Source organism: Brachycentrus maculatus, unplaced genomic scaffold, assembly GCF_059751285.1.
Source record: "Brachycentrus maculatus isolate JH-2025_06_01 unplaced genomic scaffold, ASM5975128v1 h1tg000659l, whole genome shotgun sequence".
NCBI lineage: Eukaryota > Metazoa > Arthropoda > Insecta > Trichoptera > Brachycentridae > Brachycentrus > Brachycentrus maculatus.
This window is the reverse complement of record NW_028281394.1, coordinates 226,031-358,727: the sequence shown is the minus strand read 5'-3', so window position 1 is coordinate 358,727 and position 132,697 is coordinate 226,031. Positions and strand designations below refer to the sequence as shown.

The following is a 132,697-nucleotide window of genomic DNA, read 5'->3' as shown; positions in this document are numbered from 1 at the left end:
CATGATTGACAACCACACTACTCAAATTTTGAAAGTCATACATATATCATCATGACTCAGATGAGTTCACAACAGCCATCTATGACCGGATTTAGAAACCTTTTATTTGGCAGAAGCCCTTTTATCATCTATGTTGAGATGTCAAAAATGTAAAATAACCCCTTAGTGGAGAAACCCAGATTTAATAAATGAACTCATTTTTATCAATTGTTGCACATTATGTTCGATAATCCTGAAATTATCCGGAGCATTGGTCTGTATGTTCCTGATAGTTACCTAAGACAACATCGACATAGATTCGTGGTAGAGCTGCAAAGTGCGGTACGTGGCTTCCGAGCCACACTTTTCCAACCTATGCACTAATGTGTAAAGGCAACTAGTCATAACTCAAGTTGCAGCTGTTTGGCGTAACACGGCTGAAAGCATTCTTATAACTAGCCTATATCATATACAATCACAGATTTTACTCTGTATCTCTTTCCTTTACCGAGATATTCATTATCCAAATAGCCGCAAAATTGTATTAATTTGATACATGGCAAAAAGCATAATTGTAAGTAAACTTTAAACTCGTTCGTCTCAAAACTCCTGTCCTTAAATTGCGACTATTTGCCTTTGCACATTAGTGCACTATTTCATTACACATTTCGCTCACTCCTTTCAAGAACGTCATAAATCAAAAATTGTCAATTTTCAGTTGTGCATGTTTTCAGAATGCCCAGAAAATGTACTATATCACAGCAAAAGTGGCAAATTTTTAACTAAATATTTACCCGCTACAAGGCAGAAAGTGTTGTTTTTGCATTTTGAAGAAAATGTATACTTTATTTATTTTTTTAATAAACTAAATGTTTTTCAAATTGAAAAAAAACATTCAGGTTTTACCTAAAAAGATCTGTTGCGCAGTAAAAAGTTCAATAAGTGGCTTGATATTTATTTTTATAACATTGTATTATATTTTTAAACTTTAAAAACCTTTTCCTGAAAAATCAATTTTTTGATTTATGACATTCTTGAAAGGAGTGAGCGATATATGTATCTCCACATTTCAAGAAATACATAGAAATATGCAGTCTAAATTGCTATCGAACAGTGTGCGCTCAGTTTCGAATCCAATAGAGCAATTAAATGGATTTGATTCTCTATTTTGTAGAATAATTAAATGCATTAAATTCTCCCTTTGATAAAACAATTGAATGCAATTAATTATCCGCTGGATAGAACAATCGAAGGCATTCAATTGTTACATGGAGTGAACATTCTTGTGTGAAGATGAATAACGAGATTCGGGGTTCAATTAGTATTTAATTGTATCGTAGATATGAATTAATGCACACTGGATTGTATTACTTGATTTATTAAATAATAAATAAATAGATTCAAATCATAATGAATTGTTATTATCCCACCTCAAAAAATTACTATATTAACGTCTTTATTATGAAACTGCCGATTGTGTATTTATTAACTGCCCCTTACTGTCTACTAACCTTGAGTTCCTTCAGGACATTCGCTCGGAGGGTTTGTCCTTCCCGTTAAAAGTCCAACGTCTCCTATCGCTAAACTCTCAAAAATCAATAATGCAATCATAAAGCACTTGAAAAAATATAACAAAAACATTTGAGTATTAGATCATTAAAATGTGTTAATGTACAGCATAATAAATAAAATACCAGTTTCTTGAATGTTTTTCGCTGATACTTTGTGGCACATTTTATAAACTTAATAAAATAAAACGACTTTGTTTTAACCACTTTTTATTGGTACACTTTATCCAACCGGTTTCGACAAGAACCTTGTCATCATCAGGGTTTATGTACTAAACTCTAAAACATTTCAATACTCATAGTTAATTACCCTTCCCTTACCAAAAACTTCCACGCACTCCGTACATCATATAAAAATAAGATTTAAAAAACTCCTGAATGTTGTAGTTGTTTGTGGCATGTACCGTATCACTCAATATTGGGTGCAATGCGAACAAAAAAAATTGTTATTCTCCTAGTCCCTCTCTGCTCGCAAGTGGTGCATATAGCACCACATCAAATCAATTTGGTATTGACTCGATTGTACGTACATACAAGAGTCCAGAGCAGATTTCCAATATTGAAAAATTTAATTCTGAAAGATGCTGCGAAAATGATGATGTTTTTCAGACAACACATTGAAGGCGGTTCTTTCTTCAATCAAAACACATGGTTACAACATGGTGTAACTGCCCACACAGCCCGATCATTAATGAATGCAGCTAGGTCATTATCCCCAGGAAAAGAGATCTCCAGATTTGTACGTACAAGAGTCCAGAGCAGATTTCTAATATTGAAAAATCTTATTCTGAAAGGTACTTCGAAAATGATGTTTTGTAGACAACACGTTGAAGGTGGTTCTTTCTTCAATCAAAACATATGGTTACAACATGGTGTAACTGCCCACACAGCCCGATCATTAATAAATGCAGCTAGGACATTATCCCCAAGAAAAATGATCTCCAGATTTGGCAACATCGCCTTAATCCCAGTTCTCCCGATCTTAGTCCCAAGTGACTTTTTTGTGGGGCTATCTCAAAATTATCGTCTACAACTGCTACTATATGGGAAAGAGAAAGAAGGAGGAACAGTAGATAGGAAAAGGAGAATGACTTTTTATAATTGAATTATTACAAAAATTAATGGATCAATTGAATAAATGAAAAATTTTCATTAGATTCGTTCAATTGCCAGTAATATAATTGCTAGTAATAAAAAAAGGCATTATACAACAAGTTTTGAAATAAAACAAAAAAACATAATTATTTCCTTTATTATACATCTGTTTAACTATGGAAGTATATTTGAGGTTGTATAAATATTCAACATCATACAAAGTACCTATTTGTTGAAAAATTAACACAATTATGACATAGAATGAAAATCAAACATATCCACTTTGAATGGGTGTTGTGTTTTATATAGAAATTCAGCGTCTAAAGTTATTATATCAAAGTTACACTCATTTTGTTAATTATCAACATAAAATAAACGAAGAAAGGCGCCTTGGCATATATAGAATGCATGCCTCTGCACATAGGTATATTACAAAAATCAAAAACCACTGATCTCAGCACGGCTGTCCAAACTTAAAACACAGTACGGAACATTTTTTTGTAGTTGTTTTTTCTTTGCATTTTTGGACTAAGTAGAATCTACTTAGTCCAAAAATGCAAAAATAACGTCCTAAAAAAAATTCTTTACTGTGTTTTTAATTTGGACAGCCGAGTACCCAAAGAACAAAATAATTTCCAATTTAAAGTCTATGAAATCTTAATGGCCTTATTCACAAATCCATTTTACTTTCTCTGACTATTTCAATTAATGAAAAAAGACATATTATTTAATTAATGGCTGGAGTTCCTGGAGAACCGACGACGTCAATTATTTCCGCATTTGGTTTCATCTCCGATTCAATACTTGAAGAAATGGAAGCAGGAATGTTCAAGGTCTGCAACAATAGAATACAATATCAGCTCATAATGATTTAAATTCCTTTAAAAAAATACATACTAGCCCTTTTATCAGCCGGAAGAGAAGAAAATCAATAATATAACACATTCCTCTTCATTCCTCATTCATTTTATGTAATACATACATAGACAAGTCCACAGTTAAACTCCCAAGAGAATGCTTATTCTGAAATCAGTAGTCGTGCAGTGATATTACACAAAGTGAACGATGAATGATAAGAAGAGTGTTATATTACCGTTTCACAAAGTTAATATGTAATGCTTTTGTAATAAAATAAAAATATAGATAAAAAAGAAAAAATATTCAAAATAATTCACGAAAGAATTTACTACAAATAAATGGCATTTTAATCCCAACATGCATTGCAATATTTTTTTTTAAAGTTCATTAATTTATACATGATTTGAATTTCTACATAATTAAAAAAATGTAACATAATTTTGCACCCCATATTTCCATACAAACATTTTATTTTTATTTTTCAATTAGTTTTTTTTATAAATTTTAGCATCTTTAACTTCAAATTAACAATAGTACTGTAACTTCATATAATTATTGCATGATTTTCACAGTAATTACATTAGAACAAAATAAATTAATAGTTTTTTTTTCTAACCCCATATATATTGATATTGCACAAAAAAGTTTTTTTAAGTTCCTTATTGTCGATAGTGTTTTTTAAAGTTATTACCTTGCCCGGGCTAAGTGCCTCGTACTGATGTCGAAGTGCTTGCAAATCAAATTCACAGGAAGCGAGAGCGGCACGCAATTCCAATGCCAAAGACAACTCTGAACGCAGCTCATTAAAGTGCTGACAAATTTCTCCAGTGGGAGGGGGGTTCGTTTCTAGAATTAAAAATAAAGAATTAAAAATACATTATAAAAATATCTCCATAAAAATAATAATGAACACAAGAGAAACTTGTTAATTCAAAATAGGATCATAATGTATGCTGTAAAAAGATAAAAATGGAATCATGACTTATTAACTAAAAGTGGACTTAAACGCATTTATAAATTGGTATGTTAACACATTTCGGACAGGTGTTTTTTACGCCTGCAGACAGCTGGCGACGCGATTTGATAACTGTGTACATATACATATAGTTTAGACCTTAACAAAGAGATTGGTATACAATATTCATATACAAACATCAAATAATTCCTTCTTTTCTAACTTTGAAATGAGGCCGGCGAGAATTTGAAAGGTAAAAATACCCTTCCCGTTCTTCAGCATCAATCGACCAAACGGGTAGAAATACCTTTCCCGTCCTAAGTGTGTTAAGGTCTTAACACATTGTTTGCGGAAAGTGCTGAAAAACATCTTTTACATACTGTTGGTAAAGAGCGGGAGACGCTTATAAGTGTTCTATTTGCTTACTTTTGGTAGAGCGCTAGAAAAAGCATTATACTGATCGGAAATGGGTTTGCGGTAACTTGTGATTAGTATACTAAGGGTCGGGCGATATACTAAGTATAATTAGATGAAAAATCCAAAATTTGTACAAAACAGAAAACTGACATGAATGAATAATAAGTTCTAATTCTTTAACATTTGTGACTGGACCAGGATTCTTATCCATCTCGTGAGGTGGAAGAGTTATTACAGACAGCGCAGAACCGCGTTGACGTGACAAAGACCTGGCAGAACACAAATAGAAGAAGATTCTTTTGAACGTACCGATGTTGAGATTCTGGAGAGCCTGGTCGATGGCTTTGGCCTTCTTCTGTCCCACTCCGGGAGGCAGCTTCATGCGCTGGGAACGGAGCCACACTCCCGACCCTCGGGCTTCAGGGAATCGGATTCCGGCACCTTCCACACTCTGAAAAAAAATTATTGATAAATAAAACTCTGATAACAGAAAAAGCCAGAAAAAAGAGAATGATAAATTCACAATATTTTTAATGTGTCCGAATCTTCGTTCACAAATTCTACCCTAACTATACTCGGACAGTCTGCCGCCCGACCCTCAGTATACTAATCATAAATAACCGCGAACCTTATTCCCATCCATATAATGTGTTTTGGCATGTCTCGCGCTCTACTAAAAGTAGGCAAATAGAAAGATTATAAAGCGTCTCTAGCTCTCTACCAAAAGTATGTAAACGACGCTTTTAAGCGTTTCCCGCAAACAATGTGTTGAATTGAACTTACAATAATGTCCATGGCCTTGATGGGCCTCGCGTGCGGCGGCACCTTCTTCTTGTGCACCTTCCTGTCGTGGCGGCGCGGCACGGGGCCGCCGCCCGGCCCGATGCCCCCCGGTGCGCCCGCCTCGCTGCCCCCCACGCCCCCAAGCGCGCCCCCGGCCCCGCCGCCGCCCCCGTGGTCCGCCTGCGAGATGAGCTTCTGCAGGTCCTGCGTCTTGCGCTCCCTTTCCTTCTTGCGCGCCTCGATCTTCTTCAATTCGTTGACGAGCGCCTGCTCTTCTTCTATCTGAAATAAAAAAACATTTCAAAATATAGATAACTTAATTTTTTTTTAAATTTCATTTAAGTTTTACTTGGTAAATAAAGAAATAGTGGTATTTACCAAGTAAAACTGAAATTTAAAAATTGTTTGATTTTTACCACAAAGTGACTGCTGAATTTATTACTGAAAACATATAATATTACGTTACCTATGTATTATTTTGTTGTGAACATTATGTATACATTTATGTATGAAATATTAAATCAAGCACATTTTTTTTGAGTCTACTGAGTTAATAAATGTACTAAAATATAGCCGGACTGAAACAATAATAAGCGATTGGCGGGAAAATGTCAAATCCAAAAAATTTAAAAAATGTAAAATCTGGGTTTCACTGTCTATGTATACACATATTAATTTTGTAGTTGATATTTTAAGGTCAATATATTTTGAACGTTGTATATGTATATGCTTCACCGCAAGGGTAGGCAGAGAGAATCGAACGCCACACCACTCTGTCTTAGCAAACATTCTTCGCCTCTTCTACATTCATACATCTCCTCATACATACCCGATGATTATTACGACTCCTGACCCGGCCGCTTTCAAGTATTTGACATACCTGATTGTGCCAAGTTTTCCTCGGTCTTCCTCTGCTTCTTTTTCCAACTACATTCGCCTCATAAATTTGTTTAACTGTTCTTTTCTCACTCATACGTTCCACATGTCCAAACCATCTCAAGACGCCTTTCTTAATTTTATCGATAATACTTATCTCAGCCTTGCATTCTTTCCTTATTTCATCATTCGAACATCTATCAAACATCGTTTTGCCACACATTCGTCTGAGGGATCGCATAAAAAATACTTCCAAGTATTTTATCAGATATTTTCTTTTTATTTTGTGGGAAAAAATGTGGTGGATATTCTACCTGCTCCTGAGTCCGATCAAACAACCTCCTGAGTTGTTCCTTCCTTCTCTTCTCGTGTTCAGCGTCAAACGTAAAGGGTCTCCTGTCTCCGCTTGTTCCACCCAAACCGTGGCCATACCAGCTATTCCCTTTTACCTTCAAGAAAAGATAAACTGATAACAAATCAAATAGTCAAATGATATAAAAATTTATTTTTTTTAAATTACCTAATACCCAAGTGACTCTGAAATCTAGCTACGGCTTATGCAACACCGCTTATCATGGCCCTACTCAGGCTTTTAAGTTTCATAGCCTTTGCCTACTTCTGAGTGGATTTACTTGGATTAATGCTGCTAAAACCTATATAATTTATTTTTTTTTAATCAAAATATGGCAACATTTAAATAAACAAGAATTTACTTTATCTATGGTTAACAATTTCTCACGTATGACAACTGTGGATCAAAATGGATGCCTTGTGACCAACCAGAAGGGTCACAGTTTTCTTGTCGTAAAGTAATAATGCATTTTGCATTTTTACAATACAAAATGCATTTTTATGTTTCATGCAATCTTTGCTAAATAAATTCATACAAGTTCATCTTGTAGGATGTAACATATTCTCAAATTTTCCAATTTTTCAAAATACAGGATCAAATCATGGACCTTCTTAACCCCTGCTAGATGCAAGAAGCTGAAAGCTGAAGCTGAAGTGGGTGTACAGAAGGATGTTTAGAATATTGCAGTTATAAATGAGACAAAAAATAGTGTAAAAAAAATATAGATTTGGCAAAAAAAAATTTTTTTAAAAACTGAAAGTCATTAAATGGATAATAATGCGCAAGCTGTTTTGAGTACATCAAGCGCAGAAAGAAGTAAGATCTTATCCATTAAATACTACAAGAAATGATCAAAGGAATCTGTTCTAAAAATCGAACCACCTGAATAAAGAATCTTATATACGGATTTTTAAAAAGCATCACAATAATAATAAAATCAATAAGTTAACATGAATTATTGAATATTAAATAAATAAAAAATAAAATAATACTTTAGATAGATTTTTTTATTTTTATAAAGGAATAACCAGCAAAACCTCTTTTTTAAAGGCTTGTCTGCAATAGGAAAGGGATGGTATATTTGAAAAATACATTACAAACACCCAGATCAATTAAAAATTTATATTTCTTGAATTCATTTTGCAATTGGCGGGAATCGAACCCGCAACGCCAGTTTCGCAGTCGAGCGTTTACCCTGCTACGCCACGCCGCCTGTCTTATATCTTACCTTGCTTAGTACCCCGCAGACTTGATAATATCTCTCCTTGAGGTCTTCGACAGAGCGATCTCTGAACGCGGCCCTGTCCCAGCGGTCTGCGATGACCAGGAAACGTAGGTCGAACCTCCGACACAGCTCCATCAAGTGGTCGGTCTCCGCCTTGGACCACTCCTCGCTGCGGAGATGCGAGGAGTACTCCGCCTCTGAGTAGCACGGCACAGATACTTGCTGTGGATAAACGTATAAATTAATATCAAAGACAGTTTTTTTGATATACAACTCATATTGAGTTGTTGAGACAATTTTTCAATTTAAATTAAAATTAAAATTTATTTATTTCAATTAATATATACATTACAAACTATATATTTTTTTAATCATATACATTAAAATAAAATATATGGAAGAACTATTGCTAAAGGTGTAGAAGAATCCCAATTCGGAAAACTCCTTCAGACACATGGAACAGATATTGTTCAACATAGCGGTAGGTCTTCCTACAGGCATAACCATCGGCAGGTTGGTTCTGTGTATAGGAATGTGAAACAATCTATGTCGACGCTGTCTTAGGTAACTATCGGGAACATACGGACCAATGTTCCGGATAATTTTAGGATTATCGATCATACCGCGCAACAATCGATAAAAATGCGTAATCAAATACACATTCCTTCTAGTCTCCAAACTATTGTAGTCAAGCATACGCTGGAGAAACTCGGTCGGGTAGAGCCAAGGATAATAGCCGTACTCTCTCATGTAGAGACAATGTTTACTTGAAGCCCACTCTACTACAAGTTAATTCCTATTTTTAATAACGGGCCGCTGAGGACAATAAAAATACAATTTACATTTGAAGCAATAATTTTGTGATTTTCCATTTTATAATTAAAATATAACTTGGTTTTAAAATCACTTTAAATATTTTATTATAACTCAATTATAATGTCTAACGGTTTCGAAGCTAACTGCTTCTTTTTCAAGACTGATTAATACTGATTAATAAGTATTAGTCAATGTTTTCATCAGTATTAATCAAAATATTAATTAGTCTTGAAAAAAAACCAGATAGCTTCGAAACCGGTAGACATTATAATTTAGTTACAATAAAATATTTACAGTGATTTTAAAACAAAGTAATATTTTAATTATACAATAAAAATAGATTTCAATTGAAATATTTGTGTATATAATTGTACCAACTATACTGATTATGATTTCCCGAAAGGGTGGAGTATAAAGTCTATCAGCTAATAAATTTGGGTAATTTATACAGCGCCATTTTCGTAAAATACTACCTCAAGGGCGCTTGTATGAATCAATACCTAATACCGTTCCAGAGTACCTAAAAGAGCTGTGCATTCTATATGTATGGGCTGATAGATGTCTCACATTTTGATTTCACTCGCAACCAGCATATATACGGCTGTCCAAACTTAAAACACGGTAAGGGACAATTTTTTGTAGTACGTTTTTTTGCATTTTTGGACTAAGTAGAATCTACTTAGTCCAAAAATGCAACAAAAAAACGTACTACAAAAAAATGTCCCTTACTGTGTTTTGAGTTTGGACAGCCGTATAGGTGCAGGCATATGGCATGGAATACCCTTTTACCAGCAGACAGAAACAGTGAGAGTGAGACGATCTTTAGAAATAGAATAAAAATGTATTTGTTTACTACATCGTTTCCTTAATTGTCTTTTAGTTAATCTAATTACGAAATTTTACAAAAATGGAACGATATAAATTATTGAAAATTATGTTTATTATTATATTATTCCTTTACGATATATAAGAATCTGGAGAGCGGTACTGATCACCCTGTGTACATATAATCAATAATCAAATTGATTCATTTATTTATTTCTTTTTACATTATTATATTTGATGAACGCCTCACTAAGTAGAACCTGTAACGAGATGTTCATTTACTAAATTAACCTTTTAACCGCAACTTTGTTCCTAAGAGACGCCCCTGCGCTGCAAATGATTACTTTTATCATGTATTTAGTTAAGAAACTATTTATTTTCCTAAACAAAAACGTTCAATGTGATTCATTGTGCCTTTTTGGTACTCTATAATACATGTGTGTCACATTATTCTTGAAATATATCGTAATATAAACAAATTAGATCGTAACATAAATAAATCAAAGCACGCATCGTGTGTCACTCTTACCCACTGGCGATGCGTAGCGTCAAGAGTGAGACAGATATTGGGCATGATTATGGCGCGGACTAATTACCGACCGCAAGAAAAATCAGGGATCTGTTCTTTTATTTATCCTTGTGATGTTACAAATTATTAGTAAGATATTTCAACAGATGTCATAAGGCCAAGGATTGACGTATTATTTTATCCAAAGTTCCACACCATGAAAAAATCCCTCTAAGTTGAACTGAGGTTCGAAACTTGGAGCAATGTAAAAACACAAACGCTTATGTCAGCCGCGTATGGGGCATGTTTTGTTAAAACACATACGGTTATGCGAGTCGCGTGGATCCGGTTAACACTGTTTCAATCCAATTTGTTGCCCTATATGCCATCTGGGTGCAGATAGGTTTTTAAAGGAAGAAAATAATATGTTTCAAAAAGATAGGTATGTATGAATCAAGGACTATGGCGAAGTGTACCAATAATTTATTACATATATATTTTAGTGAACCTATTATGGTGGCATTAATTTGTATTTAACTTCATTTTGTATTCACCAGCAAGAAATTGGTCCAAGTTTGTTGGTAATTTAATAAATACATATATTGCATTAAAATATTTTAAACACCTTATTAAATTGAGCAAATGGGTATTCCCGCGGCTCATCCGATATCCGTTTCCAATGGTGAAACACAGCTCCATCCGTGCGGGCAGGGTTTGTAAACGGAGTCCAGACCCATCTTCGGGCTTTTCTCATGCCCAACTTGGCTTTCACCTGCTTATATCCCTTCCCTAAAATAAAAGATAAGTGTGAACTTTATCTAAATGTGAAGAAAAAAATATATTTACAGTCAATATTTAAAGTAATTTTGTGGTTTTCCATTATAGATGCTATAAAATACTGTGTTGAATCAATACATAAACAGTCAACACTCGAATATAACCGGATCACTTTAAACAGGATGTTTTATAATTCCAAAAACATGTTTTTGTCATAAAACGATAAATAGAAGATGCACAAATTAAAGAAATTTTCCATTTTTCATTAAAACTTTACTTGGTAACTAACATTATTTCTTAATACTAGTGTTTCGATGCATTCCTCATCATTATCAAACACCGTATGTGAAGTATAGTCTAAATTTTAGAGTTGTTCCCTCGGGACATTGAAGGATGAGAGGGGGGAGAAGCTGTTTCTTTTTTTTAATTTGTGGAAAAATAGACAGTAGGGGAGAGACTCATTATCATATTAGGGGTTTATTTTTATTTACATTTTTATGAATTTCTATTGTTTCAAAATGTTGAAGTTTTATCAATAAATTTTAAAATTTGTCATTGTTACGGCACACATGTTACAATAGCTTGAGAAATAGTGGTATTTACCAAGTAAAATTTAAATTAAAATGGATATATATTACCACAAAGTGACTGCAGAATCAATAAACAAAAAGATTCTGCATTTTATTTGTGTACGCTTCAAGACGCTACATAAAACAACACAATTCAGATGTTTGGTTTTATTAAAACAACTGTCAACTGTGTCCTGTATTCGATTCATACGAGCCAATTGGATGATGGGGGCTAGCTACTACCCCTGGGACAAGGAATTTGGGGATTTGAGAACACACGCAACTATGACAACTCTCATATTGGGTTGTCAGATGTGTGAGTTTGTACTTATTGCCCTTACTACGACTTATCAACCATTATTAAAGAATTTTTTTTGATAGTGACACTAGACAGTTTATGACTGTATACTGAACATGGACATATGCGGGGATCTAGAACAAATACCTGCATTTCCAAATGCAGGGCTTAGAGAGACAATTATGCTACATGCTATATGTTTCTATTATAATAAATATACCTGTATCCGTTGGAAGAAGAGGTGGCGCGTCAAAGTTGTCATTATACAATAGTGCAAAAACTTCTCTGTGCATTCCTTCCGGTCTCTTCGCTGCCTTGGACGCAACATATCGCTTCTTGAGTTTTTCCGAGTTCAATATAGATTCCCTGGTCAATTCGGGCGTGACCGGGCGCTCAAGATCTAAAATATCTCTTACATCTGCCATTCTGGCTACAGTGGGTTATGATATCAACAAAAACTTCACAGTACACCTAACCTCCAAATTTCTAAAATATTGGAATAATTATGAAGAAACCTTACACGTTCAAATTTACATCGTGATATTGCTAAAATTTATTACGTGCTCAACAATAATAAAATACACTGTAATTTCTACGTGAAGTCAATATTATATCAGACAATAATAAAAATAAATGGCGCTGACATCGATTTCTGTGCTTCCCGGTTGACATTAAGTTTTCCAGTGTTACCTTAAAACAAAATTAAATATAAAATTACAAAAAGTTCGTACCTACAAAGGCTTGTGAATTTATGGAAATGTCATTATATTTTTATAGCGCCTATTTTATTTTTCTCATCATTGAAATAGTTTTTTATACTAATGCCAAGGATTATCGTTAGTTGCCAGTATACAATGTTTCAAATTCCAGTGACAAAAAAAACTATTGTTCATTTTGACGGGCGCTGTGCGATTTTATAATCTGCGATAAGTGAAACAGTGTGAAGCGGTAATTAAAGTTTGTTACATTAAAAACCATTTCGAATTGAAGTGTCTGTTCGATAGGACCTAGGACCTTGATAATATCGCGATAGACGTACAGTGTATCTAGTTAAACATGTCTGACGAATCGAAATTGAAGCAATATCTGACGAAATATAAACGTCCAGATATGACTAAGAGAGAGGTTTTGAATGTGATTCAACAACATAAAAGTCTGACGTTCAAGTTTGAAACGTTTATATTTAACGACGGAAGTTGCCGTGAACTCGTCAATCTGGAAGGAACGGTGCCTGTCGTGTATAAAGGCAGCTGTTACAACATACCCGTTTGCGTCTGGCTAATGGACACTCATCCAGAAAATGCGCCACTTTGTTTCGTGAAACCGACCCCGGATATGTCTATAAAAGTATCCAAGTGCGTAGATTACAGCGGGAGAATATACTTACCGTACTTGCACGAGTGGAAGTCCGGAAATTCCAACTTACTGAAGCTTATCAAGGTGATGTGTCAGACATTCAGCGAGACTCCTCCGGTGTACTCTAAGCCCAGAGACGCTGGGCCGAAACAGCCTCCTTATCCGACAGGGTCTTTCATGCCGCAGCCGGGAGGACCGATGCCGTCGAGTTACACTCCGTATCCGTCCATGCCGTACCCGGCGTCATCTTCCACCCCGTATCCTCCGGCTACGAACTTGCCTTATCCTTCGTACGGCGGCTACAACTCTTACAACAACTCCTACCCTTATCCGCCGGCGCAGCAAGGCAACTCGCCTTATGGCGGGTATCCGCCGGCCGTTCCCGCAACAGACAACTCGTCCGGAGGAACTATAACGGAAGAACACATCCAGGCTTCCCTCCGCTCGGCCGTGGAAGACAAATTGAAGCGTCGCTTGCGAGAACACTTCTCTCAAAACCAAGCGGAACTGGAAACTCTCCGAAGGACTCAGCAAGAACTCATGGACGGAAAACAGAAACTAGACGATATTCTCAGTAGGCTGCAAAGGGAAGAAAACGAATTGAATCAAAATGTTAATATTTTAGAAGAAAAGGAGCAGGAATTAGAACGGAGCATAGAAAAGTTGTCGGACCAAGAGGGAGTAGATCCCGATGAAGCCGTAATGACGACGGCTCCTCTGTATAATCAGCTCCTCATGGCTTTCGCCGAAGAGGCCACAACCGAAGACGCCATCTACTACATGGGAGAGGCTTTAAGGACTGGAGTTATTGATCTAGATTCTTTCTTGAAGCAGGTTCGCGCGCTGTCCAGGAAGCAGTTCACCCTCCGCGCCCTGATGCAGAAATGCAGACAGAAAGCCGGTCTCGCCTACTAACTCCCCGCTTGTTACGTTACACGACATATTTACCCTTTATCATAAGTTATGTTATTCTTAGATCTATTTTTCTCAGTTCATTATTTATTATTGACCTCCAACTATGCTGGATAATATAATACTGTTTTCTAGAAATTTGAGGCTTGTGATTTCTACCTCTGCAACCCTCTTTATAAAATATATGAGAGGTATTGTATTTTTTAAAATAATATGCATGTATCATATTTTGAACAAATAATGAGTATAATAAAAGATATATACAATTATTATGGATGAACCTTGTTGAAAATTTTATATTTATTTACCTGTTAACCGAGCGGGACGCATAAATACGTCAAATGTAAACAATATCGGGTATGGGTAGGACATATCGCTCACTCCTTTCAAGAACGTCATAAATCAAAAATCGTCAATTTTCAGTCGAGCATGTTTTCGGAATGCTTAGAATATGTACTATATCCTAGGAAGAGGCATATTTTTAACTTAATATTTACCCGCTACAGGGCAGAAAGTGTTGTTTTTGGATTTTGAAGAAAAGGTATTATTATTAAAAGGATTTTGAAGAAAAGGTATTATTCAATTATTGTTTTTAGTATACGAAATATTTTTCAAATGGAGAAAAAACCTTCAGGTTTTATCTGAAAAGATCTGTTGCACAGTAAAAAAGTTCAATTAATGGCTTCATATTTATTTTTAATACATTGTATTATATTTTTAAACTTTAAAAACATTCTCCTGAAAAAGCAAGTTTTTGATTTATGACATTCTTGAAAGAAGTGAGCAATATGACTACGTCCTTGAAATATATGTTGCGCCCTGGAACGGGCGGGACGTATATTTTTCGAACAACAAAGGTATTAGTCATCCATACATGTCTCCACATGAATTTAAGACACGGAGTGAATCAGTATTCGCACCCGTTAATTGCGTAATTGGACAGCGGGCCGCCCGGTTAAATGTTTTACCTTTCTCGGGATAAATTAGTAGTGCTGTGATGGAGATACATTGGAGGTATAAGGATTAATGGAAAAGGGTGATTTAGACCATTACAAAATTAAGTAAGACATTTGTTTTTTTTTTTTATTTAAAGTTAAGCACTTTGACAATATTATTTTATATTTAAAAAAATATAAAATCAGCAATGGAAATGTCATGTAGATATAAAGAAAAATATATTTAAATCCTTTACAAACAAAATTTATCATCGCTTGTAAGATTAATCATAAGCGAGTACATACATGCTAAATTGTTTAAATTAATAACTTTAAAATAAGCACAATTTCACATAAACGCTGAGTAGTGAAAATGTGGACTGCAATGGAGATCCTTTAATACTTCCAAATCCATTGTTGATAGTAGAAATGATGAGTAGATTAATGGCTCTGCAAGTGAGTATAAAGGCGGCGGTTGTGCGGTTGTATTTATATCGAGGCATGTTATGCTGCCCCGGCTTCCTTCTTCTGCATTCCTTCTTTTTGTTTCTTTGCTTTCTTGGAAATAGCTTCTTGCTCGATGGGAGCCGGCTTAACGAAAGGAATCATTTCTTTATATCTCTCTGGCATCCATTGCTTCAAAGCTTCAGGAACCTGGTGAACAAAAATCACAATTTAAATTATTGGAATTGAAAAATGAGACTAACTCCAGACTTTTTTGGTAGAGCTTCTTTTTATAACAAATCCCGATTGGTTGTCAAAGAACAAGTATTAACAGTAAATCTACTAATATTTAAAATAAATGGTAAAAATTCAATATTATCTCAAAACCAAAACTCAGTTTTGTAAAAATTATATTCTACTTTTTTTCTATGGCGAGATTCAACAAGCTTTGAAATGAATAACTTCAGCCTTTATTTAGGAAATAAAATAGTATTTTATTTCCTATATAAAGGTTATATATTATTAATCCCTGAGATAGTATTTTATGAAAATGGTGCTATATAATTTATCCAAATTTGTTTTTATCATTATTTAAAATAACTTTACTGATTTATTTTGAACGAAATCCCATGTTCAATGTCCAGATAATCGTTTACCCTTATCCGCACCCGATGGTGCATAGGGCACTGCATCTTATTGACGCAGTGTTATCTTGATCATTAACAGATGAAGGCAAGGTGATCACTCCTGCGCTTTGGGGACTAGTCCAGGGGAATATTAAATAAATGTTAGAGTGTAAAATCACTAATATGTATTTATTTTCATCCCCCCTGGGAATCGAACCCGGGACCTCCAGCATGGTAGCCAAACACGCTAATCATTACATCACGGAGGCGGACAAATCATTTATAGGAAGGTGAAAACTGTGCATTGATCATCTTTTGTAGTGTAGCTGTTGAATAAAAAAAAAACTATAGGTAGCACTCCGTTTAATGCTCCTCTGCTATTTTATTTCGGTATTATGCAGTATTATCAGGATTTTACAAAAGCAGTGTTGGTATTGATGAAAATTTCATAAGATTTTGCCGTTTTAAAACTCGCATGCAGTGTTGTGGCGCATTTAATATCGTCACAGTGCGTATTTATTCATTAAAATGACCCTGTTTAACAATGTTTCGTTTAGCACTGGAACTCATTAGGACATATCGCCTGCATTAAGCAGGTTCTTAGTTTATATAAAATATTTTTATTCAATAGAAACCAAGACAAAATGTAAACTGACTGAAATAATCCTACTCAAACCCGACATACGGTAAGCCTATGTTAATTACACAAGAAAATTGTTGATAAACTTACCTTTATACCTTCCTCAGTCTGGTTAACTTCTAATATAGCACATATTACTCTTGTGGTGGCGCACATAGTTGCATTGAGCATATGCACAAATTCAGTAGTTGCATTCATCTTTTTGGTTTGACCATATCTAAAAAATAAATAAAAACTTTTTTTAAATATGTAAATACCAATAAACTCTATTAAAATTATCATTAGTTTTAATATTATCTAAACGAAAGAAACCAATTAATCTATCTAGGGTAAATAATATCTACAGTTCATTCTGGACTACGCCCCTGGGAATCAGGCCTTAAGAGATATCCCTGATTGGTCAGAAATATTGCTCTCCGATTGGTTCAAAACACTGATATCTTACTGGTTAGAAATAATAAATTGTAATTGGTCAGAACCAGTGCGCTAAAATCTTCATAATTTATGTATATACTCTGATTGTTCAAAATTTTCAGCCTGTGATCGGTTATTTGCTATCCAATTGGAAGCCTTTTCAAAATTACCAATTTCTAACATTGAACCATCCTTGAAATTAACGTAACACATTAAAATAATTTTTTGGAAGGTGTCAAAATAATCAATTTAATATTTTTATGGGTAGGAACTTCACATTTTAATATTGTAGAGATATTACTGTAACAAGGCAACATAAATCTGTTATCGGTTGATCCCAATATGTCCAATTCATTATAAGTACACAAACACATAAATTTATTAAAGAAGTCTCATCAGAGATGAAGAATTTTTATGAGAAGGAAGTATAGAAGTCTGGGGATTTACAGAGCTTACGACCTGTCGTCGCATGGCTTAAGTAATCACTTTATAGACTTGTGTGACATTCTAATCTTAATTGAACATCCATACCAATCTAATCATAGTTGAACATACATTGATTTTTTATACATAACTAACTTAGGAACTACACTTGGATGGCTTGACTCTGGCCAATGTCTGTACCCGACAGATTCTACAGTTCTTTGGACACATTTCGCGTGGCAACAAGGATAGCCTGGAATGACTGGTTGTGATCGGTGGCCTGGAGGGGGTGAAAGGGATAAGAAGATCCCCACACGATGGACCGATCAAGTTAAGGCAGCAGCAGGCACCTCGGTGGTTGGAGCGCTATGTGCAGCGCAATCAAGGGATAACTGTAGAAGAGTCATTGCATCCACAAGGGTCACAATCCTCAGTAATGAGGAGTAGGACGGAGAAGAAGAAAAATCTAAATCTATCATTCTAATCTTAATATAACATCCATACCGATATTAAACTTATATAACTAACTAACTTTAACCATCATGCCGCCATCAATCCTTAGTTAAAAGTACGGGCATACCCTCATACTCCTTTGAGGAAAGTTTTATTTGGACAACAATATACGCCCATACTCCTGGATAGGTTAACATATTGACACTACACAAATGTATCTGCTATGCAATTATCAGATAGAAAAATCAATCTTACCTTACTAACAATCTTCTAGCTTGATACTCCAAGCAATTGCTGCAAGATACCAGTTCCCTAAACGCGCCGGATCCCGGGAACCAGGCTTCGAGGTCCAGCTTCTTGGAGGCGGCGTGGTTCAGGGCCCCGGAGACGATGTTCACCACCCTGTAGGGGATCCCCAGGGACTTGCAGAAGTTTTCCGCATTGCCAATCATCTCGTCCATCATCTCCCAGGACTTGTTGTCGTGCGGGGAGGTCAGGCAGAACTGCTCCACCTTCTCGAACTGGTGCACTCGGAATATCCCGCGAGTGTCGCGCCCGTGAGATCCCACCTCCTGCCTGAAGCAAGTGGATATGCCCGCGTACCTAAAATAAAATTTATGCATTTTGATGACTTTATATCACCATGTGTCACTTAACACACTATGGACGGAAAGGTATTTCTACCAGTTCGGTCGATTGATGCTTTTTTATTTTATTTTAAGGAATAACTCACAAAGCGTCTGCATGTAGGATAGTAAGGATAAGGAAGATAAATGTGAAAAATATATCATATATATATATATATCTCCGCAGGGGTAGGCAGAGAGAATAGAGCGCCACACCACTCTGTCCTTGCAAACATTCTTCGCCTCTTCCACGTTCATGCATCTCCTCATATATACCCGCCGATTGTTACGACTCCTAACCTGACCACTTTCAAGTATTTGGCATACCTGATCGTGCCAAGTTTTTCTCGGTCTTCCTCTGCTTCTTTTCCCACTAACATTCGCCTCATAAATTTGTTTTATAATTATTATGCATGTTGTTATGATAACAGTGGACTATATTCGTTCGCAAGCTCTTCAGCATCGCCAATTTTAAGGCAATCTCAAAAAATCTCGAAAACCAGTTAAGGTGTGCAACTTCAACTATTGAAATAGATTAATAAAAATTAAGTAAACGAAAAAAAACTCAAATCTCGCACTGAGTGGCCATTGATAAATGGGTTTTATTTCAAATAAAATTGGTAATATTGTTTAATTTATGTGTCCTAATTAATATTTTTGACTAAACAGATACATTTTTTGTTGGTTCAAGTATGAAATTCGTTGTCATATATTTTTTTCTTATAATGTCTGTATGCGGCCTTTGGGAAAATGTCAGGTTATCGATGCGGCCCGGGGTGCTATTTGGGTTGGCCAGGCCTGATATACACTGATTGATTCTCAGTTACCTTGATATAAGAACCTTTTGTTACCTTTAAAATAACATTCTTAAAGGTTAGACTTGTTCTTTGTCATAGTGCATATATCGCTCACTCTTTTCAAGAACGTCATAAATGAAAAATTGTCAATTTTCAGTTGTGCATGTTTTCGGAATGCCCAGAAAATGTCCTATATCCCAGCAAAAGCGGCATATTTTTAACTTAATATTTACCCGCTACAGGGCAGAAAGTATTGTTTTTGCATTTTGAGGAAAAGGTATAATAATTTTTTTAAATATACTAAATATTTTTCAAATGGAGAAAAAACCTTCAGATTTTACCTAAAAAGATCTGTTGCACAGCAAATAGTTCAAAAAGTGACTTGATATTTATTTTTAATACATTGTATTATATTTTTCAACTTTAAAAACGTTCTCCTGAAAAATCAAGTATTTTGATTTATGACGTTCTTGAAAGGAGTGAGCGATATGTAATTTACAAGCAAAATGAGGGAAGATTGAGGACATTATAACAAATGAGTTACCTAATGGGTAGAGAGGCTTCAGGCAGCCACTCGTCACGGTGATATGCGGCTATCGGCTGTTCCGATGTGGCAATTAGATATTTCTCGTCTGCCGGGGCCCCATCTTCACCTTTGTCTCCCCCCTTTCCAACCACTTTGTAGAGTTCCTCATCAAATTGAGAAAGTTGGGCCACTTCTTGCATGATCTAGAAAAAAATATGTCCGATGGTATTTTTTTTTTAACTCTTACCACTCTGTAGGCCAAACATTCTGGCCCGTATGATTCTAGTAGGCAGCTCCGTGGGCCACAATGTCTAGCTTGGCGCAGGTATAACTTTAATCAGTGATTTCTCTATCACCCGAGTATATTCTACCAAAAAATATTTCAGCTAAATACAGTTAATCTTAATTAACATGGTCATACGAATCGTCAGACAGAGTGTCCCAAAATTAGGGAACCAAAATATTTATTTTATTGGTAGAAAAACGTTGCATTTTTTGATCAGAGTAGCTGATCAGTTATGAGAAAAAAATGGTCAGAGTGGAAAGGGTTTATATATATTATACCATAATTGTGGTGGTATTTCATTTTTGGATGATACGTAAAAGATCCCAAGTTTGATAAAATCATTGACAAACATAATAATGCTTTTGTTTGTCTTCACATCAAGGTTTGTAATAAATAAATAATGGACACACTCAAAATGTTGTGAATAAAATAACTGGTCAAATTATAAGCTGCATAAAAATTAATCATGTTTTCAGGCGTCTCTCAGTATGTAAAAATAATCCAGTTAGGATCTTGCATTCATCTAAATAAAAGGGTCTCTGCTAAATAAAAACTTTCTCAAACCAAATCATAGATGGCTCCAGTGAACTTACAAGTAAAGCGTCATGAGATTTATGATATATGTAAGAGTTCTAAAAATTTGAGTAGTGTGGTTGTCAATCATGGGTAGAATGGTGAATGTTACACAATGTAAAATGATTATTTAACCAGCCTATAACGGGTCGTAAACCCTGTAAATAGTACCAAGACTTACGTATTCTTCTTTATCTATGTTGAGATGTCAAAATGTAATAAATATTGCTTTAATGTCTCATTCAACAATGTGGCAATACCAATGGATCTTCCTCGAAAGACATCTAGAGGAAGACCAAAAAATTCATGGATGCTGCAAAGAGAGAACATGGTTCGAAGACACGGCCTAGGTGACGGTGTCCATGACAGAAGGACCTACAACCTGAGGTCGAGAAGAGCTGACCCCAGCAGAGTACAAAGATGATAAGTTGGGATTTAGCCAGGAAAAAGATTCAACTATGGTGAAAATAAATATGATTATCGAAGGAGATCTTTTAATTACCTCTTTACGCATGAAGAAAGGGGTGTACAGAGGTGTGTATCCCTTCTCCAGCAATGTGTGAAGTGACAGTTGGATAAGAGCGTGTTCCAAGAATACTGCGGCACCTTTTAAATAATATCCACGGCCACCCGACACCACGGCGCCTCTTTCACCATCCATACCTGACAAAAAATATTAAATATCAATATTATAAGATCATTCATCTTCATGTCAGGTCTCCCTGATGTCGACTTTCACTTGGGAGTAATTCTCCTTGTCTTGGGTAGCTCTTAACAGCACCTCGACGGTCCTGATCCCCGTCCGATCTCATGTATTCCGGAGCCAGGAGATCTGTCTTCTGCCCACACCTCGACTCTCTATTTTGCCTTTTATGATTAATAATATCATTTCAATTCCCAAATAAAATTTTATTTTATAAAGGAAGAGAAATGCGAAGAAATACGTATCATATTGCAAGGCAAAGTGAAAGGTAAACATAGCATAGGAAGAAGACGTATATCCTGGCTTAAAACTTGAGAGAGTGACTATGTTGTAATGATAATAATAAATTTGTATAATTTATACAGCGCCATTTTTGTAACATACTACCCCAAAGGCGCTTTGCTGTGATTGAATTGGGGAAAAGAAAATAGTGACATTGATTTAGCAAACTAATAAGTGGTTAGTTTTTTATCTAAAGATCATCTCACTCTCACTATTTCTAGCCGATGAAGCGTGTGACGTCTATCAACCAATTTGTCTGGAATACACAGCTCTCTTAGATACTCTGGAGCCATATTATTTATACATGAGTACTTAGTTGCTATTAAGAGCAGCTACAGCCTAAGCGAAAATTGCCATGCTAGCTAATCTTTAGGGCGTTTGTCCACTACACCGAATTTGTCCACGGAATTTCACCATCCGGCAGGTCAGTTAGCGTTTTACACATGATTGGCTTATGCTTTTGTCCATCTTTCTTCAGATCGGAGCTCTTGATCGGTGCGTGAACACATTGCGCGTAAATTCGATCACGCTAAACTGTCGTAGTCGCCTTCATATTTGAAAACCGGACTGCCGGACGGTCAAATTCCGGGTAGTGGACAATCGCCCTTAGCGTGGAGTGGCATAATAAAAATTCATTGAAAATTCATTAAAAAAAAAAATTATAATTATTTTAAATGTATTTTTCTTTTACGTTGACAAGTCAAAATACAAGTCTCAGAATATAATATTTATCGGTTGAATTGAAAACTGCGTTTGATAATTTATTTAGCTCATGTTTACTTGCCATGTTTAGTAGAACAACATTTTTACTATGTGGAACATATGTTACATTCTTAATATTTATACAGATGTTATCATTGCTCCTTATAAATCTAACATTTGGTGTGAATATTTCATGGGCAACATCGTTATTCATCATACGATTCTTATACATTGATTGATGCTTTTATTAAACACATCTTCACCTTTATTCGTACAATTGTATCGTATTTTTTTTACAATGTAAATTTTCTTAAAATCATAAGTTGTACCAACCATACTCACATAAATTATGCAAAACAAAAATAAATAACTACAATAACAAATAAAAAAAACATGAAAAACATAGCACTTTAAAATAACCTATTGGGTTTTGCGGACTCAAAGGCTTGACCCTTCAATCAGCCAGAATGTAAGTTTCATAGACTTTTTTTCTTCTTTTAAACCTCTACCGCACCCGATGGTGCATAGGGCACTGCATCATATAAACGCAGTGTTATCTTGATTGTTAACACATAGGAAAGGTGATGAGCCCTCAGCTTCAGGTACCAGTCCAGGGTAGTATTGAATAAATACTACAGTGAAAAAATCACTTATATTTATTTGACCCTCCCTGGGAATCGAACCCGGGACCTCCAGTACAATAGCCGAACGTGCTGACCATTACACTACAGAGGCGGATAATAGACACAGATACAAATATTTTTTTCTAAATATCCAAATTCTTAATGTAGAAGTTTATTGTGTAAACTCTATGAATTAATTGGAAGCTAAAAATAATAATTTACCGTCAATCATGTGGATCAGATCTACGTGGGAGTATTTGTTCTTGATGCTGCAGTCTCCGAAGGTCCTCTCGACTCTATTTTCATCTTCGTTGTCGGAAACTGGAACACTATCATGTAGATGGTTGCCCACTTCGCGGAGAGCGTCATTCCTCGTCTTCTCTGCCGTCAGCAGATCCTGGTCGTTCTGTATAATGGCAGCGTCTACCAAGGCACGGACCTTGTGGAAGAAAAAGAAACTTTATTTTAAAAAGCTTCATTCATTTCATTCTTTCAAACCCTTATCCGCACCCCAATGGTGCATAGGGCACTGCATTATATAAACGCAGTGTTATCTTGAACGTTAACACACGAAGGAAAGGTGATCAGGCCTCTGCTTCAAGTACCAGTCCAGGGTGATATTGAATAAATAATGGCGTTTTAAAATAATCTAATGGGTTTCGCGGACTCAGGCTTGACCCCCAAATTAGCCAGAACTTAATTCCTATTTTGAAACATATGTTTCTTAGACTTTTCTTTCTTTTTGCCCTCAACCGCACCCGGTGGTGCATAGGGCACTGCATAATATAAACACAGTGTTATCTTGATCGTTAACACACAAAGGGAAGGTGATCAACCCTCCGCTTCAGGTACCAGTCCAGGGTAATATTGAATAAATATGACAGTGAAAAAATCACTTATATTTATTTTACCCCCCTTGGGATTCGAACCCGGGACCTCCAGAACGGTAGCCGAGCGCGCTGACCTTTACACTACGGAGGCGGAGATTATTAACCCTAGATAAAAGGACATTCGTAAAATTTACAAGGGACATCCAATCTATGGGGAGAATCGAGGCAACACATGTTAAGAATGTAGTGACAACTCGGCTGCCCAAACTCAAAACACAGTAAGAGACATTTTTTTGTAGAACGTTTTTTTGCATTTTTGCCACTTAGTCCAAAAATGCAAAAAAAAACGTACTACAAAAAAAAATGTCCCTTACTGTGTTTTAAGTTTGGACAGCCGAACTGGCATGTATCTTAGTTTTTACCGATATTTTATGTTCAGGTAAAGCTCAAAACAAATAAATGTTCTAAATGAGTTAATGGTTTACGCTCTAATATTTATTTAATAATACCCTGGACTGGTCCCTGAAGCGCAGGAGTGATCACCTTGCCTTCATATAAATGACGATCAAGATAACACTGCGTCAATACTATGCAGTGCCCTATGCACCATTGGGTGCGGAAAAGGGTTGGAAGAAGAAAGTTATGAAAAAAATGTGTTCTCATTTTTACATGTTTTTAATAAAAGTTTTTGGTAAAATGCGAGTTTTTCTTATTGTCATACATTTTACGATAGTCCCGTATTTAGGTACATTTAAACAAGTCCTACGGTCTAGTGTTAGCCAGAAAATTAAACTGACGGCCGAAGCCGAAGAATCATACATTATAACCGATAGTATTAATTTGTTGAAATTTGTATAAGAGGAAAGTAAAAAATAATCAAATTAGTGAAATCTAATACAAAATAAAGTATCTTCGTATTCTTAACTTAAATATAAAATAAAGAAACTTTTAATAGGTGTCACCTTTTTTATTTGATTAATGGTCAAAGTTTTCATATCTTCAGAAGAGACGTTCTCTAAATCTTTCATTATATTTTCCGGGACCGCTTGGGAATCATCTCCCTGCGGTTCCTTCTTCTTCATCTTCTCTCCGATCTCCTTGCTGCACACATTTTTGAACTTATTCCAATTATCGGCTTTATGCCTCAACTGTCTCCACAAAGTATCTTGTTCGATGACGGCATTTACTAAGGCGATGTCTTTAAAACGTTTCGTTTGATTTTCTCGGACTTTATCGAGATTTGCACCCTTATCCTCTCGGAAAAGATCTAGATCCAAAACCATGGTGACTTTATTTTATAAATTAGCCGCTATTACTTTAACAATATTGTACAAAACGTGGCCAGCGAAAATGGAAACGTCAATGCGAACTCGGCAAAAAGTGACGCAAGGCTTAGAAAAATTATGAAACTTCAGTCTACCAAAAACAAGACCATAGAAAACAATAAAGATTTTTCACGAATTCCTAATGCCTCCTACATTTCTCATGCTCGGTATGTTATGTGTGTTGCAAAGATTATACAGTGGAACTTCTCATATCGAGCACCTCTCATAACGAGCGATTCGCTTAACGAGCAAAAAAAATGTGATAAAGTTGTTCCCTTAACGAGCGATTGTTCGCATAACGAGTAACAGAGGAAGGGCAAGTCCCTTTTTCACGACATTCACTTGTGAACCGGGACTTTCGCGACTTGGGAAGAAGATATACCAAAAAGACCCTCACTCCTACTTGGAAAAAAACTTTGGCCAGAGAGTGTTGTCAAATTTGATTTTGAAACAGTAACTGTGGAACCTACAGTAAACAAAATATTTTCATTAGCAAATATCATGGGACTCGTGGTGGATAACAACGATATTGAAGAGTTTGTGAAAGAGTACAGCCAAGAGCTGACCACTGAAGAGCTTATGGAGTTGCATCAAGTTTTACAGCAAGAAATTATGGAGAAGAGTTTGTCAATGGAGGAGGAAGAAGTAGCAGAGAAATAATATTTTAGCACAATAAGAAAAATAGTTGCATCGTACATTAAGAAGCATCACCCTTATAAGGAGGTGGCTATTTGTGCAACAAATTTATTCAATGATAATGCCGTGACACAAATGCGCCAAACTTTGAGGCGTCGGCAAAAACAAATGTCTTAAAACAGTTTTTTAGTTAAAAGGGATTAATGACTTGTCATAAGTTCATATTTTTATTCACGTTTTTCTCAATCTATATTTTATTCCAAATTTTTTAACTCTTTAACAATTTAAAAGTAATTTATTTGAATAAACGTTTGTAAAAATAGCATAAAAAATTAAATTTTCTTTCGGCCTGGAACGCATAATCGTATTCTACATTGATTTGTATGGGAAAAAATGTTTCATTTATGAGTTTTTCGCTTAACGAGTAAGATGTTGGAACGAATTAAATTCGTTATGAGAGGTTCCACTGTACGTGTATGTATATACAAATCTCCACTTCTTTCCTCGAGTTGTTAAAAAATATTCCTTCGGAAATTATATTTTACGTTACTATCCATAATTATCTTCTTTTTGTAACCCTTATCTGCACCCAATGGTGCGTAGGGCTCTTTATCGTATTGACACAGTGTTATCTTGATTGCTTTTAACATACAAGCAAGGTTATCACTTCTACGCTTCAGGGATCAGTCCAGGGTAATATTAAATAAATATTGAAGTGTAAAAAAATAAACAATATTTATTTGTACCCCCGAGAAATTGAACCCGGGACCTCCAGCGCGGTAGCTTAATACGCTAACCATCATAACACCAGGGAGGCGGACATCCATCATACATATTTTTAATTTATTTGAGCAAGATCTACTACAAATTTCAAAAAATGGTAAATGAACAGTCATAGTAATTTTGTCGGCTTCGTTTTAAGAATTTTATAAACGAGCACTCATAACGTAACGACAGTGTATTTAACTTCACTAACGGTTTTATTCCACCCACTTCGATCAAAATAACATACGACTGTTAACTTCTATTATTATTATTACCAGCACTCTGCTTATTTCCAAGGGAAGGTAAAGAGGAGGTAATGCCACACTTGTCTGTCCTGATATAAACTCCCAACTTTTTATATAAACATTCATGTATCTAGTCATAAATGTTTTGGCGGTTAAATTTTATCTATAAAATAAGTAGAAATAATATAACGAGGAAATTTTAATGTATGTGAACAAAATAAAAATGTGAATATGTAAGTACTCAAACTATCATAAGTAAAATTTTTTGGAAACCGTGAACTGGTTAATAAGCAATAATATTGAAAATTATTCTAGGCCCTGATTGGTAATTACTTGTCGCCAGTGCTACCAATTTCTAAATTCCAATCAGCTTTCTCTGTTGTCAAATGTCAAACTGCTGATTTGGATTTTGCGGTAGGCGAATGACATTTTCGGGTGTGCGTTTAATTTTATTGTTTAACGTTCATCTTACGGATCACAATTAAGCGGTATTACATTTTGAAGTATTTTTTTCCCCGTTACTAAAATTCACCGCTTTATCCACATTACCCTATACTTCCTTTTCATAACACGAATTTTGCACTTGTTTATTAGATAGTGCCCCGCAACAATGATATCAGTGATATTTGATTCCATCCGAGAGTAAATGTGTATGTTTTTTGAGAACATGATACTCTACTACACGACTGTATAAATTGTAGATTATTCAAAGTGAAACACGTCATCACTCGATGCGGCTTAATTTTACTAAATTGTGCGATTGCGTTTGGTTTTAGGCCATGTTAAAATGATTCCCATAAAAGATAACCATGATATCGCGTGTTTTCTGGTTACAAAGCACTCATGGAAGGGAAAGTACAAGAGGATATTCTCCATCGGGACCCAGGGGATCACGACTTACAACCCCGACAAGTTGGAGGTGACCAACCGATGGATTTATTCCGACATCATCACCCTCACGTCCTCCGGGAAGCAGAATGCGTCCACCTCTACCGAGTTTTCCCTGATCATGAGAAAGGACAGGAAGATAGACACGATGAAGTTTTCTTCGGAGCACAAGAACCTTGTACTGACAGAGGCGTTCAAGTACCGGCATATGTTTGCGGAGAAACCTAAAGATTCATTTGTGAGTGAAATCATTTACTTTGTAGTATATTTGTTTATCCATTGTAAAAATCCTCAGACTTAGAAGTTATTTTTGTTTCAAACAACCTTTAAAGCATTTATTAAAGTACCAAAGAACAATAAAACGTACAAAAAATTGCAAATCTCCATTAACCCTCGCCTTATATATATGGCAGGCGCCAACCTTGTCTAGATAAGTACTGGCACATAGCTTAGTACCCCTGTAGAAGACTAATACATTTTTGGTGTATATGTGTGTGACTTGTAGGTTTACATTATTGAGAAACAATTATTACATTGCTTAACGCATAATATTAACACAAAAAACACAAAAATTACTCTTCTGGTATAGATTTTAATCAAAATGTTCATTAATTAAAGGGTTAATATAACATTGTCAAATTATCTACATAAAATTCATTTGAGAGAAACAAAACACAATACATTTTGACCTGCCTTTTTGAGTTGTATTATTTTAAAAGTATATTTAATCATTAAAATTTGTAATATTATAAGTGTATTTTACACAGAATATTGGTATAAGTTTCACTGTTAATTGTTATTATTATTGATTTATTTTAAATGCATTCAGGGTTATCCAATTTATCGGGTTTACTAATTTCCTATGTAAGTACTCTAATAGTAATAATATATTTACCGTTTTATCAGGTTTATATTGCTTGTGTTTATTACCGTGTATTTAAAAGTAAAGATAAAATCTTCCACTTGAGGATTTATGTGATAAACCAAAATAACTTGCAATATAACTTTTTTTATCAACTTTAAACTTAATTAATGCAGTTAAAAACAGTATATACTATTTTAATTAATTGACTTGGCAGTCACTTTGTGATAATGTCTTTATTGCTTGAACATTTATGATAATGTCTTTGAACATTTGTGATAATGTCTTTGAACATTTACTTGGCGAATACTGCTATTTACGGTGTTTACCTGAATGCATCGAAACACGAGTCACAATATAGTTCGATAATTAGTGATATTTACGAAGTAAATGTCAAATTAAAGAACAGTATACCCCTTGTTTCATAAGAGTATTGTTTACTAAAATCTGTAATTCATTTTTGATGAGTACATAATTGTATAATTTTTTTACGCGACTCTGGACGCAATACATGCGTCGCTGTATTGGCTGTCCGACATCTTCCCGGCGACCAACGGGTCTCTGATCATGGTTGGACGTTTGCATTTGTTTTTCGTTTATATGAGTTCAGCCGAGTTTGACCGAGCCAAAATCATTCAAATATCAATATTATTTTGAATTTGGAGCTGCTGCGACCATTTTTGAAGAAGCAAGTTCTGTTACTGGTTTATTTACTATACACAATCACTCTCATTTTTAAGATATATAAACTGAATATGCTTTAAATCCTTGTGCTTAATAGGCAAGGAAAATTTTCTTTGGCAAGTAATAAATATTTTTAAAAAAAACAGGGTCGCTGCTCTGCAGGGAATCGGGTCGCCAGTATTACCGACGACCATCTAAGTTGCCGGTAAAAGTCACCGGTATAGAATTATCGTCCATCTCTAGTACAAATGTGTGTAAAAGGGTTAGGCCATCTAAGTCGCCGGTAAAAGTCACCGGTATAGAATTATCGTCCATCTCTAGTACGAATGTGTGTAAAAAGATTCGGACATCTTCAAAACATTGCAAATTGTTATTATTTCAGCGCTACGAAGCTTACAAACATCACTGGAGTGACACTCGTCTTCCGATCGTGTTAGAAGTGACCCCCTGTTCACTAGACCAGCTGGATCCTGTCACCAACACCCCCCTGGCCAGCTATTGCTACAATGAAATCGAGGGTATCATCGGTGTCCAGGACTACCACGGTGGTTTCGTCATCGCCTGCGGTGGATTCAGCCGACTGCATTTGTTTGCTGCGTCTAATCACATTGAAATCAGAAACAAGATCCTGGAAGCTGCTTCCAACAATCTGGGGATATCTATCAAAGTATTACCGGCCGCCATCACCTTGGAGGATTTTCAAAATCAAAGATTTGGAAAATATTGGTACCTTACTAGATTTATTCTTTTATTAATTGATTTACTGGCCCTCATCCACACCCAATGAAATGATATTTTTTTTACCCTAATTTTAAACTTATTAACTGTATGTACCCAGTGAGATTTCCATATATGTAGTAAAAAAAAGCTGTGTAAAATATGAAAATAAATAAATAAATTCCTCCAAAGAACTAATACATACTAATCATTGCTACTTGATATCTCACTTGTTATGTTCTGTTTTTAATATTTCATTTAAAATATTGTTTTACTTTAAATTTGCCCATCAATTTAAGAATGACTTTAACATAACACAAGAAATCACCTCACTGCAAAGCACACAAATCACAATTAATACACTTTATGATAACGTACACAGAACTACAAGATCCATAACACAGAAACACATCAAACGAAATCTAACACATACCTCTTTTGGTCAAAAGGACTTGAATTATTATCCGATAAAGTTGCATTAAAAATAGAAACTTAACAAAAAAGTTTTATTCATAACTGGATAATAGAAGTGGGGAGATCTGAAATAGATCGCATCATTCAGCCATGTCGTATTTGATTGCATAAACAATTTTCTTGCATTATAATTTAATAAATAAATTTTGTAAAATGTGCTCTCAGCACGGAAAAACTCAGTGAGGGCACATCATTGTATTTTTTATTTGTAATTATGTATATGATGAAATAAATAAATCAGAGGAGTGGTCTTACGAATCATAAATAAACTAATATTTCTCTTACTTTTAGTGGGGATCTCCATCAAACATCAGTGAGTGAGTTTGTTGTCCACAAAGTAAACTCTCTGCGTCACATTGAACCGCCGCGCAGGACCCTGTGCCTCTCCGACACTTGCATACTGGAAAGGGACCCGCAGACGTATTCCGTCTGTTGCTTGAGACCTCTCGTCGACATCTGGGCCCTTATTAGAGACCCATCCAACCCGCAGTTGTTCTTCATAGAGTACGCGAACGGACAAATGCGATGTTATTTGGCTGCAGAAAGGTGAGATAATAATTTAACTTATTTCATATTTAATAAAACATCAACTATATAGTTTTTTCCACTAGGAAAAAACTATATTGTTCTTGTTTTATTATATAAAATGGACTTCTACCATGAAATTTCAGTGCATATCTCAAATCTAATTAAACTTATTAGTTATTTGCAAAGGTCCAAGTGGTGATAGTGTATATTTTTACATTTATTTGAAACATTTCGAAATTCATTAAATATCCATCATACTGTTGGCGAGATTTACAAAGACAAATAACCCAGAAATATTGTTGCATCTGTTGTTATATTTAAATTGTGTTACATTACGAATTACATATGTGTGCTTGGCACGATCAGGTATGCCAAATACTTGAAAGTGGTCAGGTTAGGAGTCATAATAATCGGCGGGTATGTATGAGGACTAGCATGAACGTGGAAGAGGCGAAGAATGTTTGCAAAGACAGAGTGGTGTGGCGTTCTATTCTCTCTGCCTACCCCTGCGGGGAAGCGGCGTGATGGTTAGTTTAGTTTTCAGTTTTTATGTGTGCTTAATAAATATTGTTTAATTTGTATAAACATATATTTCAAAATAAAACACTAATTTTTTATTCCACTGGTTTCAACAATTCCAAAGTTTCGATTATTACATACAGCAATGAAATTCATGTCTCTCATTTTCAAAAAGAGAGTTATAAATTCAAATATGAATGGACAGTTACAAATAGTGCTCAAGCATTTATATGGTGGGTAAAGATATTGTGTGCCTGTATAAAATATGTCCCAGAATGTGATTTGTGAAATATTCCGTATAATCAATATTTGAAGCACAAACTTTGTGATTTATCCATTTTATAACTTACACAATACCTTTTTTTATAAAATCATTAAATCTTATCATAACTTTAATACAATGTCTACCAGTTTTGAAGCAAACAGCTTCTTCCTCAAGAATAATAATAAGTCTTGTATTAATTAGTCATGAGAAAGATGCTGATTGCTTTGAAACTGGTCGACATTGTGTATAATTAAGTTATAAGATATGTAAGGATTATTTTGTATGTTAAAATATTCCATTTCGTTTTTAACAATTTTATCATTTAACTGGGTTGGAAGACACCTGTATGAAAAAGGTGTCCTCAAAAAGGTTAATAAATTTTTTAACCATACTTGTAAAACTTTTTTATAAAAATATATCTTTTTTTTTTTTTTTAGGGATGCACTTTTAGCTAGCTTGTTAGATGGTGTGAGGTCTTCGGGAAATAGGGATGTTCATGTAAAGATGCAACCGACACCGAGAGGAAAGAGACTCGGTCCTTTACACGTTCCAGTGGATGAAGAAACCGAGTCAAACCACTTAAGGCAAGTGAAACTTGTGTCGGGTCGTGGCCCTGTGGTTAGGAATTTCTGCAGAATTTTTGAGTTTGAAACCACTCTGTCACAATTTGATACCTATTTTTAATAAATTATTTTTGTATCTCCTGTATGTTATGTTTATAAACTAATCATTAAAAAAAAAATATGTGTATTAAAAATTTAAAAAATATATATATAAACTTGTATTACCATGTTAGTATTCGGCTCAACACAGGCCATGCCTAAAGAGCCGTAATACGTATAATAAATGTGTATATGAAATGAATATGTATATTGAATGTATCTATGTATTATGAAAATAAATAAATAAATAAATAAAATGAGCCGTTTAGGTTCACAATATAGGCAAAATATATGTAAAAAAAACTCTTTAATTTTGATTCAAATTTCACTTGGTAAATACCAATATTTCTTGTTGGGTAATATATCCAAAATAAAACAAGGTTTTTGTTGGGTTGAATTCTACATTTATTTATGTATATCTTAATACGTGACGCGTTTCGTCTTCTTAGGACATTATCAAACACTGTCAGTGTTAGCCTAACAATTCAATATGGAATTCTACCAACTGCCTGCAGTTACAATAAACCAATATCTCTTACAGTCTATTTTGATGCTGAATGCATTGAAACTCATGTCACATAAGATTTTTAAGAAAAAGTGGTATTTACCAAGTAAAATGTAAATGAAAAATTAATAAATATTACAATAAAGTGACTGCCGAATCAATTAATGAAATTTTTTAACAAAAGTCTTGACCCTTTATTGATCTTTGACAATTCCTTTACACCAATTTAAATCAGACGCAATATTTTTTTAATCATGGAAAATTATACCTTTTCTGCTGATATTATTGATTTAGAGATATCGCTCACTCCTTTCTACAACGTCATATATAAAAAAAAACTTGATTTTTCAGGAGATCGTTTTTAATGTTTAAGAATATAATGAAATGTATTAAAAATAATTATCAAACCATTTATTTATTGAACTTTTTACTGTGCAACAGATCTTTTGAGGTAAAACCTGAATGTTTTTTGTCCATTTGATAAATATTTAGGATACATATTTAAAAAAATGATTAAACAATACATTTTATCCAAAATGCAAAAACAACACTTTCTGCCCTGTAGCGGGTAAATATTAAGTTTAAAATATGCCGCTTTTGCTGGGATATAGTACATTTTCTGGGCATTCCTAAAACATTAACTGCAATGTAAACACAACTGAAAATATACGATTTTTGATATATGACATTGTTGAAAAGAGTGAGCGATATGTTCTATTCTGATAACCTGACAATATTATCATAGAATTTAAACTTTTATTACAGATTTTTGATCAGCGCAACTGGACATTTTCGACAAGATGTCATCGAAAGATTTAACGCCAATGTTGCATATTCAGGACTGCTTTATTCTGTTAACCAAGATGTAAGGATGTTTTTATAAATAATCAATGTTTTGTCATTGAAATTTCACACATTCATTTAAATATTTGTGAGAATAATCCGGAATGTATTTATGTGTTTTAGCGTTTATTCTCGGAGAACAAGGAGAAGCTGATAGCTCAGGCTCTCCAGAGTTTGGTGCAGGGTCCGGATAGTGCGAAGGATACCAATTCTCCTGGAGACTTGGAGGCGCAGTTCCACGCCCTCAGAAGACTGGGAGCCAGCAAAGTTGGCTTCGCCGCATTCACAACCATGAATGGGTAAGTCATATTTTATTAATTATTTAATTAATGTTTTACTTAGAAAATACCACTCTTTCTTAAAATCTACTGTGACACGTGTTTCGATGCATTCCGTATCATTTTGAAACACCGTATGTACCGTATTATTCATATAATTATTTTTCTTCTTCTAGGTGTAGGCTTTGTGGCCTGTTTTTGTTTTTAAGAAAGATTAGGTTCTATTCTGAAAGACACTGACATAAAAAATTGGTGTAAAAACACAAATAAAATAAACGATATAAGGTTACGTTCCATGTCAAAATTTAAAGAACAGTTTGGTCACTTATTTGGTTCTTACATCTTAGAATCCACATCGCGTCTAAGCCTGATAATGTCTTCGTGTTATTTACCTCTCGTACACTTGCACACTGCATGAATCCGAACAGAAATTTACGCCAAATTTGGTTCCAAGTGACTTGATCCCAAGCAGACTTCGTGTTTTTGATTCCTTTTAAAATGTTGTATAACTTCCAAAAAATAAACTTTAATGCTCTGTTTGGAATTAGTATCTATCACCCTTATCATTTCTACTAATGTAATGTCCAAATAATACACTTTAAAGGTTTAAATAACCTCTTGATCCAAGGGTTGTAATAGCGGCAGCACCAATTGGCATAATTGTGAATCGACATAAATCGAACCATTGAAAAACAAAGGTTACCTGTATTTTAATTTTGCTGCCTATCTTCATGTCAGGGTCTTCCATATAGAATTTTTGAGGCATCCTGAGATGACTGGACCCTTGATATTATAAATAATTAACCATTTAATTTTTAGGTTTCGAGAATCACTAGGGTCCGCTGTCGTAGCGTCGTTACGAAAGGGAGACTCTGGGGTGGCACATGCGGCTCTCGACGCTCTGTGCGCGCTACTGCAGCCCATGCACGCTGACTATGACCTGAGGCAGGAACAACTCAATAAATCCTCTCTCCTCTCATCCAAGAACTTTCTGGAAGGACTTCTTGATATGTGGACATTACATGTTGTAAGTCCATACTCTTTAATACAATCTAAATGACAAGTGTGATTACAGTCTGTTCACAGTTATTTTACTTAATTTTTTTTTTAAACTTCATATTTGGCAGTGTAAATAATATTAAAAAAAAAAAAAACAAACTAAAGGTAAAATAACTGTGAACAGACTGTAGTTTGTGATTACCTCACGTCTTTGACAATTAATATATTATTTGCGGGAAATGCTTAAAAGCGTCTTTTACATACTACATATTAGTAGACAGCGGGAGACACCTTAAAGTGTCCTATTTCCTTACTTTTGGTACATCGCGAGATGCTAAAAAACATAATACAGATGAAAATCGAGTTTGCGTCTACTTTCAATTAGTATACTGTGTATTGGGCGGCAGACTGTCTGAGTATATATAATTAGGGTCGGGTTTGATGAAAAAACCACCCGCCAACAATGTATTAATAGATTCTTCTAAAATTATTAATCTCACAAAAAAGAGGTTTATGTACATAGTATGTATATCATAGATATACAGATAGTAATTAGCACCAACAAATTTAATGTTATCACTAATTGTAACTAAGCTGTTGTGTTTTTACATGCAAGTTCCTGCCTAGATAGTTGGCCGGATGATTTAGCTTTAGATCGCTGTTTACGAAACATGCTATTATTTTACCAATATTAATTATTTTTATCATATAACTTGAGGTGAAGTGTGCAGTCCTCGAATGCACATTAACCCTTTGCACATACGGGCTAAAAAAGGGCCTTTGCGGACTTTTGTTATAGGAACTCTGGTGTAGAAATAGCTCAAAAGGGGTTACTGTAAAAACAGGGATAGTATTAAATTGCAATGGCTAGAAATATTGGATAGAAAACCTTTATTTATCTAAAATCGGTTTTAAAATTAGTTATAAATTCTCTTAGTTTAAACATTCAATAGAATATCATAAAAACGAAATAATAGTGTTATTTGATGCCTTGCAATAATGCAATATTTTATTAATTTTTTATGTATTTCTTTATTTATTTTCCGCAAAAAAAAAAAAAAAAATAAAGAAAATATCCACCTCCGTAGTGTAATGGTCAGCACGCTCGGCTACCGTTCTGGAGGTCCCGGGTTCGATTCCCAAGGGGGGTAAAATAAATATAAGTGATATTTTCACTGTCATATTTATTTAATATTACCCTGGACTGGTACCTGAAGCGGAGGGCTGATCACCTTTCCTTCATGTGTAAACGATCAAGATAACACTGCGTTTATATGACGCAGTGCCCTATGCACCATTGGGGTGCGGATAAGGGTTTTATTATTATTATTATTATTATTTATTACTTTTAACAATACATAATATATTTTGTGATGAATGCTCACTCAACTTAGTTACAAATGATACAACATTAAATAAAGTGATATAAACACTTACTACATAAATAAGCGCAGTTGACCACATTGAGAATTTGACAAGTACATAGTTTAATCGATAAGGATTTAAATCACTATTAGAAATTTAAATGAACCTGCTCTTTTCCCAAATGAAATCTTCATTAAATCTCATCGGTCAAACGGTTAATAATAAGAAAGGTGGATAATACTTATTTAATAATAATTTTCAGAACCAAGGCAGTGGGGCGCTGGTGGTGGCGGCCATGTTGGATTTCTTGACATTCTCCCTGTGTGTGCCTTATAGCGAAACAACAGATAGTAAACACTTCGATCAACTCCTGGAATTAGTGGCATCGAGGGGTCGATCAGTGTTCAGATTATTTGAGGTAAAAACATATTTTATATTGCTATTCAATTTCAATTTGTAAAAATGACCAGATAATGACCTCACATACTAATAAAAGAGTTTCTGCTTAATCAAAAAGCTTCTTTACATCTCACCTATAGATGTCTCTAGTAAAGTTCTAGTGATTCAAGAACAAGGTTTCTAAATTGGTTCATATATATATAGAACTTCCAAGAATTTGAGTAGCGTGGTTGTCAATAATGGGTAGAATTGGTGAATGTTACACGTGTGTTAAGTGATCACTTAAACCAGCCTATGACGGTCGTCAGCCCCGTAAATGCCCAGACTTGTAAAAATGAATTACCTCCTTATATGAAAAATACACCATCTCTTAATGACCTTTGAGAAATCCCCGAATTGTTACTATCTATCCTCGGTTTCATCTACCTCTTCTCCCCAACTCCTTTCTTGATCATAATTCCTTTGCCTTGATTGATTGATTTCAGCACCCTTCGATGGCGATCGTGAAGGGCGGCGGTCTGGTGATGCGCGCTCTCATCGAGGAGGGCAGCGCGGAGCTGGGCGCTCGCATGCAGTCCCTGGCGCTGGCCGAGGCCGCCCTGCCGCGCCACCTGCTGCTGGCGCTGTACGGGGGCTCCTCGCGGCCCCAGCAGCGCCACCTGTCCCGCCACCTCGTGGGGCTGTGGGCCACGGGACACCCGCCCGCCATGGGACTGCTCAGGAGGATACTGGTGAGTTCATTCTACTGGCGAGCGTATAGGGCAGTGGTTCTTAAACGGTACCCTGCAAACTTGTTGCAAGTGCTCCGCGTAATTTAAAAATAAAAACAACATTTTAATGTTGGCTCATTTACCCGGGTTCGATTCCCAGGGAGGGGTCGAATAAATTTAAGTGTTTTTTTCACTCTTATATTTATTCAATATTACTTGAATATTAAATATTAATATTTATTCAATATTATAATATTAATATTATTCAATATTACTTGAAGCGGAGGGGTGTTTTTCTTTCCTTCATGATCAAGATAACACTGCGTTTACATGATGCAGTGCCCTATTCACCATCGGGTGCAGATAAGGGTTTAAAAAATAAAAATAATTTAATTTAAAAAAATCATTAAAAAATTATCGTCATATTTTCTCTGCGGGTCAAAGTGTCTTAGTGGGTAATTCAATTATCCGCAGGTTGTAGGTTGCCGACCACTACTGTAGCGTCTTATGTGTCGGGTTGTGGTCCGTGGTTAGTGTCGCAGACTCTTAAGTCAAAGTTTCTTGGTTCGAACCCACTCCACCACAATTTGATACCTATTTCTAATAATCAGCCGCTTAGGGCGTTTGTGCTCTACACGGAATTACACGGAATTTTAGTCAGTTACCATTTTAAAACGATGATTGGCTTGGATTGGCTTTTGCTTTTGTCCATCTTTCTTCGGATCGGTGCGTGAACACGCGTATATTCGATCACGCTAAACTGTCATAGTCGCTTTCATTTTTCAAAATCCGACTGCCGGACAGTAAAATTACGGGTAGTGCACAAGCGGCTTTAGGCTCACAGAAATAGTATGAAAAGTATTTTGGAAAATAATAAAAACACAAATATTTCTCTTTAATGAAAAAAATTCTGTATTCACCTTCCAGCCTTCCGGTCTTCTGAGTTTCCTCGACTCTCCCGACAAGGTTCCGCAGTCGGCCTTAGACGAAGAAGGGATGTATGAAAGAGACAATCTGAAGCTAGCGCAGGACGCTAGCAAAAATAAAAAGGGTCCTCAGTGGCAGGCCATCGAGAGACAGATCAAAGTCGTGGAGAAACATTGGGAGGTGAGTGCTGATCATTTTGATTTTAATATACAAAAATAAAACACTGGTAGAGACCACTTTTTTGAGTTTATTAATGTAATCATGACTAATTTTGAGAACTACAAATCGCTCACTCCTTACAAGAACATCATAAATAAAAATAAAAGATTTTTCAGGATATCGTTTTTAAAGTTTAAAAATATAATACAATGTATTAAAAATAAATATTAAGCCACTTATTGAAGTTTTTTACTGTGCATCAGATCTTTTTGGGTAAAACCTTAAGGTTTTTTCTCCATTTGAAAAATATTAATATTTAAAAAAAAAATTAAACAAAACCTTTTCTTCAAAATGCAAAAACAACACTTTCTGCCCTGTGTCGGGTAAATATTATGTTAAAAATATGCCTCTTTTGCTGGGATATAGTACATTTTTTGGGCATTTCAAAAACATGCACAACTGAAAATTGTCGATTTTTGATTTATGATGTTCTTGAAAGGAGTGAGCGAAATGTTCTCAAAACTCGTCATGTTTACATTAACAAACTCAAAAAGTTGTCTAAAACAGAAACTAACCAACTAACCATCATGCTGCTTCTCCGCAGGGGTAGGTAGAGAGAATATAATGCTACACCAATCAAATTAATTAATATTGGGTCTATTTGATGCAGTGCCCTATGCATCATTGGATGCAGATAAGGATTAATGGTAGCAATAATTTTAAACGTAGTAGGGTGTTTTTTTTAATACAGTAAAAAAATTATAGTGATAAAATTATTCCGAGCATTCCCCTTTTCATTTTGAGGTGCTAAATATTATATGTGTGGTGTGATGTATGAATATCTAGCTCTCTTAGACTCATCAACAGATTATTTATAAATGAAAAACGTATGGTGTGAAAATTTGGCACAATCAGGTATGTCAAATACTTGAAAGCGACCAGGTCAGGAGTCGTGATAATCATTGAGTATGTATGAGGAGATGCATGAATGTAGAAGAGGCGAAGAATGTTTGCAAAGACAGAGTGGTGTGGCGTTCGATTCTCTCTGCCTACCCCTGCGGGGAAGCGGCGTGATGGTTAGTTAGTTAGTTAAAACGTATGGTAATAAAAAGGTGTTTGTTGTCATAATTTTTACACTCAGGATGTATCCTATTGGATTTGCTTATTTTTCAGCACTACACCCAGCTGGCCTTGCAGCATTGGGGCGCTCACACGGGGATAGTGATCGAGAGAAAGCAGAAGCAACAGGAGAGACCAATAGTACTGAGGAAAAGAAGAGAGAAGATAAAGGCTGATGCCAACTGGCCCATGTTTTTCTACCAATTTTCTAAGGATCACGCTTTACCTAATTTAATATGGAACCATAAGGTCAGTATTTACCATACGTGACCCAAATAAGTATTTACCATACGTGACCCAAATAAGTATTTACCATTTTACTACACTCAGTTCTAGACTATATACAACCATTTATGTGCATTAATAAAGTATCTGTATGCATCCATCACTCAGTAAGTTTGTAGGATGACTGATAAAACTTCTTCATTTGGGCTAATTTTTCATTTAAAAGTTGTTAATTTTTTCTCTAATTCCTCTTTCAAACACACCAATAATTCCATTTACTATACGCTATTAATATAGATTTTCTTTTCTCATAAAATAAATATGGTGGGTTTAATTTTTTATTATTATTTTTACGTAATTTCTATCTTCATTATGCAAAGATTTCATGAAACAAGATTTTGTTTTCATGTGAAAAGAACCCACTCCCCAGAGAAAGTCGGACATCAATGATTGTACTCCCGGAAAGGTTAAGGTGTCCTGTCGCAATTTTAATTTACAATCGGCTAAATTATTTTGTGCATTTTTTTACTCTACGAACTTACGTGATGGATTATATATTTACTTATATTTTTTTGACAAAAATGTTAATAATATTAGTATATATCCACTCACCGAGGTTTTTATGTCTACTGGTTTCGAGACGTACCCGTCTCTTCGTTAGTACAATCACTACCACAGCATGCAAACAATACCACCCTTCACCACCATAGCACCATTTACACACTTAAAACTACACAAAATGTCGAAACCGGTAGACATAAAAATCTCGGTGAGTGGTTATATACTAATATTATTAACATTTTTGTAAAAAAATAAATAAGTAAGAATGACTAACCACAATTTAAAGGCTTTAAATATTAATAATATTGAGAAGATTATATATTTATCGTATAGGAGGCACTGAACATATTCCTAATTTGTCATTTGACAATACGACATGTGTATCTTTTTGCAGACTCGCGAGGAATTGAGAGCCACGTTAGAAAGTGAACTGAGATCGTTCAATAGCGACCGGGAACTGGGTGGGTCAGCTCTCGTGGCCTGGAACCACACGGAACTGGAACTCAATTATCGTTGTTTACAAGATGAAGTTCAGATTGGAGATTATTACTTAAGACTGCTTTTAGAAACTGAAGATTCTCCCGACTCCCCTATTAGAAAATCGTAAGTAACGTGATAATTTTTTTTCCGAATCATTTATAATACAATAAAATAATAAAACCCTTATCCGCACCCCAATGGTGCATAGGGCACTGCGTCATATAAACGCAGTGTTATCTTGATCGTTTTTACACATGAAGGAAAGGTGATCAGCTCTCCGCTTCAGGTACCAGTCCAGGGTAATATTGAATAAATATTTCAGTAAAAAAAATCACTTTATTTTACTTCTCTTGGGAATCGAACCCGGGACTTCCAGAATGGTAGCTGAGCGTGCCGACCATTACATTTATATATTATTTATATATTATTTTGTTACTTTTTTTTCTTAATAAACGTTATTTGCCCATTATTTTAGTGTAGGAGAGAAATTGTAGTAACAAACATATAACAAGCGTTCCCTTTTTCATTTTATTTCATAAATACATACTAATATAATGATAAAATATGTAATAAATAATATAATACTGTTAACTCTCGCTAATATGAATAACGATTTTTGGAATTTTTACTTAATTAAAACATTATTTAAAAATTTTGGTCCCTCCAACAATTATTAGTTCCAAATAGTTGGATAAATTGATTTAGTGTTGTTTTTTATCACCAAAAATTTTTTTTCTTTCAATATATTGTCATCGCTGCTCGTCAGTTTATATATACATATGTGGAAAAATCTATTTAGTTGTTATTTTATTCTATAATTTGCAGTTCCACCAAGAAATGTCAGTACAGCACTTAGATATTCAATTCGTTGTAATGAGGGGAGATTGGTGAATATTCTGTGGTTAAATGTAGTGTTTGAGTGCAATAGAATAAACTAACTAACTAACTAACTAACCATCACGCCGCTTCTCCGCAGGGGTAGGCAGAGAGAATAGAGCGCCACACCACTCTGTCCTTGCAAACATTCTTCGCCTCTTCCACGTTCATGCATCTCCTCATACATACCCGCCGATTGTTACGACAATAGAATAAAGAATATTTTATTTTTTTATTTTTTTTGGAAAACCAACAGAACGAAAATAACATAATACATATCGCTCACTCCTTTCAAGAACGTCATAAATCAAAAATCGTAAATTTTCAGTTGTGCATGTTTTTCGAAATGCTCAGAAAATGTACTATATCCCAGCAAAAGCGGCATATTTTTAAATTAATATTTACCCGCTACACGGCAGAAACTGTTGTTTTTGCATTTTGAAGAAAATGTATTGTTTAATCATTTTTTTTAATATACAAAATATTTTTTAAATGGAGAAAAAACCTTCAGGTTTTACCTAAAAAGATCTGTTGCACAGTAAAAAGTTCAATAAGTGCCTTGATATTTATTTTTAATACATTGTATTATATTTTTAAACTTTAAAAACATTCTCCTGAAAAATCAAGTTTTTTGATTTATGACGTTCTTGAAAGGAGTGAGCGATATAATAAAATTTAAAAATAACATTTTAATTAGAGGTTTTCACTTAAGTAATCTAAAAATAAAAATAAACTGTCATGCACATAAAAGTATAACTTATATCACATGTTTTTATCAAATAATAGAAATTTTCTTTATCAACTAGTCAAATAGACATCAACAATATTTCTCTTAAACATATTAAAAGAAACATTATTGATGTCTATTTCATTAAGCATTACATTGCACATATCGCAGGCTCCATTTGAAATGAATTTTGGTAGGACTTGGTGTGCATTTTAGGGATTTTAAATGAATTTTTGTTTCTGGTCTGTGCTCCCGGGACTCTAAAATTGATGAGTGATAAAAGCTCTGGGCAATCTACATAATTATTTAAAATTTTATATAAGGTCAGCATTGTCCTATGTGTTACGAGCTTGGGTAAATTCATAAATTCATTGTTCGGAACCATCCGTCTAAAATTACAATATGAAATAAATTTTCATTGTATAGATTCTATTCGATTAATATATAAATAAATAATGTTTTTTTCTAGGTATGAGTTTTTTAACGATCTTTATCATAGATTCCTATTATCACCAAAGATTGAGATGAAGTGCATGTGTTTACAAGCAATGTCTATCGTGTACGGAAGGTATTACGAAGATATTGGACCCTTCAGTGATACCAAATATATAGTTCAAATGTTGGAAAGAGTGAGTATTTTTTGCTTCCACTTATTAATGTTGTTTTTAAATATGTGGTTCCAAGAATGGATACTTCTCAGCACAAATTTTCATAACTAAAAGAAAAAAAGAAACATATGTTTGGTCTCAAATATTAAAGTATATTTATTGGAGATCAAACACATGTTTACGTTTTCTTTCAACTTGTTTTTTTTTAACAGAATAATCTGCTTATCCTCTGTTTTTACAGGATTATCTGCACATAGGATAGAGAACGTTTATATGAAAAAATATTACAATTACTCGAGCTAATTGAAAATAAATATTTTTCAGAGCTAATCAAACCTTGTGGGTTTGGTTGCCAGTTTTGAAGTTAAAGGGTCTGCCCTATCTGAAATAGATTAATTGCAGTCATTCTATGAAGAAAAAAAATATTTGAGATTGTTATTTTATATCAAATCCCTTTAATTCATTACTTCAACAATCAAATTTAACCACTTAACGGTTGAATTTTGGCGAGAAAATTCGCAGGTGCAAGAAATCGTCACCAACAAGTAGAAACAAGACTGCCCGAACACAGCTCAGAGTCAGTCAATAAAAACAAATATATAAATATATTTGGCTCAAGCAAATTAATGTTGAGAAATCGGAATACGATTTTCCCGAGCAGCACTCAGACTCATCAGTACAATGTCCGAGTCACACTCGGGCTAGACTGGAAACTGGTTAATATCTTAATTGTTGCCTTTGTTTGACAGTCCGTGGACCGAATGGAGCGAGACCGCCTGGTGATCTTCCTGCACAAGCTGATCCAGCACCGGCGCAACGTGCGCGACGTGCTGGAGTGGAACGGGATCCGCATCCTCGTGGACCTCATGACCCTGGCGCACCTGCACACCTCGCGCGCCACCGTGCCTACGCAGACTAACGTGCTGGAGGCGGCCCCCAACTCCGGCCACTCCAGCGTAGACAAGGAGTGGTACTACAACGTGGAGAAGCCCCAGGGGCAGGTGGAGAGGATAGGACCCGTCTCCTTTCAAGATGTTGGTATCTCAAATGTTCATATATACAGCCAATACGACCGATATGCATTGTGTCATGTTATTTTATATTAGACTATACCAGTGGTCCTCAACCTTTTTTCGCCTACCACCCACTTGCTTATTTTTCATGTTTTAAATTTCCCTATCCCTTGCCAATATCAAGCCTTTTACCTATACGTAAATAAAATCAATAAGATAAGCATTAGATTACAACAGCTAGTGTCAGACGGAATTCGATTCAGATAATGAAGCATTTTTACCATTTCAGATGGGTATATAACAGAATATGTTTTCTAAATTACTTATTTCTTTAATCTTCAAATGCATTGCCTATCAAGTGTTATATATAAATATATATAAAACCCTTATCCGCACCCCAATGGTGCATAGGGCACTGCTTCATATAAACGCAGTGTTATCTTGATCGTTTACATATGAAGGAAAGATGATCAGCCCTCCGCTTCAGGTACCAGTCCAGGGTATTATTAAATAAATATTAGAGTGAAAAAATCACTTATGTTTATTTGACCCCCTCTGGGAATCGAACCCGGGACCTCCAGAACAGTAGCCGAGCAAACTGACCATTACACTACGGAGGCGGACATTTGTTATCAAGTGTTAGGTATTCAATAATATAGGTCCTTTTGTAGAAATACCGTTTTTCTCGAAAGACTTTTTGGATAAAATGAGGCCGGCGCAGAAGGTTAAAGTAGGTAGTACTTAAGCATTCATCGATCAAAAGGGTAGAAATACCTTTCCTGTTCGAAGTGTGATTATATAATTTTTATTTTCAGATGAAAGACTTATACAAGGCGCAGACAATAAACGGACGCACAAAGTGTTGGGCCAGCGGAATGGACGGCTGGAGAATGCTCCAGGCGATACCGCAGCTCAAGTGGAGCCTTCTCGCAAAGGGCGCTCCGGTGTTCAACGAGTCGGAACTCGCAACCCTTATTCTCAATATTCTCATCAAATGTTGCGAGTACTTCCCAAGCAGGTTTGTTAATGGAAGCTCTTTAGAACACTCCATCTCCTTTTGGACTTCCTCGGCTATGACTTTTGCCACGTTTGCATAGCCAACTTATTTTTCCCGAACTATGATTTTTTCAAATGAAATATAACATGCGGTGCGATGTGTTTTATTTCATTGATTGATTGTGGTAATGTCTATCTATTTTTAATTTAAATTTTACTTGGTAATTACCAATGTTTGGTGTTTGAAATTTGATGTGGAATATATTGAAACATGTCGCTCACTCCTTTCAAGAACGTCATAAATCAAAAAACTTGATTTTTCAGTAGAACGTTTTTAAAGTTTTGAAATATAATACAATGTAAAAAAAATAAATATCAAGCCACTTACTGAACTTTTTACTGTGTAACAGATCTTTTTAGGTAAAATCTGAAGGTTTTTTCTCCATTTGAAAAATATTTAGTATATTTAAAAAAAAAAAAAAAAAATACCTTTTCTTCAAAATGCAAAAACAACACTTTCTGCCCTGTAGCGGGTAAATATTATGTTAAAAATATGCCGCTTTTGCTGGGATATAGTACATTTTCTGGGCATTCCGAAAACATGCAAAACTGAAAATTGACGATTTTTGATTTATGACGTTCTTGAAAGGAGTGAGATTTGTCAAAATAGATTTTTAAAATTGTGATATTTATCAAGTGAAATTAGTGTTTATTTCATTAAACGTTTTTTGGCTTGGCGCAAGCAAAACTTGGCACGATCAGGTATGCCAAATACTTGGCACGATCAGGTATGCCAAATACTTGAAAGCGGTCAGGCTAGGAGTCGATACAATCGGCGAGTATGTATGAGGAGATGCATGAACGTGGAAGAGGCGAAGAATGTTTGCAAAGACAGAGTGGTGTGGCGTTCTATTCTCTCTGCCTACCCCTGCGGAGAAGCGTGATGGTTAGTTAGTTATTTTATTTATTGAAATCATGTATCATGTTCCGGCGATAAGATTAGAATACAATTTCAGAGATGAAGACAACGCCATAGTGCGTCCGCTGCCCAAGATCAAGCGGCTGCTGTCGGACACGTACTGTCTGGCGCACGTGGTGCAGCTGCTGCTGACCTTCGACCCCGTGCTGGTGGAGAAGGTGGCCTCGCTGCTGTGCGAGGTCATGCAGGACAACCCGGACATCTCCAAGCTCTACCTGACGGGCGTCTTCTACTTCATCCTCATGTACACGGGCAGCAACCTGCTGCCCATCGCCAGGTTCCTGCAGCTCACGCACATCAAGCAGGCCTTCAGGGCGGAGGATGTGAGTATTCCTTATGGATATATACTTACTTTATAGTGGGCGGACACCGTAGTCACAAAAAACGCAGTTAGAGTGTCAGAAATGAAGACTAAGAAGCATATCTGGCAAGAGTATCTGAAAAGGAACTAAGTCCGTCATTAGTTTTATAGAAACCATTTTGAACAGTAATTATTATTCCATGAAATGAAAATGAAACGGAATGGATTTCTTTTTAAACACATCCACAAATGAATAAAAAATGTAAGGATTCTCTTATAATTCCTATTTGTTAAACACACATTTACCAGGGGTGTTAGTTGAAGTTTGTCGGTTTTTTCAATAAAGAAAACGCTTAATTCTCAAGGGAACCTCATTTTTTTTAAATTCAAAGTATTAACTATCGGATCCTATACATTTTGCCCATCTTTGAGGCAAATCATCGATACCATTCCAAAAAAAAAAATTCTCTTTCGAGGCAAACCATTCGACGAGCCATTTTTCGACTTTTTCAAAATTGGCGAAGCGCTGCTCTGCGAGTGAGTGTCCCATCGATGCGAAAAGGTGATAGTCGGACGGAGCAAGGTCTGGAGAGTACGGCGGGTGCGATAATATTTCCCAATTCAATGCTTTGAGAGTGTTCTTCACCACTTTAGCTGTATGAGGCGGTGCGTGCGGCGGTGCGATTTTCGATTTGTCTCTTGTTCATTTGGTGTGGTACCCATTTTACATACTTTTGGATCTTTCCCATGGCTTTTAAATGTTGGCAAATTGCTCCTCGGGTCACATTAAGTGTTTGGGCCAATTGTCGTTGCGATAGGGTTGGGTCTTCATCCAATAACGCCTGCGATTCCTCGTCTTCGAACTTTTTCGTTGCACCAGGATGCTCATTGTCTGTTAAATCGAAAACTCCACTTTTGAATTGACGAAACCATGTCTCACATGTTCTAATCACTGGAGCATGTTCACTATAAGTTTCTACCAGCAACCGATGAGCTTCAACTGCTTTTTTCTTTTGATGAAATAAGAAAAGCAACGAATGCCGCAAATGCGATTTACTTGGAACGAAACTCGACATATTCACTTAGGTAAACAACTATGACACTATTATTTTGGCAGAATGTAACTTGTGTATATTTGAAGGTTAATGTCCATAGAAAAATATGACAAAGATGCCAAATCATAGAAATGTATACATATCTCTAGCGACATCTATGAGTAAAACCGGCAAACTTCAACTAACACCCCTGGTACAAAGAGTGTCAGAAATGAAGACTCTAAAAAGCATATCTGGCAAGAGTCTACGAGACAGAATAAGGAACACCAGGTTACGAGAAATATGCAAGATTGAAGATGTTGTTAGGTGGGGAAGGCAACGTAGTAGACAATGGTATGCACATATGAGGAGAATAGACCCATCCAAACTCCCCTACATTGCACTGTACGGCCAACGCCAAGGTAGATGACTCCCGGGCAGACCACCGAAGAGATGGATCGACAGCTGGAAATCGATATTGCAGGAGGCAAACCCCTTTTAAAAACAGGCCTCAAGGCCTACACCAAGCAGAAGAAGAAGATTTTGAGTGTGTCCAAATACTTATTCACAAATCTAGGTTTCTTGGCACGATCAAAGACTTGGCACGATCAGATCAATCAGAACCTAAAATCTGGCGGTGTCAAAAGTCTGCGTAATCGGAGGGCATGTATGACTAGATGTATGGATGTGAAGGAGGCGAGGAGTGTATGTCAGGACAGAAGAGTGTGGCGTTCCATCCTCTCTGCCTACCCCTGCGGGGAAACGGCGTGATGGTAGTAGTAGTAGTAGTAGTAGGTTTCTACACTTAGGAGTTATTTTTAAATTTTTGACATCTCAGAATAGATAAATAATAACATGGAAGTCGGGGTATTTACAGGGCTTATGACTTGTAATAGGCTGGTTAATTGATCACTTTACACATGTGTAACATTCACCATTCCACCCACGATTGGCGCAAAAGGTAAAAATACCCTTCTAGTCCTTAAGCAACAATCGACCGAACGAGCGGAAATACCTTTCTCACCCTAAGTGTGTTAACACGCTGACTGCCAACTACGAGACAACTCGTTGATTGCGTTCTTTGCTGGGACGCCGACTAGGAGTTATCTCCTACTTGACATATTCATGCAGCTCCGATAAAATTCCTAGTATATCAGTGCTAATATGGATAGATGGCGCATAGGAAGAGAACTAAAAATCAATGCTGGCTTACACGAACAGCAAATTTATTAATAAATGAACAGAAATATCATTATTAAAAAATATTCAAAATCAAAAAGTAAAATAATATTTTCAAACAATTGGCTTTTTAGACCAGAATTCCGAAAATTGCCAACGTGTTAAGGTGCAATAAATTATAATTAATTTAATTTTTTGATTTTTATGCAAGAAAACCTTTCCTCTACATTAAAAAAAATATATATAATAATAATAAAACCCTTATCCGCACCCCAATGGTGCATAGGGCACTGCGTCATATAAACGCAGTGTTATCTTGATCGTTTACACATGAAGGAAAGGTGATCAGCCCTTCGCTTCAGGTACCAGTCCAGGGTAATGTTGAATTAAATATTAGAGTGAAAAAATCACTTATATTTATTTGACCCCCCTTGGGAATCGAACCCGGGACCTCCAGAACGGTAGCCGAGCGTGCTAACCATTATACTACGGAGGCGGACATTACACTACGGAGGCGGACATAGTATATAGTCTATTTTTTCAATTATCGCTTTTTTCATAAGGTATCTATCGCATAGAACATATTCACCATTTTAATGTACAGTGATTTTCAAATTGCACCCTTTTCTGGTACTTTTAGATGCTTGTAGTACATATCGCTCACTCCTTTCAAAAACATCATAAATAAAAAATCGACAATTTTCAGTTGTGCATGTTTTCGAAATGCTCGGAAAGTGTACTTTATCCCAGCAAAAGAGTCATATTTTAACTTAATATTTACCCGCTACAGAGCAGAAAGTGTTGTTTTTACACTTTGAAGAAAAGGTATTTTTTTTAAAATACTAAATATTTTTCAAATGGAGAAAATACATTCAGGTTTTACCTAAAAAGATTTGTTGTACAGTAAAAAGTTCAATAAGTGACTTGATCTTTATTTTTAGTACATTGTATTATATTTTTAAAACTTTAAAAACGTTCTCCTGAAAAATCAAGTTTTTTGATTTATGACGCTCTTGAAAGGAGTGAGCGATATGTAGTATGTATAATGATTTTTTTTATCTCGATTTTCGACAGACAACAACGTCCGATATAATGCAGAGGTCAATTCTGGGGCAGCTTTTGCCCGAAGCCATGGTATGCTACCTGCACAATCACGGAGCGGATAAGTTTGCGCAAATATTCCTGGGTGAATATGACACTCCGGAAGCCATTTGGAATGCAGAAATGAGGTATTTATTTATATGTACTTATTTAATTCTACAAAAGTACTAATTTTATATTATATTTTATTTATACTCTTGGTGAACTACATTTTATGTAATAAAACAACGGCCATATACATTTTAATTTTTTTTCCTGTTTCTCGTAAAATAACCCAAGAGTAGGGTGGTTAAAACCATATACCGCTGGTCTAGTAAATAATTCCCTACCTTCCAGGCGCATGCTGATTGTCAAGGTGTCGGCGCACATAGGGGACTTCACGCCGCGCCTGCGTGTGCACATGGGCGCGCGCTACCCGTACCTCGCCATCCCGGCCGTGCGCTACCCACAGCTGGACGCGGAGCTGTTCTGCAACGTCTTCTACCTGCGCCACCTGTGCGACACGCAGCGCTTCCTCGACTGGCCCATCCCCGATCCGGTACGCACTGCATTCCACTCCAAACAAGATCCTCCTTTTATTGTGTACAATGCACGTGTTATGTCGCTCACTCCTTTCAAGAACGTCATAAATCAAAAAACTTGATTTTTCAGGAGAACGTTTAAAAATATAATACAATGTATTAAAAATAAATATCAAGCCACTTACTGAACTTTTTACTGTGCAACAGATCTTTATAGGTAAAACCTGAAGGTTTTTTTCTCCATTTGAAAAATATTTTGTATATTTGAAAAAATAATTAAACAATACCTTTTCTTCAAAATGCAAAAACAACACTTTCTGCCCTGTAGCGGGTAAATATTAAGTTAAAAATATGCCTCTTTTGCTGGGATGTGGTACATTTTCCGGGCATTCCGAAAACATGCACAACTGAAAATTGACAATTTTTTATTTATGACGTTCTTGAAAGGAGTGAGCGATGTGTCATTTGAGATAAAAAAACTGCCTTTACCTTACACAATTTACCAAGCGAATATCGCACTGCACAGGATACATACATTATATCACACTGCACAGAACCTCCATCACGAATATCCACTAGTAAGCATATTCTTGCCCCTGATATATTGCGCTTCAAATTTGCACCTGAATTCGATTTACACGCATTGCGATATGGATACTAGTTACCCATCAATTACAAGTATTACTGCCATACTCGAGCCTGGTACAGCTTAACTGACCTATAATAATTCAAATACGTTTAGCGCCGATCGAGTACTTCGTATTTCCATATAAAGTCTATCAGGATTATGAAATATCGCTTTGTAATATAAAATGGAAGTATAGCGTATAACACGTCCTGTGCTTTGAACTCGGCTCCCGTGTCTGCAATATTTGTGTGGTGTATTTATAGATGTATTTTTACCATGCATTACATCTGAATAGAAAATATTACAGTGTCGGCGTCGCTTCAAAAGATGCGGAAAATAATTTGTGAAACTATTTCATGCCAATCAATCGCAAGTAGCAGTTTTAATGATATACGAGTATATACATATAAAGGGACATATTTCATATTTCACTGCATGAAAGACCGCAAACAAGCTTTGTCTCTTTTATAAATAAACTACCATGTGCTTTGCTGTAGAAGAAAGGTGTCGCTACCGATTATGACAACATGAGCTTTTGATAACTTCCATGAGTCCTATGTTCATGATCATTAATACATTAATAAACTTTTTGAGTAATTAGCAATGCGTATTTCTTATTTTAAGAAATATAAAAAAATTATTTCAATTAAATTAAATTGTGAAGTAAGAGTAAGAAAATAATACTAGATTTATTTTGTTCCAGGTTAAACTTCTAAAAGATGTCCTGGAAGCTTGGACAAAGGAAGTGGAGAAGAAGCCTCCCGTGATGACTGTAGATGAAGCCTTCAAGGCTTTAGGACTGACCCCCGGAAAGCATCATGATGAAGCTGTGGTCCGGAAATCTTACTACAAACTCGCGCAACAATTTCATCCGGACAAAAATCCCCAAGGAAGGGTAATAAAATCATTTATTTGTATGTACAGTGAAACCTCTATGTATCGTTCCTCGAATAATCGTTTTCCCGGATGTGTCGTTTAATTCTTCTATCCCGAATTCATTTCATACAAGATAGATCGCATCAATCGTTTCTATCTAACATTTTGCCGCATTCATCGTTTGAATCATGCTGTACATTTGACATATTTTGTCTGTTTTTTTTTTACATTCTTCTCAATTTTGTTACAATCGATGACAATTTTCCAACGTGTGGGATAGAAACTATAAAAAACTTATGTGACTTAAGGTTGACAGATACAGCAGAGGTCGATATTGATGAAGAGGGGCCGCTGCCTGTACTTTATTTGCATTTAAAATTTGTATTATTCTTAGAATATTAACCTAACCATTGTTATACAGATTGGGAGGACGGTATCTTTACTCGATTGTATCTTCTTGTGTATTGACTTCTTAATCCCGCATTCATTATTTCAATAGGTCCCTTTAGAAACGATAGATAGAGGTTTCACTGTATTTGCATATGGTTATTACATATTTTAATAATCATTTAATAATATTAAAATAGTAATTTCATCAGTTGATTTTGCAGTCACTTTGTGGTAAAAATCTACCCATTTTAATTTAAGTTTTACTTGATATATACATACCACTTTTTCTTAAAATCTATTGTGACATGTGTTTCGCATCATTTTCAAACACTGAATGTGAAGCTAAATCTAAATTGTAGAGTTAGAACTCCAAAATGTAGACTTAATTTTGAATCATGGGCCCCTTAATCAAGATCTTATTAGAGGCCTATGAACTGTAGTACATTGTAAAATGCTACACATTCCATGGACCGATATGGTCAACAATGAGAATGTGCTCCAAAGAGCAAAAGTTGAGGCACTGTTTAGAGCTGCCCAAACCAAGGACAACTCCAGTGATAGTCGACATCGGGGAGACCTGACATGACACGCACAGAAGATGTAGAATAATTAATACGTATTAGATTTTTCAGGAATAATTTATTTTTATAATGATTTGCAGGATCGGTTCGAGGAAGTGAATCAAGCTTATGAGTTTTTGTGTAGCAGAAGTGTGTGGACTGGTGAAGGACCTAATCCCAATAACATTGTCCTGGTATTAAGGGCTCAAAGTATTTTGTTTAGCCGGTACTCTGAAGGTAAATATTCTCCACTTTTTAGTTAGTAAACATTCCACTGTCATAAATGATTTCAACAGTCAATTTATCAATAGTGGAACCTCAATACATACAATGAATCCTTTGTTGTAACTCATTTTTCTGAAATCCCCTTGAACTAACCATAGCATTTGATGAAAAATATACCTATAAATAATGAACATCAAAACAAACATCAATGTAACAAAAGTAAATAAACTTTACACATTGTTGTCAAAATATGACACTTCGGATAGTTCTGTATTACATGGGATATGTTTTACCATATCGCTCACTCCTTTCAACAACGTCATAAATAAAAAAAACTTGATTTTTCAGGAGATCGTTTTTAAAGTTTAAGAATATTATAAAATGTATTAAAAATAAAAATCAAAACACTTTTTGAACATTTTACTGTGCAACAGATCTTTTTAGGTAAAACCTGAAGGTTTTTATTCCATTTGAAAAATATTTAGTATATTTAAAAAAATAATTAAACAATACCTTTTCTTCAAAATGCAAAAAAACACTTTCTTCCCTGTAGCGGGTAAATATTAAGTTAAAAATATGCCGCTTTTGCTGGGATATGGTACATTTTCCGGGCATTCCGAAAACATGCACAACTAAAAATTGACGATTTTTGAATTATGACGTTCTTTAAAAGAGTGAGCGATATATGTATTCACTCCTTAACCTTTCATTTTGGTAGCGATTTAAAGCAATAGTAATTTCGTAGAGAAAATTGTAATTGTAGAATGATGAGGGTAGGATTTAAAGAACGAGGATTTATATAAACATACCACTGAGTATCACTGATCAAAGCGAATGTCTTTTTAGAGCTCGAGCCGTATAAATATGCCGGATATCCTCAGCTGATAAAGACCATCAGAATGGAAACCTGCGACGAAGCGCTGTTCAGTAAATCGGCTCCACTACTAGCGGCCGGTTGTGAACTTGCTCATCACACGGTCAGGTGCTCCGCCCTCAACGCTGAAGAACTACGGAGAGAAGGAGGACTCCAGGTATGTTTCTTTTCCCCATTGAACATGACTTGTTCTCTGCAAGAGCTTTCATGGCGACTTGAAGATTTAGTCAAAAAATTACGAGACACATTAATACCCCCCCTGATGCCACTATTTATGCTGTTTCAATATAGCGTTGTTTTAATTCACTGATTCACTGAGGAACGGAATGCAATTTTTCACCCTGAGATTTCCTAATATTTCCCAATCAGTTAATACCGTTCCGATCATGTGTAAGGTGTGTGCATTCCCATTAAGTTTATATATCGTAGTCATACAGGAGAAAGTGACCAAGTGCATTTTTTACAAAAACGTGATCATCGACTATTTGATATCTTACTAGCTTAATATTGCCCGGAAAAACATCCCAAAGGATTTTAAACTTGGAAGTATAATATATTGACTTGGTAAAAATGACTAACTGCATTGATGTTTATTTTGTTGCCAAGCAAAAGTGACTTACATGGCCCTCCTGAACATTTTATATTTTGTTAGTCGGTCACTTTCTCCTGTACGACTACGATATGTACTACAATACTATTTTGTTATTTAAAATGTATAAGTTTTTGTATATAAAATCCCAATAATTGAACACTGCATACAAAAATGGCAAACATTAGTGCAAGAAAGCGTTTAATTTTGTTGCACTTTTATCATTTCTATCAATTATAAATAAAACACTTGTTTTTTAGCACTTGAGTATGTATTACATATATTGTTATGACTAGTTTCAGAAGCTACAAATGCTTCCGAAAATAATCGTAAGAATATAATACTCAAAGAAAACAAGTGTTTTATTTATAATTTAATCATGTCTTATCGTAAAATGAATGCAGAAACGATAAATGTCATTTATAATTGTGGAAAATGTCACGCCATTTTGCTGGGTCGGTTTTACTATTTGTATAAGACTATTTGTCTTCACAGCAAGATTACCAGATAGCCAAAAACTAACCAAAGTTGGGGTTTACAAAGCTCCAATCGTAAAGTATTACTTAGTAAGATATACATATTTCATTGTTTTGGTCAGGTTCTCTTGGAGGCATACTCCCGGTGTGTGTCCGTGCTCAGCTTGTCCTCCAAGCCCGCGGATGTGGCCGTGCAGGTGTGCGACCACATCAGCCAGTGCTTCTCCGTGGCCGCCGGCTTCCAGCACTGCCGGGAGGTCATCGGGGAGATGCCCAACCTCATCGTCGACCTCTGCAGAATATTACAGTTCAAGGTAGGCTAACTGTCTCACTGATAATAGTGCTTTTGTATTTATTTACATCAGTTATATTAAATTTATGTGATCTGTTGGTAGAGAGTGGAAGGCACTTATAAATGTTCTATTTGCTTGCTTATGATAGACCGTGAGAGATGCCAAAACACATTGTACAGATCGGAATTAGGTCTGCGGTTACTTACTTTAGAAAAATATATCTCAATACTTACGTATCGAGATATATATTTCTAAAGTTATATAGCAAATTTTATAAAATCACCTACATATATGTATTTTTAATAACACAAGTACAAGGAAGATATATCTTTCTAAAGTGATTTCGGAAGTACTATAAAATCACTCATATTTATTGTCAATGTATCTACCATATATATCTAGCATAATTAAACATAATGTCTTTTAAAAGCCTTTGTTCTTAAGAATATTGATTTATAACAGGCGCTGTGGCGCAGTTGGGTAGACGCTCGACTGCGAAACTGGCGTCGCGGGTTCGATTCCTGCCAATTGCAAAATAAATCCAAGAAAGATTTAATTTCTATTGGTCTGGATGTTTGTGATGTATTTTCACATTTACCTTCCCTATCCTTACTATCCTACCTGCAGACAAGACTCTAATAGAGGCTTTGCGGGTTATTCCTTAAAAAAAGAAAAAAAGAAATAAAAAACGAATCTTGTTAAGTGTTTAAAAGCGTTTTTAAGAATACTGTTGGTAGAGAGTGGGGGGATGCTTGTAAGCGTTCCATTTGCTTACTTTTGGTACAGCGCGAGATGCCAAAAAACATCCGAGTTGTGTTTGCAGTTACTTTTAATTCCTATACGACCCTAATTAGTTAACTAATTAGGGTTGTCGTTGATGAAAAAACTGCCTGTCAACAATGTGTTTTTAAATGTTAAAACTAGAAAAATAGAACTATGTTACTATATGTACTATCTAGATTTTTTTTTTTAATTACCTAACGTCCAAGTGACTCTGATATCTAGCTATGACTTATGCAACACCGCTTATCATGTCCCTACTCAGGCTTCAACTTTATAAGTTTCATAGCCTATGTAGTGAGTGGATTTACTCTTTATGTTCAAAGTTACTATAGTTTCATGTAATTCACGAGTGAAAATTCTAGGCAAAATCACTCGCTACTATCTAGATTAATATATGTTGTTTGTATTTGTAGCATTTGGGGTCGGTGTGCTGCAGTGCGGTGCAGTGCGCGGGGGCCCTCTGTGTGGACGGAGCCCTGCAGACGCGCCTCCTGCGGTGCGGGGCTCTCTGGCCTCTGCTGAAGTTTGCTCTGCTCTATGATTTCACGTTAGACGAAGGGGGAGTAGAAAGATCCAAGGACTCCAATCAACAGGTAATTGACTACAAAGTACTTTACATTACTTTTTTTTACAAATGTCAACATGTAACCACTCACCATGTATACTATTTTTTTTTTATAATCTCAACATAGATGAAGAAGAATATGGAAGTCTGTACATTAACGGGGCTTACTAGTCATAGTGTGGTTGTCAATAATGGAATCCCGACTAATTCTCCAGCCCCGACGGATTCTCCAGTTCTTTGGACACGTTGCGCGTGGCAACGAGGATAGCCTGGAACGACTAGTTGTGATCGGTAGCCTGGAGGGAAAGAGAGGGAGAGGAAGATGCCCACACGATGGACCGATCAAATTAAGGCAGCAGCAGGCACCTCGGTGGTTGGAGCGCAACGTGCAGCGCAGTCAAAAGATAACTGGAGAAGAGTCATTGCTTCTGCAAGGGTCACAACCCTCAGCAATGAGGAATAAGACGGAGAAGAAAAAGTCAATAATGGGTAGAATCAGTGAATGTTACACGTGTGTAATCACTTAAACCAGCCTATGATGGTCGTAAGCCCCGTAAATGCCCAGATTTCCATATTCTTCTTCATTTATGTTGAGATGTCAAAAAATAACTCCTATAATTGGAGATAATCCAGATTTGTGAACTTTTGTTTCGTTTGCATTACATAAGTTAATCAACTGAACTGAGCTTTACGCAAATGGTTTCTTCTGATTTATTAATTGTTTTATTATTATTTTTATTTTTTAACTTTTTAATTATTAGATTTTATAAAAAAAACATGTAGTTTAAATTTTCATACATTTTTATTGCTCGGTTTGTTTTTTTGTTTTTTTTTTGAACTGGTTAAATTTTAAATGAACAAATTTAACTCTTTAAATGAAAAAATTAAATAACGTGAGAAAAAAACATTAGCAAGAAGTGGTAAATATATTTTCTTTCAAAAATCATTTTCTGTATGGGTTGCTCCTACCCATTATATTGTATTAAATTTTAGTCTCATTATTGCCAGATGACAATGAATTAACATTATTTTATTATTATTATCATCAACAGGAGGTAGCGAACCAGCTAGCCAAGTTGTCCATCATCGCCTGCGGTCGCCTGGGAGGCTACCTGGCCGCGGACTCGGAGACCCCCTGCAATCAACTCGCCAGGAACGCTTGCCAAGCCCTGCTCACGCCCTATCTTGCCAATAAACTTAAGAACGATAAGCCGGAAGAGGTACAACCAATTATTACAATTTACCCTTCGCTGCATCGTGTATCAAATTTGTTACATAGCCAAAAGTTGGTGTTAAAACACATAACAATATCTCATAAGGATAACCATTGCATGGTGTTGCAAATTTGATACATAAGTATTTTCTCGATTTTTCTTTGTTCAAAGTTTTTCATTCTTTTTTTAAAATTTTTCATCTAATATTTAGAGTAAGATACTATAGAATTTTTATTATTATTTTAAATGAAAAAAGTCATGCAACGAAGGGTTAGTTTACATGAATAACCCTTTAGCTACCAAAATCCGATATATCGGCTTTCAGTACTCTTATTTTTTGACATCTCATCAAAGATGAAGGAGAATATGGAAGTCTGGGCATTTAGTTCTAATGATTCAAGAACAATGTTTCTAAATTGGTTCATATATATAGAACTTCTTTTATTGACTTATTAATTTTTATTCAATTAAAATTACTTATAAATTGTCAATGAGTGTAACAACTTGGAATTCAATTTAGATTTGAAAAAAAAATGTAAATAAAAATATGAATTTATGACAAATAATTAATAATTTTTATCTAGAAAACTGTCTAAAAGCATTTCTTTTTGCCGGCGCTACAAATTTGATTTTTCTCAGATTTTGCACTTTGTATATTTTTGTTACAGCTCCTCAAAATACTGAATTCCAACTGGAGGAATCCATACCTTGTGTGGGATAACAGCACGAGAGCCGAGTTATCTGAATTTTTACAAAATAGAAAGCAATACGCCCTAAACGATGACGAAGATGATGACATTATTCTCTGCACCGAGTTTAAATACTCGGCTCACGAAGGACAGCTGATGATAGGAGAATTATTTGTTCAAATTTACAACGAACAACCCACATTCCCAATAGAGGTACGTGATCAACCTAAAAAATTAACCCTCTCTTGATATTCATATAAATGTTGTAAAGTGTCGGGGTTGTGGTCCCGTGTTTAGTGTCGCGAACTCTTAAGTCAGAGTTTATCGGTTTGAACCCACTCTACTACAATTTGATACCTATTTCTAATAATGAGCTGCTTAGGCTCACAGAAATAGTATGAAATAGAAATATTTGTGTAAATAATAAAAATACAAATATTTCTCTTTTTAAAAAAAAAATATATATCTAATTATCCTGTTACATGCGTAGTTTATTTATTTAAAAAAAATATCACACGACAGGCGCCATGGCGTAATTGGGTAGACGCCCGACTGCGAAACTGGCATCGCGGTTTCGATTCCCGCCAATTGCAAAATGAATTCAAGAATTTCAATTGGTCTGGGTGTCTGTGATGTATTTTTCATATTAACCTTCCCTATCCTTACCATCCTACCTGCAGACAAGCCTCTAAAAGTAGAGGCTTTGCGGGTTATTTCTTTCAAAATAAAAATAAAGTCAAAGTACACATTTTTTCTATCCCTTATCCGCACCTATTAGTACATACCGCACTGCATTGTATATAACTAGTAGTGTTATCTTAATAGCTAAATACACAAAGGAAAGGTGATCAACCCTGCTCTTCAGGTGCCAGTACAGTGTGATACCAATTTGTTTTGTGAAATGTCCAATTTGAAGTGAAAAACCTGCTAATAAAGATATTTTGTTTATACTGTCTCTCATAAAAGGGTTTTGTGACATGTGCGGTTTTTGTCTCTAGTAAAAATTGCACTTGTTTAAATGTGTGTATCTAATAAGGCCAATTAATATTTGACGTTTCAGAATCCAAAAGGTTTGGCTATAGATCTCCTGGAATATCTTGGAAAACAATCACAGGGTGCGATGGATGATGAGAAAATTAGTCACATAGAAATGGCTCTCCAAGCTTTAGCCAATGTCATAAAAAATAATGCCGGTGAGTTCTCTTTCATATGCACATCATCAATTTTGCATGTTTTAATGATCTTCTTAATAATTCACATATCGTAGTCATACAGGAGAAAGTGACCAAGTGCATTTTTTACATAAATGTGATCATAGACTATTTGATATCGTACTAGCTTAATATTGCCCTGAAAAAAAATCCCAAAGAAATTTATACTTGGAAGTATAATATATTGACTTGTTAAACATGACTAACTGCATTGATGTTTATTTTCTTGCCAAGCAAAAGTGATTTGAATGGCCCTCCTGAACATTTTACGTTTTGTCAGTTGGTCACTTTCTCCTGTACGACTACGATATATAGTTTGAAAGAATATAATTGTGTAATAAAAACCATATGATGATACCACATTTATTTTGTTTCTTTATGTTTATTACAGGAGTTGAGATACAGTGTATCGGACATTTCGGATTAATATTTGGGTTGTTGAGTGCTCGAGGATATCCCGCAGTGCAGCAAGCCGCTCTTCAGGTAATTCTTAATTTTGTTTTTTAGTAAATATAACTAAATAATCCAGACATCCATATTCTTCTTCATCTTTGATGAGATGTTAAAAAAAATGAAGATTAATCTACTCACTCTCGTTTGCTGACTGTTCTAGGTGGTGTGCCACAGTGCCGGGTGCGGGGAGTGCGTGGAGGACGTGGCTGCTGGGCGCCTCCTGGGCCATCTGCTGCCGCTGGTGGGCGCAGGCCCCCTGCAGCCCGCAGCCCTGCACGCCCTGTCTCCCCTGCTCACCAACACCAGCATAGTCAACGAGGCTCTCAATAAAGGTGCGCCCTATCGACATACAATCCCCCTAACTAGATGTAGAGGATGCCAGACAGACAAGTGGGGTGTTTCATCCTTTGCCTGGCCTTTATGGTGGAACGGCATAATGGTTGTAGTACTCGTAGTAGTAGCAGTAGTCTTTCTTCTTTCTTCTTTTTCCATGTTCCATGTTCGCTTCCATGGTATTTGTTACTTTTTCTTGGTTTATATTTCTCTCTAGCTTGTCAAATATATTAGGAGATAGAAATACACAATACTTTGTACTCAATAATTACAAGCTGGTGTGATTAGCTTGAAATGATTGAATCCAAAAAACTGAATTTACTAACTGCTTTTTAAAGAACTTTTTTATTTTTAATTCAACTACCCATGTCATACAATTAAAAAAAAAATACTAGCATGATACAAATTTTAGTGGCAATAGTGTATATTTTAAAAGATCTCCATAAAAGTAAGCACAAGTCAAAATTAGATTACTGAGCCACCTTATAAAAAAAGTGTATCTTAACATATACTCGTAGTGAAGATATATTACCAAAGTTCTTTCTGCTTACTTTAGGTAGAGCGCGAGATGCCAAAATACTTTGAACAGATCGGAATTGCGTTTCCGGTTACTTTTGATTAGGTTACTTGTGATAAGTTTACGTTTTTCATCAACCCCGACCCTTACTAGTCTACTAATTAGGGCCGGGGTTGGTGAAAAAAACTGCCCGACAACAATGTGTCAATGTAACTGTAGATGATAAAAAAACGCATTTGCCTCTTTCCAGGTGCTGTGATTTACTTATTAGACTTATTCTGCAATTCCAATTCCGAACAATTATCGGAAACCTCCGCCGAACTACTCTCCAAGATGATGGCTGACAAACTCCACGGGCCCAAGGTAGTTTTTCCGTCACAATTTTACACGTTTATCGTAAACTTTTTCTTTTTATATATTAATTTTTAAATCAAACACAGATTTTTTGAGTCTACTTTAATTTGTATTTTACTAACAAAAACACAAAAAATTAAAATTGTGACAATTGTTTCTCCTAGTTATGGCATTTTCAAACGAATGTGAAAATAAATACATAAATTAAAATAGAGTTCTACAAATTAAATGCCAAATCAAAAAATAAACTTTTTCAACAATCAAAAACTCGGGATATAACTGTCGCCTTCCACAGGTGAAATTGTCCCTCTGTCGATATCTGCCGGCCATATTTGCTGATGCCATGAGGTCGGGCGGAGCGGCTGCAGCGGCGAGGATGCTCAACACTCCGCAGCAGCATCCTGAGCTCGTGTGGAACACCGACTCTAAAGACAGAGTCTCCTCGCTCATTTCCCAGCACAAGGATCAGTAAGTTTATTTTATATCTAGGGGTTTACTGCATCTGATATATAGATAGATCACAATAATTTACACCGAGTGTCTTAAAATATATTTTTCAAGCATTGGTAGCTTTCAAGATGACATATTTAATAGATATATTATTCTGATATGATATGATCTCAAAAAATTATTTTGGTTTACAACATTTTGTGTCCAAATTCTTGTTGAAAAATCTGGATTTTCTCTACTTAGAGAGTTATTTTTTCATTATTTTTTGACATCTCATCAAGATGAAGAAGAATATGGAAGTCTGGTCACAAAATCTGGATTACCTCCAATTACAGGAGTTATTTTCATATTATTTTTTGACATCTCATCAATCTTTGATGTATTTGGACACACTCAAAATGTTGTAAAAAAAGTTATTTTTACATTTTTTGAGATCTCAACATAGATGAAGAACAATATGGAAGTCTGGGCATTTACAGGGCTTACGACCGTCATAGGTTTAGTTAAGTGATCACTTTACACGTGTGTAACATTCACCAAATTCTACCCTTGATTCACTACCACACTACTCAAATTCTTGAAAGTTCTAAATATATTGATCAAACTCGTAACACAGTGGGCATAGTATAAAAAGTATTAAAAAAAAAAGAATCTTGTAGAACTCCACATTATTATTTAGTGTGGTGCTCTATGCCTGATCGGGCGTGAATAATGATCAGAACATTTAATACTCTCATAATAATAATAATGTCCGCCTCCGTAGTGTAATGGTCATCTCGCTCGGCTACCTTTCTGGAGGTCCCGGGTTTGATTCCCAGGGGGGGTTTTTTCACTAGAATATTTATTCAATATGATCTTGCAGCGGAGGGCTGATCACCTTTCCTTCATGTGTAACGATCAAGATAATACTGTGTTTATATGATGCAGTACCCTATGCTCCATTGGGTGCTGATAAGGGTCTGAAGAAGAATAATAATAAATCTATCAATCTTTTATTATTTCTATTTGCAGGCACTACTCGGCCCAGCTGCGGGACCCTTCCGCCGCGTGCAACACGGCCGTGTCGGAGTCGGGCGTGGGGTCCGCGTGGACGCCCCCCGGGGAGGTGGTGGTGGGGGGCGTGTACCTGCGCCTGTTCGTGGCCAACCCGCAGTGGGCGCTGCGCAGCCCGCGCACCTTCCTGGCCGACCTGCTGGACTGCACCATGGCAGGGCTGCAGAAAGGGGGGCAGGTGAATAGAGGGATTTATTCATCTGTAGCTAGACTGACAAAAGCTTTCTTCATTCCAACAAAGATGGCTGTTGTGAACTCGTATGTACTGTGTCACGAGATTGATTAATATATCGCTCACTCCTTTCAAGAACGTCATAAATCAAAATCCTCAATTTTCAGTTGTGAGCTATCAATGAGTGAAGTCATCTAAATTGGCCTATTTTTACTTACAAACTAATTATTTTTTATTTCAATTTTCCTTGGTAAATACCACTGTTTTTAAAAATATATTGCGATACGTGTTTCAATGTATTCTGCAATGGTGTTTGAAAATGATACGGAATGCCTTGAAACACATAGCTTTCTCCTATCAAAAAGAACCATATATCAAAAATTGACAATTTTCAGTTGTGCATGTTTTCGGAATGCCCAGAAAATGTACTATATTCCAGCAAAAGAGGCATATTTTTAGCTTAATATTTACCCGCTACTGGGCAGAAAGTATTGTTTTTACATTTTGAAGAAAACGTATTGTTTAATTTTTTTTAATAATATTTTTATATATTTTTATAATTTTTTTAATAATTTTTTAATAATAAATACACTAAATATTTTTCAAATGGAGATAAAACCTTCAGGTTTCACCTAAAAAGATCTGTTGCACAGTAAAAAGTTTAATAAGTGGCTTGATATTTATTTTTAAAACTTTATTCTCTTGAAAAATAAAGTTTTTTGATTTATGACGTTTTTTGTAGCGGGTAAATATTAAGTTAAAAATATGCCGCTTTTGCTGGGATATAGTACATTTTCTGGGCATTCCGAAAACATGCAAAACTGAAAATTGTGGATTTTTGATTTATGATGTTGTTGAAAGGAGTGTCGGTATTTCTTACTCGTTCTCGCAATGTGTTTCCGGTTATGGATCGGAGAGTCTTCATTTCGGAGGTTCAAAGTCGAAATTTAATATTAGGTAATATGGTAATGTAAAGATAATATTGTTCCAGGGCGAGTTGCTGGAGCTGTGCACTCAGGCGCTGTGCGGGCTGCTGAGCGCGCAGCCCTCGCTGGCCGACCTGGTGGCGGGCCGGGGGCACCTGCCCCGCTTGTGTCGCTACCTCGCCTCCCACCCGCAGCACGCCTTGCCCATCCTGCACACCGTGTCCAACAGCCAGGTTACACTCTACTTCACATTCCACTCAAACTTACCTTTCAATGAAGCCGGATGCTAACTCGTTATAAGAACAAAGCGTAATTGAACGAAGCGTTAGGGTTGTTTTTCTCGATCTCATAGAGGCGGTCAGTGGTAATGCATTGAAAATGCTAGGATTTGTTCTGCATTTGGTTTTCGAAAATACCCGCTGAGAACTCTTTATAACTCCTTGGTGCGAAGTAGACTCGAGAGTGGCTCGATGATTTGGGGGCCACACAAGCTTAAGTACTCTCTTATGGTAGAGAAAGTCCAAAAGAAGTTTCTCAGGTATCTCTACATGAGAGAGTACAGCTATTATCCTTGCCTCTACCCGACCGAGTTTCTCCAGGGTATGCTTGGCCACAATAGTTTAGAGACTAGAAAGAATGTGTATGAATTACGCATTTTTATTGATTGTTGAGCGGTATGATCGAAAATCCTGAAATTATCCAGAACATTGGTCTGTATGTTCTCGATAGTTACCTAAGGCAGCGTCGGCATAGATTGTTTCACATTCCTATACATAGGACCAACCTGCCGATGGTTATGCCTGTAGGAAGAGCTACGGCTATGTTGTACAATATCTCATTGGATATTGATCTGTTCCATGTGTCTGAGTTTTCCGAAGCGGGATTCTTCTACACCTTTAGCAATAGTTCTTGCATATTTTAAATGTATGTATGTATTTAATGTATACGCTTTAAATTTTTTAGTTTGTAATGTATATGTTAATTGAAAATAAATAAATTTAATTGAATTGTAGTTAACATATCGCTCACTCCTTTCAAGAACGTCATAAATCAAAAAACTTGATTTTTCATGAGAATGTTTTTAAAGTTTAAAAACATAACACAATGTACATAAAAATAAATATCAAGCCACTTTTTGAACTTTTTACTGTGCAACAGATAGGCACAACCTGAAGGTTTTTTCTCCATTTGAAAAATATTTAGTTTATTTGAAAAAAATAATTAAAAAATACCTTTTCTTCAAAATGCAAAAACAACATTTTCTGCCCTGTAGCGGGTAAATATTAAGTTAAATAATGCCGTTTTTGCTGGGATATAGTACATTTTCTGGGCATTTCAAAAACATGCACAACTGAAAATTGACAATTTTTTATTCATGACGTTCTTGAAAGGAGTGAGCGACATGTTGCAGGCCGGTTTTTTAATCAACCGATCTTAATTGTACTCGGACAGTCTGCCACCCGACCCTCAGTATACTAATCACACTACATACCCAATTCTGATCTATACAATATTTTTTGGTGTGCACTAATCACAAGTAACCCCAAACTCAATTCCGATCTGTACAAAGCGTCTCTCGGGCTCCAACAAAAGTAAGCAAATATAACGCTTATAAGCGTCTCCTGCTCTTTACCAACAATATGTAAAATATGCTGATAAGCGTTTCCCGCAAACAATGCGTAAAGTGTTTAGTAAGATAGTTTATACGTAGTACATAATCAAGTGTTTTTTAACAAATAAAATAGTACGATATTCACCATTAAACTATGAATTGTATCCATTTTATGTTCAAGATTTATATTAAAAATATATCTGTATTTCCTTATATTCAAGTGAATGGGTATTTTAGAACACACTTTGTTGTTGCCGCCTTGGTGTAATGGTTAGCGTGTTTGGCTACCATGCTGGAGGTCCCAGATGCGATTCCCAGGGTGGGATGAAAATAAATATTAGCAATTTTATACTCTAATACTTATTAATATTATTAATAATTAATATTACCCTGGACTGGTCCTTGTAGGGCAAGAGTGATCACCTTCGCTACATGTAAATAACAATCGAGATAACACTGTGTCAATATGATGCAGTGCCCTATGCACAATTGTGTGTGGATAAGGGTTAGTAGAAGAATCCGACATTTATCAAAATTACAACTGATATCTTTCAAAAATAATTGCAACGCTAATTGCTCACTCCTTTCAAGAACGTTATAAATAAAAAAAAACAGAAGAATTAAACATTATTTTCAATTTTAATGGTTTAACTTTGTTTAGCATTTTCCATTTTTACTATTTTTATGCCAGTTCGGATATAAAAAAAGTTTTGATGTAAAATAATATAATTAATTTTGGTAATAATATTGTGTATTCACATTTCGCTCACTCCTTTCAACAACGTCAAATATAAAAAAAACTTGATTTTTCAGGAGATCATTTTTAAAGTTTAAAAATATAATACAATGTATTAAAAATAAATACCAAGCCACTTATTGAACTCTTTACTGTGCAACAGATCTTTTTAGGTAAAACCTGAAGGCTTTACTCCATTTGAAAAATATTTAGTTTATTTAAAACAATAATTAAACAAGACCTTTTCTTCAAAATGCAAAAACAAAACTTTCTGCCCTGTAGCGGGTTGGTATTGAGTTAAAAATATGCCGCTTTTGCTGGGATATAGTACATTTTCTGGGCATTCCGAAAACATGCACAACTGAAAATTGCCGATTTTTGATTTATGACGTTCTTGAAAGGAGTGAGCGATATGACAAAAATACTTCTAGATGAAAAGATTGTAGCGAAGGTTACGATAATTCTATGGTGAATGTTACTGATCACTTAAGCCAGCCAAAAGTCAAGTCGTAAACCCTAGGATGATCAGACTTCCATCTTTTTGCGTATAAAAACTATAGATGCAAATGAAAAAATAAAAAATAATAATATGTAATTAGTATTTGACGGTGTTTATTTGTAAACAGATATGTGTCAGCACTCTCGCGCAGACAGACTGTATAGTGGGTCTGAAGGAAGCCATGAAGACCAAAAAGGAACTGATAGGACTGGCCTGCGAATCTCTGTCCAGAATATTCAGCAGTCCGGCAAACACCGATGAACTCGTACTGCAGGTTGGTTCCCATTTATTTCCATGAATTGTGTCAAATTTGACCCTTTGCACTCAAAAGTTCTTTGGTATGGGCATATAGCCAACTCAATAAAATTTTGAGACTTATTACTATTTTATTGTATAATTCTGGTTTAATTATATTAAAAAGTAAAAATCCAATACATTAAAAATGTTAAAATCAAGATTTACAAAACTTGTGTCCGACCCATCATGACGTATGGGATCAAAAATAAAGCGGACACCAAAAACGCGCTTAAAGTGTCAGAAATAAAGACTCTAAGAAGCATATCAGGCAAGAGTCTTCGAGATAGAATAAGAAACGCCACGATCAGGGAAATATGCGAGATCGAAGATGTCGTTAGGTGGGGAAGGCAACGAAGGAGACAATGGTATGCGCATGTGAGGAGAATGGAACCATCCAGACTCCCCCACATCGCACTGTGCGGCCAACCCCACGGTAGATGACTCTGGGCAGACCACCAAAGAGATGGATTGATAGCTGGGAATCGACATCGCAAGAGGCTAATCCCTCTTAAAAGCAGGCCACAAGGCCTATACCAAGAAGAAGAAGTATTAACACTTGGTTTTTTCATCAGCCCTAACCCTCAGTACATATACTAATCACAAGTAACCGCAAACCCAATTCCAATTTGTACAGTATTTTTGGCGTATCTCACCCTCTACCAAAAGTAAGCAAATAGAACGCTTATAAGCGTCTCCCGCTCTCAACTAACAGTGCGTAAAAGACGATTTTAAGCGTTTCCCGCAAACAATGTGTTCACTTTATTATCTTGGCCCATAGTGGCGGTACATGAATAGTACCGCAAACCATGCATGCCGCCTCTATGACGGCACTCTAGTGCTAAGGGTTAATGTTAAGAATAATTGCGTAGCAAAGTTTATATCACCGCCATTCATGGCAATTGATGAACCCAGGCGGCTCGAAGATTGAAATCCCCTATATATGAATTTTAATTGTATAACTTCTGTATTATAATAGCTATTTACTCCATATTTTTATCACCTCAAAAATAAAATAATTTTTTTCCCCTTTTTTATTCTATAATTTCAAATCGTGAAACGTTTCAAAATTTTATTTTTGATAAAAAGCATAACCAGTGGGTACCGCGAGATCTACATACTTATCTTTTTTATCACATATTTTTTTCACTCTATATGTTATTTCTTTCACTCTAATGAATGTGGTTTTACTGCAAGGAAAGAGTTGCAAGACAGTTAGATTACTCTGATTTCCGGCCTCTTGCTCAGTCGGCACTCGGCTGCGCGTTGAAAAGGACGTGGAATCTGTAACCCTGCGAGTTGCGTAATATGACTTCCATACAAATATGAATTTGGGTCTTTTGCTACCCCGCTTCGGATTACGTGTCATTTTTAGATGATCAGTACAGGGAATTTGAACACATTTTCTCCAGGCCCTGGAGACTGACATGGTGGGCCAGCTGCTCTCCCTCCTGGAGGGGTCTGGCGCCTCCGGACAGGCAGCAGCCCAGGCGGTGACCGCCCTGAAGGCCATGGCGCGCTGCGTGCTGCACGGCGAGCGCGTGCGCGCCGCGCTGGATGCGTGCCCCTCGTGGCAGCGCTACGCCGCGCAGAGACACGACCTCTTCATCGCCTCCACGCCCACCCAAGGCTACCTCACTGGTGAGATTACCAAAATTTTTCAAGTAGTTGATGTTAACGAATGACACCTCCTACGACATTCCAGTCTATTACAGGTGATAGACCAGAATCGCAAAGAGGTGTCATTTGTTGCTGCAAACCATACACAAGATTGAGGCTACAGAAAGAAGAGAATGTTTATTCTGTCAGTTTAATATTTTAACCAAATAAATTTTATGGAAGATATCGCTCATTCCTTTCAACAACGTCATATGTATATAAAAAATTGTCAATTTTCAGTTGTGCATGTTTTCGGAATGCCCAGAAAATGTACTATATCCCAGCAAAAATGGCATTAGTATTTAACTTAATATTTACCCGCTACAGGGCAGAAAGTGTTGTTTTTGCATTTTGAAGAAAAGGTATTGTTTAATTTTTTTTTCAAATGAACTAAATATTTTTTTCAAATGGAGAAAAAACATTCAGGTTTTACCTAAAAAGATCTATTGCACAGGAAAAAGTTCAACAAGTGGCTCGATAATTTTTTTTAACTTTAAAAACGATCGCCTGACAAATCAAGTTTTTTGATTTATGACGTTGTTGAAAGGAGTGAGCAATATATCTTTTTAATGCTTTATTGGAAATACTATAAAATCATCCATACATATTATCAACAACGTATAGAAGATACATCTTTGTAAAGTTATATCAGAAATACTATAAAATCTTCTTCTCCGTCTTGGTGTAGGCATTGCGGGCTGTTTTCAAGAAGGATTTGATTAGCGATGTTGATTATCACCTGTCAATTCATCTCTTTGATGGTCTGCCCGGGAGTTATTTGTCTTGGGGTTGAGTCTAGATGGTTCTATTCTCCTCATATGCGCTACTACTGTATTGTTCGTTGCCTTCCCCACCTAACGACATCTTCGATCTCGCTAGGTGGGAAAGCTATAAAATCACCTATATATATATATATAGTGTTCACCTCCATAGTGTAGTGGTTAGTGCGCTAGGCTACCATGCTGGAGGTCCCGGGTTGGATTCCCAAGAGGATCAAAATAAATATTAGTGATTTCTCAATCTAATATTTATTTAATATGACCCTGAACTGGTACCTGAAGCGGAAGGCTGATCACTTTTTCCTTCGTGTATTTAATGATCCAGATAACACTGCTTCTATACGATGCAGTGCCCTATGCACCATTGGGTGCGGATAAGGGTTAGAAGGAATATATGTATATTGTTAACAAGGTATCGAATCATTCCCAATACAGTAGAATCGCGATATAACGAAATCCAAGGGACCAAAAAATATTAATTCGTAATAACGAATTCCCACATATAACGAATTTTTTTAAATCATACTTAGTATGTATATGTTGCGCGCCGTTGCAAAAAATGTTGCGCGGCTTTTCAAAAAGATCGCAAGTTCTGCAAACAAAGGAGGAAGGGGGCCATAGGGAACTGAATATCTACATATTTTCACTAGTTTTCTTATTAACCTTACGGTGATAAAAGTGCCGCGGGAATCGATGATACTCGTATGTATTTTGTACACAATATGAGAATGTGATTTTAAAACAGGAAAAACGTAAATATTCATAGTTGCTTTTACTGGCCATATTTAAAGTTGAAATATAACAATTTTGTAATGTTGGGTCTGGTAAATATGTATCTAAAAAGGAGAATAATAACATCAAATATAATAATAATAATATCACAAGTAGCCGCCAAAGCCGAGAACGAGAACGGCTTGCGCGCTACTGACGGCCAGTGTTGTCAGACGTCAAAGAGTAGTTTTCGATATTGAGATTGCGAAATTACGAAATTACGAAATTGCGAAATTACGAGATGGCGAAAAAATTTTTTTTCCAAAATTTACGCGATGAATTTTTTTTCGCTGTCGCTAAAAATTTCCTAAAATCCGTTAAAATTCCGTTATAATCCTTCAAATTCCGTTTGATCTCTTTATTCCTTCAAAATCCGTATAAAACGGACAAATTCGTATTTGTCCAAATTGTCCGTCATATTTAATATTCCTAGTTGCTTTTATTGGCCATATTTTAAGTTTAAATAAAACAATTTTGTAATGTTGGGTCTGGTAAATGTTATTCATAATGTCATTCATTTGCAGCGACGGAAATAAATATTTTGTAAAAAAATCGGGAATCAAATCCTAACATAAAATCGTAAAAATACACAAACGTTTCTGTGTTTGCACGTGTGGCGTGCTTTGTAAGTATGCGTGCATGTCGTACGTCGTAACACGTTACTCCGCTAGTCCAATAGTGTGCAGATTGTCTTACCCGACACTACGCCCCACTTAGGGCGCTTGTCCACTACCCGAAATTCCGTGTAATTTTACTGTCCGGCACGTCAGTTAGCGTTTTAAAATGACGATTGGCTTGGATTGGCTTGTGCTTTTGTCCATCTTTCTTCGGATCGGAGCTCTTGATCGGTGCGTGAACACGTTGCGCGTAAATTCGATCGTAAAATCGTCGTTTTAAAACGCAAACTGACGTGTCGGACGGACGGTAAAATTATTCCGTGTAGTGGACAAATGCCCTTACGATGTAGATAAAAGACGGATGCAATTTGAGGATTATTATTGTCAACAGAATCATTTCATTGAGATAAAAAGATGGATTGTAATTTGAGAATTATTATTGTCTACCATTGAGATAAGCAGGTGGACTGATTATGGGAGAGAATATACTTGAGAATTTTTATGGCCTACAGAAATAATTTCATTGAAATAAGAAGAGAGATTATAACTACGTCGCCTACTTTCAAAATCCGCCAGATCCATATAAGTCGATTTTACAAAAAAAAATCCAAATTCTCCGGATAACATTTATGTTTCAAAGATTTGTCTATCTTTATATAAAATATTATAAAACAGAGAATTTTCCCATTTTTTTGGAAAGTTTTTCAGTACTCAAAAAAAAAACACGAGACACAAATCGATAATGACGTCATCTTAACTTTTGACCTATCTCCGCTCTCTAATTGACCGATATGGGTCAGAAGGCAAGTTTCATGAATATATCGGAATTTGAAATACAACGTTGTTTTTAAGTATTTTTTAGCGGGGTTTTCAAGTATTTAAAATTTTTGAACAATAAAACCCACAACTGGCATTCCGATAAGAGTATTTATTATAAAATCTTATAAAACTGGATCTAGCGGATTTTGAAAGTAGGCGACACAACTAAAGAATTATTATTGCTAAAGTAAATCATTTCACTGACTCATTGACTCTAATTACTTAATTACTCAAGCTGATGGGATATTGTATTGAATTACTTTTAAAAATCGCCATAAAACCATCCGCATATGGTGCGGCGGCGCGCACAGCTTTGAAATATTTTTATCTTAACATTTTTTTTTTCGGCGCGGCGCCGCGGCGGCGCGGCTTTGAAATATTTTTATCATAACATTTTTTATTTGTTATAAATTTACTTAAATGTATTGGCATTTTTTCGTACGGGACAAAAGTGATTTTGTTATACATAATAACGGGATTTCGTTATATAAATGCATTTTTGTATGAAAAATTAGTTTTAGGGAATAAATTTGGTTTTTTTTTTCGATATACGTCATTTTTCGATATATCGCGATTACTTATATCGCGATTCTACTGTACAATACTGTAAACGTCCTAAACATTGTATGTAATTGTCAAATTGTTTGTACGAGAAAGGCTGTAGTATTTTTAATATAATATTGGATTTATTTTTAACATAAACAAAATTAGGCTGACCATAATTAGGCATAATATTTTTTTAAAGTCTTTGTTCTAAAGAAGATTGATTTATAATCTCGTATGGTATAAAAGCTTCTGCTGCAAGTAGGTCATCAGATTTTTCATTATCAGATGAAAATAATGTAAAAAAATGCGCTGAGAAGATCCTACATACAAAATTTGGTTAAATGAATTTTTATGGTTAAAATGTTGAGCTGATAATTTTTTAGAACTGATCTTTTTGTGACAGCAAAAAACTTGACAGAATATCATTGTCGATCTAGTTGTTTTTATTTTATTATTATACAAATGTAGTTTTATTGTTAGAAAACGCAGGCTGAAGCGTACAAAGGTCCAACGGGATAGTGGACGACAGAGCACACGTGTGATGCGCAATCAACCGACCAAAACGCACAATCTGATTGGAGAAGTGTAATATTGAACACCACATTTGATTTTGCTGCATTATCCCCAGTGATGGTTCATTAATGCTTGATTTCACTAACGTTTTTTGTTTGTTTATTTAAATTTTTATTAAGAGTGCAAACATTTTTTTCTCCATAATACCAAAATTAATTTAAACAGCATTATAACCTTTCCTGACAATGAAAATGTGATAAATTTGTTTATAATAATGTCAAATGGTGACAGAATTTGAAAATAGCTTCATTACTACAATAATGGTATCGTCATCTGTGGAACATAACAGCAACACACGCAATACTAATCATTGCTTGTGGCGGACAGCGTGCTCCTTGACAGTTGCCGTCACTTTCATTTCATGCATTTTCAATGTTCTCGGTTGCATTGTTGTTTCACAGATTTTTAATAATTACATTACTTCACTGTACAAGTACAAGTACTGTGAAATTATACATATTTAAAATTTGTGATTTGTATTTTGTCTTTTCCATTTAACCAGTCTAAGCCACAGCCATGTGTGGCCAGGTACAGCTAATTTTAAAATAAATAACAGCATTTTTAACACATTTTTGTCAGGCGGTTTTTTCATCAAACCTGACCCTAATTATACTCGAGACAGTATGCCACCCGACCCACAGTATACTAATCACAAGTAACCGCAAACCCAATTCCGATCTGTACAATGTTTTTCGGCGTCTCTTGCGCTCTACCAAAAGTAAGCAAATAGAGTGCTTTCAAGCATCTCCCGCTCTCAACCAACAGTATGCGAAAGATGCTTTTAAGCGTTTCCTGCAAGCAATGTTAACACAAAAATAACATTAACATGTTATTTTTTTGTTGATGTTTTATTTGGATTGTCTTAGTGTTCTTTTTTTATAAAAATCCTATATAATGAGGATGCAATGAGAATGTTTTATTTTTATCTACAGGTGGGATTCCTCAGACTGCTGGCTACTTGACTCAGGGTCCTACGTCCAACATTACATTGCAACCCCCTCCAGTGGACTGATGAGGCCTAATTCCGTTGTATCTCCTGTTACTAACGGAAAGCCATCTCCTCATATTGTGATGCATTCTCTCTTGTGATATCAGATGCACTCGGCGAATACACAAAAGCACCCATCTCCATCTTATGTAACAGTTACCAAAATATCATAATTTTATGTCGTCAAATAATATAGATGGAGCTTTTATAACAACGAGGCAAATTCTTTAAGCAATAAATATTTCGATATATACAAGTTTAATTAAAATGTAAATAGTTAAAAAAAATATGAAAAAAAAACTACAGGTTTAAACTGCTCTCTTTATAAAAGCCTTTGTTTTTGTTTTTTTTTGTTCTGTGACTCGCAATTAATTTAGAATAAATAAATAAAATAAAAACCTTTAATTATCATTCTAATAAATGTGCTTTTGTGTACTAGAGATTTATACAGATTGGTGTTTTTATATAAATATATTGTAAATAATATATTACTTAGATGTTATTATATTTTAAAATAATTCCTAATTGTTAAATTTCTCATAAATTGTGCCTTTGTCACCATTAGAGGTGTAATTTGTAGGGTTAATATATGAATATTTTTTTTAACAATTATGTATCAATATTTATGCAATATTATTTTTATTCGTATCATTAAGTAATTATTAATGACTCAGTTTACAGGCTTTATAAAATAATTACATATAGATTTCTAGTAGCAGTGTTTATCGCAACTAATGGTGATAAAGAAAAAAATACTCATTGAATATTAAAATTCTTTCGATAAGCTCCGTGAATGCGTTTTTATATTTACCTTGTAAATGATACATTCAAAATTAGGTGAAGAGTAGTCGGACCAATTAAATAATTTGATTGATTATAATTTTTATTTGAAACGAATGTCTGTAGGGGCGAGGTAATAAATCGTTGTCGCACAGGAGAAAGTGACCAACTAACAAAACGTAAAATGTTCTAGAGTGCCATTTAAGTCACTTTTGCTTGGCAAGAAAATAAACATCAATGCAGTTAGTTGTTTTTAAACAAGTCACTATATTATACTTCCAAGTTTACAACCCTTTGGGATTTTTTTCAGAGCAATACTTTAAGCTAGTAAGATATCAAATAGTCAATGATCGCTATTTTGTAAAAAATGCACTTGGTCACTTTCTCCTGTATGACTACGAAATCTTAAATCTTAAAGAGACAAATTAGTAATTCGTAAAATACTAAATTATCAAACACAAAGAAAGTTAACATAATTATGTTTACTTTCTAAAAACTGGCAGCAAAACTCTTTAAAAAAAATAATCGTAAGTTGATGTTTTGTATTTATGATTCTTTACCCTGCGCCTACCGATATTATGCTATCTTAAGCCAACCGAAAAATACACACACACACACTTTATTATAAAACCTCAGCTATATAATATTCCGTATATATTATATTATTCCATACTTTTAATAAAACTAATAGACAAAAATATTTTATTTGAGATATATTTAGTTAGCCAGTTTAGTTTTAAGCATTCAATATTGAAGATCTCTTAAAAATCAATTAAATGGAAACTAAGAACTTTGTAATAATTAATAAATGTTATAAAATACAAAAAATAATTTGTATGAAATTTATACAAAAAAAAAAGAAAAAAAAGATATCACAAGCTTTTTGGTTTCTTTATCAAAATATCATTTTTTTATTATAGTAAATTACATATCGATGCCTCAGTGCACAAACGTACTAGTTGCAATTTTTCCACGAGAAAAATTGAAAAGGCTTAAAACATTTATTTTTTGGTCGTAAAATACATCACTTATTTAAGAAATATAAAAAAAAACTGAGAAATTGAAAATAAAAAGAAACTTATCTGAATGTATGAAGCACAAGGGCCTATTTAAATTTTGGTGACTGGAAAATGATTGAGCATTAAAAATATCTTCATTAATACCATTTGGAGATATGCTCGAAAACAGAATTAAAAAAGAAAGGATTGGTGTGAGAAAGCGCCTAAAATCAAATAATTTCTTGTAGAGTATGAATAAAACATATGGTAAAATCATTTTTTTTAACCTGCAAAGTAAGGACGATTGTCCACTACCAGAATAACACGAAATTTTACCGTCCGGCACGTCAGTTAGCGTTTTAAAACGATGAACGGCTTGTGCTTTTGTCCATATTTCTTCGGATCAGTGATCTTGATCGGTGCGTGAACACGTTGCGCGTAAATTCCATCACGCTAAACTGTCGTAATCGCTTTCATTTTTCAAAACCGGACTGCCGGGCGGTCAAATTCCGGGTAGTGGACTATCGCCCTAAGTGGTACCAACTATTATGTACTAAGGTAGTAGAAAATAATCAGTAATAACTCGCTGGCACTTTGACTTTGGTTAATTATGAATAAGTATTACTAGCTAGCTCTAAGTGAGTGACTGCTTTCTAGAAGAGACAAATCTAGAAGCTACTTGCCAGACTATGCGGGTATGTTGTTGTCACCAATGTGTCGCCAACATACCTGCATTCCTTACACCAACGCACCTGTGCTTTGAGACATAATCTCTTATGTACTACTTTAAAGAATGTTTACATGAAAGTACTGATCATTTCATTTCTTTTTAAAATCAGCGTATCATTGACACGTACGCAATGTTTTAAAATTTTATTGTAGGAAAATATATATTGGTAATATATAAAACATTGCTACACATTTTTCACCATTTAAATGTTATGAAAAACAATGCTTTGCTTGACAGGTTAAAAAATACATATGACTTGTTACAGTATTTTAAAATCTTAAGTTTACAATACTGTCTTAATGATTTAAAAATATATATATTTATAAAATTAAAAGGCTAACTCCTCATGTACAGTTTAGTTTGCAAAACTTATTCGTATTTTTGTTGATTCGGTTAAATTTATTTGTATTTTGGTAATTTGTTTTGCTTAGCATTTCGTTATACAGTAGAACCTCTTATAACATGCAATTCGTTCCTGAATCTTACTCATTAAGCGAAACATTCCCGGCTCACAAGTGAATGCCTCGAAATAGGGACTTGCCCTTTCTCTGTAACTCATGCGAAATGTCACTCATTAAGGGTGCAACTATTTCGCATTTTTTTTGTTTGTTATGCGAATAACTCGTTATGAGGGGTTCTACTGTATTCTATCAGTAGTTTCTGATTTGTATCCGAGGCATTATAGGTGATGAAATCATTTTATTGTTTTAAATAAGTTACCATATCGCTCACTCCTTTCAACAACGTCATATATCATAAAACTTGATTTTTCATATGATTTTTAAAGTTAAAAAATAAATATCAAGCCTCTTATTGAACCTTTTTACTGCGCAACAGATCTTTTTAGGTAAAACCTGAATGTTTTTTTACCGTAAGAAAAATATTAAGTTTATTTAAAAAAATAATTAAACAATACCTTTTCTTCCAAGTGCAAAAACAACACTTTCTTCCCTGTAGCGGGTAAATATTAAGTTAATAATACGCCGCTTTTGCTGGGATATATGTAGTACATTTTCTGGGCATTCCGAAAACATGCACAACTGAAAATTGAGATTTTTGATATATGACGTTGTTGAAAGGAGTGAGCGATATTATTGGTTTGTATCTGAACAAGTAACACATTATATTTTTACTTACAATAATAATTATTATATTTTACTTTTAATGTGAAATAAATGCTAAAATCTATTTAAAAGCATAATGTTACATATAATAAAATAATAAAAATAAGCAAACAAATCATATGAAACCAAAGACACTCCACTACATACTTTTATTTCTGTAAAATTTCAATATTAATATCAACATTTTGTTTGTACTCTTCAGTAAAATAATTTCTGACATAATATTGACGATGGAAATTCAAAAGAACACAACCGCAATTAACGCATTTTGTAAACATATTTTTTTTACAAATTCTCTAAAGACTTGAATAATGCATAAAGAAATTGCCATACATAAAAGCGTCCACCTTGCTACTTTTAAAGTAAATGTGTAATTTATTTATTGTAACTGCAGACAGTTGGTAGAATTTCATATTGAATTGTTGGGTAATATAATTAAACAAGGTTTATTGGATTGAATTCTACATTTATTATTGTAATTATCAGTATTAACATATACATAAATATATGAATTCTATTTTATTTATTGTTTCGGCATTAACTTTGTGGTAAGACATGTTACAATGATTAAAGAAAACACTTCGTTTTTTACCACTTGAGTTTTATTATAGACTACATGTTTCAGAAGTTAAACTTCCATCATTCAGGTCTGTACAGTTATTATACAGATCTGAATGATGGAAGTTTAACTTCTGAAACATGTAGTCTATAATAAAACTCAAGTGGTAAAAAACGAAGTGTTTTCTTTAATCATATGAATTCTACATATATTTATGTATATGTTAATACGTGACGCGTTTCGTCTTATTAAGACATTATCAAACACATTTATTTATGTATATGTTAATACGTGACACGTTTCGTCTTATTAACACATTAGTTACGGCAATGTTTTGATAAAACTGTATCTTGAGGCGGGCGACATTAGACAGCTGTCCGGAAATATAAAATATGTCAGTGAACTTCATATTTTGAACTTGAGGTTGAACTCGAAAACAATACAAAAACGGTTAAATGGTCTCTAACGTCTCAAAATAAAATTATGTTAGTCCACAAATTACAAAAGTAAAAAAAAATGTTAAATAAAATATTAGAAAATAACAACACAGTTTAACAACCGCCGAAAACTCAAAATCTGCGAGTAAAAAATGATTTATGGGCTTTCCCCACACGCGTTTATTGCTTTGTAAGTACCAACTGCCGACTTAAGAGTAAAGGACAATGATCTTTGTATTTTATTTCATTTTAGGACAAAGAAAAAAACGCACCGCCTGTATCCATTGTTTAAAGTTAATTTGTAACATTTCCTTCAAAACAGATTACGACCATTAGCTATGTTTTGAACCAGTAAATATCAGTATTATTTTTTATATTACAACGACATCTATCCACTACACAACAAAAGCAAAAAGGCCAAGAGATTAGAAGTTTATGACGTGTTTTTTGTATACTAAATTGAAGGTAGCCGAAATGCACAAAAATGTGCACCCCGCCACCACACAAGGTTTCTGAAACGCACAAATATGTGCACACCGTACACAATGTGTTAAGACGAATCATAGAAACGCGTCACATATTAATATATACATAGATAAATGTAGAATTCAATCCAATAAACTTTGTTTAATTATGGATATATTACCCAACAATTAAATGTGTAATTGTCTTGTAGCTAAGCAAGAATATATTTTTTGTATTTTTTTCAAAGTATTCTTAGTGTGCCTTACATTCTTTTGTCTTTCCAGCCAATATTTTTCAAAATGTAACATAATCACTATTTAAAAATGTATTATTGTAATTTTTATTGCTGTTAATTTTACTTGTATAATCAAATGTACATTTTTAAAAGCTTCTTGCCAGTAGAAGGATGATGATGGTTTTGTCAAAAATAGACATTGTGAAAATAAGTGATTTTGTCAAGATATGTTTTTTTTAAATATTTGTAAAAATAAAAACCAGACTTTATTGGAAGAACGAAAAAATGTGCACGGTTGGTGAAAATCAAATGCGTACTACTCTGCAACTAATGAAAAATTAATTTTTGCTGGGGATGATTGTTTTGAACGATTTAAAAAATATCCATGATAAATTTATTACGTTTATCTAAACTTCTGATGTATGATAGCATAAACTAACTTAAATTTTTTTATCAGCATTCTCAAATTAAGTGGGAACACTGATCTAACTTAAAAATAGGACAATAATGCCAGTCTTAATTATTTTAGTATGTTTACTGAACATTTATTTTATAAATATAATAAATATATTTGATTAATCGATTTTTATTGGAGTACATTACAGCAAATTACAAATTATTTTTCATTAGTAGAGACAAAATGTCTCTAGGTATGTTCAATAGAAGATATTTTTTCCAATTCATAATTCTAAACATGACCGTTTTTTTATTATTTCTTTTAATTAAAGAGAAATATTTGTGTTTTCATTATTTTACAAAAACATTTCAATTTCATACTTTTTCTGTGAGCCTAAGCGGCTCATCATTAGAAACAGGTATCAAATTGTGGTAGAGTGGGTTCGAACCGAGAAACTCTGACTCAAGAGTCCGCGACACTAACCACGGGACCACAACCGACATTAATAGAAATGTGAAGAATTTTTTTTTTTTTACTATGGCAGTTATTGCCATAGTAAAAAAAAAAAAATTCTAAGAGCGGACGTTGGTCCGCTCTTATATTTGGTTATAAACCATACACACATGAGTTTTATGCGTTTGTTATCATTTTCGGGGTGTAAAATATAATATTATACGTTTGCTATTATTGTTTTCGATATCTATTGATCCGCCTCTGTAGTGTAATGGTCAGCATGCTTGGCTACCGTACTGGAGGTCCCGGGGTCGATTCCCAAATAAAAATAACAGATTTTTATCACGCTAATACTTATTCAATATTACCCTGGACTGGTACCTGAAGCGGAGGGCTGATCACGTTTCCTTCATGTTTTAACGATAAAGATAACACTGGGTTTACATGATGCAGTGCCCTATCTGGCAGATGTCGTTTATTAAGCCATATCAATCCCCACAAATACTATAAAGCAAAGTTTTTTCTTCATATTTTCACAATTTTTATTTTGTACCTCATGAAGTATGCGAGTGGCATTATGTTATAAAGAATGTGATCTTTACCTGATAAAAATTCACATAATGAATGTAGGTTTAAGAAATTTAGTTGACAATATCATAGGATCAATAATGTAAGACCCATCACTAATGTGTATATTAATATAAAAAATAATAAAAATGAATTTGATGAAAAACTGTTTTATTTAACATCTTATACCCCTATTTTTATTTTTTTCGCTATCAACCATTTTAACACCCTTCAGATGGGTGTTTTTTACACCTGTTTTTATCAGAGAAATTGGTACATAATATTCATATGAAAACATAAAATAATTCCTTCTTTTCTGACTATTAAGTGAGGCTGGCGCAGAAGGTAAAAATACCCTTCCCTCCCTTAATTATTCAACTGAATGGGTAGAAATACCTTTCCCATAAGTGTGTTAACAATATAATATACTATCTTAAGAATATGAGTTCTGGAATAACTATATAACCCACAGTGTATTTGCATTATAATATGAAACATGTTTTAGGGGGCATTAATGGCCCCAGGATGCAGAAGAGGGCGCCGAAGAGGAGGTATTGTTAATTTTTAAAAAAAGACAGGAAGGTTGGTTTGTCGTGTTTATTTAGAAAAAAGATTTTGAACAAACTTTCCAAATTGAGTCATTAATCCATATTGATTATTGTTATAAACTTAATAAATTACAACACTTTCCAAACATATATAACAAATAATAATATTAAAGCGATTCAATTTCATTTGGTCATTTGATTCATACCGAAAGAGAGTAGCGTTAAGGAGTAAGAAAAATAATTTAAGGACACAAGGTACTGGATTACATTCTTATTGCAAAAGACCGTAAATTCATTCCTATTTTATAATTTGTTACTAAATTATAAATCACTGTTATTTATTTATCATGGCCGCCTGTTTTTTTGCTTTCACAAGATCGACTAATTCCTTAAAACGCTTCATGCAATCTTTTTTCGTACGGTTGGGAATGCATTCGGCGATACGATCCCACCGTTCCGGAGTACTCACCGGATAGGTCTTGATGGCTTGCTCCAGCAGGCTCTGCTCCATCTTGCTCCACGGTTGTTCTTCTTTTTTCTCTTCTTTTTCTACGCTCTTCCTCTTTGCCGGGTCGCAATCTCCATTTTGCATTTTGACTTTTGCCTTTTCGCCCACGTGGTTCCCGTTAGTCAGGGGCTTCTTGGCATCGAAGGACATAGATATTCCGGTATCGTCCACGACGGCATTGACGGGAGGTTTCTTCTTTTCTTTTTCGAACTTGTCGAAGGCCTCCTGGTTGGCCGCCACCTTCAACGAGCTCTTGGAGAAGTCCGAGCTCTGTAGATCTTTAGCTTTGCTTAAGACATCTTTCGCGGAGAAGCGTCGATGGTCTTCGAACGTGCCGTGTTGGTTGACGAAATTCGCTATAACCTCCCACCTTTGGTTAGTTCCAGCCGGGAAGAAGTTGACGCTCTTGATAAGTATCTGTACTAGATCGGGAACCCACTTTGGCGGCCCGGTTTCGGCAACTTCTTTATGTTTGGCGTCGGTTTTCTGCGTATCCATTACGGCTTTCCTTTCGGCCTCTAATTTTGCTTCCGTTTCGTTCATTACTTTGATAAATGTATCTCTTCCGGCTGTCGGAATAATTTTATTAAGATCTTGAAGTTCCACTAATTTTAGCATTTCGCATATCTTCTCCACGGCGGACATATGCTCGACCGTTTCGTTTTCATTGGAAATGTAATAATTGTTAGCTTTACAATGGTCTCTGAAGATTTTACGTTCCTTCTTCATGTGTTTCTTCAGGACCTCTCTCTCGGCACGGAGACTATCATTTCGAGCTTTTTCTTCCTGATCGGCGAGTTCCTTGGCTAACTGCGCTTCTTTCAGCAGCCGTTCTTCTTCATTTTTACGAGCTTGGACGGCATCCTGCAAAGTATTGTCGTGAGAAAATTTATTTTGCGGTCAAATTTGACCAGGACAATGGAAATGAAGACTCTGAATATTATAATACAAACATTTACTTTTGAAATCATCCCAATTGCAATTGGTTTGGAAAATTGCTAATTTTGCCCTCAATCTATAAATATGAGTTATCGAAACCGACCTCTTTAAAAAAATTTAAAATAAGAATTTTAAGAACTTTCTAATAAATTTAAAATATTATTTTTTATTAACATTTTTTGAGAAATTAAAATGCAGATTTTGCCATTTTCCTTACATGGATGTTCGAAAGGTTCGCTTCATAATTGAATTAAACAAGAATTATGATGATATGAGGGAATTATTTAACTAACTAACTAACTAACCATCACGCCGCTTCGCCGCAGGGGTAGGCAGAGAGAATCGAATGCCACACCACTCTGTCATTGAATTATTTAAATTATGTAAAAATAAGTAATTTTTTTTGCATTAATCTGACTATGAAGTTGTTTTGATTGTAGTATTTGTATCGACTTCTAATAAATGAATACATTAAACAGATGTAGATTACCTGTCTGGCCTTTTTGGCGGCGAGCTTCTTGTCCTTGTCCTCCTGCTTGAAGCGCACAATCCGGGGGTCGTTGTTGTACGCCAGGTCCACCAGCGAGCGGATGCGCGCCATCTCCTCCTTCTTCCTCTTGCCCCTCACGGCGCGGTTCTGCTTCTCTATCCACCTCCTCTCCTCGCGGTCCTGCCCCTTCTCCTTCTCTTCCTCGTCGTCGTAGGAATACTCTCTCCAGGACTCGAAGTCGTACCAGAAGGAATAGAACTTCTCCACCTGACTTCGGGGAGTGTCGTCGTCGCCCAGCTTGGGAACATTCTTCTTTTCCGACCACCTCGAATTCAATTGAAAATATTTGGAAAAAGTTTTGTAGAAATCTTTTTTCATTTCGGACGCGGTCGGGAGGGAATCGTCGAACTCGGGGTCCACGGAGTCGTAAGAGCGTCGCTTCTGCGGGATTCCGAGGATCTCGTACGCCTTCGTGATGCACGTGAAGTAGTCGTCGTCGTTCCTCACCTCCTCGCCCTGCGCTTTCCGTTTGTCGGGATGGTGCCGGAGCACCTTTTGCCTGTAAGCTCGTTTTATGTCCTCTTCGGTGGCCTTGATGCGCAGACGCTTCATGCCCAGGACGGCGTAATGATCTTGCTCCTTCCATTCCTTGGGGTCGAGGCTGCGGAGATACTCCACGTCGTCGTCGAACACTACGTTCTCGACTTTATCATCTTCCTTTTCGTTTTGCGCGTAACCTTCGGAGCCGTGATGTTTGATCGTGTGGTACTTCAGAAAAGCGGGGCCGACACATTCTATACACCGTTTCGCAGTAGGAAAATTCAGAACCACTGTTCTACAAGTGTTTTCGCCATTCATCACTTCACTCATTTTTAACACTTTGACATAACCTATACACGTGGTTTTAATCAAATGCCCGAACGTCCGACCAAAATACTTGTCGAAAGAACGCGGAAAGATTTAATTACAGACCTTACGAATTCGCTATTATCATTTCAAAACGAATTCACGATTGGCCACTCGAATGACATTTTTAAACGAACAGGCTTTATTTTTAACCAGGCGGTTATCGACGGGTTTTAGAAAAAGAACTACTCTGGAAACTTGCAGAAATTTGACAGTTGTACCAACTTGAAGTGAGGCTATGACATTGACATCATTAACAGCTGGTAGTGATTCAGAGGTTATTTAGTTTTCAATTATTGAACAGAATAAAATTAAAATGAACGTACCATTTCATTTATAAAAATTCTTATTTTATAGCATCCCGGTGCATTTTTTAGTTATTTAGCACAATATTTTGAATATATCAACCGACAAACTTGGCGCAATTTATTCATGTTGACCAATATAATTATTTAAAATAAAAATGTAGCCCAATAATGGAAAAGTGTGGAGATGGAAAAAAACTGGGGGACATAGGGTTCCTATGTGAACATTATGTTACGGGGTTAGAAGTTTGCAAAAATCAATACATAAAACGGAGATTATTGCTGTGAAAAATCACGATTGGTCAATAAACTTTTTTAACGAAATTATTATTAACTTTTCGTTTGATGAAATGTTTAAATATGTCCTGTGAAATGCAATATTTTTAGTGTAAAATATGCAACAAATTTGTATGGAAGCTATAAAAAATAAATAAACACGATTTGTAATATGATATTTTTTTACCATAACTCAACCCAAACAACGGGAGTAGCTATTTGTTGCAGAAAGGATTTAAAAAAAAAATTAAAATAAAACAAAAATGCAGTATAATGCATTTTTTTATTAATTTATAACAAAAGTAAAGGTGCTTCTGATACAATATAACAAAATTATGAACATTTTGTACATCAACATAACAAAAATATTATCAATCATAACACATCAATACACATATTTATGTACAATATTTCCATCAGTTATTAAAAAATATACAAGGCTGAAATAATGATGTAAGCTCCGTGTTAATTAAGTTTGGTATGTGTTTATCATTTGTAGAAAAGTGAACGACTACATATGTAGTTTCAAGTAGAATGAAGCATAATTCTACTACTCCAGTGCTAGAAAAGTATGTAGATTCACTAATAATAAAAATAATATTTTTTATTATTTATAAATCCTCGTTTTCTTAAAATAATGCCTCGAAGACTAATTTGACTGGGTGATATTTTTGCTAATATAGGGTAATTTCCTCTTGCTTTTTGCTAGTTACTATAAAAAATGACAAATTCATTTGAAGGAAATAAATATTGCTTTATTTTAAATTTCTAAGTAAATATCAAAACACATTTTCGCCCATTACAAACAAGCACCAAACAAACGGGAAATAGATGCTGAATCAAATCAAGTTGGTGACCAAAAATAAAGAATGGTCACCAGAAATTAAGTGTTAATATTTAAACAATTATTTGGCTACCAAAAATAACGAATGATTATTAAATTTGAGCTTAATTTTTTGTTGGTAGTGGATTTATTTTCCAATATAATATATTTAACAATTTATAATTTACAAAAACATCAATGTTATGGTTGTTTCTTAACTATGCCAGAAATTCTCTTCTGCATTGTGCTTACTCATATCACTTTACAAAAACATTATTTTTTTAGTGGTTTTTCGGGAATGCCACGAATTGGACCCTGTATAGAACCAGCTTACGAAAATATTTTGTGTTTAAATAATTTTGACCTCACCGGAAATCGGACCTGGGACCATTTGTAGGTCTGCGCCAGGGAATAAAGCAGTATGATTTGGTTTAAATTAAATATGTTTTGGTGACAAAATACTATTTTTGGTGAGCAATTAATAAAAATGTGATGATAATTTTTTTGAAATTTTTACATGCATATATTATTTAGGTACCTTTTCAAGTCTAACATATATTAGACCGTAAAATTTTATGTAGTGTTAATTAATGGAATTAAATTGTATTTATCTTTTTTAAATAAACTGAACTGATTTTCAACATATTAATTAACATTTTGTACACACACGATTCGGTACAAAATATGACTATATTTAAAAATATCAGATGAAAGTAGGGTAAGTAATAATATGGAAGTGATATCATATTTTATTTTACGAAAAAAAGTATCAAAAGATGGCATTAATTCATACTAACATCTGTAAGATGTTATGATTAAACACTGGTCATCAGAATCATCACATATCATAGACAAATTTGTTCAGTGTATGACATTCCACAACATCATTCAACTACGCAATTTTTTTATATGTAGCAGATTGGTGTAGAGCCATGAGATTTGAATGCCCAATTAAATCAAATGGTAACAACCAATTCTGTAAAATAAAATTATAAAATTGATGGTTATAAACTTTACAAAAAGGTATTTAAGGCGTTAAAATAAGCAATGAATACGAATAAAAGTGAATATACCCTATTTCATAGCCAAATAAATTTTAGTAAAATTATACAGTGAAAAAGATGCCTATAGATAAAGCACAATAAACGAGTCATTTAAAATTAATAAAAATTAATGTCGCATACATTAAATAAAGCACACTCTATTCTTGGACAAAAATCCGCAATAACCACACTAAATTACAAAATGAAATAGTTTACACTCACGCATGCAATAATACACAAATTTTCACACAAAAATAATATTATTTGTTCAACCCTATAAAAATAGGCAAAGATTTATGCAAGAATTAATAATATGATTAGTACAGTATATCTTTCTCTCTCATAATATGTATATCAATGGTAAACTTGCTAAGATTTGAATGCTTCTTTAGCGTAACAATTAAGCTTACATTATATTGTATTTTATTCACTTTACACTCATACGTATAATTTAAAAAAAGTAATAAATGTGATGTAACATTTTGGGTGTTGTCTACTTTTAAAAAAATAATCAAGTTATGTCTATTAGACTTCAAGGGATCGATTTGTACAGTGCTGGGTTACTTAGTAAAGCAATATTGTTATTTTCCCATAGATTTATTCTTGTTGTGAATAACAGAAAATTGGCGATAAAAAAATGTTAGCAGAACATAAAGACTAATTGTGCTTTTCACCAATTCTGTCTATAATTTAAATGGAAATTACAGAATCAATTCAGAATCTTGGAATGATTTTTAGTCAAGGCATTGAATGTTAAGGATCGAAGAAGAAAATTATAGTTCATGAAATGGTAAAAAAAGTTATGTTTTATAATAAATATAAATAAATAGGTTGATAAAAAAACACACACAATCAAACTTAATCTATTCGTGAAACATTATTTTGTCATGGCTGGTACATACACACGGATGACTTTTCAAATGCTTACGGCTGACCACCCAGTATTTTCAGAATTGTAACCTGGCATCCATGGATACAGTGACGATTGTCAACCCGGTAACATTACAGAAAGGTCTCTTCATCTTGAGCCGCCATGAAAAATTCACTACATATGATACATATAAGCAATTAAAAAATATATTTATGCATAATTTTGAACCCTCAGACAATATTAGTAAATACGTACATCAAAATATTTTGGAAATCGCTGATATATTATCATTAAACATAATATGTTTAATATTGTACTCGAAGATATGTTAGTTTAATGACATACACTGAGAATGTGTATACCCACGGCATATAGATGCATGTACAAAACATGAAAAATTCAGGAAAACTAAATACAAGTCCACATACATCTTTATGCTTCGGAGAAATTAGGGTTATTACAACTTTATTAAAATTTCTCTACTATTTTGTGGTAGAACAACTCTCTGGTGCTAATAACATATCAACAAATATGTAAGTTTTTTAAACTAATTGGTTTTTTAGATCTCGGACTTGCATCCGTAGACTTCTTAGGGAATAGATATTACACTTTTTGTATTTATTAAAATTTATTTTGAAGTAAACAAAAGAAAATATTTTTTAAAAGACTTGGTGAATAGCACTATTTCTTAAAATCTAATATGACTTTTTTAATATGACTTTATACATTCCGCATCATTATCAAACACCGTATCGATGATGTGGAACGAATCAAAACATGTGTCACAAAAGATATTTAGAAAAATGGTATTTATGAAGTATAATATAAATTAAAAATAGAAAGATATTACGACAAAGTGACTGCTGAATCAGTTAATGATAAAAAAAACTGAAAATCAATATTTCGGCTGATACGGTTACATATTCACTAATTATATTTTTTACAATATAAATTTAGAATTACATAAATTAAATGCCACAATAATTTATATCAAATTCAAAATTAAAAATTAATTATATTTTTTTAATTTTATTTACCTGACCAGAGCGTAACTAAACTATATGATTATTGAAGTTTAAAGCTACAATTCATATTTCACTCCATACAATTTTCATGCAACTCCATGCAACATTCGCACAAATCAAAGGAACAGATAACATCTACGCATGCCAAATATAAAAATTAATGTACAATATAATGCAATATATATGAAACAACGATATATTACAAAAATAAAACAAAAACAGCCATTTCAATCTTCAATTAAAAAAACTAATAATTTATTTTATGGATATTTTATATAATAGCCATTTTGCATTGAAAATTTCCAGTGAATAAACAGTAAAATGGCAATGTTACTATAAAATTCAGTATGTTAATATAGAGTGCAACATTATTTAGGGAATTGGTGTAATTCTTGTGGCAACACTTAAATATTCATAAGATATTATTAATAACTAACAGATACCAGTGCTAATGTCTATTCCATTCCATTTCGAAAAACTGTTTAAAAAAAAATATCTTGGAGCATGTCGCTCACTCCTTTCAACAAAGTCATATTTCAAAAATTTAAAATTTTCAGTTGTGCATGTTTTCAGAATGCCCAGAAAATGTACTACTGTATATCTCAGCAAAAGCAGCATATTTTTAACTTAATATTTATCTGCTAAGGGCAGAAAGTGTTGTTTTTGCCTTTCGAAGAAAAGGTATTGTTTAATTATTTTTTTAAATATACTAAATATTTTTCAAATGGAGAAAAAATCTTTAAGTTTTACCTAAAAAGATCTGTTGCACTGTAAAAAGTTCAATAAGTGGTTTGATAGTTATTTTTAATACATTTCATTATATTCTTACAACTTTAAAAACGATCTCCTGAAAAATCAAGTTTTTTTTATTTATGACGTTGTTGAAAGGAGTGAGCAATGGGTACAATGTTATATAATTTAATTTTTTTTTACATAAATTATAACCTTATATCTTAAATGTATATCAATCTTTTTTTACCCTCACTATATGTGGCACATATAATTGTCTACCTAGATATTGTAGTGCTTAGCACATAAGGCTGCATAATAATTCAAATATTTATTTTATTAATACAGGCAGGCGCCGCGGCGTAGTTGGGTAGACGCTCGACTGCGAAATTGGCACCGCAGGTTCGATTCCCGCCAATTAAATTCAAGAAAGATTCATTTTCAATTGGTCTGGGTGTTTGTGATGTATTTTTCACATTTACCTTTCCTATCTTTACTATCCTACCTGCAGACAAGCCTCTAAAAGGAGAGGCTTTGCGAGTTATTGAAAAAAAAATCAATATTAAATGACATTTTAGTGATTTTTCATTCTAATATTTATTTAATATGACCCTGGACTGGTACCTGAAGCGGAAGGCTGATCACCTTTCCTTTGTGTATTTAACAATCAAGATAACACTGCTTCTATACGATGCAGTGCCCTATGCACCATTGGGGTGCGGATAAGGGTTAGAAGAAGATATGTTTTTTGGGGTGTCATTTTGATTAAATTAATGGCTATCACAAAAATAGGTAAATATTAAACTGGGACAAAAAAGAAAGGTATATATTATTTTTAATAAAAATATTACCAGTTTATAAAGCGTCTACTATTCCAATAAATAAGAATGTGTTAACACATACGATACAGTAAAAAAAAAACACAAAGACAAGTTAAATTTTACAGGATATTATGCAATATACATAGTTGCTTTAGAGCTACGCCGTGTTACTTAAAGGTAATTATTATAATAACATACATTTATTCCGTAGAAAAGGTAAGAAAATATTCTTATTACATTCATTTAAATTTTAAGTGTAAAAACATCTTATTTTGAGTTAAAGTCTCATGAATTCTTTAGAATATTTTTAGGAGAGATAATCAATGCATTGATTGGTGATTACAAGATATCTGTAATAGTACAATTATGTGAGTTATAGTTAAAAATGCATTAAAATTTCATTGTGTAGAAAATTTTGGAAAAAACTTGGTCATAGGAGACTGTTTCACTTTACTAAGCACAGGGGGAATATCTACAAAGCGAGCAAGTGAAGTGATTTATGAAATACATATGAAATTGTCCCTCTCCATAGTGTAGTGGTCAGCACATTTGGCTACTGCGCCAGAGGTCCCTGGTTCGATTCCTAGGGGGGTCAAAATAAATCCCCAGACACCCATGTGTATAAAAAGATGGTTTGTCTCCGTCGAAACATCTAATATATCCAAAATAACATTTCAACTCAAATTATAGCTACAGTAAAAGCTCTTTTTTGCCTCAATAGCGTAAATGTTTAAAGTTAGCATATTTGGCTACCATGCTAAGGTCCGGGTTCGATTCCCGGGGAGTTCAAAATAAATAAAAATGTTTTTTCACTGTAATAATTTATACAATACAATTACCCTGGACCGGTTGGTACTTGAAGCGCAGGATAAAACACCTTGCCTTAATAAACAATCAAATGAACATTGCATCAATTTGATGAAGTGCCCTATGCACCATTGGGTGTGGATAGGGGTCAGTAGTATTGTCAAATATTTTAAATTTATTCTTACATTTTTTTGGCAATTCATGGAGGATTTCTAATTTACAATTTTGTAAACCTACGATGAATTGTTCTGGATAGCTGTACACGTTTTCGGTTTAATGTTTGAATTTAGCATTAACCGAATGGTAGTATTGTCATATCACACACCAACCACTGTTGGGACCCATGGGTGAAAAATCACAATATATCTGAATCAAATGATAAAAATGGTAATTATAGAAAACTTATCAATAAAATAAAAAATAAATAGTACGTAATCACATAGAGTCAAAAGGATAAAACTTATGATTTGTGGAAAAAGTTGGTGTTAGGTGGTGACTGACCGGAGCATTTTGTCGTAACGTAATGTTGTAACATCGCTCGGGGCGAGCATCAGTAAGCATCCGAAACTATGGATGGAGCGCTCGGCTCGCTGTACTGACTGCCTGAATGCTCGCATCTTAACATGTTATGTTGCGACGAAATGGCTCCGATCAGTCATCACCCTTAAGGAATTATAGTACATTAAAACATCTACTATATTTTTTAAAAACCTGCACATACATACTTAATACAAACAGAATTTAATTTACGGAACTCAAAACTTTCAAACAACGTAATTATTTTTATTTTTTTTTACAGTAAATGCCACCAATTGATACACCTTACAACTTACCGCAAATCTTTTATTAAAAAAAAATAGTAAATAAAATTCCCATATTTAATTGTAAATATTTTTTAGTATAAAATGTCAGCCAAATCCATGCTATTTTTTCCGAATAAAAACATCAGCACCATTTTTTTTCAATTAATGACATAAAAAAAAAGCATGATTTTCAATACTTATTTTAGGCATCTCAACTCGATACGAAGCATCTATTATTTTTATATGAAAGAAGTTGGAAATCAGAGGTCTTATACCTGTATTTGACACTTAATATACTTGTGTAGCATTCACCATAAAATTATTACAATATTCGCTACAGTATTCTCATCTAGAAGTATTTTTTTTTCAAATAGAAATTTTGCAGACATAGCAAAAAAATGAGGTTTTACTACATATACCTGGAAAATGAGTTCATTATTGTAAATTAAAAATACAAAGCAATCATTTGAGTAGAACCAGTGAATAAAAAAACTCAAAAATGACAAATTTATGTATTGGAGTTTTTTAAGAGATCCTTTTTATTAGGTCTAAAATTACATTGAAAGAAAAATTAAACAAATGATTTTATGGATTTGAGATATTTAAATGAATTTCTCTATGTGATATTAATATAGAATAAGATAAACATAATTGAATTATGAAATACATACTACAACTAATGGCACAATGATAATTCTCTGACACAAAATATCTCAAATATTTTTATTTTTATTATAATTGGAGATAATTTGTATTGAAATGTCATTTAAAATGAAAAAAATTATATATTACAAAAAAAAAAATTCAGTCATATATATCATAAATGGCTGAATAACAAATTTGCGCTTCATTTAACAAGACTTTCTTAACCTCGTATTATATGTAATAAAATTGGACTATATATATAATTGCAAGGTTTAATATACTCAAACAATGAAAAAAGATTATCGGAACATAGTGTTTTTAAATAAATTAAATACTGACCAAATAATAATTTTTTAAAGCCTATTTTTTTTCCTGTACTAAATATATACATTAAAAAATTAGTCATTTCAATCAAACAGAATACTTTCAATCCGAATTCATTAATGTTTTTTACAAAATAAAAAAAATTACGTAGGTAAAAAAAAAAATCTATGATTCCTTTAGAATAGTACATTTACAGATATCGCTCACTCCTTTCAAGAACGCCATAAATCAAAAATCGATATTTTCAGTTATGCAAGTTTTTGGAATGCCCAGAAAATATACTATATATCCCAGCAAAATAGGCATATTTTTAACTTAATATTTACCCGCTACAGGGCAGAAAGTGTTGTTTTTGCATTTTGAGGAAAAGGTATTGTATAATAATTTTTTTAAATATATTAAATATTTTTCAAATGGAGAAAGAACCTTCAGGTTTTACCTAAAAAGATCTGTTGCATAGTGAAAACTTTAATAAGTGGCTAGATATTTATTTTTAATACATTTTATTATATTTTTAAACTTTAAAAACGTTCTCCTGAAAAATCAGGTTTTTTGATTTATGACGTTCTTGAAAGGAGTGAGCGATATGTACAGTATTAAATTATCCAGGTATATAGTTTAAATATGAACATATGAAATAATAAATCAAATTATTGATTCTGTCGAAATTGTGTGAAATTACAAGTTAGCTGCCTAAGAAAACAGTTCAATTAGCAGCGTGCGTTAACAAATCCAATCCCCATTTGTGTCAGCAGCTTAGTAATACACTTTTGATCGGTATTATTTTAATGATATGCAAAATAATGATATGCAAAATAAATTTTGTAATATTATTTACAAAAAATAACACCATGATGTTTGACAGGACTTGATATTGATTTCATTTTATATATACAATCACAAATGCGCTAAAAAATATGCAATTTAATATAATATATACAGGTTTGATAATTGACATTCCTTTGATAATGCCCTAACAAGGCGAAACAATTGTCACAATATAATTTTTTTATGTGTTTTTGTTAATAAAATACAACTTAGTAAACTCAAAAAATCTGTGTTTGATTTAAAATTAAAACATATATACAGGTGTTTGTCTCATAAGAATCCTAATATGTATTGAAGTCATTTTAATATTTTTTTTATAAAAACTGCATAGCTATTATAATTTTTAAAATATATATTTTTGGATGATGCCCAATGTGTTTTTTTTTTATATAAATGACAAATAGCAGATCCATAGTACTGAAATTTCATTAATTAATAAAATTAACATAATTATATAGAATTCTTTTTTAAAAAAAACATTGCATTTGATCATTTCTCACTGCAGACAAGTTGTTATGATAAGTATTTTATATTTACAAATAAAATCAAAGATTTCTTAAACTGTACAGATAAAAAAGTACAAATAATATTGAGAAATAAAATATACATATTTTTTTCCACTAAAGCTGCTTATGCACTACACGGATTTTTACCATCCGGCAGTCCGGTATTAAAAAATAAATGCGACTACGACAGTTTAGCGTGATCGAATTTACGGGCAACGTGTTCATGCACCGATTAAGAGCACCGATCCGAAGAAAGATGGACAAAAGCACAAGCCAATCCAAGCCAATCATCGTTTTATCACGCTAACTGAAGTGCCGGACGGTAAAATTCCGTGTAGTGCACAAACGCCCTAAGGATAGGTTGGTCAAGCTAAGCCTACAGAGGTGCGTGTGGGTGTGCTGTAGGCTGATAAGAGCAAATATTTAATATTTTTAATTTTAAAATATTCGTAGTTACATATTAACTTAGTTTATAATTTTTTTTAATGGTGTCAACAGTTGAATCCATTAATTTAATTAGGTTACTGTAAAACAGACCATGTATACTCCATTCTATGGTATATAAGTCTTTCCATTTTAATAATAACCGTATCAAAATACACAAGATATGATTTTTTTATAATTTACAAAATAAATAAAGAAAAACAAATTTTAAAATGTTTATTAACTTAACCCCTGCAGACCAGGTGCAAATTACAATGTACATCATCTTGACCGTAGTGATGATTAAAATGGCAATTTTTTCAAAATTTGAATAACCAACTTTGTGCTTTTCCATTTTTTAACATACAAAATAACTTTGTCTAAAAATCACGACGTATTTTATTCAAACTCAATTATAATATCGACTGATTTCAAAGCAAACGGCTTCTTCCTCAAATCAAATTAAAAATTTAAATTATCTACATTTTATTGTCATTATACATGGTGATTTTTACATTACAAGCTATTTCGTAAGTAATAAAATAAAATTTGAATATTAAGTTTTCAATTAAATATAATATTTTATATGGCATTCAAGTCTGAAGGGGTTAATGAAAATATTTCGAAATAAACAAGCTTGCAAAAGCTTGTCATTTGAGTATTTAAATCTAGTAAATAGATCACCATTTATGTGTAGAAATAGTGGATGGAACAATGAATTTGGTAGTAGTATGGTAAGTTAGGTTAGGCTGGACTAATTTAGAGTAAGGGTTAGGTTATAACTCCTTTTCACTCCCAGAACTAGAATCCTCATAGGGTTTTTCGAGTAGTTTTAGAGTCTCGTCTCTGAGACGGTGTAGCTTTTCTTGCAAAAAGTCTGTTATCGTTTTTCTGGCTTCTTCCGGCGATGCATCACTCTTCTTTAACCTGAAATTCCAAAGTCATTACATTAATTTCAGAAAATTACCTTTCATTTTTATTACTTCCTTTGGCATCGAACACAGATACAGATCGGCTGTCCAAACTTAAAACACAGCAAGGGACATTTTTTTTGTAGTACGTTTTTTTTGTATTTTCGGACTAAGTAGAATCTACTTAGTCCAAAAATGCAAAAAAAGCGTACTACAAAAAATGTCCCTTACTGTGTTTTGAGTTTGGACAGCCGAGATCTTCAGGCGTACCAAAGCTTCCGTGATTATATTGGCACATTGTTTGCGGGAAACGCTTAAAAGCGTCTTTGGTACTACATACTGTTGGTAGAGAGCAGGAGACACTTATGGTGAGGGTTGATGAAAAAACCGCTCGTAACCCGTTAGTTACCATAAGTACAGTGATCTTACCAGCTCGCAACAAAGTGACCTTTCAAGTGCGCCTCTAGCAAAGATTCATATTCATGCAAACAATATTTTTCAACCACTACCCTAATTATACTCATTTTATTAAAATTAAACACTTGAATATACTACTTTATCGAGTTTTATTTTTATTTACGATAAGTTTTGAAAACGGCAGTTGTTTTCATCTTCTGGTACAATTTAAAACTTTGTTTTAATTTGTACCAGAAGATGAAAACAACTGTCGTTTTCGAAACTAGTCGTAAATAAAAATAAAACTCGATAAAGTGGTATATTCAAGTGTTTAATTTTAATAAAATAATCATGTCATTCCACAAAGTTAATGCCGAATCATTAAATAATCTAATTATACTCAGACGGTCTGCTGCCCGATCCTAATTAACCGCAAACCCAATTCTCACATAGAGAATGTATTTTGGCATCTCTCGCGCTTTACCAAAAGTAAGCAAATAGCACACTTTTAAGCGTCTCCCGCTCTCAACTAACAGTATGTAGGAGATGCTTTTAAGCGTTTCCCGCAAACAAGGTGATAAGTGTGAAATAAATTTTTATCAAGTGTTCCCTGTAATTTAATAAAGATAAATTTTATCCGCCTCCATGGCGTAATGGTCAGCGTGTTTAGTTACCGTGCTGGAGGTCCCGGGTTCGATTCCCAGGGGGGGGTGAAAATAAATTTTAGTGATTTTACACTGTAATATTTATTTAATATTACCCTGGACTGGTTCCTGAAGCGCAAGAGTGATCACCTTGCCTTCATGTAAGTAATGATCAAGATAACACTGCGTCCATTCGATGCAGTGCCCTATGCACCATTGGGTGCGGATAAGGGTTATAAGTAAGTAATAAGTAAAACTATACTAAACGTATACTAGAATTGCATGGATTTGGCTGTAAAGAAAATGTTTAATCGTTGTAATGAACATATTTGGCTGATAAGTTTGCCGACCACCGGATTTAAGTAAAGCTCACTCACTTATTAACAATATCTTCCACATTGATTGGATTCCCGTAGTTCAGGATGACCTTCTTCCCGATGCGGGGAATGTAGGGCTCGGTGTTGGGCAGCACCTGGTCCATGCCCTCGTGCCAGATGGGCACGATGATGGGCACCTTGGCCGACTCGTACACTATCCGCCCCACGCCCCACTTGAGCCGCATCTCCTCCTTGCTCATGTTCACCCGGCCCTCGGGGAAGATGTGCAGCCACGAGCCGCGGTCCATCTGCTCGATGCAGAAGTCAATCGCCGGCTGCAAATTGTTCACACCCTATTACGGTAATCTGTCTGCAAAGACTCCCTGCTTGCAAAAATTAAAGCGTAAAATATACATTTTGCGGTCAATATTTTGACAATATTTCAATATTTATTCAATGTCAATATTTGTCAATATTTCCAGGAACTACGCTTGGATGGCTTGACTCTGGCCAATATCTGTACCCGACAGATTCTCCAGTTCTTTGGACACGTTGCGCGTGGCAACGAGGATAGCCTGGAACGACTAGTTGTGATCGGTAGCCTGAAGGGAAAGAGAGGGAGAGGAAGATCCCCCACACGATGGACCGATCAAATTAAGGCAGCTGCAGGCACCTCAGTGGTTGGAGTGCTACGTGCAGCGCAGTCAAGGGATAACTGGAGAAGAGTCATTGCTTCTGCAAGGGTCACAACCTTCAGAAATGAGGAATAAGACGAAGAAGTCAATATTTATCCTCTGTAAATGTCTTTGCACTGTTCCGTGCCTGTTTGCTGTGCTGGCCGGGGTTGTGGGCGTCTGTGTACCGGCCAACGTCAAGTCGGAATCGGATCTAGCTAACTAATTGAACTTAACACTCATCCCTTTCACTGCCTACACCGGGGTACTTCTAGAAAATTTGGTGATGGACTTACAATCTTGTATTTATTTAGATTGGCAGTGACAGGTATATTGAAAGCTTTTAAATGTAAATTCACAGTAAAATCGGGATACAGTTTCATATTGTTTGACATTTTCAATAAATTTCGCAACTTAGTTAAAAAAAAATTGCTTAGCAAGAGCAGATCTGTCAGGAAGCCTAGAAGCTTCTGTATCAGATCTGGGCATGCGGTGGGACAGCTTTCAATGTCAATATTTTGAGTGTGTTACAAATCTGCATTTGTCCACTTAACACATTGTCGCAGGCAGTTTTTTCACCAGCCCCGACCCTAATTAGTATACTAATTGGGGTTGTATACTAGTCATAAGTAACCTTATCGCAAGTTACCGCAAACCCAACTCCGATCTGTAGAATATTTTTTGACGGCTACTAGCGATGTATTTTTTTTTCCTTTTTTTCAGATACTTACCAGAGCTAACATTACAATATTGTTACCTTTCATCTTCAAGTATGGTCAATAAAAGCAACATTTAGGAATATTCACATTTTTCCTATTTTTAAATCACATTTTCATATGGTGTACAAAATACATATCACCGTTGCACGTGGAAGTTTTAAGCACCGTAAGGGAAAGGTTAACAATTCATCAATTCGATGCAGTGTCCTATGCACCATTGGGTGAGGCTAAAGGTCAGTCCGCCTCCGTAGTGTAATGGTCAGCGAGCTCGCCTACCGTACCGGAGGTCCCGGGTTCGATTCCCAGGTGGGGTCAAATACATATAAGTGATTTTTTCACTGTAATATTTTTTCAATATTACCCTGGACTGGTACCTGAAGCGGAGGGCTGATCACCTTTCCTTCATGTGTTAACGATCAAGGTAACACTGCATTTATATGATGCAGTGCCCTATGCACCATTGAGGTGCAGATAAGGGTTTGAAGATGAAGATGAAAGGTCAGAAGTAGTAGTAGGAGTTAAGTCTGTTTTTTGCGGGCCAAATATTATACTACATCATTCTGATGAAGTGCTAATCTCATCCAGTTAGTTACCTGGTAGACTCCGGTCCCTCTGACTACAGGAATGCACTTTCCGAGGGAAAAAAACACAGAATGGATCATGTTGGTGAAGCAGATGTCGTGCGCCGCCAGCGACCATCGGAGGTGCCGTCGCGAGCACAAGTGCCGGAGGGACAGAGATCCTGAAACATCAACACCAAAATGTGAGTCCAAGTAATCTATCACGGGGAAAATATAAAAGCCGACTATTTACTTTGCTAATTGATTCTGCAGTCACTTTGAGGTAATATATCGTAGTCGTACAGGAGAAAGTGACTAACTAACAAAACGTAAAATATTTAGGAGGGCCATTTAAGTCACTTTTACTTGGCAAGAAAATAAACACCAATGCAGTTAGTCATTTTTATCAAGTCAATATATTATAGCTCCAAGTTTAAAATCCTTTCGGATTTTTTTTAGGGCAATGTTAAGCTAGTAAGATAACAAATAGACAATGATCACGTTTTTGTAAAAAATACACTTGGTCACTTTCTCCTGTATGACTACGATATGTTCATCCTTATTTAGATAATAACTTTTCGAACCAATAAGAAGAAGAAGACTGAGAAAAATTTAGCATGATCAAGTACTTTAAATACTTGAAAGTGGACAATAATCAGAGAGTATGCAAAAGGAGATTCAGGAATGTGGAAAATGAGAAGAATATTCGGACGGAGTGGTGTGGCATTCTATCCTCTCTGTCTTCCACTGTAGTTATGAAGGATAGTTGAGCTGTTTAAAAAATTACTAGAAGAAGTATATATTGCAAGGAAAAGTAGTACATACTCACTCCTTTCAAGAACGTCATAAATCAAAAAACTTGATTTTTCAGGAAAACGTTTTTAAAGTTTAAAAATATAATACAATGTATTAAAAGTAAATATCAAGCCAATTATTGAACTTTTTACTGTGCAACAGATCTTTTTAGGTAAAACCTGGAGGTTTTTTCTCCATTTGAAAAATATTTAATATATTTAAAAAATAATTAAACAATACATTTTCTTCAAAATGCAAAAACAACACTTTCTGCCCTGTAGCGGGTAAATATTAAGTTAAAAATATGCCTCTTTTGCTGGGATATAGTACATTTTCTGGGCATTCCGAAAACATGGACAACTAAAAATTGTCAATTTTTTATTTATGACTTTCTTGAAAGGAGTGAGCGATATTTAAAAAAAATTAAATCAATTACGTACCTACATAAAAACATAAAAACTGGCATTTGAAATTTGATTACAGAATCCGAAAACATTTAAAAATGTTTTGCTAATCAACATATAATGTACCAGTGTTTAGATACGACCTAAAGATAGAACTAACACAAATGCATCGCTCGTATACGGATTGTATAACATTATTGCACCATACGGATATAGACTCTGATGGAAACACCTGTACCTGCTTACTTACAGTACTTCAATAAAAAATTCAATATTACCATTTTTAGCGCAAAAAAAGTCAAGGATGTATTGATTATAATATTAGCTTCAAATATAATAAACCAAAGTCTACAGACAATGACGAATTGAGATTTTGCTAACTAATCATCGACAGATTGTAATTTATGATTATCGAAAATTCTTCAATGATAATTGTGGAAATTATATTAATTTAACTTTATACAGTATACTTATTTTAACAAACGTCTTTTAATAAAAAAATGGGTTCATTGCTTGTATCTGCTATCTGTACTAAGAATATATGGTGTACAGCAATAGATATACTATTTAAATACAAAAATATATTTATATTTTCTCATTTGTTTATTTTAAATATGCTTCTTACCTTATGTTTTTCTCATTTATTCCTTTTAAATATGCTTCCTATGCCTATTTATTGTACCTGTTTATTGTTTTTATATTTTGCCATGTATTAGTTTTAATTATTTAAAAAAAAAATTGTAACTTTATTATTTGTGTACCAGTCCTGTTAACCTTAATCCCATGTCCCAAAATGAGAAATAGAAATTACTCATCGGGAATATTATATATATGACTTATGTATGTAACGTTTTGAAAAATAAATAAATAAATAAAATAAAAAGTATAAGACCACACTTTTGAGCTTATCAATATTAACACGACCGTTTTTAAGAACATCCGGAAGTCTCAAAACTAGTTGTGTTTATGTAATTTTTTTGACAACTCAACATAGATGAAGAAGAATATGGAAGTCTAGGAATTTACGGGGCTTACGACCATCATAGACTGGTTTAAGTGATCACTATACACACGCGTAACATTCTACCCATGATTAACAACCACACTACTCAAATTCTTGGAAGTTCTATACACATATAATCCAATTTCGAAACATTGTACTTGAATCAATAGAATTTTACAAGAGACATCTATTAGTGAGATAAAAGAAGCTTTTCATTGAGCAGAATTCATTTGCATGTGAGGTCTGAATCCTGGATTATAATCACATACATGAAAAATGCCAGAAAATAACATTTTTATTTTATTATTTGACCAGTTAATTTATTTACAAATTATGATCTAATTAAAATAAGATGATTGTGTTAACATCCCATTGATCTCACTCGGTACCTTATGCACCATTTGTGCCTGTGCTAGAGGCTCAAGAACGGAAACCAATAAAAGTACTTTATGTATAATTCACTAAGTCTGCCTCTGTAGTGCAACGTACGCTCGGCTACCGTTCTGGAGGTCCCGGGTTCGATTCCCAGGGGGGATTAAATAAATATAAGTGATTTTTTCACTGTAATATTTATTCAATATTACCCTGGACTGGTACCTGAAGCGGAGGGCTGATCACCTTTCCTTCGTGTGTAAATGATCAATATAAAACTGTGTTTATATGAAGCAGTGCCCTATGCACCATTGGGGTGCGGATAAGGGTTTTATTTTTTATATATATATGTATAATTCAAACACTAAAATAAATTATAACTGCATTTTGCTTTATTTGTCACACAATTCTAGGAAATATTGATTTTACGGTAAATAAATCTTAAATGACGTTGAACTCATGTATTATTCAAAACATTTTCATTGCCTATCAGTAATTTTAATGGATTTGTTGATATAAAGTCAATTTGCATGAAACAGAATAAGTAATAACAGCATTTAAAGGTGTAGAAAAAATTAATTTGAATATCGGAAAATAATAGTACAAATAGACAGAATGACATTCGTTTGGAAATGGCATAACTAGACAAAACAATTGTCACAAAATTAAATTTTTCTGGGTGTTTTAACAGTAAAATACTAAAACTTTTGAGTCAACTTAGTAGACTCAAAAAATCAGTGTTTGATTTTAACTTTTAACTACTACTACTACCATCACGCCGTTTCCCAGCAGGGATAGGCAGAAAGGATGGAACGCCTCTGTCCTGACATACACTCTTCACCTCCTTCACATCCACACATCTAGTTATACCCCTCCGATTACGCAGACTTTTGACACCGCCAGATTTTAGGTTCTGGTTGATCTGATCGAGCCAAGTCTTTTTCGGTCGTCCTCGTTCTGTTTTCCCTCTCACATTTGCCACATATATTTTCTTAGTCATTCTCTCATTATCCATTCGCTCCACATGTCCATACTACCGTAAAGAACTCTTCCTAATCTTTTCAATTATTCCTTGTTCAGCCTTACATTCCTTTTTTATATCTTCGTTTTTAATTCTGTCATACAATGATTATCCACACATTTGTCTGAGGGAGCGCATTTCAACGATAATTGTGGAAATTATATTTAACTTTTAATATATAAATTAAAATGGAGTTCTACATATTAAACACCAAATCTATAAATTCACAAATAAATACAACAAATAATGAATTCGCTAATACTATTGTATGTTAAAAACAGCCTAATCGTAAAGAATTAAAATTATTTCACGTACCAACTAGCTCTGACCTATGAAGTCAATTATTTTAAATATGCTACAGTTTATTGTATAGATGGTGGCTTTGTTATATGTAGCAAGATTTTACTGAAATGTTTCTTGAAATAAATAATGGGGTCTTACCCCATAAACCCGGATCGTCAAAACAGGAGTGATGGTTAGATATTGTGATGAGAGGCGTGAGAGGAGGTCTCTGGAACATTTGTGTCATCACTTCCTTATTGTATACTGTCGTTTTATTCAGCAAATCTGGAAACATTTACAATACAATGAAATATAACATTCACCAAATTACTTAAAATAAATAACCCGACTCTAATGCCAATAAATAAATAAACACAAGTGCTTTATATAAAGTTTCATTGTTTTTATATATCGCTCACTCTTTTCAAAAACGTCATATATCAAAAATCGTCAATTTTCAGTTATGCATGTTTTCGGAATGCCCAGAAAATGTACTATATCCCAGCAAAAGAGGCATATTTTTAACTTAATATTTACCCGCTACAGGGCAGAAAGTGTTGTTTTTGCATTTTGAAGAAAAGGTATTGTTTAATTTTTTTTTTAAATTTACTAAATATTTTTCAAATCGAGAAAAATGTTCAGGTTTTACCTAAAAAGATCATTTGCACAGTAAAAAGTTCAATAAGTGGCTTGATATTTATTTTTAATACATTTTACTATATTTTTAAACATTAAAAACAATCTCTTGAAAAATCCAGCTTTTGATATATGACGTAGTTGAAAGGAGTGAGCGATATGATACATCAATAATTTAGTAATATATCAACTAAATGAATTTAAAAAAGGAAGCAATGAAAAACGATTGTTTCTATCTGTATACAAAAGAGAATTTCAGAAATAACACACAAATAATCTAAAACGCCATTGCCTATTTGCTTTGAAATCGGTTAATATTATAATTAAGTTATAATAAGATATACTTATATGATTATATTAAACTTTATAAAATGGAGAAATTACAATTTCAGTGCAGCATTATAATTAAGTTAACCCTTTGATTGATGAGTTTTAACCCATTGCACCACTAATAAAGATGACATAATTTATAACAACACGCTATTTAATTTTAATACATTTCGTTTTATTACAATACTAAATTACTAAATTACACAGAAAATAAAAATGGTAAAACATAAAAGCATTTTTTTTTTGTTCGCAAGCTAGATTATTATGGCTCATCCCCAGGTAGTTTTGGAGGAGTGTGTTCAGTTCGTAGTTGTGAAAGTTATTGTCATTCAGTTTTAATGTAAAAAAAAAATCACTTCAAAGACAAACCGTTGAATCGCCGGCTTTGTGAGTCAGTGACAAATCGACCTTGGCTAACGATTCGCCGGCTTTGTGTTGCAATGGGTTAGTGAAAATTTTATTTGGAAAAGGGGAAGATTATTTTTTATTTCCGATAATGAAATACATAATGCATACGTAGCAATATAATCTAGTTTTCATGACTTTTTAATGGTTTTATTGAATGTTTAAAATAAGATAATTTTTAACCCTTACTGGTCCAATGTCGAATCTCATTTGACATTGATTTTTTCCTCTTAGGTCCCATGTCGGATGTTATTTGAATTTTTTTTCATCATTAGTATTATTTATTTAAAATCCAAGCTTACATTTTTGTCACTCATATCTATTACAACAGTTCGTGGAGCAGAGAACAAAATATTTGTTTCCAATTGGAATGCAACTGTCTACCTAGATTTTTTTATAAATTTTGGTGGACCGGAAAGGGTTAAAATTGATCTTAGATACACAAAGGTTTTTCATCTAGTATTTCTAGCCCATAGTTCTATTAAAATCTACTACTACCATCAATACTACTGTAAAATCAATTAGAGTTATTTTTTCACCGGGGTGCCTGTATCACATGCGGGTAAATCCAGAAAGGCCCATTTTTTGCCCGTACATGGTACAAGCACATCAAAGGGTAAAAATATGATAAACAATGATATTTAACAAAATTATTTTGAATGTTTTAAAATGGATCAAAATTTTAGTGCTCAAAATATTGATTATAAAGAGATTCTGCAAGTTAGCGTCCTCTGTAATATCAACTGTTTATCGTCAAAACAACCATCAAAATTTGTGTAACATCCGATAAGTTAATGATGAAGTTTTTCAAGATGAGTAATGATAAAATTATATATTTTTTGGATTACCGGGAAATTTGTTCAACTAGGATATTTTTCACTATCCATCCCGGTAAATTAAGAGTCTACTGCGTCTATAAATGGATCTAGTTTAGCAACTGACAATTGGCCATGAAGGAATTAAGTAATTTTTTGCTAACAACATTACTGACATTGGACATAATAAAATGGGTATCTGGAAAGAAACTAAGTCCGTCATTGGTTTTATAGAAACCATTTTTAACAGTAATCATTATTCTATGAAATGAAAATGAAACGGAATGGATCTTTTTTTATACACATCTACAAATGAATACAAAATGTAAGGTTTCATATAAAATTTCTATTTGTTAAACACACATTTACAAAGAGTGTCAGAAATGAAGACTCTACGAAGCATATCTAGCAAGAATCTACAAGATAGAATAAGGAACACCAGGATAAGAGAAATGTGTGAGATTGAAGATGTCGTTAGGTGGGAAGGGCAATAAAGAAGACAATGGTATGCACATGTGAGGAGAATTGAACCATCCAGACTCCCCCACATCACACACCACAACTAACCGCAAGGTAGACGGCTTCCGTGCAGACCACCAAAGAGATGGATTGACAGCTAAGAATTGACATCGCAGGAGGCAAATCCCTTTTAAAAACAGGCCACAAGGCCTACACACCAAGAAGCAAAAGAAAAAGAGGAAGAAGAAGAAGAAGACATTTACAAATATCAACCCCGCTCTACGTGCCAAAATATCATGTAATTTCCCCCCTTAATTGTAAGTTAAATTGGACTGGAAAATTATTAGCAAGCATGAGATTCAGCCAAGAAATTATTAAAATGGAATAATGTTAATAAAGAAAAAAAGTATTAATTACGAATAAACAAAAATGATGATTTTTACAATTCTAAAAGTCTCTAATTTTGTAATCTAGTACATAACAGGTTAGTAAGCAAAATAGCTGTAACTCTACAAGGACAATAATTATTACAAATCAATAAATCAACTTTAAAAGACGATTAAAAGCAAATTTTATATCAAACAAAAACTAGCACTAAAGCAAGTCCGACAAACACAGGCAGCTTGGAGCTGACTGTGTGTGTCTCGCTTTACTATCTAAATAAAACTATTTAATTCACAAAAAATTCATACCGGTAAATGGAAAGATTGAGGCTCCTGGTGAGAGTAGAATGAAAAAAAAAGAAATAAGTTAAAAATACTAAAAACAATGATACAGAATTATTATCGACAGAGTAAATCAAACACCTCCGCCTCAGAAATGCAGAGATTAGTATTTTCTTTCATTAACACACTTTGGACGGGAAGAGTTCAATACCCGTTCGGTAGATTGATCTTTAAGGACGGGAAGGGTATTCTTACCTTCCGCACCGGCCTCATTTCAAAGGCCGAAAATAAGAAATTATCCAATATTTTTACATGAATATTATATACAAATTTCTTTTTTAAGGTCTTAATATATGTACATAATTATCAAATCCCGTCGCCAGCGGTCCGCAGGCATAAAAAATACCCGTCCGAAATGTGTTAATTGATTCGGCAGTCACTTTGTGGTAATACCTATCCATTTTTAATTCAAGTTTTACATGGTAAATGCCATTTCATTATTCGGTGTTTGAAAATTATATCAAATCCATTGAAATGTGTGTCATAATAGAAACTAAGAAACAGTGGTACTTACCAAGTAAAACTTAAATTAAAAATTAGTATTTTCGACTACCATGCAAAAAGTCCAAGGCCCTAAACCTAATTGGGTTAAATAATATTTGACATTTAGGTATCAGATCTTCAAGGGATGTTTGCTGTTGATGCCCTCAGAGACCCACATACTATCTTAAAAAATGTATATTACGCAATAAATACTTGTCCGCCTCCGTAGTGTAATGGTCAGCACACTCGGATACCGTTCTTAAGTTCCCGGGTTCGATCCCCAAGTGGGGTAGAAATAAATATAAGTAATTTTTTCACTGTAATATTTATTCAATATTACCCTGGACTGGTACCTGAAGCGGAAGGCTGATCACTTTCCTTCATGTGTAAACGATCAAGATAACACTGCGTTTATATGATGCAGTGCCCTATGCACCATTGGGGTGCGGATAAGGGTTTTATTATTATTATGAATACTTACAATTTGCTTAAAAGAGGTGTTGCAAGTTAGAGAGTCAAAAAATGAATTGGAAATTTTAAAAACATGTCAAAATTTATAAATCTATATATTAAACACATTTCACACATCATATTTCATTTTAATGCTGATAATAAACCATATAGTTATCTTATTTGTCAGATAGAGAGAAAAACATTGATCTGAAAGTGATATAAGGTTAAATAAACCACAATAACTGTGGTTTATTACATAGTCAATAAGTAATATCACTGTTTACTGTGGTTAAGTACATATAAAAGAGAAAATAATGTATTCTTTTTTGACATCTCATAAAAGATGAAGAAGAATATGGAAGTCTGGGCATTTACGGGGCTGACGACCGTCATAGGCTGGTTTAAGTGATCACTTTACACACGTGTAACATTCACCAATTCTACCCATTATTGACAACCACACTACTCAAATTCAGCCCCGTAAATGCCCAGACTTCCATATTCTTCATCTTTGATGAGATGTCAAAAAATAATATGAAAATAACTCCTGTATTTGGATATAATCCAGATTTTGTGAACAAGTATTTGGACACACTCAAAATGTTGAAAATAATGTAAATGAAAAATTTATAGCCAAGAAATCAAAAGTAAAATTAAGTCTATTTTTAAAATTGGGCTATTATAATTTCATTAATTGATTTGGCAGTCCCCTTGTGATAAAATCTATCCATTTTTAATTTATGTTTAACTTAATAATTTGCCATAAAATTATATTAAAAATACAAGTATATTTATATCTATTTTATGAAATAAAACCACAAAATACAAAAAATGGTAAATAAGTAAGCCAACATGTTGAAATTGTTTCCGCAATACAGTTAAAAAAACATTTGTATGAAATGCATCCCTATTACTAATCGAGGTATTACTCTACATTATATTTCTTGTGACGCCTCAAATTCTCCTATCATTAAGTAAAAATTAATTATTTATATGGACCTTATAGTCAATATCTTATAGGTTTGGGAAGAGGAACGTTATTCCAGTGTCGACGTTGTTACATTTATTTATTCAAGCCGCGGCGTGACATTTGTTGCTTCCCATATTTATTATTTACTTTTATCTTTAATTTATGTAATACCAGGTAATAAAAATATCTATGTGAAAGGTCAGAGGGGATGTTTGTTTAGTTTCACACTGAGGATATGTTTAAAAGTTAAAAAGAAAAACATATTTCTATTTTTGTGATATAAAAAAAAAAACAGAATTGATTAAAATTATAAAAGAAATGCGTGAAATATTAATAAACTATTTATCCACAACATTTTGAGTGTCCAAATACTTGTTCACAAAATCTCGGTTATCTCCAATTACAGGAGTTATTTTCATATTATTATTATATGTTTTTCAATGATTCAAAATTGGTTCATACATATAGAACTTCCAAGAATTTGAGTAGTGTGGTTGTCAATAATGGGTAGAATTGGTGAATGTTACATGTGTGTAAAGTGATCACTTAAACCAGCCTATGACGGTCGTCAGGCCCGTAAATGCCCAGACTTCCATATTTTTCTTCATCTTTGATGACATGTCAAACAAAAAAACTATTTATCCATTTTTTAATTTAAGTTTTACTTGGTACATACCAGTATTTCTTAAAATCTATTGCCACATGATTCATTCAGTATCATTTTTAAAAACCGTATTATTAATCTTTAGAAATATCAGTCAGTCCATTGCTCTCTTTCGTATTTTTCTTTCTCTTCCTTCCACTCGAATACCTAATTCAATCATTAATTTGACTTCATTCAATTCTGCCTCAATAGTGTGAGTAGATATGGTTTTCATGCTGGAGATCCCGGGTTCGATACCGAGGGAGGTCATAATAAATATAAGTGATCTTTCACTCAAATGTTGATTTAAAATCACGCTGGACTGGTACCTGAAGCGCAGGACTGATCACCTTGCCTTCACGTAATGAACGATCAAGATAACATTGTGATATGTGATCGTGTGCTCTTAGAACCATTTGGTGCGGATGAGAGTAGAAGAAGAAGAATTATTCAACTACTACTAATACCATCACACCGTTTCCCTGCAGGGATAGGCAGAGGATGGAAGTCACACTCTTCTGTCCTGACATACACTCCTTGCTTCCTTCATATCCATACATTCCCTCTGATTACGCAGACTTTTAACACCACCAGTTTTTAGGTTCTGATTGATCTGATTATGCAAATTTTTTTTTGGCCGTCCTCGTTCTGTTCTTCCGCTCACATTTCCCACATATACTTTCTTAGTCATTCTCTCGTTATTCCTTCGCTCCATATGTCCATTTTATCTCAACATAAATAAAGAAGAATATGGAATTTTTAAATTAAAGTCTTACTTAGTAAAAGTAAAAGATTAATTAAAAATGGATAGATATTACCACAAAGTGACTGCAGAATCAATCAATGAAAGAATATGGAAGTCTAGATATTTACTTTGACTTATAAAAAGTACCATTTGGTCTTTTTTGGTCATTTTTGTTGGTCCGCCTCCGTAGTGTAATGGTCAGCACGCTCGGCTACCGTTCTGGAGGTCCCGGGTTCGATTCCCAGGCGGGGTGAAATAAATATAAGTAATTTTTTATCCCTAATGTTTATTCAATACTACCCTGGACTGGTACCTGAAGCGGAGGGCTGATCACCTTTCCTTCGTGTGTCAACGATCAAGATGACACTGCGTTTATATAATGCAGTGCCCTATGCACCATTGGGGTGCGGATAAGGGTTTGTTGTATTGTTGTTATAAAAAATACATGAAAATGAAAATAAAACTGTGAATCCACATTACTATAGGGAAAAAACATTACCCTATTAATGAAATTATAATCAAAAAAACTTTCAGACAAAAAAGTTTAAAGTACAGCTAAATAAAACAAACGTTTTTATGTACAGGTAGGTGATTAAAACGAAAAACTGCAAAGTCAGCTTGTTAAATATTGATTACAACCTGATTTGAGTTTTATCTTGACCTGATTTGGAAGTACTCAACCAAGTAACCACTTGTCAAAATCTATAATTCCAGCATACTTAAATTTTAGTAGTGCTTTAATCAAATAATATTTTTTTTTTTAGGATTCGATGACGCAATGTGTGATAGATACTCAAGTTTTTTAATGACTGATTTTTAGATAAACGAAACCTATGAAATTTCTAGATTGAGGATAATTATTATTATAATTTTTTTAAAGGAATAACCCGCAAAGCTTCTATTTTAGATGCTTGTCAGCAGGTAGGATAGTAATAAAAGGGAAGGTAAATGTGAAAAATACATTACAAACACCCAGACCAATTGAAAATAAATCTTTCTTGAATTCTTAAAATTTTAACTGTCTTCTTTTCAAAAATAAATACGTCGCACCCCGGAAAAAACATAACTAACTAACCATCACGCCGCTTCCTCGAATGGGTAGGCAGAGAGAATAGAGCGCCACACCACTCTGTCCTTGCAAACATTCTTCGCCTCTTCCACGTTCATGCATCTCCTCATACATACCAGCCGATTGTTACCACTCCTAACCTGACCACTTTCAAGTATTTGGCATACCTGATCGTGCCATGTTTTTCTCGGTCTTCCTCTGCTTCTTTTCCCGCTAACATTCGCCTCATAAATTTGTTTTACCGTTCTTTCCTCACTCATTCGTTCTACATGTCCAAACCATCTCAACACACCTCGGAAAAAACATCGGATGCCGTATTCTCTTATGCATAAAATACAAATTATTAAGAACATATTTTTCAGTACTTTTTTGTGAATCTAATGAGTGAAGAGAGGATAGTTATTATTTATGAGGTAAATGTGGTTGGTAATAGAAGCCGAGGAAGACCAAGGAAAACTTGAAAAAGTATTTCAAATACTTGAAAGTGGTCAGGTCAGGAGTCGGAATAATCGGGGTGTATGTATGAGAACGTGTATGAATGTGGAAGAGGCGAAGTTCTATTCTCTCTGCCTACCACTGCAGGTGTAGGCAGAGAGAACACACAGGTGAATAGGTGACACACATTTGTGTGTTAGCCACGACACACTACATAAATGCGTCTATTATACAACAATCAAAGAAAGATGTATGATATGGTAGTACATGGATTCAAAACATAATTTCCTGTATTGGATAACTAGATGTTAATTATTTTTGCTTAAAATATTTAAAAGAATAATTAAGGATACTCAGTATGATTGAAAAGCCTTTTAAATCATACAAAGTATTGGGATTACTCTAAATAATGACAAAACAATTTTTTTTTATCAGTGATGGTAGATTTAAAATTACCTCGGACCAGTAACTGAGGTGAAAGACAGATCACCTTGATTTGTAACTAATGATCAAGATAGCACTATGTTGATGCAATACAGTACCCTAAGCATCATTCGTGCAGAGAAAAAAAATGTTTTTACAACATTTTGAGTGTGTTCAAATACTTGTTGACAAATCTGGATTATCCAGATTTGTGAACAAGTATTAGGACACACACAGAAGAATTTCTGCTCAATAAAAAACTTCTTTTCATCTCACCAATAGATGTCTCTAGTGAAGTTCTAGTGATTCAAGAACAATGTTTCAAAATTAATAAATAATAATAATAAAACCCTTATCCGCACCCCAATGGTGCATAGGGCACTGCGTCATATAAACGCAGTGTTATCTTGATCGTTTACACATGAATGAAAGGTGATCAGCCCTCCGCTTCAGGTACCAGTCCAGGGTAATATTGAATAAATATGACAGTGAAAAAATCACTTATGTAATATTGAATAAATATTACAGTGAAAAAATCACTTATATTTATTTTACCCCCCTTGGGAATCGAACCCGGGACCTCCAGAACGGTAGCCGAGCGTGCTGACCATTACACTACGGAGGCGGACAAAATTTCAAATTGTTTCAAAATTGGTTCATATAAATAGGACTTCCAAGAATTTGAGTTGTGTAGTTGTCAATAATGGGTAGAATTGGTGAATGTTACACGTGTGTAAAGTGATCACTTAAATCAGCCCCGTAAAGGCCCAGACTTCTATATTCTTCTTCATCGTTGATGAGATGTCAAAAAATAATATGAAAAAAAATTGTGTTTAAAACATTTATCAATCTATATAGAGTTTATATGTTTAATTAATATTTAATAAACTTTGGACCTCAGATGTATGAAATTATCACGCCATTAAATTAAACTACATGTATTAGGTGTCAATGTACTTGCAAATGCAAGTTCACAAAATGACCTTTGAAAACAATATCTGTCACATCATGTATAGAATGTATTTCATTGTAAGAGCGCATTAGAAATATAGATATAATTGAAAAACACATTTCTAAACACAGAACATTTAGGAAACAAAAAGAGTAATTTTTTTTTTACATCTTTTCATTGATGTATCATATCAAATAACTATAGTATTATCTAATATTGAGCATTTCATTAAGAACTAAATCGCTTACTCCTTTCAACAACGTCATATATAAAAAGTCGATAATTTTCAGTTGTGCATGTTTTCTGAATGCCCAGAAAATGTATTATATCCCAACAAAAGCGGCATATTTTTAACTTAATATTTACCCGCTACAGGGCAGAAAAGGTTGTTTTTGCATTTTGAAGAAAAGATATTGTTTAATTATTATTTTTTATTTACTAAATATTTTTCAAATGGAGAAAAAACATTCAGATTTTACCTAAAAAGATCTGTTGCACAGTAAAAAGTATAATAAGCGGCTTGATTAGATTTTTAATACATTTTATTATATTTTTAAACTTTAAAAATTATCTCCTGAAAAATCAAGTTTTTTGATACATGATGTTGTTGAAAGGAGTGAGTGAAATGTGAATACAAAATAATATTACCTAAATTAATTATATTATTATTTAAAATCAAAACCTGTTTTTACATCCAAACTGGCATAAAAATGGTAAAATGAAAAATACTAAACAAAGAAAGTTGAACCATTAAAATTAAAAATTATGTTTAATTTTTCTGTTTCATTTTCCTTAGTCATTAAATAAACGTGTTTTAAGTAAAGTTGTTTTTTTTACAGCATTAATGATATCAATATTTCTCTTTGCTTATCAAAGTTGTCTATTAAATTATAATAAAGAACTTTCACATGTTCAGTGACCTGTACTGAACAATGTTTTGATAAGAGAGAATTGTTTTGAAACAATCAATTTGTTTATTTACAACATATTATTTTATAATCATACAAATGTGTGTCAAACAATGGTAGTCGAACTTGACACATAAACATCATTAATTTAAAATAGATTTGTCAAATGGTATTGAATCTTATTTATTTATTGATTTGGCGTTTAATTTGTAGAACTCCATTTTAATTTATGTATTAATTTTAAATCAAACACAGATTTTTTGAGTAATCTAAGTTGTATTTTATTAACATAAACACATAAAAAATTATATTGTGACAATTGTTTCGCCTTGTTAGGGTGTTAATGCCCTAACAAGGCGAAACAATTGTCACAATATAATTTTTTTATGTGTTTTTCTTAATAAAATACAACTTAGTTTAAAAAAAACCCTTATCCGCACCCCAACGGTGCATAGGGCACTGTGTCATATAAACACAGTGTTATCTTGATCGTTTACACATGTTTGTTGTTAATAAATGTGTGTTTTTTGTTAATAAAATACAACTTAGTAGACTCAAAAAATCTGTGTTTGATTTAAAATTAATACAAAGGTATTGAATCTATTTCCTCATTTCATTGCATTATGAGAAAGAATATATTTTATTTACAAAATGCAATAAAAATTGATGAATAGCAAATTGCGACATCAGAATACAATTATACCAGCATACAAATATATTATATCAGCATATAAATATATATTAATATAAAAAATTGTCGCTTACAGGTGGGCTTTCTGGTAATAAATGTTTTTGTAAATTTTAGCTTATTTCATTTTATGATGTTCAAATGAATGAAAGCAAAATAAATGTTTATTTTAATAACGTTCTTATTCAAAGAATATAATTATGTATGATCTCTTTTTGTATGCTCGAAACATCTATTTGTTTTTTAATAATAACCAAAATTTGCAAGAACCTATATTAGAGTCAGTCTTACATATCGCTCACTCCTTTCAAAAACGTCATAAATCAAAAAACTTGATTTTTCAGGAGATCGTTTTTAAAGTTTAAGAATATAATAAAATATATTAAAAATAAATATCAAACCACTTTTTACTGTGCAACAGATCTTTTTAGGTAAAACCTGTAGAGTTTTTCTCCATTTGAAAAATATTTAGTAAATTTAAAAAAAACAATTAAACAATACCTTTTCTTAAAAATGCAAAAGCAACACTTTGTGCCCTGTAGCGGGTAAATATTAAGTTAAAAATATGCCGCTTTTGCTGGGATGTAGTACATTTTCTGGGCATTCCGAGAACGACTGGAAATTGTCGATTTTTTATATTTGATGTTGTTAAAAGGAGTGAGCGATATGACGAAAATTTAGTGTCATTTAGTCCATTGGTTTTAGAGGAATAACATTTTTTTATATCTCAACTACAGCGCTACTTAGTGGGTCTACAATTTACGGAAACCTGCTTACAGCCAGAACAAACATACATCAAAATCTGGAGTCAATTGGACATGTAGTTTCTGAGATTAGCGGTATTGAACATATGCACCAACATTTCCAAATATGAATGGAGGGTATCTATCATTGCTACATGTGAATGGGAATGAAAGGGGTATGACAAACAGAAGATTGGAGTTGTATATGCGAATTGGAACTTGGAATCTGCCAATTTGTACCACTTGTACAAAACTATTAAAAACCTGCAAAATTATATGAATACAAGAATTCAAGTGCTGATTTTTTTTAAATTCCCTTAACCATAATTTAGGCATGAATACGCTAAGCAAGTCCTGTGCACAAAGTGGATGGCACATATGAACACGCTAGGCGTGTGAACGGAATGTATTAACACATTTACAACATTTTGAGTGTGTCCAAATACTTGTTCACAAATCTGGACAATCTCAAAAAACAATATGAGTTATTTTTCATATTGTTTTTTGACATCTCATCAAAGATGAAGAAGAATATGGAAGAACACTTAAACTGGCCTATGATGGTAGTCAGCCCCATAAATGTCCAGATTTCCATATTTTTCTTCATCTCTGATGAGTTGTCAAAAAATAATATACTTACACATTGTTGTCAGGTGGTATTTTCATCAACTCCGACCCTATTGTACTCAAGACAGTCTGCCTCCCGACCCTTAGTATACTAATCACAAGTAACTGCAAACCTAATTCTGATCTGTACAATGTTTTTTGGCCTCTCTCGCGTATTACCAAAAGAAAGCATATATAACGCTTTTAAGGGTCTCCCGTTCTGTACCAAAAGTATGTAAAAGACGCTTTTAAGAGTTTTCCGCAAACAATGTTTCGAGAATATGTATTTAAAAACCCGCAAGTAATTAAGTTTGGTTATTTAATCTATCCAGAGCAGCTGTGTACTAAGCTTTGAGAATAGGTGTTTGCGGAGAATTTTAGGCGTGCGGTGGTTTGACTTTGTGAGGAATGAAGAGATAAGGCGCAGGACGCAGCAAATCGGTCACAACTGTCATCAAGAAAAGGCGATTCAGTTGGTTTGGCCATGTACTCCGCATGCCTCCTGAGAGCCTTAATCAAGCTTGCCTCTTTTACAAGGCATCAGGTTCGTGCCCCCCAGGACGACCACTGCTGACAATTTGTCGGCAGTTCTCGTCAGAACTTCGGGACGCGGATCTGACTTGGGAGGATGCAAGAGAGCTGGCAGCCGACAGAAAAGCCTGGAGACAGTTTGTGGACTACATATGCTCCATCTAGGGAGAGGATATGGTTTAATAATTATATAATAATATTCAATCCATTGTGATCCTTTAAATATATCTGTTAGTAATATATGCAAATAATGTTTTTGCAGTCAATCATCCGAAACAGTCTGTTAACGCTTGATCTACATTCAAGGTTATATTTTTCAATACTATAATTTTCATGGAAAATTTATGTTACAGCATGTTACATCGGGATATTTCATATAAGAGTGACCTTTTTCTGGCCCCAATGGTGCATAGCGTACTACATCAAATTGACACATGATCAATTTGATTGTTTATTACATGAAGGCTAGATGATAAGTCTTGCGCTTCAGGTACCACTCCAGGGTAATATTAACACTTTTTTCTTGAATGTTTTTACTATAATCTAACTATGAGTATTTCAATGTTTTAGAATTAGTTCATAAACCCTGAAGATGACAAGGTTCTTGTCGAAACCGGTTGGAAAAAGTGTACCAATAAAAAGTGGTTAAAACAAAGTTTTATTTTATAACGTTTAATATTAACACATTTCAGACGGGTGTTTTTTACACCTGCGGACCGCTGGCGACTGGATTTGATAATAGTGTCCATATAGTTAAGACATTAACATAGAAATTGGTATATAATGTTCTTATGTTGTCCGCCTCCGTAGTGTAATGGTCAGCATGCTCGCCTACCGTTCTGGAGGTCCTGGCTTCGATTCCCAGGGGGGTTTAATAAATATAAGTGATTTTTTCACTCTAATATTTATTCAATATTACACTGGACTGGTACCTGAAGTGGAGGGCTGATCACCTTTCCTTCATGTGTAATCGATCGAGATAACACTGCGTTTATATGAAACAGTGCCCTATGCACCATTGGGGTGCGGTAAGGGATTTTATATATATATATATATATATATATATATATATATATATATATATATATATATATATATATATATATATATATATATATATATAATGTTCTTATAAAAACATTATGTATGTAATTCCTTCTTTTCTTACTTCGAAATGAGGCCAGCGCAAGGTAAAAATATACCCGTTCTTAAGCATTAATTGACCGAACGGGTAGAAGTACGTTTTCCTTCCGTCCATAGTGTGTTAATACATTGTTGGCAGGAAATGCTTAAAAGTCTTTTATATGCTGTTGGTAGAGAGCGAGAGACGCTTATAAGCGTTCTATTTGCTTACTTTGGGTAGAGTGTGAGATACCGAGAGCGTCTCAGGTTGTGGTCCCGTGGTTAGTGTCCCGGAATCTTAAGTTAGAGTTTCTCGGTTTGAACCCACTCTACCACAATTTGATACCTATTTCTAATAATGAGCTGCTTAGGCTCACAGAAATAGCATATTGAAATATTTGTGTAAATAATAAAAACACAAATATTTTTCTTTTTAATGTTAATATAATATATGTAAAAAACATTGTACAGACCAGAATGGGGTTTGTGGTTACATTTGATTAGGCTACTTGTGATTTATGTAAGACCCTAATTAGTAAACTTACTAGGGTTGGGGTTAATGAAAAATCAACAAACAATGTGTTAAAAAAATATTGGATTGTAAAAACACTTATATTTATATTGACCCCCCTGGGTTTTTAACCCAGGACCTCCAGCATGGTAACCAAAGTGATAAACACTACACTATGAGGGCGGACATTTTTATTTTCATATTTTATATCTCAACAAAGGTCAAAAGTAATTATGCAGAAAGTCAGCTGTGGGATAAATATTATAGGACACTGAACAGTACATAAATAATTAGCTTTGTAAATAATTAAAGAAATCAGATTTGCATTCTCAAGTATCTCGATTTAATAATAATGACAATTAATTTAATATAGCACCATTTATGTAAAACACTATCTCAAGGGCGCTATGTGTATTTATTTTTCCTTTAATAGTATTGCAAAGAAATATATAGACACGCATTTTACATTTAGAAAAATATATACAAATATCATTAAAATATTCATTACAATACCATACTTTATTATTTTGATGAATTATATAAATATAGATTGTAATTGCGTAAGCGCAAAAATTGTTTCAACTAATTGATTTAGAAAATTTTAATTTATCCTTGAAAAAAGGTGCCAGAACGCCATTCCACTGCGTTACATGAAAAAAAACCCCTGTATACAGGCATATTATTTTTCATAGTCCCAATGATTTAATCATTTTAAGAATAATATTTTCTATTGATATTGTATTAAAAAATATGTATATGGAACAACTAAGATGTTAGAACACCACAGGCGTAGGTAGAGAGGATAGAGCACCGTTATTAATGTTCATTGTAAATTTTTAGATAGCAAATTACTTAGTCAATTACACTGCAAATAGTGGTTGTGAATTTGAAAGTTTAAATATCATGAAAGCTTTTCAAATATATGTGTAAAGTTATATATTTATTTATTTTTTCCAACCCTCATCCACACCAAATGGTGCACAAGGCACTGAATGGCCTCGACTGACAGTTATATTGATTGTTTATTACACGAAGGCAAGGTGATCAGTTCTGCACTTAAGGTACCAGTCCAGGGTGATAATAAATACACATTTAAGTGAATTTTTTTTTGACCCTCTTGGGAATCGAACCCGGGATCTCCAGCAAGGTAGAAAAACGCTCTAATCACTACACTAGGGGGGCGGACAAGATAATATATTTTATCAGGGATAAATTCTAATAAAAAACTTATTTAAAATTTATCTAACAATTGTTTTTTTAACGTTGGTGGATCTTTTTAAGGTCATACGCTGGAGTATGTATGAATTGTTATCTAAGAATGATAAACGAGTACCAGCATGAATATAAAGAATGCATTGTTAAGAAAACAGGTTTCGCTGCTGCAATTTCTAACATGAGGGTATTAGGTTACAAGCAAATTACTTTTGCGTAATAAAAAAAATGGAATCAAAGGTCAAAATTGCATTCCCGCTGGTAATTACCATATTTTATTTTATTTCATGAAACCATATGGAAGAAAAACCTTACCCCCTTAATATTAAAAAAAATCAATTAATTTTGGATTATAGATCACTGATTACATCAGACTTTTAAGGCCCAGTATTTGTTTAGTCGTAACTGAATTTTCTCTAAATCCAGGTAACATTTTACATATTTTTTTCTTAAAACACCGATTTTGAGTTTAAAAGAATAAGTTTTATCTTTAATAATTATATGGTTTTGAAAATAAAAGAGTTATTGAAAGGTAAGGAGTTAAAAAATATATTTTTCATGTATTTATTCTAAAAAACAAAAAAAATATCCAATACACATTCTTAAAAAATTCGGGCGTGAACAGATATCGCTCACTCCTTTCAAGAACGTCATAAATCAAATAACTTGATTTTTCAGGAGAACGTTTTTAAAGTTTAAAAATATAATACAATGTATTATAAATAAATATCAAGCCACTAATTGAACTTTTTACTGTGCAACAGATCACTTTAGGTAAAACCTGAAGGTTTTTTCTCCATTTGAAAAATATTTAGTATATTTAAAAAAAAATAATAATACCTTTTCTTCAAAATGCAAAAACAATATTTTCTACCCTGTAGCGGGTAAGTATTAAATTAAAAATATGCATCTTTTGCTGGGATATAGTACATTTTCTGGGCATTACGAAAACATACACAACTGAAAATTGACGATTTTTGATTTATGACGTTCTTGAAAGGAGTGAGCGATATGTGACCTCTCCGATGGAATGAATTCAGTGTTTGCGAATATCCCTTTAAATAAAATGGGAATATGTGTTTATATAGATCCCTCATTGTATACACATGAGTATTCCTTACTTTGCAAGTTTCCCCATTGGGTTTCGGCATATGGTATTCATTATTCTTTTCACAGTTTATACAACTTTCCAGCATAGTTTTTTTTTAAATTCAAATTGTGTAATAGCTTAAGAGCTAGAAATACACCACCAAATTAATGAACTGATCAGAATTAAGTGATCAAATCAAAAACATAATAAAGAAAATATCTCATTAATTGATTTGCCAGTCACTTTGTAGTAATATCCATCAATTTTTTTTATTTTTTATTTATAATGGCTGTAGGCAATTTGTACATAATATATTACATGTTATATACATGATAAAATAATATTTTTCCTCTTTTTAAGTATACTTTATTATTGGTTCGAAAAGACTAACTAACTACCTAAGCATCACGCCGCTTCTCCGCAGGGGTAGGCAGAGAGAATAGAACGCCACACCACTCTGTCTTTGCAAACATTCTTTGCCTCTTTCACGTTCATGCATCTCCTCATACATACCAGCCCGACATTACCCGATAATTAAACAAGGATGAACGTATAAAAAAAACTTGAAGTTTGAAAAAAGTTGAAATATTGTAATTATTATTGATTTATAATTAGGTAGTGACATATTCCAGATATCGATATGGTCCACGAAATCATTGTCGAGGTTTTGCATTCGGTGTATAGGAGTATTGAATCCAGACACCATCCGGCTGTTATTACAATAAAATATTTTACGGTTTCTCGTGTTTCTGGTTGGGGCATAAATATTTATCATTTGCAATAACAAGGGACAGTCTAAAATATTACAGATATTATTAATTTAATTTAAGATTAACTTGGTAAATACCACTATTTCTTAAAATCTATTGTGACGTATTTCGATGCATTCCGCATCAATTTCAAACACCGTAATAATATAACACGTTTGAATCAGAAATGTGACTTTGTAATAGCGTTTTTGTCAACATTAATCCTTTTTGTTTTATTTTTATTTTTTATAAATAGAGTAGATGCTCTCATAACCGGCCTCTTCTAGGATTGCCTGGCGCTCAAAACACGCGCAGACACATTCAGCAGCAGAAGGATTCTAGTGCGGTAGATGATGTTCATAAAAAATGGCGTGGCTACGCTTTTAAAAAGTCAATTCAACACAGGAATCAGCAGAAAATAACAGAATGTTTTAATCCATCGTATGCCTAATTTTAAAAAAAATTGGAGTGATGTGTGGCTTTTTCTTGAAAATATTTTTTACAGTTTATGAAATGTTAATTTTTAATGCGTTAGTTTCTAATACAGAATAAAAGTTCTGTTTTCTTAGTGTTTTGAAAAAATTGTGTTTTTTTTTTCTTCCTTGTGAAAGTGTTTTTTTAAATGTTTCTTTCACTACCTTCTTTTTAACCAGCTTTTTCACTATCAGGCCCTGGGTAGTACCATCAAGGCCGGTTAAGAGAGAGTCTACTGTACATTTATTGATAGATTATTAACATATTAAGTATATAGGAATTGAGTTGAAATGTTTAAACGCGTGCAGTAAAAATTATAATATGAAGGAAATTAAATCAACAATCTCATGTCAATATAATTTATTAACAAACACATATTCTTTATCAATATACATCCTACATCTCTTTTGAGTATATTGTCCAATTTTAAATGCAACTAAATAATAACTGATAGCCTTCTTGCATATATTTATACTTAAATACTTATGATAATGTATTAATAGTACCATGATTTTCATGTTGTTTAAATATTTTTCTGAGTTATAACTAAACTGACCATTTATTTTTGTCCTCAAAACGGGACATCTTCCAATTTTCACGTAATAGTATGTATATTCAAGAAAATGGTACGTATTTTTTCATAGCTTTATGTATTAATAAAAAGAAAAGGAATGTTGACAAAGAAAATTAAAAGAATAAATAATATATATATATGAAAAAATTATGAAAGCAAATTTATATGAAACGGCGATACTACAAACTACCACCGATTTTTTGCACTTTTTTTTTTAAATTGTTACTGTGTTGCTCTTTTTTTGAAAACGGGACATTACGACGTCCCGAAACTTTACTTGGGGACAACGGGATAGGCTATCTAAAAACGGGACGGTCCCGTTCAAAACGGGACGTATGGTCACTTTAGTTATAACAATCTGATTTCTTGCTGATGTTTCATTTATATTAACCTGAAAAGATCATGTAAACACATCATAACAGCGAATAATTTATCGGCTTCCTTAAATTGATTGATTGATAAAAGATATAAAAATGTTCATATAAAAATATAGTGGGCTATCTCAGCCAGATTTTAAATGACAAATTGTAAACCGACAAATGCCAGGGATATTTTTGTAGTGATAAACCCAGTTCGCGCAAATTATTGGGTTAACAGTTCATTAAGTGGAATCAATGTGGGTGTAGAAACGTCCGTCACAGGAATGATCATTTAAAATGATACAATAAATCACGGATTACTAGGTTTATATGTGTACTTTAAATAAATTGCATGCACAAAAGACGGCGGTTTATTCTTGGCTTTATTCATAGTTCAAATGTCAGACTCAATTGATGTATTTATAAGCAATTGCAGTTAATTGTAGGTATAGAAAATTGAGTTACCACTTCACGAATTAAGTTATATCTATTTAAAACTCCGGTCGAAATTTCTTCAGCATTTCAATTTGAATACTTGGCCTATTTATTCACAAAATAAGTGTTGCAATCATTCTCCGAAAAAAACAGTATTACGTAAATATAAGGAAACAAGAATAAGGAAATTCTAACCTGTAAACACTTTGGTCAACAACCCGACGAAGGCTATGGTTATAGAACTGGCACAATTCCATAACTTTCCAGGTTTCCGAAGTTTAGGAATAATCCAGTCTATGTTATAAACCATTTTTGAGGCACACTTTAATTTATAAAAACTACAACATATTTATTTGACACCTCTGACAACCAGCACGAGCGACGACATATTGGAAAACGAAAACATAGATTACGTACAACATGAATCGCAAGCTCAGAACATACAAATCTAGGCATTCAATATTTCATAATTCACACGTTCTATTACGCTTCTCGCCTTGAAGAGAAAGATAGCGCACTACAAAATAGATTTTATCTCTTTTTAACCTTGTCGTCATGACTAAATCCTTATTCTACTGAACACTACTACAAGTTAGCTCTGTCACTTTCCCTCTTACCTTGTTTCAAGGAGAGAGACAAAGATAAATAATTTGTGCAAATTACTTTATGGTATTGGTCTATGAAGCGCGCGAAGTAGTTTCCCGCTTTATTTCAAATTATCGGATTATCACAATATGTACAAAGTATTATAATGGAATGACTTGAACAACAGTAATATATCACAAATAACAAATAAGTCTTTGTTCTTTAATCGGTCAAATGAACATAAATCACAATAACAAGTCATTGAATTTTCATTTTATTTTGCAGCCAACGACATAGGTAAACTTACTTACATATGATTACAAACACGTTTTGTGCGTATTACGAAAGTAGTGCGCAAAACAAGTAAAAACCTTCTTTGTATTCAGCATTCACTTTCTACGAATATGAAATGATGCGTACGTAGTATAGTAAAATAAGGTATCGATATCGGTACGTCATTATTGACGTTACGTTGTAGAGAGGATTAAGAAACAAAAAGCAATCAAACGATGACATCATTCTAAAGAAAATGATAATGTATGGCAACAACTCCCGCCAATTCGTAGTTGAATTAACCTGACGATCATAAAATGGAGTTAGGTGCCTGCGGAAGTATATAAAAATATAAAAATGTCATTCATTTTTTAAATTCAATAATCATTTTTGGAGAATGTAAATCTGAACTAGTGAAAATTGAAAATATTAAGAAAAGTGTTTTTTAAGGTGGTTTGGACTTGGAGCGAATGGATAACGAGAGATTGTATAAAAAAGTATATTTAACAAATGTGAACGGGAGAACTGAACGAGGACGGCCAAAAAAAGACTTGGTACGACCGGATCAATCAGAACCTAAAATCTGGTGGCGTCAAAAGTCTACGTAATTGACTAGATGTATGGATGTAAAGAATAGCTTATTATCAGTGTACGTCAGGACAGAAGAGTGTGGCGTTCCATCCTCTCTGCCTACCCCTGCAGAGATACGGCGTGATGGTAGTAGTAGTAAAAGTCTACTGTACACCGTGTGTATGTGTAAATAAAATAAATTCAAAATTTACTTTAATATTTTTTACATCGGTAAATAATTATAAAAAAAAAAAACCGTTTACGAAGGTGTTATATCGGTGACTGTCTACAAAATAATCAAAAATAATAAAAGTCTAATAAAATAGGTATAATAACTCTAGGTAAATTGGTTAATATTTACCCAAACAAATATTTCATTTGCCTATATTTATCTTCTAAATAACTGGTGAGGTATGCTGTGAATAAATAACTTTACAATGGTTGATAAACACACGGTTTTAAAATACAAAACAACATATTTTTTCTCTCACCAATCTAAAAAAATATCCAAATCAAATGACAAAAGGATCTTGCGCGTTTTAAATTAATTTATGGTAACGATTTTTCCACTTTAGGTGGAAAACGAGACAGAATACACATATCCTTCCTTGTCTTAACTTTTAATTTGATTTAGTTCAACAACGTTACTCTGAATTATCAAGTGACGAAAATCATTTCTGATCTTGCGTACAGCCAAATAAAAGAGTCTCTGCTAAATAAAAGTTTTCTCAATCCAACAAAGATGGCTGATGTGACCTCATGTGTATTGTGTCATGAGATTGATCATATCGCTCACTCCTTTCAACAACGTCATATATAAAAAAAACTAGAATTTTCAGAATATCGTTTTTATGTAAAGTTTAAAAATATAATTAAATGTATCAAAAATAAATATCAAGCCACTTACTGAACTTTTTATTGTGCAACAGATCTTTTGAGGTAAAACCTGAATGTTTTTTTCTCTATTTGAAAAATATTTAGTACATTTAAAAAAATAATTAAACAATACCTTTTCTTCAAAATGCAAAAACAACACTTTCTGTCCTGTAGCGGGTAAATATTATGTTAAAAATATGCCGCTTTTGCTGGGATATAGTACATTTTCTGGGCATCCCGAAAACATGCACAACTGAAAATTGACGATTTTTGATATATGACGTTGTTGAAAGGACAGGGGCGTGCATTCCATATAAGCAGAAAAGCAGTGCCTATGCTAACTTACCCGCGTGACATATAAAACTACTACTACTCTACCTTACTAAGTAGTACCTACCTAGCTTACCTTACTCCCTACCTCTACTGCCTACACTAATTAATTCTAATCTAAGGGTCCTAAAATTTTGAGCAGTGTGGTTTTCAATCATGAGTAGAATTAAGAATGTTGCACGTGTATAAAGTGATCACTTAACCAGCCCATGACAGGTCATAAGACCCAGGTAAATACCCAGAATAAAACAGAAATACGGATTCATCTTCATCTATGTTGACATTTTCAAAAGATGGAAAACATATTTACTGATTTTAGATTTTCTTGTTAAATAGATAAAAAAAAATGTACATAATTCATATAATATACAATTATCAAAATGTCCGAATTAAAATTTAAATATGATTAATTTTGACTTGTCGGTTTTTTAAAATTAACCAAAACGTGATATCACTGTTAATCTTAAAATCAATGTTCCACAATATAGACAGCGTAAGGCAGAATAATTTGATAAGATGATGGATAAGTTTTACTAAAGATAAAAATACGATATTTATTCAAGTACTTTTACTTAAATCTACTTTCAAACTTTATATACGTGTAAGTAGGTACATATGGTAGGTACCTAGATATGATATTTTTAAATACAATACACTTTATATTATTTTTTGACATCTCATCAAAGATATGAAAGAATATGGAAGTCTGGGCATCTTTGATGAGATATCAAAAAAAAATAACTCCTTTAATTGGAGATAATCCAGATTTGTGAACAAGTATTTGGACAAACTCAAAATGTTGTAAACAATACACTTATTCGAATGTCAAAATTTCAAAGCAATCGGTGAAATTCTTAAGAATATTCGAGATTTTTAACAAACTGTCATATACTTTTTTAAATTAACAATATGACAGTGACTACAGCCTTCCCCCTATTGTCTTAGTTCCAAAAAAATATATAACTTGAAATATAAATAAATAAATAAAATTTATTTTAAAAAAAACCTTCTATCCCCTTTTCAACTTTCAACGTCTCAAAGGACTTTTTTTTATTTAGACTTAGCCTCACATACGGTGTTTGAAAATGGTGCCGAGTGCATCGAAATACGTGTCACAAGTAGTGGTATGTGTCTAGTAAAACTTTTTTCTTCTTCTTTATATGTGTTTTGGATTGCTTGACTCTGGCCAATGTATGTACACGACGGATTCTTCAGTTCTTTGGACACGTTCAACCTGGAACGACTGGTTGTGATCGGTAGCCTGAAGGGGAAGAGAGGGAGAGGAAGATCCCCACACGATGGACCGATCAAGTTAAGGCAGCAGCAGGCACCTCGGTGGTTGGAGCGCTACGTGCAGCGCAGTCAAGGGATAACTGGAGAAGAGTCATTGCTTCCACAAGGGTCAAAACCCTCAGTAATGAGGAATATTTTTTTTTTCGATTTTTTTTCTGAAAAAACATTGACGTTCTGATTTATACGTACCTACTTATCGAATATAACAGCACTTTATAATACAAATCACAAACTAGTATTCTTAAATCAGACCTGGCCAAACCAAATTATACCGCGGGCCGCATTGCTGACTAAAAACTTTCCTGTGGGCCGCATACAGAAATTAAAAATTTAAAAAAAAACATTAAAACGAATTTCATGCAATACTAATTTTTTAAGTATTATAAATAATTTGAATGCAGAGGTAGTCAGAAAGTACAATGAGGGTAGTTGTGAAAAGAAAACGTTACTACAACCAGTTGCGAGAAGAAAATATACTCTGAACCAACAATAAATGTATTTGTATAGTGCATAGTAACATTTTTATAAATTTAACAATCAAAATTATTGATTAGGACACATAAATCAAAATATGCTACCAATTTTATTTGAAATAAAATCAATTAATTAATGGTCACTCAGTGCGAGATTTGAGTTTTTTCTCGCTGACTTATTTTTTTCTAAATCTATTTCACTGCAAACAGACTGCGAGTTCTCTAACGCAACGAACCATAAGTTATGCACAGGAAATATAAATCACCAGAATATATATTAATTTCATGTAATTAAAGAAACTTTATTGGTTTTAATAACTAAAGTATGATTTAAATATATTCTGAAGGACCCGATAATTTAAAAAAAATATTTGTCATACAAGACGTTGGGCCGCGGGTTGGCCAGCCTTGTCTTAAATGATTCAGAGTTTAATGGGGATGCTGATACACGTCATCATTATAGGAACATTTCACTTCGTAACGATTTATAGGGTGAAATAATATGCATTAGATATCGCGGCGTTATCTTTCCCGTCTGAGGTGTTTCCGGAAGTCCACAATTTGCAAACATGTCGGGGAATTTCTCAACCTATAGAAAACCGTTAAGAAGCCGATCTTACAGTGGCGTAGAGGATATAAAGTAAATTTTAAATTTCAATTAACCCCTTGTGTGATTTGCCCGAGTACACGAAACTTTTCATAGTAATTCGCCCGAATCCAGCTCGGGTCATTCCCACACCAGTCTAGACACATCCATTCTTCCTTTGCTTTTTTTTCTTTTTCAATATTGTTTATTTATGTTTTATTATATTTCAAAATATGATAAAAACATAATAGTGAAAAAAAGTGTGGCTTTTTTTTACCCACTTTTTTCAAGAGGTTGACCACAGAAGTGGTTAACGTAGGTTTTACAAGGGCGCTAATATCGGTACTGTAATGGCAAATGGGTATATCTGTCAAATTTTTCATTTTCTAAGTTTGTTCCACAAAATGTCTAAAATGGTGTATTACATAATCTAGCGAAAGGGTATAGCTGTAGTTGCAATATTTATTTAGTTTTATGAAGATGTGTCATCCGCCATCCGAACAAAGTATTTAATTCCACAAGTGTGTTTTTGCTCTCCTGTAAAATTTGATCTGAGACAGATATACCCCTTTGCCTTTACACTACTCATATATCTCTTCTGAAAAATAAAAACGATTCACAGGAACACCAAACCGATTTTCAACAGACGAGTTCATCTTCATAATGCACGAGGATATAATAAAATTCACATGGAGCCGATAAACACAACTAAGTTTGAAGTAAGGTCCTTGCAATATATTGCCTATACCCAAATTAACCAGCTGTCTGATATATGTTATATAAAATAGAACCCAGTCAGGGATCCAAAATGAATGAACTGAAAAAATACTTTATGGAAAGATTTTTGTGTTAGTGATGAGTTATATTTTTACATTTGTTTCCTTTAAACATGGTTCTTATCTTATGTGTTTTAGATACCTTATTACTATACTCGTTTTTTTTAGTATTTACATAATGGGAGACGCCTGATTTGACCACTTTGGACATGTCCATTATATTCCTCTTCATCGATGTTTTGATGTCAATATGTAAAAATAACTCTTAAGTGGAGAAACCCAGATTTGTGAACAAGGATTTGGACACATCCTAAATGTTGGGAGTTTGATATTTACGTTCAGACGATCAGTCTTATTCAGGGTTTTTTCCATGTAACGCGGTGGAACGGGGTTCCGGCACCTTTTTTCACGAATATATGTTTTTTTAATTTTTAAAATATTTATTTTAAAAAAAACAGTAATATTTGTGTTGTTGTTATTTACACAAATATTTCAATTAAATACTATTTCTGTGAGCCTAAGTGGCCCATTATTAGAAATAGGTATCAAATTGTGGTAGAGTGGGTTCGAACCGCGAAGTTCGGATTCCGTAAGAGTCCGCGACAATAACCACAGGACACCCGACACTTTCAAATCAATTAGACGAAACAATGTTAGCGCTTTCGTAATTACAATCTATATTTATATAATTCATAAAAAATGTTAAAATATGGTGTAAAAACCCTTATCCGCACCCCAATGGTGCATAGGGCACTGCGTCATATAAACGCAGTGTTATCTTGATCGTTTACACATGAAGGAAAGGTGATCATCCCTCCGCTTTAGGTACCAGTCCAGGGTAATATTGAATAAATATTACAGTGAAAAAATCACTCATATTTATTTTACCCCCCCTGGGAATCGAACCCGGGTCCTCCAGAACGGTAGCCGAGCGTGCTGACCATTACACTACGGAGGCGGAAAATACGGTATAGTTATGAATATTTTAATGATATCTGAATATTTTAAAGTAAAAAGCTTGACATGAAGTGAGTTTCGGTACCTTTTTTGTTGAAAAAAAAGTCCTGGTCTTAGTAAACTACATTTTTCAGCCTTTTTTCTTTGACAATACTTGTATAAAACGTACTTACACAGTTCTAGCTTTGCTATGTTATAATCGCAATTGCAGCAAACGGGTTTATCAAGAAATTATTTAAAACACAGAGGAAATAGAAAATTAATGGCTGGCACGCATTGAATACAGTGGTAAAATGAAAATTTGCGTTCTGCTGCTATTCATTGATATGGTGCCTTTAGAAGGATTCCTTGCCCTTGAGGCGCGTTAGGTTCTGAATTACTTATGCAAAGTCCAAACTATACAAGCGGCTCTCAAACTTTTTTGACGATGGACCCTTTTTAAAACATTTTTTTTATGAATCTCAAAAGTACGCAAGTCCAAATTTTATGTTCAATATTTAATGAACATCATATAAAATTAGGCTCATTGTACATCACTGGATTAGAAGTACACTTCTAGACTTGTATAATATACTTGTACAACAAGGACAGAAGGAGTAGACAATAGTATACAAAACACCGCACTTTAATACAATACACAAAATAACACTTTATTTATTCCACTCTAAATTGGTAAAATTGTTTCTATTATGGAGAGATGTTTCTATTATGGTCCGCCTCCGTGGTGTAATGGTCAGCGTGTTTAGCTACCGTGCTGGAGGTCCCAAGTTCGATTCTCAGAGGGGGTGAGAATAAATATGAGTGATTTTACTCTCTAATATTTAATTAATATTACTCTGGACTGGTCCCTGAAGCGCAGCAGTGATTACCATGCCTTCATATAATTAACGATCAAGATAGCGTTGCGTCAATACGATGCAGTGCCTTATGCACCATTAGGTGCGGATAAGGGTTAGAAAAAGAATAATGGAGAGAAATTAAATAGTCCAACTGTTTTGTAGCTGCGAATTTCGCTTATATACAATTTAAGCATATGGTATGTACCATATGCTTAAATTGTTGAAGACTTTCTTTTGCAAAAGTGGTCCGTTGAAATTTAGTGGACATTTTAAGGGATAAAAGAATAGGTTTAAAAAAATATTTTTTTGTTTTTCATCGATAAAAAATGTTGAATTTGTTTATTTGCGAATATTATTGACGAACCGGAACATTAAAAACGTGCACTCTGCGATACAACCTCCCAGATTAAACATCAAAATACACTAGCGTCTGCTTCGGTATATCGACGACCAAGCTTTTGAAAAAATATGCCTGAGTCGATATATCGATTCTGAGCACTTAGGTTTTAAATAACCATACATGCAACTTCTTCTACCAGGAAATAAATCTTCTTAGATTTAAGTTTTGTACTGACATTTCTTGGTGGAACATTTTAAATAATAAAAAAAAAACTATTTACCTATGCAGTTTTTTCCACTTTAATTTTATTTTACTATTGACCGGGTTTCGTCGTTACCGACATCACCAGTCTGATGAAACCCGATCACTGGTCAAATGAAATAAAAGTGTAAAAAATTATATTGTCGTTATTTTAATGTATCTTTTTCCTGCATTTTCCGAAATATCACACAGAAAATACAACAAGTCAAATAATTATCATAATATAATAATAATAATAATTTGGATAATTTGTATAGCGCCATTTTCGTAAAATACTACCTCAAGGGCGCTTATAAAGACATGGATAATAATAATAATAATAAGATGATGATGATAATGATATAAAAAAATGGATTAAAACGTCGTCAATCGATCTCGGGCTGTCGAGTCTGGAGCGGGGAAAAGATGAGCCGACAAATTAAAACGCCTTCCTCTTGATCCCATGGGCTGGAGAATGACCAAGGTGTTGAGCAGGACGACTTCCCGAACGATGGTCGTCACGCTGGAGGGCAGCTTGTTGATCTCCTCGTCATTGTGGATGGCCAACTTCCAACTTCCAAACTAGCAGTTCAAACGGGACTTCACATTTATCCTCTTTTGCCGCCCTTCCGTGATCCGACATGATGGTTTTGTCTTTGAGGTTTTCCGCTTTCGCTTTCATACTAATGGGAGCTGGCGCAATTGAGGTATTTAAGTTTGTAGTTCGATTTCATAAAATTTAACCGTTTAAGCACATGTTCTCAGATTGGTATTGTCTTTGCACATTTTTATTGCAGTCATTTATCCCCGAGAAGTTAGGGGTTTCGGATGAATACACTATGGTCGTAAAGTACCCTTAAGGGACGAACACAAAGCACTTTTTAACGCCAACTTGCCACATGTGTTCATTCGGCACAGATTCTTAGAAATACACTACACCGTTTAGACCAGCATTGCTATATTGAACGACGCAATGATATTATTGATGCACTTTCATCAGTTAACAGCTAACCTTTATAAAATTATAACTTTTAACCATTTCAAGTTAACACCAATCACAATATTTATAGATGAGCAAAAAATTGTAGACTTGAGATGTAAATGTCCGGAGAAAATTAAATAAATGATGGAGCGTGGTTCTCTCAGCAGCCGCGTCGGGCGCTCGAGGAATCATAATTGGTATCAGTCAGTTAAATTGTCGAAATATTTGCCGAAAATCTATGTTATTTTAGGGAAAGAATGCAATTAATCTAGAAGTTTGTCTCTGGTGCTCTGTTTTTTAGTTTATTATATTTTCAAACCATTATATTATTTTCCTTGCAACAATAACATTGTAAATTTGCTACCTTCTCTAAGGCGGTTTTTTCTTCTCGGTTGTAATCTTTAAATTATCGTTAAATCACTTATATTTCTTAACTTGTGTTTATCGAACATTAAATCATTGTGGCATAAAGGCTAATTATTTATGTGTGTGAATGTGTTACATGTGTGGATAATTGCTGTTTTTTCCAAAATTCCGTTACCTCGTGTCGTGATCAAAATTAAGTAGCAGCAGCCATTGGGTAAGTGAAGGCTTCCATCATACATACTTAGTTATTTATTTATCGGAAAACCAACAGAATGTTTACAAATATGACAAAATATAATAAAAAATAAAATAAAATTCCAATTACAGGTTTTCACTTAAAAATAATCTAAATAAACTGTCGAATACAAAAGTATCGTATTATTACGTAATATTATAACTTTCTTAATAAAATATACATCAACAATATTTCATTTAAAGACATCACGTTTCCGTTTTAAATATAATATCATAGTCGTTATTAGTTACATTATTAAAAAAAAATCATTCGTTATTGATCGCAGACTGGTAAAATTTCTGATAATAAATCCCTATTTTAGCTTTGGCCCTACAATTTAATCAGCAGAAGTCTACATAATGTGCAGTATCCACAGTAAAATAAGCATGAATATTATTTTTTTTAAATAAAATGAAATTAGTCGTTATATTAAAATAAACTCAAGTGGTAAAAAAACAAGTTTTTTCTTTTACAAGGTCATCATGTGACCACAAAGTAAATACCGAAACAATAAATAAAATGAATATTATTCATATAATTTATATTTGAAGCACGCACTTGTGATTTTCCATTTTATGATTAAATGTAACTTTGTTTGAAAATCACTATAAACTATCACTATAGTGATTTTAAAACAAAGTTACATTTCAATTATATATTATATGAACATTATTTATTCACTCTTTCATTTATCCATCTCCGCTCACTATGTGAAGCATATGTAAGCCACAAACTGACTTCAGGCTCTTCTGTCGGCTGCCAGCTCCCTTGCATCCTTCCAAGTCAGGTCCGCGTACCAAGTTCAGATGAGAACTGCTGACGGATTGTCAGCAGTGGACTGGAGTGTGAGCTTGATAGAGCCTCTCAGGAGGCATGCGAAGTACATGGCTTAATAAATTACACCGCCTGAAAAAGTC

General features: G+C 34.0%; 6 protein-coding genes across 7 annotated transcripts; 2 read left to right on the top strand and 4 right to left on the bottom strand.

The window, feature by feature from the left end:
* Positions 1-2,783: 2,783 nt before the first annotated feature.
* Positions 2,784-12,326, bottom strand: DMAP1 (DNA methyltransferase 1 associated protein 1). The gene is made up of 8 exons (XM_088274351.1): positions 12,122-12,326; positions 10,883-11,046; positions 8,112-8,330; positions 6,846-6,980; positions 5,656-5,937; positions 5,182-5,323; positions 4,192-4,346; positions 2,784-3,477 (listed from the first exon to the last, which is right to left on the bottom strand). The coding sequence occupies exons 1-8, from the start codon at positions 12,324-12,326 to the stop codon at positions 3,370-3,372; spliced, it is 1,410 nt and encodes a 469-aa protein (XP_088130477.1). The 3' UTR covers positions 2,784-3,369.
* Positions 12,327-12,957: 631 nt separating this feature from the next.
* On the top strand, positions 12,958-14,438 carry TSG101 (tumor susceptibility gene 101). Its single transcript, XM_088274352.1, has one exon. The coding sequence runs from the start codon at positions 12,958-12,960 to the stop codon at positions 14,170-14,172; it is 1,215 nt and encodes a 404-aa protein (XP_088130478.1). The 3' UTR covers positions 14,173-14,438.
* Positions 14,439-15,238: 800 nt separating this feature from the next.
* On the bottom strand, positions 15,239-25,439 carry SerRS (Seryl-tRNA synthetase). The gene is made up of 7 exons (XM_088274350.1): positions 25,015-25,439; positions 23,445-23,661; positions 21,415-21,575; positions 20,072-20,256; positions 18,360-18,707; positions 16,905-17,031; positions 15,239-15,758 (listed from the first exon to the last, which is right to left on the bottom strand). The coding sequence occupies exons 1-7, from the start codon at positions 25,333-25,335 to the stop codon at positions 15,609-15,611; spliced, it is 1,509 nt and encodes a 502-aa protein (XP_088130476.1). The 5' UTR covers positions 25,336-25,439; the 3' UTR covers positions 15,239-15,608.
* Positions 25,440-27,404: 1,965 nt separating this feature from the next.
* Positions 27,405-74,351, top strand: Rme-8 (receptor mediated endocytosis 8). Its single transcript, XM_088274347.1, has 36 exons — positions 27,405-27,511; positions 27,800-28,149; positions 29,840-30,183; positions 30,940-31,194; positions 32,398-32,544; positions 33,893-33,992; positions 34,094-34,269; positions 35,068-35,275; positions 36,875-37,030; positions 37,497-37,742; positions 38,649-38,828; positions 39,981-40,175; positions 41,107-41,315; positions 43,265-43,424; positions 44,153-44,437; positions 45,232-45,434; positions 46,429-46,714; positions 49,980-50,134; positions 50,343-50,544; positions 51,859-52,050; positions 53,083-53,218; positions 54,053-54,237; positions 55,268-55,459; positions 56,635-56,814; positions 57,839-58,006; positions 58,669-58,902; positions 59,750-59,882; positions 60,292-60,383; positions 60,514-60,685; positions 61,454-61,566; positions 61,853-62,025; positions 63,019-63,238; positions 64,224-64,391; positions 67,133-67,279; positions 68,712-68,940; positions 73,996-74,351. The coding sequence occupies exons 2-36, from the start codon at positions 27,811-27,813 to the stop codon at positions 74,073-74,075; spliced, it is 6,660 nt and encodes a 2,219-aa protein (XP_088130473.1). The 5' UTR covers positions 27,405-27,511; positions 27,800-27,810; the 3' UTR covers positions 74,076-74,351.
* Positions 74,352-81,379: 7,028 nt separating this feature from the next.
* On the bottom strand, positions 81,380-84,404 carry LOC148300750 (dnaJ homolog subfamily C member 2). Its single transcript, XM_088274357.1, has 2 exons — positions 83,282-84,404; positions 81,380-82,716 (listed from the first exon to the last, which is right to left on the bottom strand). Exons 1-2 carry the CDS (start codon positions 84,149-84,151, stop codon positions 81,679-81,681), a joined length of 1,908 nt encoding a protein of 635 aa, XP_088130483.1. The 5' UTR covers positions 84,152-84,404; the 3' UTR covers positions 81,380-81,678.
* Positions 84,405-93,864: 9,460 nt separating this feature from the next.
* On the bottom strand, positions 93,865-122,469 carry Taz (tafazzin, phospholipid-lysophospholipid transacylase). 2 transcript variants are annotated; one of them, XM_088274355.1, is made up of 6 exons: positions 122,255-122,469; positions 105,852-105,875; positions 102,674-102,799; positions 98,671-98,819; positions 96,745-97,019; positions 93,865-95,343 (listed from the first exon to the last, which is right to left on the bottom strand). In XM_088274355.1, the coding sequence occupies exons 1-6, from the start codon at positions 122,367-122,369 to the stop codon at positions 95,193-95,195; spliced, it is 840 nt and encodes a 279-aa protein (XP_088130481.1). In that variant the 5' UTR covers positions 122,370-122,469; the 3' UTR covers positions 93,865-95,192. The 2 variants fall into 2 exon arrangements, with proteins under 2 accessions (XP_088130481.1, XP_088130482.1); XM_088274356.1 differs by lacking the exon at positions 105,852-105,875 and having other exon boundaries at positions 122,255-122,465.
* Positions 122,470-132,697: the final 10,228 nt, after the last annotated feature.

Coding starts and splice junctions, on each gene's coding strand:
- LOC148300750 (XM_088274357.1), bottom strand. CDS start 84,151: ATGAGTGAAGTGATGAATGGCGAAAACACTTGTAGAACAGTGGTTCTG. Junction 82,717..83,281: donor CCGCCAAAAAGGCCAGACAG/GTAATCTACATC, acceptor AATACTTTGCAG/GATGCCGTCCAAGCTCGTAA.
- Taz (XM_088274355.1), bottom strand. CDS start 122,369: ATGGTTTATAACATAGACTGGATTATTCCTAAACTTCGGAAACCTGGA. Junction 97,020..98,670: donor GAGGGACCGGAGTCTACCAG/GTAACTAACTGG, acceptor AACAATTTGCAG/CCGGCGATTGACTTCTGCAT. Junction 95,344..96,744: donor GTGGAAGATATTGTTAATAA/GTGAGTGAGCTT, acceptor TTGGAATTTCAG/GTTAAAGAAGAGTGATGCAT.
- Rme-8 (XM_088274347.1), top strand. CDS start 27,811: ATGATTCCCATAAAAGATAACCATGATATCGCGTGTTTTCTGGTTACA. Junction 45,435..46,428: donor TGCGAGTACTTCCCAAGCAG/GTTTGTTAATGG, acceptor ATACAATTTCAG/AGATGAAGACAACGCCATAG. Junction 62,026..63,018: donor ATTTCCCAGCACAAGGATCA/GTAAGTTTATTT, acceptor TTCTATTTGCAG/GCACTACTCGGCCCAGCTGC.
- TSG101 (XM_088274352.1), top strand. CDS start 12,958: ATGTCTGACGAATCGAAATTGAAGCAATATCTGACGAAATATAAACGT.
- DMAP1 (XM_088274351.1), bottom strand. CDS start 12,326: ATGGCAGATGTAAGAGATATTTTAGATCTTGAGCGCCCGGTCACGCCC. Junction 5,938..6,845: donor TTGATCGGACTCAGGAGCAG/GTAGAATATCCA, acceptor TTTTTATTTCAG/ATAGAAGAAGAGCAGGCGCT. Junction 4,347..5,181: donor TCTCCAGAATCTCAACATCG/GTACGTTCAAAA, acceptor TTTTAATTCTAG/AAACGAACCCCCCTCCCACT.
- SerRS (XM_088274350.1), bottom strand. CDS start 25,335: ATGGTTTTGGATCTAGATCTTTTCCGAGAGGATAAGGGTGCAAATCTC. Junction 23,662..25,014: donor CCATTAATCAAATAAAAAAG/GTGACACCTATT, acceptor TTCTTCCACAAG/GTCCGTGCCTTGGTAGACGC. Junction 17,032..18,359: donor GCTAGAAGATTGTTAGTAAG/GTAAGATTGATT, acceptor TTTATTTTTTAG/ATATGGTCAAACCAAAAAGA.